The sequence below is a fragment of the Adiantum capillus-veneris genome, chromosome 26 (genome assembly GCF_014529385.1).
Source record: "Adiantum capillus-veneris isolate H3 chromosome 26, ASM1452938v2, whole genome shotgun sequence".
Taxonomy (NCBI): Eukaryota; Viridiplantae; Streptophyta; class Polypodiopsida; order Polypodiales; family Pteridaceae; genus Adiantum; species Adiantum capillus-veneris.
In genome coordinates this window covers 3,126,702-3,270,880 of record NC_140956.1, presented here as the reverse complement: position 1 = coordinate 3,270,880, position 144,179 = coordinate 3,126,702, and the positions used below count along the sequence as shown (strand labels likewise).

At 42.3% G+C, this 144,179-nt stretch overlaps 1 protein-coding gene and 1 pseudogene across 1 annotated transcript; one reads left to right on the top strand and one right to left on the bottom strand.

Moving 5' to 3' along the window:
• Window positions 1-8,163: 8,163 nt before the first annotated feature.
• On the bottom strand, window positions 8,164-8,862 carry LOC147422896 (L-gulonolactone oxidase 3-like; annotated as a pseudogene).
• Window positions 8,863-77,664: 68,802 nt separating this feature from the next.
• On the top strand, window positions 77,665-134,507 carry LOC147422895 (uncharacterized). The gene is made up of 5 exons (XM_086502024.1): window positions 77,665-79,651; window positions 132,206-132,422; window positions 132,493-133,074; window positions 133,158-133,797; window positions 134,005-134,507. Exons 1-5 carry the CDS (start codon window positions 77,828-77,830, stop codon window positions 134,372-134,374), a joined length of 3,633 nt encoding a protein of 1,210 aa, XP_086358150.1. The 5' UTR covers window positions 77,665-77,827; the 3' UTR covers window positions 134,375-134,507.
• Window positions 134,508-144,179: the final 9,672 nt, after the last annotated feature.

Here is a 144,179-nt window from a genome sequence, read left to right as displayed (position 1 = left end):
GCATAAAGAGTTTTACGCTTGGCTTCTGGACCCCAGAATCAGACCATCGAACCTTATGTAGTAAACCTTATGTATTGAAATGGTTGAGCAAAAGTTATGGATGAAAAAGCTTCAATATGACACACCATTGGAAAGTAAATGGGAAGCTTTCAAGAAAGTTATTTGTTCTTGTGACGAAGAATGCTTTGCCATAAAGCATATCCATGGTATCAACAAAGATAGATCACGCAAAAGGTGGTTTGGTAAAGAATGCCAAGATGCTCAAAAGTCCTTGATAAAGCTTGATGCAACTATGGACAAAGAAAAAACTATCAAAGTCATTTGCATACATACAAAGGCATTCAAAAGAAGAGAAGAAGATGGGAAGTAAAGCAATAATTGTTTCAAGTCCGAGAAAAGGCACATGCATGTAGAAGATTTTGGAGAAATCTGAAGGTTGAGAGTTTTGGTAGCTTGAGTCTTATGGATATATACACACATTGTAAGCAACTATATGAGTAACCAAATGCTGAAAAAATGTCATTTTATGGTTCACTTCCATGTATACCCTCTTTTTTTTTTAACTATTGAGGATGCATGTGGTGGGCTCGAAAAGTTGGCCACTTGCAAAGCGGGAGACCTTTAAGGTATCAAGCTAGAAATGATTAAATGGACGGGATATTTTACACATGAGTGGATGTGTGATATGTTCAACCTTGCACTTCAACATGGTATGCCTTATAATTGGAGTACTAATTGGGTCAAACCTTTGTATAAAGGAGGGGATTGTAAAGAATGTAAATAACCAGACTATAATGATTGGGTCTCTCATGGCAAAGTTGTTTGGGTGCATAATGGAGATAAAATTGAGTGATTGGCTTGAAGAGAATGGAAAGCGTGCAAAAGGACAAGCAGGTTTTTGTCGACACTATAGCATCGTTGATCATCTTGTTGCTCTTTGTGTTCTCATGGAGGAAAGTTGATTGAAGGGCAAGCGATTGTATCGTTGCTTTGTGGACTTTAAGAAAGCCTTTGATATGATTCCATATAACAATTTGTGGAGAAGAATGGAAGAACTCCAAGTGCCAAGTGAGTTTATGCTTGCGGTTCCTCGAATTTATGAAATGGTGATGTGTTGATTGCACATGGGAAGATGAATTTAGAACTTTTTGCAAGCACTATTGGGGTTAAACAAGGATGTCCGTTGTCACCAACTCTCTTTGGTCTATGCATCGGTCAATTGGAACAAATGGTACTTGACTTTATGCAAGAAGAAGGCATTGAAGAGGTCACTATTTGCGATGTGGTAATCATGATTTTGTTGTATGCGGATGATATAGTGCTTCTAGCACACACTTTAGAGGATGCACAAAATCTTATGGTTGTCCTTGAGAACTTTTGTTTGCATAGTGGGTTGATTGTGAATGAATCCAAGAAAAAGGTTATGCTTGTGAAAACCAACCATAAGGAGAAGCCATGCATTGTGTACAACAATGAGACACTTGAAGTTGTTTTTAGTACCGAGGCCTTGAGGTTTCAACCAATCACAAGTGGCATGAATGTGCTACGCATCATTTGGAAGTGGGAAAGAGAGAGTATTATGCATTTGAGAACATGTGTAATGCGGAAAACATCAAGTGTTGGGTTCTCAAGAAGTACCTTTTTGACACATTGGTGACACCAGTTCTTCTTTATAGATTTGAAGTGTGGGGTGGGAGCATCTCAAAGTCTACTTAGAAAGAGTTTGAGAATTTGCAAAAGTGTTTTCTTACAAACTTTTTCCAAGTTAAGACACAAATACCATATATGCTCCTACTTCTTGAGTCGAGATCTCTTCCAATTGAGGTTATGGGCATGGAAAGGGGTTGTGGAGTACATGATAAAGATGCGTCAAAACCCCTCACATAAACTTCCTACAATTGCATGGGAAGCAAGCACAAAAGTTCAAAAGACACATAAAAGCAAGATCTTGAGCACGAGATGGATGCAAGACACAAAGAAGTGATATGGGAGATGGGATGCATTACACTTGCTACATGATGCTTCAATTGACTCCCAAGTGAATGAAGCCTTTCTACAAGGCCAATGTAATTACGGCTTGGGAGAATCCGGTGGGTCACGCTTCATACATTACACCACCCATATTGCCCCCAACTACAAAACCATGTTCTTTGTTGAAAGAGGAAACTGTACTCACCCTTACATGCTTGAGCCTATCCCCTTGTCAATGATACACACTATCATAGCCATTTGGCTTAGCTCCCACTCCCTTCAATGCAAGATAGGGTGTTGGGGCAATGGAGAAGAGTCAAATCGACTGTGCACATTATGCTCACTGCAAGTTCGAGAGTCTGAGTACCACACACTACTAGAGTGCTCAACATTTGGTCACATTCGAACTTGCTTCCCTCAAATTTTTAGCCATGACTTAGACCTACACACTTTCCTCTCTTAGACATAGTGTGGGCTCTCCATTGAGACTCTCATCACCATAATTTTTTAGCATCGAGAGTCACTCATCAGCCATACGCATACTACATCATATGTAACTTTGATCCCATAGGTCAATTTGACCTCCGAGGACGATAATAAAATCTATCTATCTATCTCTCTGCCCCCCTTTCCCCCCATCAATAAGCTCATATTTGTGACTCTCTCTCTCTCTCTCTCTCTCTCTCTCTCTCTCTCTCTCTCTCTCTCTCTCTCTCTCTCTCTCTCTCTCTCTCTCTCTAAGTTCACGTTCGTGACTCTGTCTCTCCACTTAAGGGTGGGTGGATACTAATGAGCAACATAGAGAAATAGAATGAATGTGTCTATGAATAATCATAGCATGCGGCAAGAGCTTCTCCTTGTAAAATAGCTTCATGTGGCTTGCAATTGCAGTGGGTGCCCCCAAGCCCAAGCAAGCTCACCTACCAAGCAAGCATATGGTGCATGGCTCACTCCATGAGAAAGAGCGATGTACATCTCTACACACTAAATGGCCTCCCTTAATAAGAGCAGATTTGCACGAAGAAGGGGGCAAGGTAAGAGCGTGTCCGCACAGCTGGGGTTGTGAATCCCAGCCTGCATACATCAGTAAACCCTGCTCTCAATCCTCAACTCTACCAAAATTGGTAGATTTGGGAAATTACTTCTTCTACCCGCGCCAGGTGAGAATGTGCATCCATTCACGTGCAACCACTTTGCCAACATTAAATAAGGGAGTCCAATTTTGCTAACAATTGGCTAGGGTAGAACTCTGTCCTTCCGTGCGAATCTGCCCTAACACGTAGCTAAGTTGTTTTGTTTGCACTGACCTAACGAAGCTCTTGAAAATCCAACTCTGCCATTTTTGGCAAAGTTAGTCCAAGAAATTCTTTGTTTTGCAGCTGTGCAACATGAGCCAACAATGCTGCATGACTTTGCTGGCAAAAAAATTCAAAAGAGATGATGCAAGCTTTACCCCCATTCACTAGGTGTGCAAATGCGCCCTAAAGAGGTGCTCTAGATCTTCACTTTATGGCTTACATTTGATTCTTTTTGTTTATCGTGTTTAGAGCATGTACTTGATTGATTAAGACGTGTTTGCAGCCTTATGACATGTCTACAACTAGAATAAGCCAGTGAACTGATGATGCTTCAAGCATGCATTTGTCCCAAAAGGTGTATTCAAGCAATGATGCTAGTAGTAGCATACTTAAACACCAATAGGGTGTGTCTTCCAACTCACTTCATATTTTTAATATAAGGGAACTTGACGAAAACCTGATTCGTTTCCTAGATCTTTGACGTGTGCCGTGAACACCACAAAATGGCCATGCATAGCTCCCACAAATTCAACCTCTCTAAGTATGTGGCAACAAATTTTCCCACATTTCTTTATGTGGAATCTAAGGAGGTGCCCCTAGAAAGCTAAAGGAAAATGAAAAGAAAAGGGGAGGGGGGGGGAGGGGACACGAACTGTGGTAAACGGTGGGGATGACCAATAACAGGCAACTCTCCAAGCAACTACGTGGTGACATAGGCAGGGTGAAGGGCACCCATGATGGCCGACAAGGCAGCATAGCTTTTTTCTTTTTAATCATCATGTGTTACTTTACAGAGCAAGAAATTGCTTGCGGTCTTGTGGCTAGCTTGGTTGGTCTCGCCCTATGACGGGAGGCCCAGGCTCAATTTGCAGCTACAGGTTGGCTCGTAGTTTTAAAAGACGGAGTAAAACTAAAGATAAATAAGGATTTTCATCTTAAAAGATATCCAATGACCAAATATAGGCCATTTTCTCCAACTATAGACCATGTTCTACAATGACATTGTTTACCCACCCACTGTGGTGCCAACAAGGTGAAAATTTACAATGGCCAAGAAAGAAAACAAGTCGTGTGTGTGTGTGTGTGCGTGCACGCATGCAGTGTGCACGCGCGCGCACGCACGCGAGAGAGAGAGAGAGAGAGAGAGAGAGAGAGAGAGAGAGAGAGAGAGAGAGAGAGAGAGAGAGAGAGAATGGCCTATATTTGGTCATTGAATATCTTTTAAGATGAAGGTCCTTATTATCTTCACTTTTCCTCCGTCTTTTAAAACTATGAGCCAGCCTGTAACTGCAAATTGAGCCTAGGCCTCCCGTCATAGGGCGAGACCAACCAAGCTGGCCACAAAACCGAAAGCAATTTCTTGTTGTGTAAAGTAACATACGATAATAATAATTAAAAAAAGCTATGCTGCCTTGTCGTCCATCGTGGGTGCCCTTCACCCTGCCTCTACCGCCACTCAGTTGCTTGGAGTGATGCCTGCTACTACTACTCGTCCCCACCGTTTACCACATTTCGTGTCCAAACCAACCCCCCCCCCCCCCCCCCCCCCCCCCCCCCCCCCTTTTTTTCTTTTCATTTTCCTTTAGCTTTCTAGGGGCACCTCCTTAGATTCCACTTAAAGAAATGCGGGAAAATTTGTTGCCACATACTTAGAGAGGTTGAACTTGTGGGAGCTATGCATGGCCATTTTGTGGTGTTCATGGCACACGTCAAAGATCTAGAAAACGCAGCAGGTTTTCGTCAGGTTCCCTTATAACAAAAATATGAGTGAGTTGGAAGACACACCCTATTGGTGTTTAAGTATGCTACTGCTAGCAACATTGCTTGAATACACCTTTTGGGACAAATGCATGCTTGAAGCATCATCAATTCACTAGCCAATACACCCATTACATCGTCTTACATTTGATGTAGTGAAGAGGGGCCCGATTTTACTTAGCACCTTTACCATAGAGCCCATGTTTATTTTCGGCCTACCTTGGGATCATGTGGCATGACCCATTTGAGAAATTGGAGTTTTTTTAGTCTAATAACTCTTTTCTAAGAAAAGAAACCACAACCATGATCTCTTTTCTCTCTCTCTCTCTCTCTCTCTCTCTCTCTCTCCCCAAATAAGACTTTGTAGTAGTGTTCCCTTTAGGTGGCCACGAAAGCAAGTTTGGACTATTAGCAATTAGACAAAGGGAGCACATGGAGGATTGATTGAATGGAAAGCTCTTCCAAGAGTAAGCTTGGGACAACCACGTTTTCTTGCACCTACATAAGGAGTCCTCATTAGTAAAGAGTTGGATTTTTGGTGCAAGTGTCGACCATTGGATAAAGCTTGTGAATTAGTGAAACATGGTAGAAAGCTTTCTTTTTTATTATTTCTTCTAGGTTTTTGTGACAGGTGTTGACATTTGTGTACCTTTCTCTTTAAAGAGGACCGTTGAATATTGGGTCACACAAATCTTTCTCGTCCTCTTCCACTTTTTGGCTTTCTAAAAGAAACCCTTAGTGTTGTGCTGGGTTAGGGAGACTTTCATATTTTTGGTGCATGATGGAAACTTACCTTTCATTTCACATCCTGATCTGTCTTTACTTTTCTTGCATTCTATTAATTTAGAATGCTAAAGCGAAGCTTCACCTTGCATAATTTTAGTAAATTTTACACACACACATATATAAGTTTTCTTTTGCATTTTATTGTTTTAGAATGCTAAAGTAAAGCTTCACCTTGCATAATTTTAATAAATTCTATACACACACATATATTAATTAGTTCTTTTGATTTCACCTTTAGTTTCACAACTTCACATGGCTTTACATTTCTTGCATTCTATAGCTTGATTCTAGTCAATGTTAACGTGCCAAAAAGTCTCTTTTATTAAGCGGTTTCTGATCGAGTTTCCTCCTCACAAAGAAGAAAACCGAAAATGTTAGCAAAAATTTTGAGATTTTGTAAAATTTTTGGACGACTTTCTCACATATTTCATTGATTGTTCTTCCATTTACAACTAGCTAGTCTTGATTTTCAATCGGCTCAAGACTAAGAAGAAGCAATCCTTTCCCAAACACTGATACCAGTTTAATTCAACCTAACAATCTATCACTTTCTTATTGTTTTTGAAAGCCGTCGTGACCCTTTCACTTGTTTGGCTTATATAGACCGTAGGGTTGTAATGGGAAAATGTCGCAATTTTTCAATCGTTGATGCAGAGGTTGCCAATGATGGACTTGTGTCCTTTTTCGTTGAAAAGTACTAGTATGTGAACCGCACGTTGTTGCGGCTGAGAAAAGTGTGGCCATTGGGTCACCCCCCCCCCCCCCCCCCCCCCCTTCATAGATATGTGATCGTGCGCATGTATGCACACAAGTGGACAAGGTGGATTATAGTCCTTGAGAACTTTTGCTTGCATAGTGGGCTGATTGTAAATGAATCCAAAACAAAGGTTATGCTTGTGAAAACCAACCATAAGGAGAAGCCATGCATTGTGTACAACAACGAGACACTTGAAGTTGTTGAGAGCTTTAAGTACCTTGGCCTTGAGGTTCCATCCAATCACAAGTGGCATGAATGTGCTATGCGTCGTTTGGAAGCGGAAAAGAGAGCATATTATGCATTTGAGAACATGTGTAATGCGGGAAACATCAAGTGTTGGGTTCTCAAGAAGTATCTTTTTGATGCATTGGTGACACCGGTTCTTCTTTATGGAGTTGAAGTGTGGGGCGGGAGCATCTCAAAGTCTACTTGGAAAGAGTTTGAGAATGTCCAAAAGCGTTTTCTTACAAACTTTCTCCAAGTTAAGACACAAACACCATATATGCTCCTACTTCTTGAGTCGGGATCTCTTCCAATTGAGGTTATGGGCATGGAAAGGGTTGTGGAGTACATGATAAAGATGCATCAAAACCCCTCACATCGACTTCCTACAATTGCATGGGAAGCAAGCAAAAAAGTTCAAAAGACGCATAAAAGCAAGATCTTGAGCACGGGATGGATGCAAGACATAAAGAAGTGGTTTGGGAGATGGGATGCATTACACTTGCTACATGATGCTTCAAGTGACTCTCAAGTGAATGAAGCTTTTCTACAACGCCAATGTATTACGGCTTGGGAGAAATCTGGTGGGTCACGCTTCATACATTACACCACCTATATTGCCCCCAACTACAAAACCATGTTCTTCGTTGAGAGAGGAAACCGTACTCACACTTACATGCTTGAGCCTATTCCCTTGTCCGCGATACGCACTATCGCAACAATTCGGCTTAGCTCCCATTTCCTTCGATGCGAGATAGGGCGTTGGGGCAATGGAGAAGAGTCAAATCGATTGTGCACATTATGCTCACTACAAGTTCGAGAGTCTGAGTACCACACACTACTAGAGTGCTCAGCTTTTGATCACATCCGAACTTGCTTCTCTCACATTTTCAGCCATAACTTAGACCTACACACTTTCCTCTCCCAGCCAAAGTGTGGGCTCTCCAAGCGACTCTCATCACTAAGATTTTGGAGCATCGAGAGTCACTCATCAGCCATACACATACTACATCACATGTAACTTTGGTCCCATAGGTCATATTTGACCTCCGAGGACGATAATAAAATCTATCTATCTATCTCTCTCTCTCTCTCTCTAGATCTTGAGATCAACATTTGTCAATGTTCAGACGACTCATCAAGATAGGTGATGGAACATTGGATCCAATAGCAATGTGACCTAGTAAGCACAATGAAACCAGCTCAGAAAGGACATAAAGAAACCAAGAATTGAAATTGTACTACACACAACATTTAAAAACTTTACGATTTTCCTACATGGACAAAAGGGCTAAATGTTATGATTTTATTGTGCAAGATCTACATGTAGTATAAAGCACTTCAAAAGATAAAAGCTATTAATATGGAATGTTACCCAAAAGACATAACAAAATAATGATTTGTGCTCTGAATAGTAAGTCCCAATGGCACTTCAACAACATTAATCTCTTCATCTACCTCTATAAGATCAAGAATCTTGGCATAGCCCTTTGATTCTATCACATGCACAACCAGTCTCAAGTCAATGCCTTAATTATGAACCACTCCACCTCTTCCTTTTTAGGAGCTTCCATGAGTCCCCGTGAAAATTAAGCCAGCAATGCTCCCACCCTCCCATAATGGTGCGTTACAAAGGGCAAGCCCATAAGAGGAAACACCATGAAAGGACTATCGAGTGCCCCACTCTCAAGGGAGACATTCATTCGCTTCTTGTCTTTCAATAAGCTGATGGATGTAGTCCCTAGTACTGATAAGAAGCCCTTGGCTACCACGGAGGCATGTGTGTTTAGGAGAACTGGCAGTATGCTTCAAGATGACCTTGATCTTTTGGTTCATTCTTGCCATCTCCTTGACAATCTCTATTTTGGAGGTACGATAAACAATTTGACATGCTATGCAAGGGAAGCTATTGGGCCACTTTTCGTAGGCATTGTAGGCTTTGTAAGAGAGGGAGTCGCAAAGTATAGAGTCAAAAGGAGGGCAATCTAGGGCAACATTGCACTGCAAAATGAGTAAAATGTTTGTGAAGACAATAACATAAACTATGTTGAGAAGTAGACAATGCTTCATGTCTAAAGCTCTGCCCTGCTCCTTTGCCACATTACCTAAAGTGAACTCTCTCTCTCTCTCTCTCTCTCTCTCTCTCACACACACACACACACACACACACACACTTATCTAGCTGACAAATCATTGACTAACCCTTGGCTGACAACTTCCCTTTTTGGTGCTTTAGGCCGATGTAAGTCTTGGACATGGGTTCATGCCTACATCTCTTGGGTACCGATATCTTATTAACACCAACCCATATGCCACCTTGAAAAAAAGATCCCTATCTGAAGAAAATTACAAGAATAGCAGGGAACACTTATTCTTGGGCATGGTCCGGTTCCAAAAATAGATGTAGCTTTGATACTTCCCACTCACACAATCGCACTACCACATGGCCTTACATAAACAACTCTTGCCAGTTGGAAGTGGAGGTATATACACATGGCACACTTGGAATTTTTTTTGGTGTTTATGAGAAATAAAGAAATAATATGGTATGATCAACTTTAGTCTTATACACATTGTCTGGCTTTGTCTCCCTCTTGTATTCTCAATATACATGCATGCATGTTGGTGGGTATTGGTGCTTCCCTCTTCACCCCCAAAGAAATGCTATTGCTTGCCGTATCCCATGCGTGTTCAGGCCTAATACCTCTTTATGGATACCCACATAGGGTAGGTGCACTAATTCAAAGCACCCATTCAGAGTGGTTACAGAACCCTTAAATGGCCATATCATCTCTCTCTCTCTCTCTCTCTCTCTCTCTCTCATAGAGCGTTAGCACTAACTAAATATAGTGGCTAAGATTTAAGTCCTAGCACATGGCGTCCAAAAAATATGCTTGCTAATTTGAGAATACTCTATCGATCCCGTCCTGCAACCCGCACTGGATCTCTCTGTTTAACATGCACACTCAACCCTCTAGGTCCTGAGAACTTGGCTTCTGGACCGCTTCTGTGCTGGCTTCTGGGCCGCATACCATATCTCTCAAATCAGCTTCTTGCGGCAGTTCGGGTATATGTTCTCTCTCTCTCTCTCTCTCTCTCTCTCTCTCTCACACACACACACACACACACACACACACACACACACACACACACACACACATGCATACATAAGTGCTTAAAAGTTGGCAAGCTATGTTCGGCTTTCTTCCTCGCTGATGTTATCTGCAGAGCATACGTTCTCTGTCAAACATAAAGGGTAACTCTCTTGTGACTTGGCATATCCAAGGTGATTGAAACCACAGACACAAGCCGAACTTCGGAAAGTCTCTCTTTCTCTCTCTCTCTCTCTCTCTCTCTCTCTCTCTCTCTCTCTCTCTCTCTCTCTCTCTCTCTCTCTCTCTCTCTCTCTCTCTCTCTCTCTCTCCTCTCTCTCTCTCTCTCTCTCTCTCGCCCTCGCACGCAGACACACACAAACACACAAAGATGACTGAAGGATGAAAATTTATGTTTAGCTTTCCTCCTGATTGAAGCTATCTACAGAGTTATTTGGTTCAACAAACCTCTTCATGAATTTTGTTTTCACTCTCTTTTCCCTTGCTAGCAAGATGCAGCAGACCACTTGGGGGTTACATTCATCGACCACAGTATTGACCTCAGCGGCTCGCTGAAATTGGATGGTGTGTAGATCCTGCATCAAAACGCCGTAATTGAAAGAAGGTATCTCTCACCACAGAGTTACCATATCTGGCGGGACACAACAGGATCCTTGGATTCATCCTACCTTCAGTCGACATGTTTGATACGTCAAGGAAAACATATCACAGGTAGGTGCAACTGCACCTACTCAGCACTTCATTGCTACGAACTTTGCTTCGGTTTTGATTTGGTTCAGTTTTTTGGCATACTATAGCATTGTACATAGACAGATGCACAATGACTTTTACAAACTTTGTAGGCTTATGGTTGGAATTTTTTGCCTGTTGTTCTTTGTAAGGAAAAATTTCAATAGGTACTTTGATGGGTGCTGAACTGGTAGTGGTAACAAATGCGAGTGTATTTACTTTGAAAGAATAAAAGTGCAAGGACAATATTGACATACTGCAGATTGATTGAAGCTACTTGTTCTTTTGTATTTGACGCCGTACACCTCCTGTAAGGATCTTGTTAGAGATGGCAAATTATGGGATTTTTTTTCAAAAAAGTGTCAAGATACAAACATGATGCTAGCAACTTTTTTGAACATTCTGGCTTTGAGGTCACACACATTAATAATTTTAAGGGATGATAACACTCATATATGGGTATGGTTATTGACTTGGGGATTTTATGAAGATCGGCTTGGGGATGGCAAGCTGATTGAGAAATTGACCAGCATCATACAAGCAACTTGTGCATACAGAGATCGGGACCTTGAACCCTAAAGATAACTCTGAAAATTATCTTATTGAACATGGTTTTAATGCATGTGGGAACTTTCGCATTTGTAGGTAGATACTTATCAATTGATATCCCATCCTTGGGGATGACACCATCACTAGTAACAGAAACATAAAAATGCTAGTTCATAATGTTGTATTTTAACCTTATACCTGTTGCCTGGAGTTTTGAAAATTCCCCCAAAAAACGCAAACATGAAGCTACCAAATTCTTTTTTGGGAGTTCTAAGCATTTGAGCAATTAGAGCTGGAATTTTTTGGTTGAAAGTTGTTGGTCTATTGAACTAAGGTGACTTTGAGTGATGGGAATATTGATATGGAGCAGCTTGGATGCTAACTTATGTCGAGAATTGAAACTTATGACATGATATTCATTCTTTCTGTATGATAAAGCATATCAATTTCTCAATTGATATTTGTTTTGCAGGTTTTTCTTGGCAAGAAAAAGTACAATATGTACTTAGATGACATAATAGATTTTGAACTTGTCTTCCTTTTTTGTGATGGCCGTTAACCTCGTGTGAGGATCTCAGTAGAGATGGCTTTGACTGGAAATTTGAAAATCTATCCGCTGTACAAAGGAGATGTTGTCCAAATGATTTGTCACTCTTTCTTTCAGTAACCTAATGTGAGGGTATCGTACATGATGGCTGGGATTGGTCTTTTTTTAAAATATTGAGCAGATACAAAGGAAATGCTGTCGAAATTTCTACACAAATCGAAAAGACATACACTATCTAATTTAAAAAGAACATAGTATAGGGAATGATGACAATGAACATAGTATGGGGAACTATGAAATTGGGTGTGATTCCCTACGAGACATAATATACATTAGACTTTCTGATGGGATACATTTGTACAGGCCTATTGCATATTACATTTCTTCATTTATATTTCAAAAGATTGAGCTTAGATCGTTAATCTGGCTATGGTCCGAGAAACCTACTCAGTAAATTATGGTTTTTTAATGGTGAATACTGATGTGTTGTCTCTCCGGCTAATCAGGCTTGTCACAAATGTATGTCGTAAACCTTTGAGCTTGATAGGTTAAAAACATTCTCTCCTTGATTGAATAGATGTATAACTTTTGAATTTAGTGTTAGTACTTTGAACATACTCCAATGTCTTTAAATAGTGCCTTAATCCTCACGTGAGGGTCTTGGATGAGATGGCAATGGAATGGACTTTTGAAAATTAGTTCAAGATACAAAGGAGATGCTGTCCGATTTTTTGTGGAATTAAAAGATGAAAACATTATCATAAATTAAGGACTCCCTCTGTTCAATTATGAGGGGATTTTTCAAACTTAAACACACACACACATTTTTCCTACTAGTCTTTGATCAGACTAGTGCCATACGTAGCAATTGGAATTAGATAATATATCAGATAGTAATATAGCTACTCAAATTTATCCTGACTTCATCAAACGGTTTTTGTCAGGATATGGGTATTTACACCCTAAGAATTGGATTGCCTACTCTTTAATACAAGTTAAACTATTATTAGCTTGATCCACCCAATCCAAAGGGATGGGTCGGGGCTCTCAGCTCCTGAATTGGTCAAGCATCTACATGTTTACATATAATCCATATACTGTAATCATTGACCACCCTCGAGCAGCTGTGGATTTTCAAGTTATCTTGCAGGATCGGAGTATTGTATATTAACCAACATCACGACATAATCCACAAATTTGGAGTACATCATTCGAATCATGAGATATCATGTATGTAAATTTCATAATACCTTACTCTCCTCCCTGGATGACCCCTTTATCATACAACAATTGGGTGTACTTACATCTAAGTTCTGTTCAAACACATTACAAATGAGTAATCTCGCATCTAAACCTTTTGAACACCGTACAAGTGATTGAGCTATAAAACATGGAAATTTTTAGGAAGCAATTACTACAATTGGGGAATTGGTCCACTTGGTGGACCATCCTCCACCAAGTGGATCTCTCCTCTGGGATGGGGGAGGGCCACCCACCCACCCACACACACACACACTTATCTAGCTGACAAGTCGTTGGCTAACCCTTGGCTGACAGCTTCCCTTTTTGGTGCTTTAGGCGGATGTCAGTCTTGGACATGGGTTCATGCCTACATCTCTTGGGTACCGATCTCTTATTAACACCAACCCATATACCACCTTGAAAAAAAGATCCCTATCTAAAGAAAATTACAAGAATAGCAGGGAACACTTATTCTTGGGCATGGTCCGGTTCCAAAAATAGATGTAGCTTTGATACTTCCCACTCACACAATCGCACTACCACATGGCCTTACATAAACAACTCCTGCCAGTTGGAAGTGGAGGTATATACACATGGCACACTTGGATATTTTTTTGTGTTTATGAGAAATAAAGAAATAATCTAGTATGATCAACTTTAGTCTTATACACATTGTCTGGCTTTGTCTCCCTCTTGTATTCTCAATATACATGCATGCATGTTGGTGGGTATTGGTGCTTCCCTCTTCACCCCCAAAGAAATGCTACCGCGTGCCGTATCCCATGCGTGTTCAGGCCTAATACCTCTTTATGGATACCCACATAGGGTAGGTGCACTAATTCAAAGCACCCATTCAGAGTGGTTACAAAACCCTTAAATGGCCATATCATCCCTCTCTCTCTCTCTCTCTCTCTCTCTCTCTCTCTCTCTCTCTCTCTCTCTCTCTTTCTCTCTCTCTCTTAGAGCTTTAGCAATAACTAAATATAGTGGCTAAGCTTTAAGTACCAACACATGGCGTCTAAAAAATATGCCTGCTAATTTGAGAATACTCTGTCGATCCCCTCCTGCAACCCCCACTGGATCTCTCTGTTTAACACGCGCGTACACGCACATTAAACCCTTCGGGTCCTGAGAACTTGCCTTCTGGGCTGCTTCTGTGCTGGCTTCTAGGCCACAGACCATATCTCTCAAATCTGCTTCTTGCGGCAATTCGGGTATATGTTCTCTCTCTCTCTCTCTCTCTCTCTTTCTCTCTCTCTCTCTCTCTCTCTCTCTCTCTCTCTCTCTCTCTCTCTCTCTCTCTCTCTCTCTCTCTCTCTCTCTCTCTCTCTCTCACACACACACACACACACACACACACACACTAAAATACTCGTTTTTGCTTGCTATTTTCTCCCCCCACTTGGGTCTTTCCCCCTATTGGGATTATAGAGCTTTCTTAGCTATGCCATTATAAAAACGTGGGGCAAAGCCCTTGCATAATCGAAGCATGAACTTACTGGTATCATTACATGGGGAAGGCGGCCCTGTCTACTCTCTTCTACTCTCTGACCATGGACCTCCCAGGCGATGGCAATCGCGGGCCGAGTGTGGGATTGTCAAAGTAAGGGGCGGCCAGGTGCATTCATCTCCACCTCTCTGGAAGCGTGCACACCTACATATGAGGTGAGGGCACACCTTGGCCCTCACTTAGCCTTGGATTAGGTTTTTTTCTTGCTTGTTACATTATAAAAATGATCCTCTTTAAACAAACTGTTGTGCATGACTGGCTGGGGTCTTGAGACCTCGTGTTGGTAGCTGTTTCTGTTGAAACACTAGCGCGGACTGAGATTCTTCTTGCAAGTAGGTATTGGCTCTGTGCTAGCAGCTAAGGGTTGTTGTTTTCACTAATGGTTATCATAACCACTTAGCAGATTGCCGCTGCAGGTGTGTCAAGTAAAGTGTTGCTCTGAACTAGCCGATAAGGGCTACTTTTTTACATTATAAATAATCTGTGTTGAGCCATCGTATAGTTGGTTTGGGTCTTGACCTTGTTTTGCATTTGGTAAAAGACCTCTGTCGAAAACTGGCAAGGACTGAGTGTTTCTTGCAGGCTCTGTGCTAGCAGCTAAGGGTTATTATTTTCAATAACCGATTACCATACCTACCTAGTAAATTGTCGATATAGATGTGTTAGCTTATGGGCCACCCTGGTAGTAACCACTGCAGATATCTCTTGATATTCAATGTGCTTTTTTTGAAATAAATGGGATGGGGGGGAGCATGATTGGCAGGATTCGGAAACTGCTGGTTTTTTTTTTCTTTTGATAAATTGGTTGCCACACTTGGGCTTATCACCATTGGGATTTCATATCAGAAAAGGGATGGGTGTTTTTTAAGTACCCATGACTGTTGAAACTTTAAGGCATCATACTCAAATCAGGCCAGACACTATAGTCCGTGATAGCTTGGCATTCTGAAGGTAAGTATACAGCTGTTACTTTTCGGCTTTGGAAAAAAGCTATGGTTGGTAATCCATGAGTCTACTTAGTATGGATGGAGTTTTTGATACTCTATTGATTGGTCATACGGTCATTTGTTGTTGTAAAAAGGGAGATTATACATTTACCTCTTTTTGATACCATTGGGCATCTTACACAGTTTAAGTCGTTATGTAAAGGAATACCAATGACACCTTGAGAGTGTTACTCCTGAAGGTAAGTATATGGTTACTACTGCAAAGCATAGCTATCAAGCTATGGTGTAAAAAGTAGATCTCACGAAATTGATATATGGATTCTTGGTGGGCTTCACAACTCAATATAAAAGGTAGAAGGTAACACTCATTCTTTTGATGTAGTAAGTAAAAGACTGCTATCATACAAGTTCTAATAAGTAACTTAGCTTGTCTAAAGTAAATAAAATCTGTAATATGGACATGGATAACAACTGATAGGGTCCATTGATACCTGTAAAACACATCCAAGGCTAACTGAAGTGTTGTCTTGTTTGGATGGATGCAGGTAAGGACTCTATCCTATCTTGGAGGGTTTTATTTTCTTTGGCAAGCAACCTTACTTAAATGAAGTACTCACTGAAGAACGGGGAAGTTCTTCCACTACTAGTCTAACTGAAAGATGATGTCTTTCCTACAATCATTGTACCTAAATAATTCTGATACTGAGTTATTTTGGTACATATCAGTTCATTGTTCCTTGGCCAGCTGTCTTTTGAATGTAAAAATTCAATTATGTCTTATTAGTTAAGATTTAAACAGCTACTTACACACACAAACACACACACACACACACACACACACACACACTTGCATACATAAGTTCTTGAAAGTTTGCAAGCTATGTTTGGCTTTCTTCCTCGCTGATGCTATCTACAGAGCATACGTTCTCTGTCAAACATATAGGGTAACTCTCTTGTGACTTGGCATATCCAAGGTGATTGAAACCGCAGACACAAGTCGAACTTCGGAAAGTCTCTCTCTCTCTCTCTCTCTCTCTCTCTCTCTCTCTCTCTTGCATGCACACACACACACACACACACACACACACACACACACACACACACACACACACAAAGATGATTGAAGGATGACAATTTATGTTTAGCTTTCCTCCTGATTGAAGCTATCTACAGAGTTATTCGGTTCAACAAACCTCTTCATGAATTTTGTTTTCACTCTCTTTTCCCATGCTAGCAAGATGCAGCAGACCACTTGGGGGTCACATTCATCGACCACAGTATCGACCTCAGCAGCTTGGTGAAATTGGATGATGTGTAGATCATGCATAAAAATGTCGTACTTGAAATAAGGTATCTCTCACTACAGAGTTACCACATTTGGCGAGACACAACAGGAACCTTAGATTCATCCTACCTTCAGTCGACATGTTTGATACGTCAAGGAAAACATATCACAGGTAGGTGCAACTGCACCTACTCAGCACTTCATTGCTACGAACTTTGCTTCAGTTTTGATTTGGTTCAGTTTCTTGGCACACTATAGCATTGTACATAGACAGATGCACAATGGCTGTTACTCACTTTGTAGGCTTATGGTTGGAATTTTTTGCATGTTGTTCTTTGCAAGGAAAATTTTCAATAGGTACTTTGATGGGTGCTAAACAGGTCGTGGTAACAAATGCGAGTTTATTTACTTTGAAAGAATAAAAGTGCAAGGACAATATTGACAGACTGCAGATTGATTGAAGCTACTTGTTCTTTTGTTTTTGATGCCGTACACCTCCTTTGAGGATCTCGTTAGAGATGGCAGATTATGGGATTTTTTCAAAAAAGTATCAAAATACAAACATGATGCTGGCAATTTTTTTGAACATTCTGGCTTTGAGGTCACACACATTAATAATTTTAAGGGATGATAACACTCATATATGGGTATGGTTATTGACTTGGGGATTTTATGAAGATCGGCTTGGGGATTGCAAGCTGATTGAGAAATTGACCAACATCATAAAAGCAACTTGTGCATACAGAGATCGAGACCTTGAACTGTAAAGATAACTCTGAAAATTATCTTACTGAACATGGTTTTAATGCATGCTTTCTTTGTACTAGGCATGCCTTGTGTGAGTCTGATGGTACATATAAGAGCACACAACATGAGCAGTAGCATGCATCAAACTTGCACCCCTTGACCATTGCGCACACACATTCATCAGAGCACGTATACGTTTGGGGTATGGCCCCAACCAAGGAGAGAAGAGGATACTGATCGTGAGAACTCCCTGACATTGCACCTCCCACAACAAAGCAAGAAGATGACGACCTCGCAGGTAGATCTACGCTTTGATCTACTGAGCATAGCACTTTGATAAACACACACATATTGTAACATTTAATGGCCTAGAAACTTGTGTGTAGCGGAAATTAGCATGAACATAGTGGGCATTTCATTAGAATAGATTCCTAATGAGAATTACAAGAGTGCTTGGGTGGAGAGAGCAACAAAAAGCATAACACCTAGTTAGATATCATGAACAATACTTTCAAAAGAGAGAGAAATTAAGCTATTGACAACAGTTGAGGACCGGATTTTCATGGAGTCGGTCCCCCCTCCAAAAGGCTTTGTATTATGGTTTCTCCCATCAAGAGAGACATTGTACAATACAATTCTTTGTGTTCCTTCAAGACTAGCTAGTGCAATGAAGATGGAAGCTTCATGCACTAAGCAAAACACTTAGCAAACACAACATCAATTATCCCCGTTCTCAGACCCAAGACCTCACACACCTTCGAAGATGGTGAGAGCTAGCAGGGTATGAGAGTAGATTGAGAGGAAGAAGGAGTATCTTATGAGAAAGATGTACATCTCCTCACATAATCACTCATATTAGCATAGCTTAGCTTAGTAATTAGCATGGTAGAGGATATGAGCATGCATTGAAGCTTGGCTCTTGGTTGGATTTGCATCCACATGCCAAGAGTGTGTCGATGTAGGCTTCTATCTCACAAGCTTGGAGTAGGTGATGAGCTCTCCATTAAAGCTTGGGAAGAGATAGTCTTTTTCTTGCTTCTCACATAGACTGTGTGAGAGTGTGTGTGTGTGATAATGCCTTGCAAAAATCAGCCCCCTCTCTCTCTTGGGCAAGCCCTCTTGCTAATTGCTCTTGCTATCCTCCCATTGGACCTCCCCAGGGCTAGCCAATGACTATTAAGCAGCATAAGTGATAGCCTTCTGACATGTGTCCCCCTTTCCCCTTTTGTGAGAGCTTTAGGTAATAATAATTCAACTAAACTCTCATTGGACCCCTTTGCCTCCTGGCCAATAGGAATCAGGCAAGCCATTGGGCTGCTGAATGCTCATTTGGACCCCTTGGGAGACTGTCCAATAGTCTTCTAGAGGACTTAATTCTCATTGGTTTTTTTATTAAGTGTTTTTTAAATTAATTAAACTAGATTTACTCTAGCCTAATTCTCATTGGTCCACCTCCAAGGCCATCCAATAGGAATTGGGTACACCTTGTGGGCATTTGGCCTAGGGAGCTGACATGTGTCCCTCATTCCCTTTGTGTAAAGGGAGCTTGTGTGTGTGTGTGTGTGTGTGTGGCTTTCTCTCTCATCCCCTGCAAGGCTCGCCCCCTCCCAAGTAGGGATTGCAAAGAATTTTTGTACACACACAAAGCATCCAATTCCCTTAAGGTTGACCTTTGGACACAACCTTTGAATTTTGGAACCTTAGCATTTTGGAAGTCTTAATGGGCTGAACCTTAGGGTCTTTTTAGCCCATTGTTGCACATGGATCTTTTGTAGATGGCCCCCCCTTTGGATCCCTATTTTTCCTCGTTTGGATCCCTAATGTGGCCGGTTTGCTAGCTTAACCAATATTCTAGCTTTTTCTCCCCTGACACTTCCCCATATTAAATGATCAGTTTAACATGAGAAAATCATTTAGGAGAATTAGATATTGATGATTATGACACATATGAGTACGAAGCACTGTCTTGATATGGTTTGATGAGTGTAATACAAACTTGGTGTTCAGATATTGGGGCAGTATGTGATGATTGATTACGCATAAAAGAGTCCGCATAGTTTAAACTACACGATTAAGCACACGTGTTTGAATACCCATTCATTTTATCATACTCATCTGCATAGCATGAGGACTCATGAAACCGTTTTCAAATCTGTAAATAAAACAGAGTAAAGATAGAATTTTGGGTTGCAGACATAAATGATCCGACAAACTTGGGATTGTTGACCTGATAGATATGTGGTTTATTTGAGTATGAACACATTTACTTGGGGAAGTAGCAGTAAAAGATTAAGGACGTAATGTCCAAATCATAAGTTATATATGGAGATGTACGGTCTCATCTGATGGACAAACTGTAGATTCAAAATGTCTTTTAGCATGAATTTTTTTGCCTCTTATCCTAAAACCCCAATAATGTATAAAGAAGGTGGTAAGGGTGGTCATGATTAAAAAATAGATACTGGTATGTATTGGCTCAGCTGATGGCTAATGCCTAAATGAACATAGAGTTTTTTTTCTCATAATCTGTACTGGTCTTTACTTGCTCATTTGATGAAGAATGCCTAAAGAACTTTGAGTGTGTTTTTGAAAATGATGGGAAAAGGGCCATACAATAGGGCTGGCTTATTGGAGAGGATTAGCTGGTCCAAAAAAACAATATAAAATCTATATTTAAAATGGGTTTTTGAAACCAGTTGCAGGATTGTTGATGAGAATACACATGCTTGATCAATGGTCATGATTAAATAAACACAATGATACATAGGTTGCTCGGCTGCTTTTTAGATTTGCACTATGTACATAAGCACACAAATGGGAATGCATGCAGATAGACAATGGTGGTGTATATTGCTGGACTCCGATCGTTTCTAATGGTAGGCATTGCATGAAGCCGTATGAAAGTCCAAAAGTCTTTTTTGACATAAGGAAAACACTATGGTAGGAAGAACTTGTTTGTTGCAGTCTTGAAGACATAATCTGATTAGTAATCCTTTTTGTTGTTAGAAGTGGGTCATGCTTACCCGATCATATGCAGGTCTTGATAAGGTAGTTCTGTAAAGATATAAATGGTAAAGGTTTTGGAACACAGCTGGTTGCTGTCGAGAAGTAATAGTATAATGACTGGTTTTTTTGAGCAATTATGAATTACATAATATTCAGTACAGGGAAATGAAACATATTCGGGAAGGTAATTGGAATGGTTGGAACCTTGGTAGAGTTATGGTTTTTTTTTTTTAATTGCTTGGAAAAACAAACAAAACTCTGTCAAATTTTTCAATTTTTTTTCATAGTACAATGATTGTCAATGCTCATGAAATGAATGCTTGTCTGGCACAGGAACCAAGCAAAATAAGGCTGACTACATGAATTAGGGTGAATAATAGCCCAGAGAACATGAAGGCAATTAATAATAAGATACAAATGGCCATATTGGATCTTAAATAATCTATAGTGGATCCCTATAGGACTAGGGGAATTCTTGCCTAGAAAAGCTAAAGCGGTGTTTGAACCTACCATTGTAAAAAATCATAATTCAGGATAGTAGTAGGGGGTTGTTCTAGGGGGTGTGACATCAATAACAAGTGGCAGAGGTCACTTGGTACATGTCTACCCATTCATTGTAACCTATTCTAATAAGCTTTGATGTTTGGATGGTGGCATGTACCGATCTCTCCTTCACCTACCAGGGGACGTACCTACTCCTCCTGAGTGGTCAATTGTACTTCATACTTAGTAAATTAATTCAGTAATTTATGATCATGTTCTCCTATTGTATAAGTATGATTGTGTCATGCTTTGAAGTCTACTATTTATGTTCATTGGTGCAATTCACTATATAGTTCTGTACAGTTGGAAAAATAAAGTAAACACACACACACACACACACACACACACACACACACACACACACACACATATATATATTTGTTAATGAGCAAACCATGGTAAAGAGAAGAAAAACCGCTGCAATGATGTCAACACTTAGTTCAAAAATCCTACAAATCTCATAAATTTTGCCAGTGTTTTTGGTTTTCTTCTTTGCAAGGAGGACACTTGATCTCTTTATGAAAGAGACATTCCTGAACAATGCTTCACCTTATATAATTCTAGTTAAGTTCAATCTAATGATTTTATCATTTTCTTATTGTTTTAGAAAGCCATCATGACCCTTTCACTTATTTTTTTAAAAGTTCAAAACTCTAAAAGCTTCAAAGCTCAAAGCTGCCAATGCATGACACGTGGAGCCCCTCTCCTTCCTCAAAATTTTAAACTGCATTATATATAGTATAGAAGGTTTTATAAAGATTATATCTATCTTTTATAATGTAAATGGGTCTTTCCATTATTGTAATTTAGTCCCTTCTTTTAATGCTCACTGACTTTCTTGTTTTATTCTTTAAAAAAAGTTTTATAAATATTATATATTCATTTTATAATTTAAATATTCATTTAATGATCACTTGAATTTGTTTCTTTTGTCTTTGTTTAGTTTGTAATTGGGTCCCTTCATTTAAGAATCTAATGATCTTTTTTCAACTTTTTGATTTAAAACATACTTTTTTAGTTGTAAGTTTTTCTTTCATTTTTAAATAATTCATAATTAAAAAACTATAAATTATTCTTAAATGAAAGAATTTCTTCTCAACTAAGATTTTATTTAAACTTTTGGTTTTATATTCAAATATTACCTTGTTACTCTAGTGTTATATGTATTATTATTAGGGATTAGGCTTAGACTTCCAATATTAATAAAATACATCTCAAAGGAAAAATTCATATATACATGTCACAAGTAACACGTAATCAAGAGAATGTTGCAAGAAGAAAAATGACATTAATTAGTGTCATCTTCATGAGATATTATTATTAATAGTTAATTTTTTCATGCAAAATTACTTAGGCCCGTCATTTTTTAGAGATGTTTCTATAATCTAATGATCTATGTCATATGATCATACTTCAATGTCATTTAATCTTGATATTTACTCTAAAATCCCACCTATATTGAAATAGTCACATTGATTTCTTTATGTAGTTCACTACAATATTTATCTCAGAAAGGCAACAAACTAAACTTCCAAATTTGGTCAACAAGTAACTTCTCTCCATGTTTACCACTGGAATAAATTGACCTATTAGTCACCTTTTTCCATATATCTATTACTCTCTTTATAATACACCCTCTGTACAACCTTTCAAAATATATGTTGTGATCTTGCAGTTTCTCTCCAATGCAGCTTTAAGATTACACCAGCAGCTTTAGACAACCAAGGGTACTAGTGTGCGATGGAGTTCTGGAAGTATCTAGTTAATTTGCCCCATTCCAGTACCGCTATTGCTTTATTGCACTTTTGCACCATCTCTCCCGTGATGCCACCCAGTCTTAGGCTAGGACACCTCGGGGCTAATAATTTGTCGTGCACCTTGAGCCCTTTCCACTGACCACCTTCCAAGGAGCATATTTTTGCCTTGACTATCATATCCTTGGTCGTGATAGCCCAAGAGTGGTCTTGTTTTGTGATTAAGACCACAAACTTGGCGCATAGGGCCTCCACATGAACTACAAGGTCGAGAATTCTCAGGCCACGTTGGACCAACAGTCAAGCGATACATTCCCACTTTGCGCATTGCCCCCATGCAACCTCTTAACGGTTATTGTGCAACTCAACGTCAGCACAAAGAGCTTTGCATGAGGGAGACTATAGTATGTGAGACATACTATGAGTGTTGGGACTATGATCGGTTTGCGTCCTATGCTGCAAGTTTGCTCTGATCTCGTGTTGTACCTATATCGACAGGTTGGATGGGCGTTTGGATATGCATGTAGGGCAAGCGATAGGTTGTGCATCAGGATGGTGTGCAAGTCCTCCACTTGGTGCATCTACCGAGCGTCTATGCCTTCCTGGATTGTAGCATGAGACACAGGCGAGGACAGAGGGGCACATTGGGGAGGGGGGGCGGGGGTTTGCGCTTCGCAAAGGGCGAAGGGAGAATCTGTGAAGATTTGGCTTAAGAAAGTGGAATAGAGCCAGAAGGATAGAAAGAAATAGATGTTGCACACACATCTTTCATACAACCACATCATCTCTTTATACAAAGTCATACTCTGCAAAAACGAAGCATATAAAGAGAGAAATTACACAAAATTTATATTCTCAACCAAAGAAGGCAAGGAATTTCTTGCATGACTAGGTAGTAATCTTCGTGTTGAGGGAAGCTAGATAAGCGGGTCTTGGCAACAAGCTGCAGGTTGTCTAAGGTGTGGGCTTTGAAGTGTTAAGCAACAAGATTCCCATCCTTTCGCTTGTGTTTAAGGCAACTGGCTATGGTCCTCCTATGCGTAGTCGCTCCCTACCTCCCAAGCTCTCGACCGTCGCCCCTCAACACTAAAGGGCACGAGTAGAGAGAGATGGGATCCGCGGTGGAGTTCAAAAGGGGAAACCTCGAGGCGGATGGAGGGTGGTACGGGGACTCAAACCCTCGCCACCGCCATGGGAGCCCAATGCTCTAACCGCTACGTGCACGATAGGCAAGTTGACATGTGGGCAAACCATAAAATGATAAATAAACTTGGATAGGCTCCCTGCTTGTCCAAGTTTACTTTGTTGTGTCCTAGTTTACTCTGGCCATCTTATGGCTGAGCGCGTCCCGATCCCCGTGTCCTAGCTTTGCTGCCGTAGATCCCACCGCTTGGGCTTCATTAAATTACCCGTGCCCTTTAGTGCTGAGGCCCGTCGCCCCCAACAACGATCATCACTTTTAGATCTCAAGATTATTGCTTCTATATTATAGCTATCTTATGCGTGGGTTTTTTAATTGAGCATCCTATCGATCATTCTTAGCCCCACGAGAGTCCCTAGTGGTGACAAAGCTTGTACGAGGCTAGTGTTACGCTTAAGTTGTCGTATGCCAAGGTGGTAGCCGAGAGTCGAGGGTCGATCAGAAGCCTACAACTTGAGACCCAGCAGCCCGGGCCTAATGGAGTTGAACTAGAAAGTGGAAAGGCTCTACAAGAGGGTCACCTCAAGAGACCTGCAGATGGTGCAAGGAGTGGTGAATCTCACAAGGTCCCTAGAGTTGGGGAGACAGCCTTCCAATCCTTGAAGAAAAGTCTACCGCAGGTGATTGAAGTGGATAATGCGTGCATGATGTTGGTCCCGTCAACACTAATTAAAAAGTAGCTAGCGTTGGTGGCCAGTTTGTCTCTGGTATTTGTCTTTATGGGTAGAATACTCTCACAGATAGAGCTCATCAGATGGATTTCTAGTCGAGTGGTTGTCAACCAGAGCAGAATGATTGATTACATCCAGTTTTTGACCAAAGGGTTCTTCATTGTTAGGTTCAATGATCTTGTGGTGATTGACAAGGTCCTAGCCAAAAGTCTATTATACCTCAACCACTCCCCAATGTGCGTCTTACCATGGAACCCGGCTTTTGAATCCCTAGATGCCTTCAAGGATTTGTGCCTAGTGTGGGTGGATTTTGTCAACTTGCTAGTTTTGTTGTGGGACAACCTCGGAGACTTGCTAGCATCTTGGGTATCCCTCTATTCATACCAAAGCATAGGAAGTTGGGGACAATGTCAAATAAAGCGTGCATTTATTGGGATACGCGTAAACCTCCTCTAGAAATCATGGTGATCAATGTAGGAGTAGGTCTGAAAGTGGTTCTGCTTAGGTTTGATACGTTTTTTGGAGCATGTTTTAAGTGCAATGGCCTTGGTCACTTTGCTATAGACTGCCATCTGAATGTTTCTAGGAAAGGCAAAGAGGAAAAAGCTGTACAGGCACAAGCGGTTGCAATCAAAGAATCTACAGTATCCAGCATGGATGTTGAAGCTATGAAGCAAGGAGAAGATGAGAGCAACAAGGGTAATGAAGTGCTTGAGTCCGACAAGATGGACTCCCCATAAGAATCGACTGTTGAACCACGTATCAAAAACCAAGCCTCATCAAGTTTTCACTTCGCTGCATTCCATAGTATCAAAACCTCCCATGAAGCCACATCAAAAAATTGTCTTGCACACGTCCCCCCGGTTGATGGACGAGGGATGGCAGCAAGCCTCCGTGATTAAGTGCAAGCGAGTGAAAACATTGGCATGGAGCAAATTCCACCGTAAGGAGAATCCTCCAAATCATCAAGATTCCCCCATCAATCTAGTCAATGTCTTTGAGGTGCTTCATGATAGGAATCTAAAGGGATTTCTTACCTCGGAGCTATCCACTTCTCAAGTAAATAGGGAAGAGGAGGACAATGCAGGAGAGGCGACGAAGTATAGTTCTTCAGATATGGAGGAGTTTGTCCCACTCTCCCCCTAATGACGACTTACATATTCAGTCCTAGAATGTGAAAGGCATAAAGTCTACAAAGAAAAGTACTCTCTTTTGGGAGGAGGTCTGAAAACAAGCTACAAATTGTTGGCTAATTCGAGAACACCACCTTGACGCTTCTTACTTTAGGAAGTAGGTGCTAGCGAGTAAGTTGGTGTTCTATGGAGATGACACTCTCGGGTTTAGAGGGGTACTCTCCATTTTTGATAGGGAGTTGGAGCCACAGGTTGTGTTTGACCATGTCTCCGGTAGAGTCCTTGGGGTAAGGATCAAGTGGGTAGGCCATCCTTCACCATTATCAATGTCTATGCTCCCTGTGATGCTAAGCGGAGAGCCAAAATTTGGGTGGATCTCAAGGAACAACCTATTGAAGATGACTGGGCATCATGGGAGACTTCAACATGTTTGAAGCTCGCAAGGATAAGACGGGATCGGCTAGTCTCCTGGCTGGCTCTGAAAAAGACAAATGGCAGGCACTCTATAAGAAATGGATGTTGCTTGATTTGTGGAATGCAGGTCCGTGGAGTAGCTCTCCTGATAATACATACATGAGCCTCCAATATGCCAACACGGTGTCTCATCTAGACAGATGTTACATCTCCCATTAGTCAGACTCGCTTCCCTCATATACGATGCTATGTGTCCATACCTCCAAAAGCATGTTGAATTTGGGTGGATCTCAAGGAACAACCAATCGAAGGTGACTGGTGCATCATGGGAGACTTCAACATGATTGAAGCTCGCAAGGATAAGACGGGATCGGCGGGTAGTCTCTTGGCTAGCTCTGAAAAAGACAAATGGCAGGCACTCTACGAGAAATGGGTGTTGCTCATATTGTGGAATGCAGGTCCATGGAGTAGCTGTCCTAATATGACATACACAAGCCTCCAATATGCCAACACAATGTCTCATCTGGATAGATGTTACATCTCCCATCATGTAGACTCGCTTCCCTCATCTGTGATGCTATGTGTTGATACCTCCAAAAGCATGTTGGATCACTTTCCCCTTAAGCTTCACATAGCCAAGGCTAGTAAATACACATGATCCCTGGAGGGGAAGAAGAAAAAGTTAGTCCTTAGCTAAGACGGTCATGTGTAAGCTAAGGCAAGATGTGGGAGCCGTTGACCCTCGATCCTAGCCCTCTATGGTACATAGAATCCAATCCGCGATATGAAAGCTGCATACAAGATCATTGCTAAAGTGATTGCTCTAAGACTGGCTCCAACCTTGAATAGAATCATCACCCCCCACCAACATGGATTCATGAAAGGTGGGTCAATTTATAACAACATCTTGGCCACCATGGTTGGTATTGAATACACTTATTTTACCAAGAAAGAATGTGTCCTCCTCCAGCTTGATCTAGATAAGGCCTACTATAGAATCTCATGGTCATACATTGAGACAATTGTGGGACGCATGTCTAACCTCACCATCCTATCTTATATTGCAGTATTAGCGAGAACCACGATTAAATTGTCAATCCATGGGATGAAGCTGACTCGACTAGTGCATAGAAGCTACAAGAGGTTGTCAATATCTCAAAAAACAACTAACAACTCGCATCTAACTCAAGCTACACTCAAATGACTAAAATCACCAAAAGCCAATCGCTCATGGGCAACCAAATCACATCCGTTACGGCATCAAATGACATCCAAACGTAACAAAACTTCTAAGACATGTTTATAAGACCTAAGCACACATGCTTATGGTCTCAAACCCCACTTTAGGTGGGCTTTAGGTCAAGTTCCAAAATCGCAATTATTAACAGTGCGGTGGATTTTTGACCTAGTCGTTTTCGACCCAGAATGCATATAAATGCTTAGCATTGATGCCCCAATACCCCGCCTATGCTTAGTTTTTGATTTGAAAGTGTAAAAAAACCTAGTTATGATGAAATTAGGCCGCAGGTCGACGACGCCAAAACCTACGAATTATTGTGATGTGTTTACATCAATGCGTAGAGCTCTTACATGTGGTTGCAATGCAACAAACGTGACTGCAATGTGACAACCGAGGAGGGAGTAGAAAGTGCGAGAAGGAGAGGAGTGAGCGCCGTTAGCTCACACTGCGTTTCTATTATCCAAAAACTTAACAATAACTTACAAAAATTGGCTTTTATAGCTTAGCCAAGGTTTTTGGTGGTCAAAACTAATAATTTGGGAGTTCTACCAAAGATGGGTAATGACAGGTTGATTCGATCTGGAAGCTTGTAGCCCAGGCTCATTAATTACAAAGTTTATCCAAGAAAATAGGAGTTACAATATTTTTGATTTATAAAAATAATAAGTGTTTTACAATGAGAACCTCAAAAAAATGGTATCCGTGTTAGCTTACTGCTAACATTCCCCCCCTCCTCGCCTGTGTCGTCCCTTAACACAGCTTTATGGGATGAAGTAGTCTTTGGGTTGGCGACTGGCGAGGCGGTCTTTAAGCGCACGTAGTGCCTTTTGGTATTTGATCTTCCTTTCTTTATCTGGTACTTGCAAAAATTGCATAGTTACTCTGTTTTTGAGCTCCACCACTGAGTAGCCTACAAACCTTGACGTGAGGTTGCTAATCAATGGCGCAAATATTTTCATTCGCCAGGTGAAGAATCCCGTGTGAAATGCTTCCTCAAAGGCCAACATATTGTGTGAAGGTAGAAACATACATCTGGCATAGAAGCCATAGAGGACTTCTTCGGAAGGTTGGCCACTGAGATCATAGCACAAACCTTTATTTCCCTCGAGGAATGACATCCAAGGGGCACCTGCTTGCTCTGGCTCATTGAACACTTCGATGTAGGTGAGCAGCATTAGGCAGATTTTATATACCATAGCACATGACAAATTTAGTAGACTTTTAAAGAATGACATGGCGCCCTTTAGGGTTTTCACCATGTATTCTTCAGTTGCTGTTCCCTTTTCTGGAGCAGGCAATCTAGGGTAATTCAGCCAAGTTGGCTGCTTCTTTCGTAGTGCCTCATGTGCTATCCAGGTCCTTATTCTTGGTACATGACAGAAGGTTGGATCTTTTTGCAGTGCCGTAGATGCTCTCGTGAACATAATCAAGTACCTAGGATTCTTGTTCAGCCAGCTCCACCTCCACTTTGGGTGTTCTTTATCTGCACCCTTGACTTGCATGTCTGTGTAAAGTCTTTCTTTTACTTATAGCAACTCAACTTTAATCAGAGGGTAGGGTAGGGACTGTTGGTGCCATTTGCGTATTTATTTGATTGGGAGTGAGTTGTGTGACATTGACTGAATGAAGTACTCTGAGCTCCCAATCCATTGCTGCCTTCCATTGCTCATGTACCTCTTGTATAACTTTTTCTTTTAGTGCATCTTCTTCAACCTTTGAGAGCTGGACCATGGGCGCTGTGTGTGCTTCTGTAATGGGTACCTGAAAATCTTCCTCGCCACTCATCTCTATTGTGGACTGTGTCTCCATTTCAACAAATGATACTGAGGGTATTTCTATCTGAGGCTGCTCCGAAGTGCCTGCCTCTTCTTGCGTTTCCGGCCTTCCCTCTCTCAATAGCTGGTTGACACTTTTGAGTTCAGCTATCTCTTTTAGCAGTTCGTCTTCTCTTTGGATCCGCATCAAGGCCAGGTCTTTGCGCTAAGATTGCTCTAATTTCAGCTCCAGCTCGAGGTCTTTATTTTTCTTTTCTAGTGCCTTGTAGACCTTGTCTGTTCCCTTGATCGAGGGCACGACTGGATTCTCTCGTATTTGCCGCAAGAATATGTCTGATCATGTATCCTTTGTTCTGAGTACTATAGGGAAGCGTTGGCTACATCTAATTGTACTTGGATTTTTTGAGCTGAAAGGGTGGTAGTTAGGAGCTCATTTGTAACTACGGATCCTTGGCTTTGCATGCATCTGACAGTTTGGTAAGCATCTCACCTAGTTCCTCCATTTCTTTTTGTTGCTTATTTCTAGCGAGCTGATGTTGTTTAGCTTCTGCTCTCACCTCCTGCACCTGTCTCTCGAGATCGGTGATAATATTAAGTTTGTCGTCTAACTCCCATTGGAGTGCGTCGATCACCATCTCTAATTCTTTGGCCCTTGTGCTACGGCCAAGTGCTGCTGAGTGAAGTCTTTCAGTCATCTCCTGCATTTGCTTATCATATTCATTCACTTGCAGGATGACTTCATCATTCGATTTTTGCCAGTCTTCGCTTTGTGTTAACTGCCTTGATGTTTCTGCAGATTCTTTTACCTCTAGTTGCATCATGACAGCTAATTGCTGTTGTTCTTGTAGCCTGGCTGTTCTTTTTTCGTGGAGGTAGAGGGTGTTTCTTGGGCCTCTTGTTCTCTTGTGTGCTCAAATTTTGTGGAGTCCTCTTCTGGTGTAGGACTAGCTGCCTTTTCTGTCTCTGGCTCTCTCTCTATTTGCTTCTCTTGAGTAGAGACATCTACTTGTTATGATGTTTCCGCTGCTTCTTGATGTTCAGATGCTTGTGTAGCTTCTGCTGCTTTCTCTTATTTAGATTCTGATTCTTTTGTTGGCTCATTTGTTGTGTCTTTAACTGTCGGTGATGGTGGTGGGCTCGACATTGGTTGATCAAAGCGTGTAGAGACATGAGAAGGGATGCGGGGAGACAAATCACCTTGGGCTTTTTGTGCTTCTCCTTGTGTAGTGGCTTCCTCTGCTCTCTTTTGCAGTTTTGCTGCCTCTTGTGCTTCTTTCAGCTTTAGAACTTTGGCTTCTTAGTACATCTGTTCTAGCACATCTGCGGGTTCTTCAGCCTACTTGTTGGTGTGCTGCTTTGTTCTTGGGCCTTTAGGTTCAACACACACCCATTTTTTTGGATCCTTTCCTTGTGCTTGTCGACTGCGTTGGTATGTGTGTTTCTCTCTTTCAAACCGGACTTGCTTTTGGACGGGCTCTTCTTGGTGTGCTGCCACGGCTTTTCGCTTCATTTCCTCAATGCACGCTCTCCTTTCTTCGTTATCCGAGCTCTCACTACTGTGCCATTTTGGCGAGCTCTCAACGGATTCTTCACTTGATTTGTATGATCTTTTAGCCGATCTTGTAGCTTGAGGAGATGGTTGAGCTGACACTATCTAGGTGTTTTGATCTGGGGCAGGTGGTAGGTTGTTGATCATGCCGATGGCATGGTATGCAATTCTTGTCAATATCTTTGGTGCACCCAGGTAAGTAATCATTCCTTCTTCTTTTTTTTTTCGACACACCATAGGGCCCATAGGGGGAGGTGCTTATCCCTTCCAAATATTAGCCATGTTACATGGTCGGGCAAGGGCTGCGTACCATCGGGCAAGAGCCACGCGTAGGCATCACCATGGCCACCTAATTGATGCACCACATGCTGGGAACGACGGAGAGAACTCGTAGCAACCAGCTAGGAACCTCCTCCTCAGGTGACCCACCCCAGGAGGAGGATGCACTCGAGTGTCCAAGGGCAAGAGCCCTAGCAACGTGAACACCAGGTGAGCACAAGGTGTCCCTCTAGAGTGTGACCCAACAGGGGCTTTGAACCCACAACCCGTAGGTTGAGAGGCCAAAGCATTACCGTTAGACCAACTCTTTGGGGACGTACTCATTCCTTCTTTCTTTGTAAGCAAGAAGTAAAGAAGAACAAGGTTGCACACAACCAAGAAGCAATAGTAATTCCAAAGATCTAGACATTGCCAGTTGAATTAGCTGTTGTAAGTCAGATTGGAACACAAAGTCTCAAGTCACCCTCCATAGAGACACAATTAGTTCAAGATGAGACCATGACAAAATTTTGACATAGATCTTCAAAAGAACCAACAACAAGAATAACTATAGTCCTCAGTAGTATAAAAGGAGCGAGTGGCAGATGCAATACCCTACTAAATAAAGAAGCAAAGTGCAATATGGTTGCAAACAACATCCAGAGCATTCTAGAGATTCCTCAGGGCAAACCAGATAATAGAGATATCATGGGTAAGACTACAAATAAAAAAGAAATGGTTGCTACCCTTAGCATCCAAAATCATGAAGAGTAGGTAAAGTTTCAAGTGAAGCCTTCAAAGGAAATGCTTGCAGATGTCATCCTTGGACATCAGTGGTTAGACCAACACAAAGCCTACAAAGAAGATATAATGCTAATACTCTCTTTTCCAAGAGGTAGCCAACAACATTTACAGGTACCATTAATGCTAAATTCAGAGTTGCAAAAGTCATAAGAATCAAAGACAAATCTTGCAGACAAAGGTAAAGCTAAAGTGGAACTTCCACCGATTAGCACAGAAGGTGTGACAACATATGCCTCTACATCAAAGAACCCTCGTGGATCAGACACTTCTAGCAAGTAAGGATTTCAAAACGTAAAGTCAATTGCTGACCCAATTGAAACAAAAAAAGCAAAGATATTTCACCCAAAGTACTCAAGAAAGCAAAGGAAGGTCAAGCAAGTGTTTGTTCCGAGCAGTTTAGTCAAAGTCAATGATCCAGTTTGGATTAAAGACAGGAATTCAACACAGAAAGACAAACACATGGGATGGATAGCATCACAATGGAGCTTAAAGGAACATGAGTACTATGGAGGTAACAGACAGATATGGGTACCAAAACCGCAGGTTAGGGCATATGAAGTAACTTCAAGTCCCTCCCAAGAAAGAAGGCCCACAAGGTATCAACCTCAACAATATCCTAGGATACCTAAGAAGCAAGTATACAATAGAACAACATTGAAAGATGCTAAAGTCTACCACAACTTTCAAGATAATATAGAACAAAGACGGATCTCAAAGAATCTTCCTCTGGACAAGGGTTCTACACAGGGTATACAAAGGTTTGGCTACCAGTCAACCATAAGCCAGTTACAGCTACACCAGACCTCCATGAAGATCTAAAGAGCTCAACAAAGTCAACAAAGGAGATACAAAGGTCATCAAGAGATTTGGATTCCTAAGTCTTCCAATACAACCACGAGAATGCAGATTCAAAGATGATAAAATAGGTATGGCAAAAGAAACCTTCAATGCCAACTTGGTCCTTTACTAATCCTCTTTTTGAGGATTCAAGCTTACTTTTACCTGAAGAAATGTTTGTAGTAAGCACAAGAATGTAAAAATTCAAGTAGCCATGGTACAAAAAACACTCTTTGGCATAGTCAAAGTCGGGCTGCTGAGCCATAAAATGAGCAAAGCATTAGTCCCTAAACTTCAAATCATATTAAACTCTGTGGTAAGAGTCGTAGTTAATAGGCTTATGCTCAAGCTGGAAGAGTTGAGCATATCTAAGTCGTGTCGCTCATGCTGGATGAGATGAGCATAAGAGTCAAAGTCTATTAACTTACAATTGGTGGAGTGTCGTAGAGTCCAACACTCACGCACAGTGCACAGTAAGATGAGAGCACATATCCTTGTCAAAGAAAACCATTCTTAAAGGGGTGCCAGCTTGCAAAGCCATGTCATATGCTTTTATAGCTACTCCATCTTTCTGAAGAACCCCTCAAAATCTTTCTTACATAGCATATTGTTTTCCTTGCATTTCTATATATGCATATATACGATGTCCCACCATTGGACATATGCATTAGACACTCTTTTTTGCTTCCACCTATGCACCTTGAGTGGACTACAACATGCAAACCAATGTTCCTCATGCTATCCTCTCATATTTGCTGCTTTTCAATTTAATATCTATCAGCAAATAATCCCTTGAGTATTTTATTAATATTTATCGTGCTAATAAGTATTCCATTAATGCATGTATCCCAAAGGCAGTTTTTCCCACTAGATTTTTACCCTTTGGTCATCCAGGTATTAGACCCTAATTTAGAACCTCATAATTCTACTTCTCTTGTGCATACTTTTCATAAATAAATAGTAGCCTCATCATTATGCTATTACAACGGATAAATGCAACATCATCTCTCACATCAAACATATTCGGACCAATGAAGATGTTACAGAAAATTGAACCTCATCAACAAATCCAACAACAAATGAAAACGATCAGCCCATCACCAATCAATCAAAACCTTCCACCGCCTCCACGGACACTTTTCAACAATGCCCGAGGATGGGCACTAAAATCGGAAGGGGGGAATGTTAATTGAGTCAACGTTAGTTAATAGAAGCTGCTACAGACCAAAGACATATGGATGCACATCGAAGATCAACATGAAGAAGCAGTAAAGATTGGAGTTACACATTTTTCGCATTTTCCCAAAATGGTCATGTATTATAAATTCCCGATTTATTTCAAACCATTGAAATATTTTTAATGTGTTACGGGCTCAATGGGAGTTCCAACCTGTAAGGAACACGTCAGTTAGTGTGCCTAGGTAGCAAATCCAGTAAGTGGTGGAGCCCTAAAGGCCTTGGGCACCCGGACATTGCATTTTTTACCCTAGGTTTATAAGGCAGTGTGTAAAAGAAAGGGTTCTTAAGCTCATTTGTTGAGAGCACTCTTTGGTGAGAGCTCTTGAGATGTGTGGCTATGGAGACCTTGAGATTCTCCTTGCTCATATGACTTGATTAACACTAATCAATTACACTAATCAATGCTTAATTCTCTTTCACTATGCCTCTCTCATGCTTCTTATGATCGCTAATGATGCTTTGATTAGCTAGATTGTAACTAATTAGTGGTTAATCCATCTCTAATCTTGTGTGGTTTTCCTCTCTTGCTTGTGTGTGCATGTAGGTTCAATTGGAGTGTGGTGCATATTTCTCCCTTGTTCATTCCTCTTTTCTTTTAGTTCTCTCAAAAAAATCATGTTAATTGAACCACAACTTCACTAGGTTACCAAAAGGAAAGTGATTGAACTTTTTGGCAAAAAGCACTAAAAGCTATAAAAGAAGATTTTTACAAAACCAAACTTTACCATTATTGTTCGTAGCAATAATAGGATCTACCTCTGCTTTTTGCTAAAAAGCATTGAAAATCATAAAAAGCAAGAAAAAGAAAAAAATTCAAAACTTAACTAAGTGTTTGGTCATTTGACTTAGTAGAGCTTGAAAATGGTCTTGCTTTCACTTTAAAACATTACAACGTTGCACAGCAAACATTATCTTATTTAGGTAAATTTAAGTAAATGTGGCAAACCATTTATCTTATTTTTAAAAGAGACTACAAAATGGGGGATCATACAAATCGAGCGCTTTTTCTCAATATATTGGGAGGGCTTTCCAACGTGGATTCCACCACCTTCCCTTTTGGTACTTCTATATCCAAAGTTTGTGGTTCAGCTTTGTTGACTTCATCCCGTGTTTGTTGAGGTGGGGTGAACAATGGAACCGTACAGTTTTGGGGGGGGATCAAAAATTAGATTAAGCAACCTAGATGTGAAATTTAAGTTGAATGTGGAGCCCAAAACACATTATGTTGATCAATTTTTTGGGAACACCTTGGCCTTTTTGTGTCCAAATGGGTTGTACAAGTGCATAAGACCATAATGGTATACTTTGCTTGAGTAATTTTCATTTAATTTAGCCAAAAAAAGCTCAAATCGTTTTGAAGCCCCTTGATGGGTTTTTCCAAATTTGAGGTCCACATGACTTGCTTTGGATTTTGGTATTTTTTTCATCTTCTTAAAACTTGATTTGAGCTTGTATAGCTCCACGTATACTTCAGTTTGCCTTGATTTGGTTGAAGCCACCTTTTCTACAGAGATTTGGTCTAGTTCTTTTCATACGGGCCATGTGCCTAGCTACCTTAATTTTTTTGCCTTCAACTACTTCCTCTTCCTTGTTTTTTGACATTTCTTAACCCACTTTTAGAAGTTTGTGGATCTGACTCTTCTCGCATTTGCTCTTGCTCATCCATGAACTAGAGGAGCTGATAATAAGTGCAAATGTTGGATTAAGGTTTTATTCATGTCTGTCTATCTTGGCTCATTGGCGGCTTGATTGCCACCTATTTTGTTCAGATTAGAGGTGTTCAAACCCCCATTTATCCCCAACACTTGGGAGATGAAATCCTGATATCAGCTACTCTCGTGTTGTGTTGGGTAGAGCCCTTTTCCATGTTCACACTTTTGAATGAGACATGTAAAACTGAAGGATCTACTTTCTTTTTATTGGGCAACTAATGCTGATCATATGGCCTTGATAGTTGGTTTGCTTAATTTCATTTTGTGTCATGACATTGAACCCATTGTTAAATTTTTTCCCTGGAGATGTATTTAGGTAGCATTGCCCCTTCATCCAATTAAAGACATAATGATCTTATTGACTAGGAGTGTTCCAGATTTGGGATTCCATGCCATTAAAAGTTTAGTCAAACACCCATTCTCCCAATGGTAAACTCCTAAGGTCCCATCATCGGTTCTCTCTCTTAGAAATTCTCAAATGTGAAAGGATATATCCAGTTAAGTCAAATAGAAGTGGCTTTTTTGTGACTTCCTCTTTTGATGTGGTTCTATTGGCACTATTTGTACTATCGTCTGTCCCCAAACATTAACAATTTTTTATATTAAGGTATCCTTAGGGTCCTTGTAATAGTCACCTTGTTTCCCTATCAGTAGCTATGCCTCAAACTCTATGTCATGGTCATCAGTCCTAACCACACTCATCCGAAGGGTCTATGTAAGTGAGCTCTATGTGCATTCTTCATATAATACATCCGGCCACTAAAGTACCAAATGATAATTTTAGTCCCGAAATTACTGGATATGGAAGCCATTTTTTAATTAGTGTCCAAGTAGAATTCAAATTCCTCTTCAAAGATTTTAGGCAATCTTTTGCCCTGATTGACACTCTCTTTTGTCGAAGCTTGGATCTCCAAATCTCATACTAATCCTTGGTTCCCTAGCGCTTTACAAACCTAAGGTCATTATGTTTGCAAATCACCAATTAGTTTTTGGATGCTAACTTCGCTTTCTTGATTTCCAAGTTTTCATCAATCCCCAGCAAGTTTCAACTACAATTTGCTATAAAGAAACATTGTCTCTACCAATGTTTCAAGTATGTAAAGAAAACTAAAAAACTAGCAATATTAAAGTTCTGTGTCTACACTACATATGTGAAATACTTTTGGGCAAGAAACCCTCTGTTGAAGGTTTATGATCTATAAAAAAAACCTAGTTGCACTTAAACCTTGTTTTTCGTGTATTTTGGTCATTGTGATATATTTTTAACCCAAACTTGACTATTTGGGATGTATCAAGTATATCTACAAAACTATCAACCCAGATACCCTCATATTGAACAAAAGTTCAATATCGCCTTGGAGCTATGGACATACTATGAGATATTTGAGTTGATACACTTGTCCTTAATGTGAAGCTAAGTATCGTGCCCAAGTTTGGTTTGGATCACTGAAGCTTGACCAAAAGTCCAATTTTTAGTTTGGCAGACTATTTGATTTCAATTTTTGGTTTCTAGAGGTAATCAAAATATCCAAATTTCTTGAAACTTCACCTACGAGCTAGTCTATACAATGTATATCTAGATCTTGGCAAAAAATCCCAATTCTGACCCAAAAGACTAGTATTGTGATACTCCAATTTTTTCCCAAATTTATCAAAGTAATCCCTATCCCTTATGGGAGATTTGGATATTGCTTCAGGCAAATCTCACCCATTTTCGGCATTGCATTTTTTGACTCAAATTTTTGACCCAAAAGTCCAATATCACGATAATACATAGCAACGTAAATTTTAGATTGTTTACTTCTGATTGTTTATGTGTCTAGAGTGGTTTAGCAACCCTATGTAGCATCAAGTTTTCAAGAAAAATTTCATAAAACACTTCAAAGCCACACCCTAGAATACTTCTATGAAATGTCTATGTCTATTTTTAATGATACGGATTGGAATTAGAGGTGGTTCACACCTCTAGTAGAATGATCACTTGCCCTGCTCCTATAGAAAATGCTGTAAAATGACAAGAGATGTCAAAACTAGCAAACTAACACAATTTCTCACAAAGTGAATATCTCCTTTCCTCACCCAAGATCTCAAGAGCGTGTCCCATGCGTCCAAATCCTAATCTAAAGGTCTCTAGAGGAATGATATCCCAATATCACCAAATCTCAAAACACAATAACCAACTCAATGGCTACCTATGTGCTAAAAATAAAGGTCTCTAGAGTGAACTAGAGGAATTTTTAAGAGATGGTGAGTATGACTGTTTTGACTAGCTTAGGCAATTATGTCCTAGCAAAGGTACCAAATGTTATACATGTTTTCATTCGACTCCCCACTAATTTTATTGCAAATATATCGAGTACCTTACACTAATGTCAATGCAAGGGACGAAGTACATTCAGCTACAACATAGAGGCAAACGAACTTGTCATGTTCTTGGAAAATAATATCACTATGAGATACCATTAAAAAAATACCCTCTCAAATGATAATCAAATCATTGAAAGCTACACTGACCACAAGTCAATCTCAACCATTTCATGTACTAAATGATACCCGACTGCAACCAAACTTACAAGGATGATGTCCAAGACTAAGACGGTCAATCCTATGGTCTGAGAATTACTATGCAACAATCGCACAAGTGATGCTCAACTTTATCCTTAATTTTAGCAAACCAAATTTGGTGTTTAAGGTATCATACTGCTTAGGAATGTCAAGTTCTGCTTGGCACAACTGACAACTCATCAAATGGATGCTTAAAGCTCCAGTTATGAAACCAAATAGAATGTAGGGAGTCATAAACCAGTTTGAGAAATAGCACGAGAAAGATATCAATGTGAAGAGCTTTCACCTTGAAATATATAACAATACTCAAAATCAAAATGCAATGTGGTATGAGGGAGAAATGAGTAGATAAAGTCCATAGATACAAAACTCGATAGTCATATGCTTAGCAAAAACTTATCTCATTTAAAGCTTCAACGTGTAATCAAAGTCTAGAAGTTACTTATGTCATTTAAAGCTTAAAACGGCTCAACAACTTGGCAGTATGAGGGTTGGCAACTTAAATAGTTACAACATAGAAGCTTTGTTGCCCCAACTAAGCAATAATGACTCATGGATACATCCAAAAGAATCAAAAATTACAAGTCAAAATGACAAACTTAAGTGATTGATATCATATAAAATTGGAATAAACAAACAAACAAATAAATAAATAAATAAATATATATATATACACACACACATATGTATATATTATTTCAAAAAAATAACAAGGCTCAGCTACATTTCCATGTCATCTATAGCATGGGGACCATGGAGCATGTATGGCATGCATGGATAGGTGCATAGAGCACACTATCAGTAGAGTTTAGAGGTGGAGTCAACACAAGGTTTGAAGAGCCAAAAGTCCACAAGGGTATGAAGCCTGGCATGAGCCATACGTAGCTAGTGTCTATTCAAGTGTGAACGGCTAGGTACATATAAATGGACTCCTACGGTTAGGTGGGCAGTTCAATGTGAGTGCTCCGAGCTCTTGTTAAAGAGATCTTCTAGTATAACAGTCAGAGACATACCACACCTATGTATCGCTAGTATTAGAGCAAGAAATATTATGTATGTTGGAAACTCATGCACATATGCTGATAGGTGGTATCTTCCCTATGCTTCTCTATGTTAGAACAAGCTTTGCAAATAGAGCAAGAAATATTATGTATGGTGGAAACCCATGCACATATAGACATAGGTGGTATCTTCCATATGATTCTCTATGTTAGAACAAGCTTTGCAAACAAGTAAGCTTCCTATGTTATGAAAATTTTGATTATTCTCTCTTAGTTCTTTGTGAGTATTGTTGAAAAGAAGTAAGAATCCTTCATGGGCATGTGTTCATTGGATGTATCCATAAAGAAGGTTTAAAGATATCTAAAGTGAATTGGCCTAAGATTGATAGTATCTGCACTCTTGAAAATATAAAGTTTGAATGGAATGGAAAGCCGACAGCAAATGTAGTTCTATATTTAATGCTTGATGTGTTTGATAAGGATAAATGGCCGCTTTACGAGGATTGGAGCGGAGCAATCTTTTTCCCTCTTTCTGCTTACATTTCATAGATCGCTCCAAAAGCTTCTGGAGCAAGATTTATTTTTTCATTTTCTCCCTCTCCCCCCCCCCTTCTCTCTCTCTCTCTCTCTCTCTCTCTCTCTCTCTCTCTCTCTCTCTCTCTCTCTCTCTCTCTCTCTCTCTCTCTCTCTCTCTCTCTCTCTCTCTCTCTCTCTCTCTCTCTCTCTGGTCAAGTGGGAGCTTAGCTCTTTCCCACACACAACTCATGGGTGTTATGTGCCCACTTGAGCTGTGTGTGTGTGTGTGTGTGAGAGAGAGAGAGGGGAGGGAGACACACACACACACACACACACAAACGGATCCAATTTTTTGTCTCCCTCTCCCCCCCTCTCTCTCTCTCTCTCTCTCTCTCTCTCTCTCTCTCTCTCTCTCTCTCTCTCTGGTCAAGTGGGAGCTTAGCTCTTTCCCACACACAACTCATGGGTGTTATGTGCCCACTTGAGCTGTGTGTGTGTGTGTGTGAGAGAGAGAGAGGGGAGGGAGACACACACACACACACACACACACACACACACACACACACACACACACACACACACAAACGGATCCAATTTTTTGTCTCCCTCTCCCCCCCTCTCTCTCTCTCTCTCTCTCTCTCTCTCTCTCTCTCTCTCTCTCTCTCTCTCTCTCTCTCTTCTTCCTTCTTGTTCCTCTCCCTTTTCTCTAGTCACAACCACTTCACTGGCTCATAAAGTAAACTTGAACAAGAGAGACAGGGAGAAAAGTAAACACGAACAAAAAAATTAAACACAGAGAATATAAATGACACCTAAATTTTTCAAACAATGTGCCTCACTTCAACGCGGTCGATCCCACTGCTTATACTTCATTCAAGACCCCATGGAATATAGCACTTTGGGGGGGGGGGCGGGGGGTTCAAGTAATCTCTAGTGTATCATGGCGCAAGGGCAATTTTTCAACCCCGTCGAGGGATCCACCCCTTCTCAATGCCCCTCATCCTCACTCCCCCCCCACAGTCCAAATTCGCCAAAAAAAAATGTTAGCCACCTCTTACATTGGTTTTGGAAATTATGGTCGGGAGCATTTCAAGATCTTGATATTTACACATACCACCTGATAGTATGATAATTAACACTCCATAATTTTAATGCACAAAATTAAACCACTTAAGATGTACAATTGCAACAAGTAGACAATAAGATCCATTGATTTTATATTAAGAAAGTACATCTCTCAAAAGAGATCGATTACAAGGGAAAAAACTTATCGCTTGTAAAGGCGACTAACATTCTACAAACTCATGGCCAGTCTTATATCATTAGACTTCACATGGCCCTCTTGTCGTGGCCCATACAACAAACTCTATCTAGGATTCGATGGACCAAGATAGCCTCACCTACATCCTACAAGGCCATTTTCTTTGAATTCTTGTCACTAAGTTGCTATAATTGTCCATAGGCTATTTGCAAAAAGAGAGCTTTTGAAATAACCATATATATGTTCTTCTGGTATTTATGTATCTTCCACAAAGTCATAGTTTCCACCTCCATCTCTAGTTTACTCTGAGTGGTTAGTGGTAGTGGTTGTCATACCCATCGAGGAGCATCATTATTATTTTTTTTTCTCCCTTATTTTTGTGCCTACTCTTTTTGGGAGTGATATTGGCCTTCTTTTTCTCCTTAGCACACTTCTTTGTAGGTCGTGGGATCCTTTGGAAGTGGAGCTCCCAACTATAACTTGATGGACAACTTGAGCACGATTGTTCACCACCACATTACACTATGTCTTAGCCCTAGCCTGCAAATTGGTATGATGGTTTCTCTCCACCTCAGCCCTCACTTACTCCTTCTACCTTCTCCTATCCTCCTCCTCTCAGTTTCTCAGCATCTCTGTGGGACGGGTGTCTAACCTCACTCCTATCTTATTGCAGACATAGCGAGAACCACGAATATAATTTTCAATCCATGGGATGAAGCTGACTCGACTAGTACATAGAGGCTACAAGAGGTTTTCAATCTCTTGAAAAACAACAGACAACTCGCATCTAGCTCAAGCTACACTCAAATGACCGAAATCACCAAAAGCTAGTCGCTCATCGACAAAAAAATCACAAATGTTACAGCATCAAATGACATCAAAACATTACAAAACTTCTAGGACATGTTTATAAGACCTAAGAACACATGCTTATGGTCCCAAATCTCACTTTAGGTCAAGTGCAAAAATCACGATTATTAACAACAGTTAGTTTTTGACCTAGTCGTTTTCAACCCGGAATGCATTCAAATGCTTAGCAATGATACCCCAATACCCCGCCTATACTTATTTTATGATTTTGAAGCTTAGATTCCTACTTATGATAAAATTAGGCCACGGGTTGGCAACACCAAAAGCTATGGATTACCATGAAATGCTTACGTCAATGAGTAGAGCTCTTACTTGCAGTTGCAATGCAACAGACTGCACTGCAATGTGACAACCAGCTGGGGAGTAGGAAGTGCAAGAAGGAGAGAAGTAAGAGCCGTTAGCTCATGCTGTGTTTCAATTATCCAAAAATTATCAAAAACTTAAAAAAATTGGCTTTTATACCTTAGCCAAGGTTTTTGTGGTCAAAACTAATAATCTGGGAGCTCTAGCTAAAGACAAATTGATACAATCTGGAAGCTTGTAGCCCTGGCTCATCAATTACATTGTTTATCTGGAAAGTAGGAGTTACAATATTCTTGATTCATCCAAATAATAAGTGTTTTTACAATGAAAGCTCCGAAAAATGTTATCCGAGTTAGCTTGCTGCTAACATCTCCCCCTCCTCGCTTGTGTCGTCCCTTTGCACAACTTTATGGGTTGAAGTAGTCTTCGGGTTGACGGCTGGCGAGGTGCTCTTTAAGCGCATGTAACGCTTTCTCATATCTGATTCTTCTCTCTTTGTCAGGAACCTGCAAGAACTGCATGGTGACTTTGTTTTTAAGCTCAATGGTTGAGTAGCCAACAAATCTGGATGTGAGGTTACTAATCACTGGCCCAAATATCTTAGTTTGCCAAGTGAAGAAACCTATATAGAATGCTTCCTCAAACACCAACATATTGCTAGAGGGAAAAAACATGCATCGGGCGTAGAAGCCGTAAAGGACTTCTTCGGAAGGCTGGCCACTTAAGTCATAACAGAGGACCTTATTGCCTTCGAGGAAAGACATCCATGGCACTCCTGCTTGCTCTGGCTCGTGAAAAGCTTCAATACATGTGAGCAGAATTCTAGAAATCTTAGCTTTTGAAGAAAGTCATGGCACCCGTTAGGGTTTTTACTATGTATTCCTTTGTTGGTGTTCCCTGCTCTGGAGCTGTTAATCGTGGATAGTTTAGCCATGTAGGCCTCTTCTTTCTTAGTGCCTCGTATGCCTATCATGTCCTTACCCTTGGTACAGCATAGAATGGGCTGCAAGTGCTCTTGTGAACAAAATTAGATATCTCGAATTCTTGTTCAACCAGCTCCTTCTCCACTTGGGGTGGACATCCTCTGTGCCCATATCTTTGTATAATCTTTCCTTTACTCGTAATAGCTCTACTTTTCTCAAAGGGTATGGCAATGATTGTTGATGCCACTGTGCATTGATTTGTTTGGGAGTGAGTTGAGTTACATTGACTGAGTGGAGAACTCTCAACTCCCAATCCATCGTTGCTTTCCATTCAGCATCTGTTTCCTGGGAACTTGCTCTTTGAGTGCATCTTCCTCAGCTTTAGAAAGTTGGACAATGGGCACTTGCTCAGCATCAGTCAGTGGTACCTGAAAATCTTCTTCTCCTCCTAGCTCTTCTGTCGGCTGTGTTTCCATCTCAGCAAAAGAGACTAATGGAATGTAAACGGCTGGTTGCTCAGAGGTACCGGCTTCTTCTTGATATTCTGGATGTCCCTCCCTCAACAGCTGATTGACTCGCTTTAGTTAAGCTATCTCTTTCAGTAGTTGCTCCTCTCTTTGGACCTGCATCAGTGAAAGGTCTCTTCTTTGTGATTACTCTAGCTTCAACTCTAATTCAAAATCCTTGTTTCTCTTTTCCAAAGTCTTATAGACTTCATTGTACCTTTGATGGAGGCGACAACATGATTTTTCCTTATCTGTCTCAAGAATGTTGCTTGATCTTTAATCCTTTGCTCGGAGTACTACAGAGAAGCGTTCGCTACATCAAGCTGCACTTGGATCTTTTGTACTGCTAGAGTCGTGGTTAGCAGTTCATTTGTTACCTCTGTCGGGTGTTTATCTTTAGTCTTGCAGGCATCGGATTACTTGGTTAAAATTTCTCCCAGATCCTCCATCTCTTTCTGCTACTTTTCTTTTGCAAGCTGGTGTTGTTCTGCTTCATCTTTCAGCTCTTTGACTTGTCTTTGTAGATCCGAGATTATGATCATCCTGTCATCCAGCTCTCCTTGTAGAGCATCGATGACTAGCTCGAGCTCTCTAGCCTTAGTAAATGCGGCTAAGTGCTGTTGTTCGCATTTTTTTTTTCATCACCTGCATCTGCTTGGCATATTCATTTACTTGCATGATGACTTCGTCAGTCGTTTCGCAATCTTCAGGATGTGTAGGCTGTCTAGAAGTTTTAGCCATCACAGTGTGTGGATCTTTGGGTGGTGCTGTGGTGGCTGCTTGTGGTTGCAGGAGGGGTTCTACTTCTCCTTGAGACATTGAGATTGCCTTGGCTGCTTCTGTTGCTTGAGGCTTTGTGGATGCATTGGCTGTTTCTTGTTGGGTGGTTGTAGAAGGATCTGCCTCAGTTTGTTCTTGTGCTTTTGGTTGGTCAAAACTTGTTGCTTCCTACGGTTCATGCTCTTTTTCTTTGGCTTCCTTGCCGTCATTGGGTTTAGCTATTGGTGAAGGGCGCGGGCTTCAAATTGGGTGGTCTTCTTGTTCCGTAGCGGGTGAAGTGGGCTTCCGAAACATCTCCTCTCGGTCGTGATGTGTCTCACTTTGTTCCGTAGCCTCCGCTTGTCTTTGTTGTTCGGCCGCTTCTTCCCATGCTTTCCTCTCAGCTTCTTGAGCTTCTTTCAACTTTAGGGCTTCTACTTCCACATACATGCGTTTAAGAAAGTTTGTGGGGTCCTCTGCTTCTTTCCTTGTAGGGTTTTTGGTTCTCGGTTCCCTTATCTCTCTTGGAACCCACCTTTCCTGGTCCTCACCTGTAGCTTGGTGGCTCCTTTCATAAGTCTATTTTTCCCTTTCAAACCTCGCCTTCTTTTGCTGAGGTTCTTCTTGGTGTGCAACTACAACTTTCTTCTTCATCTCTTCAATTCTGGCCCTTCTCTCTTCATTGTCCGAGCTCTCACTGCTATGAGCTTCGTGGGAGCTTTCGACAGATTCTTCATCTAAATTATAAACTCTCTTTGATGAACGCATAGTACTTGGAGAATGCTGAGCAGTTACAATCCATCTGTTCTGATATGGGGCTGGCGACAAATTGTCGGCCATGCCAATAGCATGATATGCTATTCTCATCAGCACTTCAGGCGCGCCCAGATATGTGATTTTACCTTCTTTCTTTGTGCCCTTTAGCGTTGTCAGCACATACTGCGCATGATCAATTGGCTGCCTCGTTGTCGACTTCAAGACCTGAGTGAAGGTGGTCACAACCGCATGGTTTGAGATGGTGTACCATGGCGGTCTCTTTGACGAGAAATGGAAGTGCTAATGGTATAGAAGAGCTGATTCCTCCACTTGCCTTTGGATGAGATCTGAGAAAGTGGCAGCAGCAATCTCCTTGGTGAATGTGCCTGCTGTCTTTCTGTCTCTGGCCAGCATTGTCATACCTTCAGTCGGCAGCTTCAATGCTTCGGCCACAATCTCTTTGGTGATTAATACTTTGACTTGCTGCCCTTGTTGGTCGGTGATTTGGGCTGACCCATCCTCTTTGATTGTGGACAGTAGCTGATATGCTTTCTGGAAATCTATGCCACATGGTTCCTGGTCGTAGAAGTCTTTGAGGCCCAGCCTTCTGTTGGCTTCTTTGGTGTTTGGCTTGGCAGCTACATCATATATTTCTTTTGGTAGCACTTGCAGCTCTACTTTGTGTCCTTCTTCGCTCTTGAACCTGCCTGTGAAAACCGCGGTGTTGTATTCTTCAATCTGTTCTCTTGACAAGTATGTTGCCTTGGCCGTTTTTACTGAACTTGGGTCTAGTTGATAGAGTGGCAACTCTTGCAACTTCTCTTTCTGGGATACACTCTTCTTGGCCTTCTCGGCAGCTTGCATTGCTCCTGTTAGGGGAACATAGTGCCAAAGTTAGAAAATTCTGCAAATTCCGCTCTGAAATGCCCTGAGTCTGAATTCCTGACAAATTGAGTCCAATTTGCTTCAAATCCATTTTGGAGCATACATGTATGCATAAAAACATGTAAAGCTCAAAATCATACGGTTCAGGCAAACATTGCAACAAAAGTAAATAATCGTGATTATTTACAACTGGGGATTTTTTCCAACTTTTTGCATTTTTGACATGATAGGCTAGAAATATATAGCATTTAGGTGCTTTGAGTGAAGTGTTGGCTCATTTGAGTGCACTAGGTGGAAATGGTGTCAGATTTAGGCTTTCATACTGTGAAACAGTAGATATACTAAGATTTTCAGTTTTTGAGATCCAAACTTGCTCAAACTTGGTCAGTGGACTTCAGACATCATACACTTTGGTCCCATAAGGTCAAAGTTGCAATTTTCCCCCGTTTTGGCAAGAAAGCAAATAATTGTGATTATTAACTTTTTCATCAAAATGTACATTTTTTTATGCAACTTGGTTCTAAGCATGATGTAGACTTTGTGTATGAGATATGGGGTGATTTGGATCAAAAAATGTGACAGATAACTCAAAAATTGGACTAGAAAGACTTCTTTGCGTTTTTTGACAATTTCCAAGTTTTTCTTGAGCATTTTGGCTCATCTTGAAATGTGACATGTAATAGATGTGTACAAGTGATAATTGAAGTGAAAGTACCATTTTCAAGCCAAAAAAATACAAAAGTAAATAATCAATTACAAAAGTAAACAAAAAAAAGCAAAATTAAATAATCAATTTTGTTGCTAAACTTGACAATTTTTTGATCTAGACATATTCAATACATCTAAAACAAGTCCTAAATTGAATTTGGTAAAGTTTTGTCGTGTCAGCATCACTTCGTGCTTTGTTGACTCTGAAATCATCGATATTTGTGACTAGATGGCAGGTGGAGTTGGTTAGTTACTTTTGAAGCTATGGGCTTGTCCGCTACATAGTCTTGATGCTACCCATCCAGTTTTGGCCCATTTGGGATCAGTTTGACTTCATATGTCAAATTTGACACTTTGTAGCCTTCGAGGTGTTTTTTGCTTTTTGAGAGCGTGCCTTGACCGTTTTCATGAAACCATCCATGTATATTGTGTATAGACCCAATCTATAAGCTGTCTGTGGAGTCGGAATCCAATTCTGGCATCTGGAAAAAACCTAGATTTTCTACTTGGGATCCCCCTCGATCCCGGCCAAATGGTGATCTGGTGATATAGAAGTGTTCTATTATATAGGGGCATGCTACAGTTCAAATCTTGTCCAATTTGGTTGAGCTGACGAGTCGCTATGGTCAATTTTGGGTCGTAGGTTTTCGTGCATTGCTGGGTTTCTAGGGTTTTTTCCTAAGCCTAGACTTGCTACCCAACCATATAGAATGGATCATTGATAAGCATAGAACTTACCCCTCATGTCTCGTGTGAAACGGCGTTGTAAAAGGGCGACTGTGGACTCTGGAAATCGCGCATGAAGAAGGTAGAGAGCTCTCTTCTCCAAGGGTGACTACTGGAAATGAGGTGATTTTGGGCTACCTTGGGTATCTATACTCGGACTTCCCAAACTATTTTTCGCCAAATTCCCCTGTTACTCTTACTAGGCCGTGATATCTATGTTGGACTCAAAAATTTCTTCAGTCAAATTCTGGTAGCTCATTCTGCAAGAATTTGCGAAAGTAGGCCTTGGCAGCCTAATTTAGGCTTCCTGCTTCCATCAGTCAATTTGATTGAAATTTGTTGTGCCTGTCCGCTTGTCCTTCTGATCATCAGTGTATCTTCGTTTTCTCCATATGAGCTCATTTGCTATTTATTATTAATTTTTGACCTACTTATTGAAAAAATCAAAGAAAATATTGAATTTGCCAAAAAAGCAAAGTAAAAATTCAAATAATTAAAAAAATCCATTGAAAAACACAGCTTTATTATTTTTTGGTGGATATCATGAAAAATGATAAAAATAACCAAAAAAGACCATTTTTAATGATTTTTTGATAGTATATACACTATTTACACTCATCGGGGAGATGTTATGACTTATTAAGGGCATTAATAGGCGATTTTCCAAAAAATCACACGTTAACATCAAACTTTTTCCTCCCTCTTCTTGCTTAAGGGAATAGACTAAAACTAAGTCCCCTTTTTTGAAGATTTTTGTGATTAGATGGGAATCAAAAAACTGTTTTTGTTTCCGCGTTTGTGCATAGATGTGAGCTATAGCTGTTAGCCTTTCTCATCAAGCTTTTCTAGATCTTCAAGCCTCTCTGACAGTTCATGTCCAGTTCACTCAAGATCCTTAGCTACCCTTAGTGTCGGCAATAGAAATTCTATTGGCAATATGGCATGAAGACCATAAACAAGGTTAAAGGGTGTAGCATTTAAAGTTGTTTTGAATGAGACTCTATAAGCCCATAGAGCAGCATGAGACTTATTTCCCAATCTGTCCGTCCTGAATTAACTACAGTAATACCGAGCTAAGAATTTTATTCGTATGCTCAACTTGTCCATTTGCTTGTGGGTGATAGGGAGCCGATTTGTTATGAATGACCATAAATTCATTAAGAAGATACTCAATTACCTCATTGAGGAAATGAGTTTCCCTATCACTGAAAATTTCTATTGGCAGTCCATATCTTGTGAACGCATTCTCATACAAGAATGCATTTGTGGTTCTGGCATTATTCTTTTGGGTTACTTTAGCCTCGGGCCACTTGGTTAAATAGTCCGTGGCTACAATGATATATTGAGCTTCGGTTCTATAAGCAGGTGGTTGTATTGGCCCAAAAAAGTCTATACCCCATTTTGCAAAAGCTCTTGCCCCCATCATTGGTCTTAAAGGCATGCTATCTACACAGGTTGGCATTTTAGCTTGTTGACATGCATCACACCTTCGAACGTATTCCTTGGCATCTGCAAAAAGTGTTGGCCACCATATGCCTGCCATTACGATTGCTCTTGTGGTGGTTTCACTCAAAAAGTGACCTCCAACTAATCCAACATGTGTGCTTGTTCTATAATGGGAATATATTCATCTTCATTTGCACAAAGATGTAGATGTTGATCTTTTCCTCTCTGATACAATTGGTTTTCAATAAGAGCATAGTTGTTGGAATTAGGGTTGCAGAGAAACGCACACAGTTTGAAGAAGACGAAGGAAGCTCAAGGCACACAATAGAGAGTGTGTTACTTAGTGTGCACTGGAAAAATGGATAGCCCTAGAGTGATGGGCATAATACAATTCTTGGGGGAAAAAAACCTCCTGGAGAGGGAAAAAATACCCCGGCGGTCCTAGTGTGTTCACACACATCACTACCACATGTATATGGTAACAAATTCCCCATGGAGTGATGCGGTGAACGAGAGATGGCACATGAGTAAAGGGAAGTGCCATGCCCTGAGGACATGATCATACCACAAAGGGGAGTAAGCCCAAAGCTTTGTGGAAAGCTTCAAGCTTCTCACGAGACAATGCCTTTGTGAAAAGATCTGCAAGGTTGTCCTATGTTGGCACATAAGCCAAGCTGATCTCTCCTACTGAGAGCCTCTCCCTGACGTAGTGGTAATGCAGGTCAATGTGCTTTGTGCAAGCATGAAAAACTGGGTTCCTCGCACTGCCAATGCGCTCTGACTGTTAGTGTAGATAGTGTTGGTAGTGTATTGTCCAACACCCAAATCAGCCATAAGGCGTCTGAGCCAAACACACTCAACCTTAGCTGTGAAGATTGCATTGTACTCAGCCTCACAACTCGAACTGGACACAGTAGGTTGCTTCTTGCTCAACCATGATATACATGAACTGCCAAGCATGAAACAAAAACCACTTGTGGACACTCATGTGTCAAAACAACCAGCCCAATCTGAGTCCGAAAAAGCATGTAAGTCTGGCGGCAATGATCCCCCCTTGGGATAAAACAAGCCAAGATGTAAAGTGCCACTAAGATAGCGAAAACTCCTCTTGACAGCCTGCCAATGCTTAGACCCTGGACTATGCATAATTATGCTGACCTGTGAGACTGCAAACTGAATATCCGGCCTCGTGTTGCATACATAAATGAGGCAGCCAATAGCAGTTTGATAAAGAGTGACATCAGCAGGATCGCCAGCATCATGTAGACTCAACTTCAAACCTGTTTCCATGAAAGTGGCAATAGGTTTGCAATCCTCAAGTCCAAACTTACATAGCAATGTCTCTATGTAACTTTTTTGACACAAGGCAATACCACCATCGCACTGCTTAAACTGTATACCCAAGTAATGATGCAACAGCCCCAAATCTTTCATCTTGAAAGTAGCATTCAAATCAGCCTTAAATTCAGCAATATGTCTCTCATTTGGTCCAGTGATCAGCAAATCATCAACATGAAGAACCACAATGAGAAGTACATCACCCTCACGCTTTACATACAATGTGCTTTTTGTTGGACTGTTACAAAAGCCTTGTTTGACCAAATGAGTGTCAGTTTTCTCATACCAAGCATGCGGAGATTGCTTCAACCCATACAAAGCCTTGTTACATTTGCACACTTTGTCCACTTATCCTTTCTTGACAAAACCGCGAGGCTGCGTTACAAAAACTTCCTCAAATATGTCACCATTCAAGAAAGCAGTAACAATGTCTGATTGATGTACATCGCAACCATAATGAGCTGCCAGTGCACATAGAAAACGCACAGTAGTCATATGACAAGTGGGAGCACAAGTCCCTTCATAATCTATGCCTTTCTGTGCATAACCCTTTGCAACAAGTTGAGCCTTATGGCGATCGATCTCACCATCCGGCTTGCGTTTCAACTTGTAAACCCACTTCGTACCAATGGCTTTTTTGCCAGGAGGCAAATCACATAAAGTCCATGTGTCATTTTCTATAAGTGCATCATATTCTGATTGCATGGTAGCCATCCAATTTTTTGAATTCTATGCTTCATCATAAGACAGAGGCTCCTCAACATCATGTAAGCAAAACACAGCCAAAGCATAACAATCTGATGCATAAGATGCATGGCAAGAGCCTGAACGAGTACGACTAGACAAAGGTGCATCCAATTTACTATCACGCAAAATGTGCACCAACCATTTTGGCATACCTCTAGCCTGCTCATTTTCAGCCCTTTCCTCATCAAATACATCATGTACATCTGCATCAGTAATAGGCTGATTTGTAACATTTTCAGAAACCCCCATAGGTTGTATATTTGCCTCATTGGAACTTACATTCGTATTTCCACCACTCAAAAGAGGAAACAAAGTGTCATAAATGTCATGTGAGCTTACATTACTGTCTCTAGTAGATGACAGCAAGGGATGAACAGAATCTTCCACAAACACTACATCTTATGAAACCAGAATACGTTTTGTTTGCGGATGATACAACCTGTAACCTTTCCTTTCAGCACTATAACCAACAAAAATACATTTGACAGTTTTATCATTCAATTTTTTGCACTGTGTTTGTGGCACCAAAGCATATACCAAACAACCAAAAATACGCATGTGCTCAATAGGAGGCTTGCTATCATGCATTGCTTCATATGGAGTAATAGACTACAAAGCTTTCGTAGGACACCTGTTTCGTACATAAGTGGCACACATGATGGCCTCAAGCCAAAAAGAATGCGGCAAAGCTTGACTTTTGACCATACATCGTGCCATTTCCGTAAGTTACCAGTTTTTCCTCTCATCAACACCGTTTTGCTGAGGTGTATAAGGCACTGTACATTGGTGTTTTATCCCATGACTAGCCAAAAATACATTGAATTCATGAGACATATACTCCCCCCCTCGATCGGAACGGAGGGTGCCCATAGTACATTTCGAGACATTTTCAGCCATAGCCAGAAATTGTTTGACGCACATAAATACTTCGAACTTTGCTTTAAGCGGAAATACCCATGCATGCATGGAGTCACGAAGTAAAGGTAATTGCCCATGGACGGAGTTTGCATGGGCGTACAAACATCACTATGCACAAGATGTAACCTGCATGTGGCCCGAACTGAACCATCCTTTGGAAACTTAGAACGTTGCATCTTACCCAAAATACAACCTTCACAAACATGTTTCACAAGTGCTTCAAGAGGTGTCAAAGAAGCAACCATATCAGATATCTACAAACGCAACAAACTGGCAAAATTCAGATGACCAAAACGTGCATGCCAAAGTTTTGCATCTGAAATAGCCCTTGAATCTGGAACAACATTTGTAAAATTTTGTCCACACTTGACATACAAAGTGAGCTTATATAGCCCACGGCACAAAAGGCCAGATGCAACAATTTCATCACCAAAATTGAGATCATGAACTGTACATCTGTCATCCACAAATTTGACTACAAGTCCAAGTCTAGCAAGTGCGGATACAGACAAGAGATTCTTCTTGATCCAAGGTACATAAAGTGCATCAACACGTGTGAAGGAACTGCCATTTGCAGTAGTAAGCACAATCTTTCCAACTCCCTAAACCGGATAAGAGGCATTGTTGGCACAAGTGACTGAATTCCTATGAGGGACAGACTCGAGAGAGGTGAACAATTCACGATGTGAGGTAATGTGCTTTGTAGCACCACTATCAAAATACCACACATGTGAATCTGCAGCAAGTGACAAGCATGCGTACAGTTGAACATGCTTTTATTGCTTCTCAGAGAAAGGGTGGTAACAACAATATAACCACTTCTTATGGTTCTGCTGCGAGTGGAAGAAAATATGTTCCTAATGCTTCTGTTGGCAGCAATTCGTCTGAAAATTCTGATGATAAGGGCAAAAAGAAAATGCATTGCCATTATTGTAAAGCTAATGATCACTTGATCAAGTCGTGTCCTAAGTTGAAGGCCAAAGAGGCTAAGAAGAAAGAGGGTGGTTCCACTGCAAATGTTGGTTCCACTGCAAATGAAGCCATTGTTGAGTCTTCTGTGAAAGGAGATTGTGTTGCTGATGTTGATGCAGAATGGGCTTTTAGAGCACTTACAATCCTGCTGTCCATGATGCTGCCTAGTCCTGTTTTTTCTAGAAAGTGACTCTTGCAATAGCAATGTGCATAATACATCAAACTTTACAACTTCAGGATTTCCTTGGGTCATAAGTCTCCAAGTACTAGCAAAAGTTTGGTAAGAACCTCGTAAGACATCAAGAACAGTCTGCACAAGGGAACTTTCTGAAATGACTTCACCTGCAAAAATAAGTTGCTCATTGATATCCTTGACACTAGCAAGTAAAGTGTCCATATCATGTTCTTCATGCATAATCTTTGACTCCAGCTCTTAACGCAGCAAAGCAATTTTAGCCTCATTGCGACTTGCATAAAGACCAGCCAAAATATCCCAAGCCTGTTTTGCAGATTTTGCTAAATGAATGTGAGGAACAATAGTGCACTTCACAGACAATGCAATCAATGCATGAGCCTGCACACCCTTTACATCCCAACGAGATTGTTCTAACGTAGGCAAAACAACTCTAATAGCAGCAACCCTTGCAGCAAGACCTGCAACATCCTCAACATCGCATGCATCCTCAGAACGAGGACATACATCAATGCCCTGCACAATATTCTAGACACCCTTTGACACAAGAACATGTTGCATCATGTAAGCGCACATAGGGTAATTGTCCCCATCCGACATGTTCTTAGCAGGAAACATCTTGAAGACATCTGTGTTGTTGTCAGTCATGGTAAATGATGCACCTTATGTGAAAACTACCCAAAAATAGGAGAAATAGAGCGGGAACAACACGTGCTATATAGCACAAACCATAGAAGACTGTAAGGCACATGTTATGTAGAAATCTACACTGACAAAAATTCTGCACAAAATGACGAAATTGCCTGTGCAGACCTATTTGTAGTGGAAATGGAGGCCGAAATGAGCCTGAATCAGAAATCTGAGCAGACTGGGCTCTATGAGCTTATCCAAAATATTTTTCGACCTGCGAATGCTCGCCAAACCTCACTGTAAATGGAGAAAGTGAGCAAGCGTGTACTGGAGCGGCTGGCGACTAAGCCCCGGAGGACGTAACCTGCTCTGATACCAATTGTTGGAATTAGGGTTGCATAGAAATGCACATAGCTTGGAGAAGACGAAGGAAGATCAAGGCACACAATAGAGAGTGTGTTACTTAGTGTGCAATGGAAAAATGGATAGCCCTAGAGTGATGGGTGTATATACAATGCTCGAGGGGAAAAACCTCCTAGAGAGGAAGAAAATGCCCCAGCAGTCCTAGTGTGTTCACACACATCACTACCACATGTATATGGTAACAATAGTCTCTTGCTTCACTTTCAATTGCTCTTTGGTGGCATTTACTCATATCCTCAGGAAATGTTCGGCTCGATAAGTAAGTAACCAGATAGTTACTCCACTTAGGAACAAGTGATATTCAGAACAATGGCACATGAGGTCTGGGTGCTTATATCTGGCATTGAGGACATTTTATACAAATGAGTGAACATCACTCCTCATAGTTGTCCAAAATACTCCAAGTCTCAAGATCCGTTGTATAGTCTGGTCTTCCTCAAAGTGAATTCCTGCTACGATAATATGTGCTTGACTTAGGTATTGGGTTTTCTCCTCAGGATTAATGCATAAAAGCAGTATTCCATCTCTATTTCTTTTGTATAGCCTTTCAGCTAGTAATTGATACATAGCCGATTGCTCAATTAATCTAGTTGTAATTGAGGAAGTGGTATTTGCGAATCCACTTGAGCTATGGTCATCAATGATACCATATTTTTCGACCATCGAGGTATCATTTCCACGGAGAACAGATATGCATCCGGTAGATCATCGTCTACTCCCTTTGGTGGTTCTCCTAATATAATCCTTGACAAATGATCTGCTCTTTGATGAGTGGTGCCCTTTTTCACAACTATAGTAAAATCAAATTCCAACAGAATGATGAACCATCTCACTATTCTTCCTGTGTTGCACGGCTTGTTGACCAAGTACAATAAGGCTTGGTGGTCCACAAAGAACACAAATTTGTTAGCTAAAAGGTAATGTCTATACTTTTGACAGCATAGATTATTCCTAATCCTTCCCTTTCAGTGGTTGTATAGTTTTCTCTGCCTTATTCAACTGTCTACTAGCATAAGAAATAGGAAAATCATTTTTTTCGTCTCCTGGTTGAGCTAGTATACACCCAATGGCAAAATTGGAAGCATCTACATGTATGTGGAATATCTTATTCCAATCTGGTGCTTTCAATATTGGAGCTAAGTGAGAGCTTGCTTAAGCTTCATGAAGGGTTCTTCACACTCATCCGTCCATTCAAGGAGTGTAATCAAGTTGTACATGGGTTTTGCAATTATAGCGTACATGTAAATGAATCGTCTGTAATATCCACAATGTCCCATGAAAGCTTGAACCCCCTTGACTATTGTCGGTCTTCTAGGAAAATCAATAATATGAATTTATTCATATCAGTAGCTATGCCATTTTTAGACACTATATGTCCAAGAATTTTTCTTTGTCTACCCATAAATGTACACTTTTCAGGATTTAAGCAAATCCTATAAAGTCTACATTTTTCTAATACCTTTTTGAGGTGTTCAAAATGATAAGCCCGGATTGATGAATGTACACATAGATCATCCATATACACTTCCAAGATATTTCAAAGATATTCTTTAAAAGCATGGCTCATCAATCTTTGAAAGGTGGTAGGAGCATTAGTTAACTCAAAAGGCATAACCCGACAGGCAAAAATACCCCATTCTGTTGCAAAGGCAGTTTTATGCTGATCTTTGGGGTCAACCAAAAGTTGATTATATTATGAAAAGCCATCTAAAAATCTGTAGCTTCTTTTTTTGCAACTCGTTCTAAATCATGCTCAGGGATTAGAAGAGGAAAGTTGTCTCTAATGGTAGCTGCATTCACTTTCTTGAGATAGACACACACTCTTAATTTTCCATTTTTCTTGGGGACTACCACAATGGGAGACACCCAATCTGTGTGTTCCATTTCATAAATTAATTTGGTTTCCTGTAGCTTCTCGATCTCTTCTTTGATCTTTCTGGCAAATGTTTCATTATAAGTGTATGGCCTTTGTCTGCTTGGTTTTGCATCATCTCTCATGGGTATGGTATGTTGACAGATTTTTGGATCCACACCCTTGAGATCCTTATAAGACCAAGCAAAGATATCTCGGTATTCCTTCAGTAAGCTTAACAAAATCTCTTATTCTTCTTCTTCTTCAGTCAAGTCGTTTGCAATGGAAGCAGGTCTAGGATCTTCTCCTGGTTCGGCCAGATCTATCTTGTTTGCGTTTTTAGGTCCTTCGTAGGACTCGCCCTGTTTTCGTAGTTCCCTGACAGATTGTTCGACTATGATTTTTTGGTCTTGGAGAGTATATTTCTTGTAATGGGATGGAACACTCATTACATCTTTACCTTCCTCCTCAGTGGTTTCCATTTCAGTAGTATGTATCTCCTTTAGAGCTTTCTTCAACTCTTGATACTTCTTTCTCCGTTCAACTCGTGTCATGGTTGAATCCTTGTCCTGGTATTTAGGTTTTGCTTGAGTTTCCTTTCTCGTTTTTCTCAATGTTTTTTATATTTCCTACTTTTTGTTTAAAGGATATCTACCAGCGATTTTGTCTTTGACACAATCATGTGCATCTATGTGCATCAGAAACTGGGTTCTATTGGAGACTGATGGCATAGCTCTACCTTTCAAGTTTCTTGTGTCTCTTTTTCTTCTATACCATTTTTTTCTTCTCGGTTTTTGGTTGGAAAGTCAAAAAACTTTTTCTCCCCTCCTTTTATGAGTAGTTTAGCTCTCACATGTTCTTTTTGTGACCCCGAATCATCTGAGGTAGCTGAATGTTCTTCTAACTCATTCGTTGCATCATAGTAGAGGTATGAAAAGACTTGTTGAGCTTTCATCAAGTCCTTGGATTCTTGAATTTTGTCTTCAATGTGAGGGTTGAGATCATTTGTATGGGAATTATGTCATAGCCGTCCTCATTGCAAAATTGAGTAGGCATAGACATATTTACACATACATCCATTGTTGCTAAAATTTGAGTCCACTCAAATGGCTCAAACAAATGCTCTAGAAAGGGTTCTGGTACATAGGCTTTGTCTGTGCAATCCCTTTCTAAGATACATTCTTCTCGTTTTAAACTCCCTTTTTTTGAGGCTCCACACATCCAAATAGGTGTGTCTTTGTTCAACCAAGATGGAAGCTTAGTTTCAGTCGAAGAGACTGAGTCAAATTATTGTACGGGTGTTTTCATGACATCTCTATAAGTGTGATCTTTTAGATTAACCCTTGTTATTGATCCCACTTGCTTCAAGTACATGTAATCATTTCCCCAATCCTGGATGAGTTGTACTTGTCACATGAAAGGTCTTCCCAAGATGATTCCGTAATTGAGTTTCTTTCCAAAGTCCACTATTGCAAAAGTGTGTTGATGATTAATCCCACAAGAATTAACTATCACTTTTTCAAGCAGTCCTAAGGATCTTTTGATGTGTCCATCAGCCAATTGCAAATTCATTCGAGTTTGTCTAATGGTTGGTTGTCCCCATGATTCCCATACTGCTTTCGTGGCTATGGCTATGCCTGCCCCACTATCCAGTATTGTCATGGTTTCTATATCATTATATCTCACTGGAAGGGTTGTGTTCCCTTCTTCTCCTTTGTAGTATTCTTCGCCTTTGTTCATTGGAATGGGCCTAATCTCTTTGTTATCCATTTCGTGTTTCAATTTTTCCAAATTTTTTGCAATTAGCCCTGTTATCCCCATCTTCTCTAGAGTTTTTGGTAGATCATTCCATAAGTATGGTCTGATTTTTAACAGTTCTCTTAAAGTAAGAGTGCATTGAATGGGTGTAGACATGACTGAATGGATGTTGTCTACCTCTAAGGTCCATTCCACTCTTTTTATCTAAGTTGTTTTACACACTATGGATTCATCTTCGTTATCTCCCAAGTAAGAGGGTAGTGTTTCCAAAGTCAATGGTTTAGAAACTCCTGAAGCTTCAAAGCCGTAATCCCCATACAAAGATTGTCCATCCATGTCCATATGAGGAGGTAGATTGTCTAACCAAACTTCCTCTATAGGAGCTGACTTCAAAGTTAGGCTCCCGTCATTAATCTCTCTAACCTTTTCTCATAAGTGTCCTAGCTAGTCGTGTTGGGATTAAAGCCCAAGTGGCTTCTTATACGGATATGGCCGCCCGCCCGCCTAACTCACTTACCTCTAACTCTTTGTATATACTCACTTATACTTTTGTGGATACTAAGGTTTTGGGAGATAACCTTAAAACAATTCTCTGCGTACTGTGTAAGCTCTCTGTGTACCTCTGTGTGTGTGTGAGAGAGTCGATCCACGTTCCGCTCCGCAACTTCAATTGGTATCAGAGCGAGGTGCAGTGCGTTTTGCGTAATTGCGCGCGTGCACTTTTCAGGCAGATTCTGGATCCGGAGCTCGAAAATTCACACTCGGCGCTCCTAGAGCGTTTCCAACAGGTGACCTGTAGTTTTACCCTGCTTTCGAAGCCCTTTATGCCCTCAGAATTTCGTTCTGAGCACTAAAACAAAAGATAGATTTCAGCCGCAAAGAAATCCATCTTGTGTAGATTGGTAAGCAGGAGGTGGTCGGCATCGATATCGGCATCGACATACATCACTCATTCGTCTTGAAAGCATCATCTATAGACCAGGTACACATATATATCATGAGATATATATATATATTGCAGTCTGCATTGCTACTTCTTGTGCTTGCCAGGTTCCAGTGGAGGTGTGGCCATACGACGGCTTGACACCACTGGCATGTATTGCAAATTGATGTACTGTGATTGTGGGTCTGCTAGTTGTGAGTCACGCTAGCAGATAGACCGCCACAGCGGTCATAGGATAGTGATTGGTCTATTGTAGGATGTATGCTAGTTCTGGGCAGTTTGCTGAGCCATCTGTGAGGGTCATGTGTGAGGTTTTTTGAAGCCAAGCACTGGGGGCTGGGTTTCCCAGTGTGAGGTGGATTAGGTTGCTGGAGTTCCCCTCTACACGCATCCTCTTCGGTGACTTTTATCCCATAGGATGTATGACTTTGTGTAGACACTGGATTGCATCTTATGCGTCAGGGCGTTGAGGCATTGTTCAGGGTTCAGTCTTGAGACAGATACAGGTTCTGTCATCGCCCAGACAGGAGACAGTGCATGCTTACAGGATAGCATATTACAAAGATTTTCAGACTTGTCACTGGTCAGCTATTTATGATTGTTTTTTGAGCTATCTTTTGGTTTCCAGAGCTCAGTTTATAGGGGAGACTCTGTCAATTTTTTTTTCAAAATACTAACAGTTCCTGAGGAAAGGTGTTCAGCTTGTTGTTTACAGCTTGTTTACTGTGTAGAGAGGCCAGTTTACAGGGGAAACTCTGCCGGATTTTTCCCAGAAGTAAACAGTTTGGCAGATATGGCATCTTCTCAGAGTGAGACTCTTTACAACATAAAGAATCTGGATGGCACAAACTTTCCATTCTGGAAGAAGCAGATTTGGTAGGTTTTGGTGCATAAAAAACAAGTGAAGCCACTGAAGCTCAAAGGGGAGAGACCAGAAGGTATGGCTGAAGATGAGTGGGAAGAGCTTGACGAGTTGGCTTGTTCCACAATCATGCTGACACTGGCAGAAAATGTTTACTTCAACGTAGCAAAAGAGACTACAGCGTATGGCGTATGGCAAAAGCTATGTGGTATGTACGAGAAACAAAGTGCTGCTTCTCAGATTTACTGACTCAAGAAATTGGTGGATTTGAAGATGAAGGAAGGGACAGCCATGTCAAATCATCTCAATGAATTTCACACAATTTTCAGCCAGTTAACAACACAGGAGATAGTCTTTCTAGATTCAGTGAAGGCTATGTTTCTCTTAATCACTTTGCCAGACAGTTGGGATACTTTTTGTACAACGTTAAGTAATTCTGTCACGCCAGAAGGTCTTACAAGTGCCAATGTAGAAGGCAGCTTGCTCACAGAGGAAGTGAACAGGAAGAACATTGACAAAGGCAAAGGCAATAGTGCTTTGGTCGTTCGAGGGAGAGAACAGTCTAAAGAGAAGAAGGGTAAGAAGGCACAAAACTGAAGTAAGTCTCGTGACTCAAAGTCAAAGGATGACATAGAATGCTACCATTGTGGCAAGAAGGGTCACATGAAGAGAGATTGTATGAAGTGGAAACAAGAAAAAGGCAAAACGAAGAGTTCTGAGCAAGATGAAAAGAAGATTTCAGTGAAGATTGAAGAGGTGAATGTCACAGGATCTGGTTCAGACAGTGATTCTGGTATAGCAGCTGGTGACATCTTCCTCACAAGCAATCTTGATTCTGTTTTCTTGACTGCAGAGGATGGACATGCTATGAGTGATTGGATTATCGACTCAGGGGCATCGTTACATGTTTCTCCGCACAAAGAGTGGTTTACATCATATGTGGCTACTAAAGATTATGTCAGACTTGGCAATGAGCAGGTTTGTGACATACTTGGAGTGGGAGATGTGCAGTTGAAGTTTCAGAATGGATCTTCTTTATGGCTCAAGAATGTCAGACATGTTCCAGCAATCCGAAAGAGCTTGATCAGTACAGGGAAGTTGGATGATGCGGGTTATGTGACGGTTTTTGGGAACAACGCTTGGAAGATCTCCAAAGGTTCGATGACTGTAGCACATGGCAGCAAGTCAGAAACTCTGTACACTTTACATGTTTCAGAGGTTAAAAACCATGTAATTAATGTGATTGAGCAGCCAAGTGTGTCATTGTGGCATCGTAGGCTGGGACATATGTCAAAAAGAGTAATGGAAATACTTTCTCATTATGGTTATTTGCCCGGATTTTCATTTCAAGATTTCAAGTTTTGTGAGCATTGTGTTTATGGTAAGCAAACACAGGAACCGCACAGATCAAAGAGGAATCGTAGGGACGAACGGTTAGCTCTTGTGCACAGTGATCTATGCGGACCAATGCCTAGTTTGTCACTAGGGGGAGCAGCGTACTTTTGTACATTCATAGATGACTATTCTTGCAAAGTATGGGTTTACTTCTTGAAGCACAAGGATGAGGTGCTCAAGGTCTTTAAGACATTCTTGTAGATTGTGGAGAATCAAAGTGGTCAGAAGCTGAAGTTCTTGAGAGCTGACAATGGTGGAGAGTACGTTTTCCAAAGCTTTTCAAGACTTTTGTGAAGCAAAAGGGATTAAGCGGGAACTTACTGCATCATATAATCCTTCACAAAATGGGGTTGCAGAACGTATGAATAGAACCATACAGGAGAAGGTCAGAAGCATGTTGTCAAATGCTGAGTTTCCTGATGGATTTTGGGCGGAAGCAGTGGCTACAGAAGTCCATTTGATCAACAGATCTCCTAGTAGAGTTATGGAGAGGGAAGCACTGGCCGAGATGCTATGGACAGGACAGGCACCTTCGTATAAGCATCTCAGAGTCTTTGGTTGTGAAGCTTATAGCCATATTCCTAAGGAGTTTAGAAATAAGTTAGAACCAAAGAGCAAGAAGTGTACATTTCTTGGCTACGGAGAATCGGGCGAGATGGGTTACCGGTTTTGGGATCCTGAGTCCAGAAAACTTATTCGTAGCAATGATGTGCATTTCAATGAAGCCAAGTTTCACGCTAAGCCAGAGAAGACATAGGAGATCAGAAGAGTTGTCTTCAGGGAAGATGGACCTAGTGCTAGCACATCAAGACAGCATGGTCAGGCTCAGGAACAACCTATAGTGGCTGGAGAGGCCGAATGAGTTGTGGTGAGACGTTCTAAGCGTGTCTCCAAACCACCTGATCATTATGTGCCATCTCTAAATTATGTCATGCTCACAGATTGCGGAGAACCATTTTGTTACAAGGAAGCATTACAAGTGGTTGACTCGAAAAAATGGCAGTTGGCCATGCAATCAGAGATGACGGCTCTGCATAAAAACCAGACATGGAAGCTAGTTAAATTACCACAGGGAAAAAAGGATCTACCTTGTAGATGGGTTTACAGGTATAAGATCACCGCTCATGATAGTCAGCCAAAGTACAAAGCAAGGCTTGTTCCCAAGGGCTTTAAGAAAGAACAAGGCATTGACTTTGATGAAGTCTTCTCTCCAGTCGTTAAGATGACTACATTGAGATGCTTTCTTGCATTGGTTGCTATATTGTATATGGTGTTGCGCCAAATGGATGTCAAGACAGCGTTCTTGCATGGTGATTTAGATGTGGAAATTTACATGCAGTAGCCAGAAGGGTTTGTTGAGAAAGGCAAGGAAGATTTGGTATGCCAATTGTTAAAAAGTCTTTATGGCTTAAAACAATCACCGAGTGCATGGTACCATAAGTTCCACCAGTTTATGCTTTCTCAAGGCTACAAACGTAGTGAGTTCGATCACTGTCTATATACAAAGAAGGCTAAGGATGGCAGTTGGCTGATCCTTATTTTGTATGTGGATGACATGTTGATTGCTGGAAAACACTTGGAATAAATTTCAGCTTTGAAGTCAAAGATGGCAAAATCGTTTGACATGAAAGACATGGGTGAGGCAAGTCATATACTTGGTATGCGCATTGAGAGAGACAGATCAAAGAAGTTGATTTGGTTATCTCAAACAGAGTATATTGACAAGGTTTTGCAACGTTTCAATATGGAGAAGGGAAAGGCATTGAGTGTTCCATTGCCACCATATGTGAAACTTAGCAAACAAGATTGTCCTGTGTCTGAGGAAGAAAAGGCTGAAATGGATAAGATTCCATATGCGTCTGCAGTGGGTAGTTTGATGTATGCAATGATTGCTACACGTCCGGATATTGCATTTGCAGTGGGAGTAGTTAGCAGATATATGTCAAATCCCGGCAAGAAACATTGGGAGGCAGTGAAAGGTATCATGAGATACTTAAAACATACAAAGAGTATGCACATATGCTATGGTAGTCAGGATTTGAGTGTCAGAGGATACACTGACTCAGACTATGCAGGAGACTTGGATAAGAGGAGATCTACATCAGGCTATGTCTTTACATTGGCTGGAGGTGCCATATCATGGCGATCTCGATTACAAGATTGTGTTACACAGTCTACTACAGAAGCTGAGTATGTTGCAGCAAATGAGGCATGCAAAGAAGCTATTTGGCTTGGTAGATTGGTAGCAGACTTGGGAATCAAAGTAGATATGCCAGAGTTATATTGTGATAGTCAAAGTGCTATACAATTGGCAAAGAATCCAGTGTTCCATTTGAAGACTAAGCATATTGATGTGAAATATCACTTCATTAGGGAAGTACTTGAAGACAAGCAGATACAATTGCTGAAGATCCACACCAAGGACAATCCTGCTGATCTACTCACAAAGGGACTTCCAGGAGAGGGCTTTGTGCATTGTCGTGAGTTATTGGGCATTGGATAGATGGCAGCCATGTAAATCTTTGTACATTTATGTTCATAGATTTACAGTTACTTAAAGTGCCACATTGGACTTTAAGTAGGAGGTTGTTGCGATTAAAGCCCAAGTGGCTTCTTATACGGATTTGGCCGCCCGCCCGCCTAACTCACTTACCTCTAAATCTTTGTATACTCACTTATACTTTTGTGGATACTAAAGTTTTGGGAGATAACCCTTAAAACGATTCTTTGCGTACTGTGTAAGCTCTCTGTGTATCTCTGTGTGTGTGTGTGTGTGTGTGTGTGTGTGTGTGTGTGTGTGTGTGTGTGTGTGTGTGTGTGTGTGTGTGTGTGAGAGAGAGAGAGAGAGAGAGAGAGAGAGAGAGAGAGAGAGAGAGAGAGAGAGAGAGAGAGAGAGAGAGAGAGAGAGACGATCCACGCTCCACTCCGCGACTTCAAGTCGCCTTCTACAAACAGAATTCTATCTAAGGTATCTTCATTGTCACTGGTCAGCCACTATGAGTTCTGGCTCTTTTGTTTCAAGGTGGGGTTCGACCATCACGTTGGATTTCTCTTTACTGATTCCTACCACAAGCTCCTCAGGTTTTGCCATACTCTCGAGCTTGGGTTTTTTTCTTTTAAGCATCTCTTTTGTCTTTTAAGATCGGGTGGAGTATATGTCGCAGGTTCTTCCATTGGTGGTGGATGTGAATTATACCAATATTCGTCCATCATTAACTGTAGATAGACTTGGCTCAACATAGGGTGTAACATGCACTAGTGCTTGTTCATCTATGACTCCCTTTGAATGCATGTACTTTACCGGCACTGCATTATGTCCAAGATATAGAGGTTGTTAACCCAACACAAGTTGAGGTCTTTCCATACCCATCGGTGGTCTTTGAGCTGAGGCCATATTAGGTTGATATCTGTACATGGGTTGTCCTTGTGGCCTCAAAGGAAAGTATTAAACATTTTTTGGTCGATAATAGCACTCATTGGTCTCATGGTTGGTCCATTTACCCTCATTTGCACACCATTTTTGCGGCCTAATTGGTTGTCCCTGTTGAGGTATCCCTTGCCATGGTCCCATCATAGGTGCTTTTTGCATGTTATTCATCATTTCATTCATCCTTTTGAGCATGTCTTGTATGGTTGTAAGCAGTGTTGTAGCAACCGTTCCGACTTCTGTTGGTTTGGTGGATGCTATTTTCTCACTTTGGTTATCCTTAGGGACATCTTCTTCATTAAAAATATCACAATTGTCTCCTAAGTCAATAGCATCTGACACACTCTTCTAGGGTCATATGTTTCTTGCTATACAATATAGCATGAAGTTCTTTGTTTAGCAGTCCCTCTAGAAACAATGATACTAATCTTTCTTCTGTAGGTATCTCTAGTTCTGGGCATCTTGCAATGTATTGTTTCATTTTAGTTGCACAATACCTAACAGACTCACCTTGTTTCTATTTGAAGCTATATATTTGAGCTACAATATTGTGTTTGATCCCCATTTTGGAATAGACAGCTACAAATCCTTGAGCTAATATATTTAAGTCCATGATTGACCTCGGTGGAATGTTTTGGAACCATGTTAGTGCTTTTCCTTCTAATGTCATTCCAAAGCCCTCAAATTGAGTATAGAGATCAAATATGCATTCTGCTCTTAGCACTTGTTTAAAGCTTGCTAAGTGGTCATATGGATCCACAGATCCACAGATCCACTGTATTTTCTGATCCATTTTTGAAAATCGGCTGGTTTGACACGTCTATTTGGTTCAACTCCCGGTCTCCTAGCAGTTGGTCCTGTTCCAAGTTCTTCAAACCAGTCTGTTGGAAATAGTGACTAATGTAGCCCTGGACTGGCTTTAGTGTCACCCGGTTTTCTTCATGATGAGGTAGTTTCTGGTTTTTTAACATTACTCTCAAAAGATCTCTCGCGGAGTTCATCTCTTGGAATAGTTTCTGGTCCTCGGCCCAATATCCAATCCCTTATGGAGTACCCTTGATATTTGGTTTGTTCCACCTCCTCTCAGGAGTCATCATAACAAAATTATTGTTATAATAATCCCTAAACAAGTAGGTTGGTAGATCTGTCCTTGTCTTTGATTTTGAAGATATAGATGATCTTCATGGGTGTTAACTGTCTTGATTTGACATGAGAAGTCCATAGAAAATCTTTGACGTTTCTATCCTCCCAACAATAGACTCCGATCCTAGGATTATCTGTACTAAGCCGTTTCAAAGGCTTCAAATCAACTTGATCGTATCCCTCAAATTCTAAAGTCGATGGTCCTTCTTTTGCTGCCATATCTGGAATTATGGTATTTACTTCTAATCCCCATTTTTCTATCCATCAGGGTTTTTAACTTGTAAATACCGAGTTCCGTTTTTATCCATGTATATGTTTCCTTGTTTGTTTGCCCTGATTTCCTCTTCAAACTCTATGTCATGGTCATCAATGCGAATAGCATACTCTTCATTAGGATCAGGTAAACCTGAGCTCCATGGCGATTAGTCTTATAAAAAGGGAGTATGTGCTTATATCACACTGTCATTTCGTTTTTTGAATGAATTGAATAGGAAGACATTTCAGATGTTGATTTTGAGCAAGTGTCTGAGACTTTTTCAAGATAGTGTTCAAGTGACCTCCTTGGTTCACACTCTCTTTGGTGGATACTCTACTAGCGGTCTCTCCAAATATGCCTTGGTTGCTAGTATACGACCAGATCTAAGGTTTATATAGACTTGTGAAGCCCTAGATAGATTACTTATCATCGGATTGACTTGTTATCACTTTCTTTCACTTGACTTTATGGCAACTCATGTCAAGCTTTCAATCCCTTATCTGCAACCTGATTCCTGTATCAGTTTTAATCAAGTTAGCTATTCTTTCACAAAGACTATTCAATTTTTGCTAACTATTGTAACTGGTCTATGTGTATCACTTCAAATCGAGCTAAGTGAGTCAGCAATTTAAATTTTCAGATTCTACTTTTGCAAAAAACCAAAGGACTAATCTGCAACCTCGAAACTGAGTGAACATGTACTAATTTGGATCCGATTGAACCCAAAATTGCCCGGTGGCCTTGTATTATGTTGTTCTAACACTGTACAAGCTCAAAAGTAAAAAAGTCTCTCTGTGTATCAAAGTTTGTTCAAGTTTATCAACTGTTTCGTGTCTGTAGTCTCAATTTTTCATAATCTGGCTTAAGTCTCATTTTTGTGATCCAAATTTTATCAAATTTGATTTGTGTGGTCTACTTGATATGCTTGACCTTGTGGTATACTCAAATGTGCAAAAATGTCTAGTTTTGTAGCACATGTAAATAATCGCGATTATTTACTCGTGCTATTTTTATGCAAGTTTTTACCACAATCTTGACACAGATTTGTTAAGCAGCTCAACTTAAGCTCCCTAGCCAAGTTTTATCAAGTTTGGATAATTTCTGTTCAAATGGTCAACAGTTTTGTGTCTTCAGACTGACTTTGCAAATTTGGCCACAATTTTACTTCAATGATCCAAATCTTGTCAAATTTGATATGTGGGCTTAATATAACATGCTAAAAATAGTGGTATGCTGGGTTGGTCAAAAAAGTTGGAAAATGGGATAGAAGTAAATAATCGTAATTATTTACTTCTAGTAAATTTTTGCATCTTTTTGGTCAACTGAGCATGTACACTTGTTTAACACATCAATATAGGCCTATGAGTCAAGTTTCACTGAGTTTGGACAAAATTTTCCCAATTTACACTCAAGGTCTCCACAATTAGTACAGAATTCAATTTCTACCAAATTTTTGGTGAGTTTGATGATCCAAATTCTATGGGCTTTTACAAAATATGTTTACACATGCATAGAGTCTCTACTATCAACCTTGGTTACTTTTGAGCTGAAAGTAAATAATCATCATTATTTACTTTTGGCCCAAAATGAGCACTTTTTCGGTGGACAATCTTTTTATGAGCTATTTTAAGCCTCTGAGTCAAATCAAAACTTAATTTGGCCTAAAATATCAAGAAAGTTAAATAATCTGAGTTCTTGCAAACTTTTGAGCTTACCCACTGGTTCATACAACTTTTAAAGCATAATCTCCAGCCGGATTCAGTGGTTGACAGTGTTTTGGTGTTATTTCTAGCCGTAGACCTGAAATTCTACAACTTCACATAAACAACTCATAATTGATTCTTTTGGATAGAGTAATGTTCTGAGAATCCACCTCGGGTTCTACTTACCCTACTCTTAGATTCTACTCCAATGGGGTTGTGGAAAGTGTCTACAAACACTCGTTTTCTTGTTTTTTATGGTTTTTTGAGCCTTGATCTTAAGACTTGTCTCGTCCATCAATCATTCTCAAAATCCTAGTCTAATCCTACAATCCTAGAAGGTACTTAGCAAGTATAACCTACTTCCCAGCTACCTCTACACAGCAGAAGACGACAATCTTAAGCTATGTGGTTTTAAAAAAGAAAGTTAAAGGAAAACTTCACAAGACGCTTGTGTTTTTCCCTAGTTTATGTCTCTTCGATCCCCGATAGCGGTGCCAAATGTGGGACGGATGTCTAACCTTACTCCTATCTTATTACAGACATAGAGAGAACCATAAATATAATTGTCAATCCATGGGACGAAGCTGACTCAACTAGTACATAGAGGCTACAAGAGGTTTCTAATCTCTTAAAAAACAACAAACAATCCGCATTTAACTCAAGCTACACTCAAATGACAAAAACCACCAAAAGCTAGTCGCTCATCGGCAAACAAATCAGATTGTTACAGCATCAAACGACATCCAAACATTACGAAACTTCTAGGACATGTTTATAAGACTAAAGCACACATCCTTATGGTCCCAAATCTCACTTTAGGTCAAGTGCTAAAATCATGATTATTAACAGCATAGTAAGTTTTTGACCTAGTCGTTTTCAACCCGGAATGCATTTAAATGCTTAGCAATGATGCCCCAATACCTCGCCTATACTTATTTTATGATTTTGAAGCTTAGATTCTTACTTATGATGAAATTAAGCCGTGGGTCGGCGACGCCAAAAGCTAAGATTACCATGAAATGCTTACGTCAATGCGTAGAGCTCTTACCTGCGGTTGCAACGTAGCAGACTGCACTGCAATGTGACAACCGGGAAGGGAGTAGGAAGCGCAAGAAGGAGAGAACTGAGCACCGTTAGCTCAGGCTGTGTTTCTATTATCCAAAACTTATCAAAAACTTACCAAAAATTGGCTTTTATACCTTAGCCAAGGTTTTTGTGGTCAAAACTATTAATCTGGGAGCTCTAACTAAAGACAGGTTGATACAATCTGGAAGCTTGTAGCCCTGGCTCATCAATTACACTGTTTATTTGGAAAGTAGGAGTTACAATATTCCCGATTCATCAAAATAATAAGTGTTTTTACAAATGAAAGCTCCAAAAAATGTTATCCGAATTAGCTTGCTGCTAACAATCTCTAGCTTGGCTTTCTCCTTCCTTCTTTTTGCTTCTACTTTCTTTTATCTTTTTGCCTGATCCCTTTTATCTGATTCAAAGTTTGAATTGACCTTTCTCACCCTTTGGTTTATGAATGGGGTAAACTTTCTTGGTGTCGTTTGCTTTATTGCTTGCATTGCCGCTTGGGATGCTTGTGTTAAGTGCTTTGCATTTTGAGGGGACTATTGTGCTCCTCTTGTTCCTTTCTCATTTTCTCCTCTACCCCTCTTCCCCCCCCCCTCTCTCTCTCTCTCTATCAAGTGTTCCTACTCTTTTGTTATAAGTACATCAAGAAGGGAGGGGGGAGAAGAGAATCCGGCAAGGGTGATAGTGTTGCAGGTGTCAAGGGTCGCAGTTGGCCAAAAATTTGCTTCATGGTGGAGGAATCATCAATATTTAGTGGAAGTTATAGATTGTCAGTAGCAGATGCAACATGCAGTAGAGGTTGTGGGTTTTTTGGGGTAGATTCTACAAGGAGTGAAGGCTGTAGGGTTCTACTGTGTGTTCTACATGGAGGCTTTTGTGGTAGACTCCGCATTGGTGAAGGTTGATAGAGACATTGTAGGTTTGAGGCGGTGGATTTCACCTGAGGTGGAGATTGTAGGTTTTTTGTATGAATTCCATATGAGGTGGGGGTTGCAGGTTTTCAGTGGCATGGTGGGTGACGGAGCGATTAGCGGTTGTATTGTTTGGTGCTCAATGTCAACCATCGCATGCGATTCCATCACAAGATATTCAATGGTGATTAACTTCGAGAATGTGACTTGTATTGAACCACTCAAGTATATGTTATGCTCGTGATGCATGAAGCTTTCCATCTTCATTGCATCACCTAGGTCACAAGGAACACAAAGATTGAATTGTACCAGGTCTCTCTTGATGGGAGAATCTATAATACAAATTCCTTTTGGAGGGGGGACCGACTCCAAGTAAATTCGGTCGTCAACTATTGTCATGTTCTCTAATACTCTCTCTTGCAAAAGTATTTTTCATGCCAAGTTAATTAAGTACTGTGTTTATGTTGCTACCATCAATTAAGTTCACCCTCTATTTTCTCAAAGTAATCTCAGAAAAATGCTCACTCTAATTCTCTTAATTCCGCTATTCTCAAAGTTCATAGGCTATTTCCATTACACACCTATTCTGGCCTTCTTTGGAATCTTCACATCAGCAAAGTGTTGTATTCAAACTCTTAAAGAATAGCACAAGGATTAAGTTGGCATGTTTTTTTTCTTTCGTGCTTCTAAGTATAATCCATAAAATTCAATCGTGGTAAATTTATCTGGTAAGTGTGTGAACTTTGAATTTGGTACTCTCTCATCATTGTAAGCAACAATCCTTTCAAGCAAGCTCTTGAGAAAAGTCCATTTAGGGCTTTCATGTGTTGTGAAGAAATAACTTGTGGCGTCCTCTTCAAACTTTAATCTTCTTCATATGTTGGTTGCTCAATACAAATACTTTGAAAAAGCATTTTCTACAAACTAGTATGTCACAAACTGTGTACTTTGTTACTAGTAGAATTGTCAAAGAACCTCTCAAGGATAGAAGCTCAAGAAGTCACCCCAAAAAATATCAAGAATCAAATAGCAAATGCAAATGGGTAGTTTATGTATTTCTTCTTTTCCTTTATAAGCTTTGTTATTGTTTGCAACTTATTAACACACTAGAATTAATTTCAATGATGTGCTATTTACATTGGCTTTCCACAATGATATTCTTGATTCCACAATAGTTTAATTTGTTTGTTCATTTTAAATATTTACTTAAAATTGCTTTTTTTAAAATCTTTGTATTCTAAAATACATGGATCAAGACATAAGGTGCTTATGTGTAAACTTTGTATTCTAGAATACCAAAATCAACACATAAGATGCTTAGTATGTAAAGTTTGTATTTCAGAATACAAAGATCAACACATAAAGTTCTTAGTGTGTATATCTTGCCTTCCACAATACAAGTATTAAAACAAGAGACACTTAGTGTTTAATGCTTGTATTTTAGAATACAAGGATCAACACATGAAGTGCTTTGTGTATAAAGCTTGTATTCTAGAATATAAGGGTAAAAGTTAGGGATATGTAGCGTGTACACATTGCAAAAACTATTAACACTAGAATGGTAACATGACACTTTTGTGTCCTGGTAAGTGACCATTTTTCTTGAATTATTTGAAGAGTATGAAAATAAATTTCTAGGTGCTATATATCCACAAACTTGCCTTATGAGCTGAAAAAAACTTAGCATTTTTTTTTGAGTATTGATCTCACCATTAACCATACTCGTGCACAACATTTTTGAACCTAAACTGTGTGAAAAAACGGGTCCTGTTTTTTGTTTTTTTTTCAATTTTTGGCAACTATACCACTCTAAATTTCATGTTTGTGAGGTTTAGATGGCTAGAGGTTAGGCCTTCATAGTTCTCAACATGTTTTGATGCTTGTAGGGAGAGCTAAGTTTTAAAATTGAAAGTTATGACCAATTTACAAGAATTGCATAATCCTGTTTTTTGGCCAAAATTAGCACTTTAATGATTTTTTTGGTGGCTTTCTTGATATCCAAATTCAATTTTGATTGTGTAAGTGTAATGAAAAACATAAAGCTAATCTTCCTTGAGTTTTGGGGGACCTAATATGCTATATAGCATAGTATATGATGATGGTTGAGTTTTTTGATTGCTGAAGAATACGATACATTTTAGAGTAGCAAGTATAACTTTCTCAATGTTGCTAGTTTCTTAGGCCAATTGTGTGTATTTTGTAGGTAGTAACCATATCTAATCATAGACTACAAACTTGGCTAGATATTGAGTCGTTTCTATGGGTTTCTAGAGGTCATAATGCTAAACCCAGTTTTTTCATGTTTGCTATATTTAGCACTTTATCATTGCCCCCAAGGTTCCAACTGTAAGAGATCCATTATCCTTTTGACATGCTCCATGGCTCCTTTTGAATCCAGAGGCCCAAAGGGAACTAAGAAAACATGTATATAGTATCTGTATTGAGCGTGACTATACAAACTTTGATGATAGGTCCGTAGAATGGCAAAAATGCAACTTTTTTGTATCTATTTTTTTTGCCCAAAAAAAAAATAGTAAGGTAAAAGCAACCATATGTTTTGGTCAGCAACCCATTGAAGTTAACGGGGCATTTTATCTCATGTCCCACAAAAATCTCCACTCTTATTTATATGCAATTAATCGTAAGAAATTGCTGTTTTGGGCAAAATGCACTGGTCCATCAACTTTGGAGGCTTGTAGTGACCAAGGGATGAGAAAAATTACAAGTTCCTCATTTTTTCCATATGTAGTAGTTATTGAACTATAAGCTCATGAAAGGATTTTTCAAAATGAGTGGATCTACTATGGTTTTGGAAATTTTTCCCAAAACCCTGAAAGGACACTTTTATGTCCTGTTAGGTTACCATTCTAGTGTTAAAAAGTTATTTGTGTTTTTTTTTTTCCAGAATACTTAAAAGTTTCTCTCTCTAATCTCTTTGTAGTTTATCACATACTATAGTTTATTTTTGAACCCTTTCTATATGTTGCTAAGTAATACCAGTTCAAGGATGCTCTAACATTGTTGGACGTTTATATTATAAAATACACATCCTAATCAACGTCGCAATACTTGAATTTTTTATTTCTTTGATATATTTTTAGTGAATCTTTTGCCGAGGTTTTGGATAGCATGTTCAACCTTGACAAAAGGTCAAGTTCAAATTCCAATCATCTTGCTAGTGAACAAGAGTTAGATGATGATAGTGGTGAAAGTGTCTCTCCATCAATCATACAGGGGGAAACTTAAGTAGGCTCCAAGACATCAAATCAATTAATTGAGCTTATTGAGAAAGAGTTATACTCTCCTAGTCCAAGAGCTCTTGATGTAGGTGCTTTTGACACTACTGGCTTGAATAGAATGCTTGCAAGGGCAAAAAAATTTCACATGGTTAATAAGAGACCTCTTCTTTTACGTGTTGAGAATATTAATCAGCCTCTATCGATCACTCAAATAATAAAAACCCACTTGAGATGCACAGAATCATCTTTATTCATGCTAATAACAGTTATTAATAGAAATCATATCACAAACATCCTTCCCTTCCTTGTCCGCATAGATAGAAATGTTTGATTCATAAAGGATAGCTTTCAAATATCTAAGATAAATGATTATAACTATTATGTTTTGGGTCGTACACATTCTCTCGTGGCCAAGAAAGAGTTATTTGATAGGTATCCACACGTTGAAAGCTTCAAGACAATCCTTGCTTAGGTTTTATGCCGGTCTAAGTGAGGATGATGCAAAACTTCTGACCCTGGATCACAACATCGATTCTAAAATGTTATTTTTAATGTCTTTTATTCAGAAGATACAGTTCTTCATAATGAGTGGGTAAATCTTAGTCAACAAGGATAGAAAGTTGACAAAGCTTTCAAAGTAAAGCTTTATGAGAAAATTGATCTTATCACTAAGAAGACAAGCAAAGGGGAGAGAACCATCAAGGCAAATATTCAAGGTCATGACAATTTCTTCCAGTTGGTATTTCATGATGGAGAGATTTGGGAGTTATAAAAAGAGACTTTTAAACTATGGGAGGAAGGTAAAAACAAAGGGCAAATGTGTCAAGCTTCTGTCACCAAGTCAACGAGATCAGATTGGTAGCAGAGAAGATGCATTGAAGCCTATCCCATAAGAGATGAGATTACTAGTTGGTGCTCCATGCAAGGGATCATGAGAAGCGTATCATTATCCCTATCTTGGCTCATGTCAAAGCCAGAAGCCTTTTGCTTGATGAGATCTAGCCCAAGAATTTGAAAGTAAGTATGGCCTTGAGCCTTAGTGTTACATGGTTTCCAATATATTTAAGGTTTAATTATCTTGCATGTAGGCAAAAGACATTTCTTCAATTGCAAAGGATAATGATTGAGAAACTTAATTGGTTGAAAGTACAATGTTTTTACCTAGAGACAAGTAGCGCTACCTCACTTGAGAGATTTATTTATCTATTCAAGTCTCAAGAAAGTCCTTCAGTTTTTTTTTCTTAACTTTCATGTTTTCAAGATGTTCATGTCTAGCACTCTTGTATTCTAGAATATTAATATCTCACTACAACTCTCTAATTTCTCCCCGGGGCGGTCACTTATCAAAAGCTTCCTATATCACGTGCGTTCAAGAGGTTATTAATAATACCTCAATATACATACTATATTTACACTACGTGCCTATTTAAAAAACCCCCACCCCCCTCTGTATGTATACATTTTGATCTTTTAATAATCCTCTCCGGTTAACTCACGTGATAGAATACACATTCTAAAAAGTGACCGCCCCGGGAATTTCTCTTACTATATTGCATTTAGAATCAAAGTCCACTTGCTCCATTGAAAACTATCCCTCAAGAATTTGAGCAGCACTTGGGACATGCCAGTACACTAAGAAAAAACACTTTTAAAAGGCCCACAATTTAGAAAAACAATGTCAGACATGCAAAAGTATATCTTTGAAGATATTTCTCTTGCTCCGGCTTGTTATTTGATTCATGAGGGAAAGGTTGAATTCATGGAGACTTTTGTTGAGTCACAACCTTACACTCTTGCTATTGTTGATGCACCTTATGGATTCAAAGCCCCTCATTCTATCTTGATGATGTCATATATGGCGTAAGTGCTTACAAGGTGGTCATCAATGTGTTTAAGAAGGTCACTATTGTAGAGAGTTGGGCACTTGTTTTCTTTCATGCACATGACTAGATATGAGTTGTAGAGAACGCATTTGTAGACAACCAAATGATCCATCAATTATGTTTTTGTTCATGCACGTGATCAGATATCAGCTGTAGTGAAGGCATTTGTAGACAACCAAACGGTCCATCAATTTTGCATTTGGAATGTTTCAATGTAGATAAAAACCTATAGTTTTCTTTTTGAAAAGTTTGATTGTTATGAGTCTCTTATTTTGTGTATACATGCAAGACTAAGCCAAATATCGAAGGCTATAAGCTTGATAGGTTGTCATTTGCTATTGAGTTTGCAACTATTGGATTTCATACATCTACGGCCAGTGGGGGGTGGGTTCACTATATGTAAAACCTAGATATTGAGTGCGTTCAAGGACTATTTATCAAACCCCTTAGCTATGAATTTTTCACCGATAAAAGGGACCCTTTTCCTATTCAATCTGTCTTTTCTTTCAAGATCATTTTTTCGACACCCTTCTTCTGTATGTGAAAATGTAGAAAATATAGAATAAAATAATCCCTACAATTGAACCCACGTGATAGGCATTTTTATTGTAGTGGCCCCTCCCCCTGGAGACATCTGCTGACCTTGGTGGTAAAGGAAACTTTAACTTTCCTCCAAAACCAAATTGTACAAACATCTTTGATAGACTCGTATTTTGCAACAAGCTTAGGGATCTATCTAGTGAAACCACGATTAAGATTATGAATCCATATCAAAAAGCCAGTACTAATGATGGACTTTATTGCGCTTTTGTCTTTGAAAGGAGAGTGGATCATGAATTTGTTTGCATGCAAAGGTAAAATCCTTGCAGATATATGTTTGTTGAAGCTTGTGTTAAATTTTGTTCATATTTCTAAGTACTACGACCATAGTGCTATCAAAAGAGGAAGAAATGTTATTGCTATTGAGCTTGATCCTATGTAAGTAAGATTTATCTAGCAAAGAGTTCCTGCAATTAAACACCTTCCTAATGAGTTCCAAGAGGTGGGAATGAAGAACATGGGTACAAACCCTAGGGTGGTTGATGCATCTCGAGAGCCTCAACCTCCATTTGGCCTTGATATGGGCATGGAGTTTGCTAAGCTTGAGGCTTATATGGATCCAAGGACTATCAACATGAAAGATGGAGGGGGTAGCACCCACTCTCCACCACGTGCAGAGGAAGAACGTGTTCTAGAATCAGACAATGAGAGGAAGAGTTTCTAGTCCCTCCTTAGTTTTTTTTTCTTGCTTTGCTAGAGTCAATTGCTTAGCATCAGACTTTTGGAGTTTTATTTTGAAAGGGCTTCTATTGTTGTGGCAAAGTACTTTGTTACATCTTTTCTTAGTAATGGAGGGTTGTTTATTTGAACATAGTCGTCAAATCTAATTGCTTGTCATGTTCTCCAAAGTTGTAATTATTATGCTACATTTCTTGAGAATCTTAAGATACAAGTGCATATTTTTTTGAGTTGTTAAGCCTTTTTTGGGCTCGAGACAAAACTACACCTCTCGCTTTGTTGTAATTGCAAAATGAACAAGTGTTTCTCTTTATGTTCTCTGTAGCATATGTCCAGTGAGAGCAGGGTAGCTCCGTACTATCTTTTTCAAATGCAAAATGAGGGCTCTCTTTGCAAGCAATCACCTATGTTTGCATTTTGAAGGCACGTGGCAACTATACAAGAGAGTGATGCACAAAATCAAATTGATACTCATAAATGAATGCAAAGCAAGAGTTTATCTCCAGCAAACAGAAGAAGCATTGCACTGTTCTTAGCAAACATGGACCTGCAGTTTGACTCAAGATGTAATCATGTGCTATTTAGGTTTGAAAGAACAAAAGGTTTTTTATAAGATTCCTATTTGGGATGCCAACTCTTGGAATATTGTGATCATAGGATATATTCAACGACACAAGGGTGAAGAAGATGTGGAATGTTTCCATCCGAAGTTAAGTGAGTGATTTTATCAAGAAGCAATTGCATGTGTTTGCATCTTGAAGGCATGTGGAATTATGCATGACACTAATATTGGTGAATAGATTCATTCTAAGGTTGCTAGTTTGGGGTTGCCAAAAAATATTTCGCTATACAGAGCTGTATGCTAATATGTGCCCAATAAGGAAGAGCCGCCACGAAACAAATGGAGAGCAAGAGTGAGACTTTGTTCCTTACAAAGGCAAGAATATTGGGTTGTTTTTAGCAAATGTGGAGCAAGGGTTTGGCTCTAGATGTAGTTATACATTGGTAGAGGTAGGAAAGCACAAAGAAATTTTAATGACCTTGTTGTTGTGGATGGAATATCGTGGAAGACATTGATTGGAGGCTATGCTCAACAAGAGAAGAGTAAGGAAGATCTGGACCGTTTCCTTTGGAAGTGAAGCAAGGGCTTCCCTCCAAAGGAAACCACTTATGCTTGCATCCCAAACGCATGTGGCATTATGCAAGGATTAGCAAATGTGGCATTATGCAACGAAGCAATGGGCTATTTTAGCAAATGTGGAGGGAGATATTGAGTGTGCCTAACATGATTTTGATGCAAAAGGAGTGGTTCATGCTTCGGGGTTTGGGGGGGGAGTGGTCACTATGTGGCTATCACATGAGTGCAATAGAAGGGGTTATAAAATTTCAATTTCTTTTCAAATTTTCACAGACAGAAGGGTATCGTAAATTGGAATCGAAAAAAAAATAATCTACAATTTGAATAAAAAAAAGATATATTCTATCCGTCCAAAATTCATAGATATTTTTTTTTAAAAATAATCCTTGAATGCACATGATATACACAATTTATATATAATGAATCTCTCAAGTCACGTCTTTTTTAAGTCCCTGTTCTTTGGCTTGATTATCGTTGATCCTCCATAAGACCTCCTATCATAACATCATGGTGACAACAATTGGCCACGTGTTCTAGAAAGGGAATTTAATTCCACCTTCTACTTCCAGCCTCCGCGTGGTTCTATCCTCCCTCCATGATTGGGGCCACTCTCCAAAATTGAGCGTTTGCCCAGGCCCCATCCCAAACTGCTATGTGTTCATTCTTTTCATGAATCATGGGGCGCTTTCAACACTTATTACTAATACTCCCGCCTCCCCTCACATGCAACCTCTATTCGCTCATAATTCTATCTCTGCCGCCGTCACCTTTTGTAGATCACGCTCTCCACATTGAATCCCCCCCGCCCCCCATCCTTTCTTCTCTGCTTCGTTCGCATGGAGCTCAGTTTTACGCATTTCAGAGAGAGAGAGAGAGAGAGAGAGAGAGATTACACGTCTTTCAGAGGAGGTAAACCATGTCGGAGCCTCCTGGTGAGCTACCTCTCATGACGTCGATCACAATGCCCATCTCTTCAAAGTCTCCCCTCCTGCCGTTGTCCTCTTCACCGAACATTATAACAGGGTCAAAGAATGCCATGCCCCGTCCTTCCTGCATACTCCGGAAACTGCAGAGCTGTAAAGAACTGGAGGGATACCGCATGGACTTGTATTCTACACCTATGCAAATACCATCATCAATGCTGCCGAAAGAGCACGCAAGCACCAAGCTCTATTGGGATGATCTTGGGGTTATTCCCCTGTTCGAAGTACAGTCTCAATACAGGAATGGGCAACTGCCTTCACAAGAGAACATGAGAGCTTGGGAGTCTGCTACTTGTGAAGTTTCCTCGCAGACTTCAGATTCCTCTGCAAGCGATGGAGGAGGAGGAACAAGAAAAGCTTACCAATCTCCATTAAATTGTCGATCGAGAAGAGAAAGATCAGCAGGAGATAAGCAGAACATGGCTTCCCACCCACGAGCTATTTTTAAACAAGAGAGTTCTTTCAAAAACAGAATTTCTGTGTTCTCCCCGTCAGTAGTCACGCTTGATGATAATCATCAAGAAGAGGAAGACGACAATGTGATGCACACGTACCTCTTCCCCACCCGAAAGGCAAACGACTTCTCAGGGAGGAGAACTCTTCGCACTATGAGCAACCGAGCTGTGAAGGCAAGTCCCAGGCATGCTTCCAATTTGCCCAAAGAGGCCTTAATTGTGAGCTCTGAGTTGAGTTCCACTACTGAAAGCATGTCAGAGAAGTCTTCCCTCGCTTCAAGTCAGCAGTCAAGATTGTACTCAAATTGGATGCAGGAGAAATCTGTCCAACGACAATCAAGATACCATAGAGAGGCAAATTCAGTGGCCCAGAGGGCCTTATGTGAAAAGCACTCTCATTTATCTGGCTATCAAAACAAAGGTGAAATTAATGGGACAGTGGCAGCCGTGCAACCTCGCAACTTCTTTCAGAGTGAGTGTAATGGCCAAAGAAACCATAGGCATTGCAACGAGCCACCATTAACTGCAGATGCTACATGTTTTCAACTTGCAGTACCAAAGAGTGAGGAGCTTGCTGTGCGCAAAGCGAAACCTCGAAGCCTAAGCCAGAAGTACAGGCCCAGGGGCTTTGAAGAGATTGTTGGTCAGCAAATTGTGTCTCAATCCCTTTCCAATGCCATAGCAAAAGATAGGATTGCTCCTGTTTATTTGTTTCAAGGTCCTCAAGGAACAGGTAAAACGTCGGTTGCAAGGATTTTTGCTGCGGCACTGTTGTGCATTGCACCTCTAGAGAAAAGGCCTTGTGGAGTGTGCAAAGAGTGTTTGCTAGCATGGTTAGGAAAAAGTGGTCATGTAAAGGAGGTAGATGCTGCTAGTCATAATGGGGTTGCCAAAGTAAAGGCTCTTCTTGAAGAGATAAGCCTTGCATCGTCATCGCCACTTTACAAAGTATTTATAATAGATGAGTGTCATGTGCTTACCACAGAAACATGGAATGCTCTGTTGAAGATTCTGGAGGAGCCTCCTTTGAATGTGGTTTTGATACTAATAACGACGGATTCTGACCAGATGCCCCGCACTGCAGCATCAAGATGCCAAAAATTTTCCTTTCCCAAAATCAAAGATTCAGATATCCTTAAAACGCTCATAAAACTTGCTGATCATGAGAGTGTAGAGCTGGATTTGGAGGTTCTACATGTAATTGCATCAAGGGCAGATGGTTCTTTGCGAGACGCTGAAATGATTCTCGATCAGTTAGGTTTGCTTGGAAAAGACATCAATGCCTCCACTGTCCAGAAACTGGTACGTACCCTTCCCATCTCTCAAAAGATTAAGTCATCCGCTCCAGCCCATGGGAACTTTCTACCATGTCCCCTGAGCCCTCATTCGTGCTTTTATTGAGGCAGAGTAAGAAAATGATTATTACTCTTGTCTATTTTAAGTAGCACCTTGTACCTATCTCTGATGCCTAGTTTACTCCAGAATAATAATCTGCAAGTTCAGAGTACATTTTTTAAAATTCTGAATTGTGCTGCTTAAAAATCAGAGGTGGAATGATTGGCTATTTGACTATGTCACCTCTGCAAGGTACGGCAGCTTTCCTTTAAATTTTCAATAGCTTGAAGCTAGCCAAAATCTGTAGTTGTTATAAATATGTGAGACAGGATCAAGAGGATTAGCATGATCCAATTTCAAGTGCTGAGCAATTGTAGAACAGAAAGAGCTCATCAGGGTGCTTTTCTTGACCCTTGTTTTTGATGATGCCATGTAAATGGGAACCTTGATGCAGCTGCAATCTTGAAGCTCTTTGAGTATGCACCTCTACAAAATGAGTGAATTGAGGTTTTCGTTTGTATGTGAAGTGCTTTGGTAGGCTAGTGGTGAGCTCAGCCTGTCACTTAACTTTTGCAATCAATTTCTCATGGATTTGGAAGTGTGTAGCTATGCTTTACAAACTTGAGGGGTGTAATGTTAAGGGTTGGAGATTGAAGGAGGGCCAATTTCTGACGCTTTATCACTGAGAGCTTTTTGATTTCTATCGACATACACCTAGTGTTTATGTGAGGTTGAGGTCTATTTGTTTAATCCTAAACAAATACAAAGAGATATGGACCATCAGGCCCTAGCTTCTAAATGAAACCTCCATTTTTCTAGGCTATTTACCCCCCCACCTCTCCCCCCCCCCCCAACAAGTCACTAACATATGGAGGCTTCTCGAGTACATCTTGTTGTAGAGCTTCTACCTTGGAGGTAGCCCATTCCGATCTTTGTGGGTATGATGTAGTTCCCCTAAGTGGTTCCTTTACTCTTACTTGAGTCTTGGGATTATGCTCAGTATTGGGTGCTGATTGTCAGAGTTGTTTGGGTGCATTTTCTGAAGCACACGTGGAAAGGACAAAGTTTTGATGAAGCTCCTAAGGAAGCAAGTTTGGATTGTGTTTATAGTTTTAATCTTGACAAACTCGGATGGTAGGTCATATGGTTTGATGCCAGGGAGTTTTCTTTAGAAGCGAGGTCCAAGGGAGTTTTCGTCTTTGGCAAACATGATCCCCAGCTGAAGACCTACATAGTCTTCACTTTTTTAGCTGGTTGAGTTTACCTATGGTATGTTCCTACGTGGGTCTTGAGTTCTAGAGACTCAGCAGGTTGTGTTAGTCTGTTACAAAGGAAGCACTTCTACTCTAGGTTGTCTTAGATTTTTTTCTTTGTGGTACTTATCTCTATTCCCATTGGCCCGAGCAAACTGTGTGTCTCGCCTTGACCACAGAAAGTTCTCGATCAATCTCTCTGCCACAAAGTGATGACGTGGCTGCCCAAAACCCTAATTCTGCTGAAATCCTAACCCTAAAATCAGAAACCCTAACCCTAAAATCAAAAACTCTAATTCTGCCCAAAACCCTATTTCTACTGAAACCCTAACCCTAAAATTAAAAACCTTAATTTTGCCCTAACCCTAACCCTGATTTGCTGAAGTGGCGGGTTGACACGTGGTCTGCTATACGGACACCAGCGTGATTTATGGAAAGCTGGACAGATTTTGGGTTTTGCTTTTACTCAACGCAAGAGATGAGAGAAAGAAGCTTTTGCTTTTATTTTATAAAAGCATAGAAGAATGAGAGAGAAAAAGCTTTTGCTTTATGTTAAAAAGCTTTTGATTGGACAGCTTTTTGAAACTTGCTTTATTTTATAAGCAAGAAAGAGAAAGAGCCTTTGCTTTATTTATGGGCTTTTGATTTTCAGCTTTTGGGGCTCTACTTTTGGCATCCCTTGTAACTTCAAATATGTGAGCAGGCCTCTCACAACTTAGAGCATCTGGACGCAGAGTCTGAGTGTGAGCGCCTGCCCGCACTCTTGTACTTTGAACTCAGATTAATACAAAAAGAAATACCGAAAGGGGCGCCAGTCTTTGGGTTCAATATCTCTTTGGAGTCAATATCTCTAGGCACGGAACTCCGCCGGGCCAGTGTTGAATCAATTTTGAATTTTGAACTGTATTGAAGTGGTTATTTGGTGCTGTTGCGGTAGATTCTTGACTTGGAGTGTCCAAGTCTGTTACACTCTCTAACTGGCTGATGCAAGAACTCAAGAAAATCCAGCAAGACGTAATGTACCACATAGTAGTCAGAAGCACCATGTTGGCCAGAACAACTTTGCGAGCAAGAGAAAGCTGAGTTGAACTCCAACAAAGCAATTTCCTCTTGATGAAAAGCAAGAGAGAAGCAGTTTGTTGCTCTGGTGACAGATCCAAACCAACCTGACAGCCCAAGTATCGAATTGGTGTCCCTGGAGGGATCCACCTAAAGCCCTCTCCAGGCAACCAATTAGGTGTGGGAGTACTAACCTAGAAAGCAACCGTCGTCTGCCAGTTAATCAATGCTCCCGATGCACAATAGAACACCTCAAGAGACTACTCACATTTGTGCAAGTTGGCCTCCCGGCCCTCTAGAAACAAGCATGAGTCATCAGCAACTCAGCGTCCAAAAGCAAATTTAGTGTCCAAAAGCTCATCTCCCCAAAAAGGTGCAGTCTACACAAACTAACCTCTTGGTAGGTCAAAAATCTGCTCATCGCCTCATCAAAGAAAAGGAACAGGAAGAGGGCATCCATGCTGACACTCCCCTAATCCATGCATCTGAAAAGCGCGTCCGGCGCATAGTGCCCTCAAGGAAACCCCATTCAACTCTGTCACACACCTTCTCAAAGTCGAGAAGGAACACCATGAGATCCTCTCCTTGCAGACGAGCAAGAGTAGTCGCCTTCCAAAAGGTGAAGATGTTATCAAGGATTCTATGCTCCTTGACAAAGCTTGTCTATGTCTCATGTATGATGCTCTCCAATAGCGGATGAATTCTGAAACTTAGAGCCTTTGCTAGAAGTTGGTAGGCTGAGTGGAGAATGATGATGGGTCGCCACTGCCGAATCTCATCCAAAGAGCCCTCCTCCCACAAGTAGGTATATAAGCCCCCATTGTACAATGCTCTAATTCATTGCCAAAGTTGGTTGGTTAGAACAAACTCCCCCTACTCGCTACACCTTCACGCGGAAGATGGATTCTATATACATAGACGGGATCTACAAACACCTATGCACTAAGGAGCCAGGGCGACCTTTGGAGGAGCTTACTACTATTCTGACATAGACATTACATGATGTAGCAGCAGAGGCATACCCACACACCCGGTGTCACAAAACGGGAGCGTACACGAGCACTTAGAAAATCTGAAAATTATAATTTTTTGAAAACATGAAAGAAGGGAGAAGATCGACACAGTATTGGGGACCAGAAGATGGGCTGGTCCCCCCCCCCGTTAAGAGTATTCTTTTATTCAGGGAGAATTCTTATACAAGCACGAGAACTCGAGGAAACCCCTCCGTTCTGTAATCTTAGACCCGAAGGTCGTGCTTCCCCGTAAAGCTTGGGCACAAGGCCGTTCCTTCCCCTAAGGGACTTAGGCGCGAAGCCGTACTTTCCCGTAAGGGACTTAGGCGTGAAGCCGTACTTTCCCGTAAGGGACTTAGGTGTGAAGCCGTACTTCCCGTGAAGGGCCTTCCCGTGAGACGGGAGTTTCCTGCAAAACAAACCACACAGAGCAACAATTCTCAATGCGTATCAACACCTTATACCTGTCGCTCCTTGCTAGGAGAATCGACCTCCGTACTCAGTCGTCACGCGAACACTTGCAAAATTCTGTCGCCAGTCTCTGCTCCAGAATCCTAGCGCTAGTGCTTTTCTGCTGCTTCCGGCCCTTCCAAACTGAAACGCTGGCTACCCTTTTATAGGGTCTGACACCCGGCAGGAATAGGGGTCCAAAAGCAGAGCTTGGCGCTCCTAGAGAGAGGAGAGAGAAAATCGCGTTTTCTAGAGAGAGGAGAGAGAGAGATCGCAATTCAGCCCCCTGCCTTAGTTTTAGCGCTGGCTTTTTTTTAAAGAGCCTTGCTTGCTTTATTTTATTAATAAAGGGGCCGGTCACTTAAAAGTGACCGGTCACTTTATAAAATAAAGTGTGAATCTGTTCAAACTTTAAAACTCACTCAGTTAGTGAAAACAATGCTACACGGACACATTCTAGGCGTCCCCGGGTGCAAGACACGGCATAGATGCAATGCAGACACAGACTCCTCGCGGGAAAGCATCTGCCTTCCCGCGACTGTTCCTGCTTTTCGTAAAAAGCTTCATTGAACCCATCTTTATTCTTGTGCTTGCGTTCTTACGCGTATTTTCTTACTCAGTTCGGATTTCCTCCTTAGCCTATGGGATGCCCCCTTACTGATGCACTCGTCACCCATCATGTGACGCATCAGGGGCACTCGTAACCGGGCCCTTTCCACCGAACTTACGGAAACTCCTTCGCGATGTTTACCGTCACCCATCAAATGACACATCAGAGTTGTCCGTTCCTGATGGCAGTTCCTGTAGCTACAATCTTTTAACAGTTCTTAGTGCACATAATAAAATATCCTTAAAAAAAGAGATTAATCATTAAAAATAAGAAAATAGTCCAATTAGCAACATCCCTCTGGCTTCTAAACAGTTGACCTCAACTGTAGTGCTTGGACATATACCTCCAGTATCTCGGGATAAGCTGCTAATTCCTCCTGCGTCATCCACTGAGCATCTAAATTCGAATAGTTCTTAAACTTAACCAAATACTTCCGTGTTATCTTTCCGGATTTGAGAGACCGCTCCTGATGACTTACTATCTGCTCCGGTTGGAGTATTTCTTCTGTTTCCTCAACCTCAGGAGGTTCCTCAGCACTAGGCTGGCTTGGAGGCGGTCCCACATATGGCCGGAGTAAACTGACATGGAAAGCATTATGGATCTTCCAATTAGGCGGTAGCTCTAATCGGAAAGCGACATCATTCACTCGCTCAGTAATCTTAAACGGCCCATAATAACGGGTAGAAAGTTTTACCACTTTCCCCTTATGAGACGCTTGTTTCTTAAGTCTTGCCTTCTCAAACTTGAGTAAGACTAACTGTCCGACTGTTAAGTCTAGATTCCTTCTGTGCTTATCTGCAGCTTTCTTATGCTTTTCCTAAGAGCGTAGAATAGCTCTCGTAACTTGCCCGTAGGCTGTGTCCAAATCCCAGACAAATTCATCTGCTGCAAAGATCTTATCCTTAGTTAAAAGGATGGGTGGAAGCAAAGGCTTACCATAGAGAATCTCAAAAGGTGCTTTCCCTGTCGATGAGTGTATGGTATTGTTATACGCATACTCGACAAGAGGCAAATATTTCTCCCAGTCAGATTGCTGGTCTGACACATAAGCTTTTAACATATCTAATACTGTGGAATTGGCTATCTCACTTTGCCCGTCCGTTTGAGGATGGTAGGTAGATGAAAAATTCAGCTTCGTACCAAGATTATCCATCAAGGCACGCCAAAAATTTCCTGGCATGCGAGGATCTCGATCGCTCACAATAGACTTAGGCATTCCATGATGCTTAAAGATCTGTGCTAGAAAGACCCTAGCCATATGATCTGCTTTGATCGTTTTCTTGACTGGTATAAAGTGTGCTTGCTTGCTAGACCTGTCCACAATGGTCCAGATCGCGTCATTTCCAGTCTGAGTTCTAGGGAGGTCCAGGATGAAGTCCATGGAAATACTTTCCCAAGGTTCATTAGGCACAGGCAAAGGTTGTAGCAACCCAGGCGTCTTATGCCGATCATACTTCACTTTTTGGCAAACCAAGCATTCCCTGACATACTTATCAATGTCTGCTTTAAGGCTAGGCCAAAAGAAATATCTTTCCATTGCTAAGGTCGTAGGGAGAATACCCCGATGACCCGCATAAGGCGAAGCGTGTGCTTCATCCATGATCTTCTTTCTTAATGGTTCCGCCACACATATGGCCTGATGGTGGTAGAGATAACCGTCCCGGATGGAATAGGGAAACTCATTCTCTCCACGATGTAGCTTTCCCCAAATGGTGGAGAAGACTGGATCATTCGGATACAAATCCGGTAGTGCTTCTAATTCTTGGTGATACACCGAAGTGATAGCATTCACCCTTGGCTGCCTAGACAATGCGTCTACGACTACATTCTTACTCCCAGCCGTGTGAAGGATCTGGAAGTGAAACATAGACAAAAAGTTTGCCCAGCTCATCTGCTTTTCAGATAGTTTCCTTTGCGTAAGAAAATACCGCAAACTCGGGTGATCAGTCTTGATCACAAAATCCGCTCCTAGAAGATAGTGAGTCCAATTGGATAAGGCGTGAATCATAGTCGAGAGTTCCTTTTCGCAGATTGATGCATGCAACTCTGCATCTTTAAGCCGTCAGCTTTCGTAGGCCACTGCATGGCCTTCTTGGTTTAACACTGCTCCGATGCAATCGCCTGAAGCATCGCAGTGAACCTCAAATGGTTTCCTTAAGTCAGGCACTATCAAAATAGGTCCATGGCTTAGTAAGTACTTGAGCCGATCAAAAGCTCCTTGTTGTCTCGATCCCCATCTGAAAGGAATCTTCTTCTTTGTCAAATCATGAAGTGGTCCTGCTACATGAGCAAATCCTCGGACAAACCTTTGATAGTATGAACATAATCCCAGGAAGCTACGTACATCATGTACCGTAGTGGGAATAGGCCAATCTTCTACCACTCGGATCTTGGCAGGATCCATACTCACTTGATTGTGAGAGACTATATGGCCGAGATAGTGTAGCTCAGAGAGAAAGAACTCGCTCTTCTTTGCATTCACATGCAACTCATGCTTTCGCAATTCTTGAAACACTAAGTCCAAGTGCTTCCGATGTTCCTCTTCTGACTTAGAGAAGATGAGTATGTCGTCAAAGAATACTCCCGTAAAAGCTCGATACGGGATGAAAATGCGGTCCATCATGCGATTGAACGTCGCAGGAGCATTGGTCAAGCCGAAAGGCATTACCAAAAATTCATATAGTCCAAAGGTTGTGCAGAAAGCAGTCTTATGGACATCCTCAGGGGCGATCCGTATCTGATGATACCCACTCTTTAAGTCTATGCGACTAAAGATACTTGCACTCTGCAACTTATCAAGTATATCATCAATCCGAGGGATCGGAAAGCGATTCGTGATTGTGATCTTGTTTAAAGACCGATAGTCTATGCACATTCGAAACGTGCCATCTTTCTTCTGCACCAGTAGAACTGGAGAGCAGTAGGGTGAAGCACTGGGCCGTACTAGCCCTTTCTCTAGAAGCTCGTTGACTTGCTTCAAAATTTCCTCTTGCTGAGCAAGACTTACCCGATAAGGGGGTTGATTGGGAGGCGAGCTACCCGGTATGAGATCTATGCGGTGATCTTCTGGGCGTACCGGAGGGAGTTCGTCAGGAAATGTTTCCGTGAAACAATCCTTGTACTTTTCAATAAATTGAAGACGCTTAATTTCCAGACTAGAGAGAGAGTCCCTACTAGTTTTATCCTTTGCAAAAATCAAGTAAGCAGAAACACACTTGTTCATTTCTTTCTTAATGGAGATATGGCTTACAATTGGGAACTGCCAATCTCCTGCATCAGCTTGAATCTTTATTTTCTTACCCCATGATCAAAAGTGAGGGTCTTTTCCACATAATCGGGAATAGGTGTCATGTGAAAGTGCCATGGCATACCCAAGATGATATCACATCCCTCGATGGGTGCCATCAAAAATGATTCGCGGTCCTTGTACTCGCCAATCCGAAGATTGAGCTGTCCTTGCACGGGAGTTGCATTGGTTGTCAACCCCTCGAATGCCGATCCGGATGTAACCGGTGTGCCAAGCTGAGCCGGTGTGAGGCACAATCGTTCCGCAGTATCCAGGGAGATGAAGTTATCCGTGGATCCTGGATCATAAAGAATCAATACTCGTTGGTTGTTCAAAGACCCCTAGCCCTTCAGAATTTGACGCTTCCCTTTCTCAGATTCTGTGTTTCCTTGAACATCTGGAATTGAGTTCGAACTTGGTGGTGCGGGCTCCTTCCTTGCTTTCTCTTGCCTCGTAGAGGCTTGCTCTTGCCGTTGCTGCTTTAGAGGGCAGTCCGGTTTCATATGTCCTTTCTCGCCACAGTAGAAGCATCTTCCTTCCTCTCTAAAAGTTTGAAGTTGAGTAGGAGAAAGATACTTAGTTCGCTTGCCAGTGCCCTCTGGCTTCTTAGAATGATCATCGTCTCTAGATGGAGGACGTTTTCTTCCTTGGCTCCCATGGTCATCGTAGACCCCTCTTTGTCTTGCACGGTAAGTGCTATGCTCCATCTTTCTGGGCGTCCCAGTAGAGTGCAAATCCTCAGCGATGATTGCTGACTCCATCATCCTTTGAAGAGTATCATGCGGATACACCTTCATACTCTTTCGAAGCTGCGGTTGGAGACCCGCTTCGAACTTTCTTTTCTTTTCCTCGTCGGCAATCTTCATGAAGGGAGTGACCTTCCGAAGAACCGACCAATACTTGTCCACATAAGTCGTTACTCTTTCATGTTCCTTCTGGGCAAGCCAGTCCCATTCCTTCCGTATGTCCTGCTCGAAGTCAGGTGGAAGAAATTGTTCATAAAATTCAGATTTGAAGCTCTCCCAAGTTTTGGCCTGAGAACCTTCCAGAATCTTGGCTAACCACCAATTACTTGCCGTTCCCTTGAGGTGCATCCCCACATGGCGTAATTTGGATCTTTCTGTGAAGTGCCCATTGGTAAAAGCAACTTCAAACTGTCTGATGAAGGACAGTGCTTTGGAGATGTCTCTCCGTCCGTTGTAGGTTTCGAACTTGATGTCCTTGTCACCCGATTTGAAGACTCTCACGCGATGTTGAGACTTGCGACCATGCTTCTTGAATCGAGGCTTATCTTTAGGTTGATGTAGGGTAGTGGCAGTAGTAGCTGCTTCCTTCTTCTGACGAGATGATCGAGAAGTAGAAGTATAATCAGGAGAGTAGGATGGAGATGAGATAGAGATGTCCTTGCTCTCGTCTAGCAAAGAGAGCGCTTTTTCCTGGCCTTTCCTTGAAGTAGGCCGTTCATTCCGATCCGAAGATCCTTTGTGCACATCGGCACGTTCTTCTTCTCTTGCCTCCTGTGGTCTCACACCAACAATGTTGTCTGGATGCTTGGCTGCATCAGTTCCATTCGTTTTCTTCATTCCGCCCAAAAGCTTTTGGACGTCTGGCAACAATAAGATTTGTTGCAACTCCGCAAGCTGAGCTTGCACTTGTTGAAGCTCCTCTTCAACGCTTCTCCCTTGGCCCGACATGGTTCTTCCCGTTCTTCCTGGAATCGTCCTTCTTTGCAGAGAAAGAGAGGAGTCCGAGCTCTGATACCACTGTCACAAAACGCGAGCGTACACGAACACTGATACCACTGTCACAAAACGGGAGCGTACACGAGCACTTAGAAAATCTGAAAATTATAATTTTTTGAAAACATGAGAGAAGGGAGAAGATCGACACAGTATTGGGGACCAGAAGATGGGCTGGTCCCCCCCCCCGTTAAGAGTATTCTTTTATTCAAGGAGAATTCTTATACAAGCACGACAACCCGAGGAAACCCCTCCGTTCTGTAATCTTAGACCCGAAGGTCGTGCTTCCCCGTAAAGGGCTTGGGCACAAGGCCGTTCCTTCCCGTAAGGGACTTAGGCGCGAAGCCGTACTTTCCCGTAAGGGACTTAGGCGTGAAGCCGTACTTCCCGTGAGACGGGAGTTTCCTGCAAAACAAACCACACAGAGCAACAATTCTCAATGCGTATCAACACCTTATACCTGTCGCTCCTTGCTAGGAGAATCGACCTCCGTACTCAGTCGTCACGCGAACACTTGCCAAAATCTGTTGCCAGTCTCTGCTCCAGAATCCTTGCGCTAGTGCTTTTTTGCTGCTTCCGGCCCTTCCAAACTGAAACGCTGGCTACCCTTTTATAGGGTCTGACACCCGGTAGGAGTAGGGGTCCAAAAGCAGAGCTTGGCGCTCTTAGAGAGAGGAGAGAGAAAATCGCGTTTTCTAGAGAGAGGAAAGAGAAAATCGTGTTTTCTAGAGAGAGGAGAGAGAGAGATCGCAATTCAGCCCCCTGCCTTAGTTTTAGCGCTGGCTTTTTTTTAAAGAGCCTTGCTTGCTTTATTTTATTAATAAAGGGGCCGGTCACTTAAAAGTGACCGGTCACTTTATAAAATAAAGTGTGAATCTGTTCAAACTTTAAAACTCACTAAGTTACTGAAAACAATGCTACACGGACACATTCCAAGCGTCCCCGGGTGCAGGACACGGCACAGATGCAATGCAGACAGACTCCTCGCGGGAAAGCATCTGCCTTCCTGCGACTGTTCTTGCTTTTCGTAAAAAGCTTCATTGAACCCATCTTTATTCTTGTGCTTGCGTTCTTACGCGTATTTTCTTACTCAGTTCGGATTTCCTCCTTAGCCTATGGGATGCCCCCTTACTGATGCACCCGTCACCCATCATGTGACGCATCAGGGGCACTCGTAACCCGGCCCTTTCCACCAAACTTACGGAAACTCCTTCGCGATGTTTACCGTCACCCATCAAATGACACATCAGAGTTGTCCGTTCTTGATGGCAGTTCCTGTAGCTACAATCTTTTAAGAGTTCTTAGTGCACATAATAAAATATCCTTAAAAAAAGAGATTAATCATTAAAAATAAGAAAATAGTCCAATTAGCAACACCCGGCTTGAGCATAGACGCCATTCTGGGAGCATGCCTCAGAATAGCTGGTATGATGAGGAATGCCGCTAGACTAGAGCTAGACTTCAGAGGGAAGTGCTTTTGGGGGGACATCACTCACAGACAATCACAGATTGACTTCTGACGCCTGGTGCGGCAGAAGAAGAGGGCATTTTTGGCTCGACTAGAGCAGGATCTCTACCATCTATTCTTGAGTCAAGACTTGCGTGAGGCATGGCGGCTCTTTCATGAGCTGTCTCCCCCCCCCCCTTGCCATTACCTCTACAGAGACTTGGGGTCAATACGCATCATCTTTGTACACAGTTTCTGGACAGCCGCCCCTTCCTGACCCCCCCAATCCATGCCCACACACATGTGCTTTTTTCACCGCTGAGATGGTGAAGAAGGCCATTGACAAGATGAGGACTGGGAGAGCATATGATCATGATGGCCTGGTGGATGAGCATTTCATGCATGCCAGAGATCTACTAGCAGAGCTTCTAGTAGTCATGTTTAACCCTGCCATGTGCGAGGGCTTGCCTGATACTTGGAGCCTATCTACGATTGTACCTATCTTCAAATCAAGAGACCCTATGGAGCTTGGGAATTATCGCACTATCATGATTGGACACACATTGGCACGGTTGTATGCATCCATTCTTGAGCAGCAACTGAGTAGATGGGCAGAGAGAGAGGGAGTGCGTGCAGCTGAGCAGACAGGGTTCAGGAGAGGTTTTTCTACTCTTGACCATATCTTGACACTCAGGGCCATCATCGAGGAGGGCAGATCCCATGGGAGACGGATCTATTGTAGCTTTGTGGACTTCCGCAAAGCATTTGACATAGTACCCAGAGCTAGATTGATGCGCAGATTACAGGAGATGGGAGTACCCTCAAAGCTCATTTGGGGGTCATGGCATTGTACATATCAGTAGTAGGGCACGTACGCACCTCAAAGGGTCTATCTACACCGGTTCACTCCACTATTGGGTGAAGCAGGGCTGCCCGCTCTCTCCTACTCTATTTGGTATGTATGTGGATGAGGTTTCTGACTACATTGAGAGAGATTGGGATAGAGGTGCACCGCTGGTAGGGACATGGATTCTGCTATTGTTATATGCTGATGATGATGTGTTGATTTCGGACTCTCCAGAGGGGATGCAAAGTCACTTGGATGCTTTGCATAGGTTTGCCCATGAAAGTGGTTTGTCTGTCAACCTTGGTAAAACCAAGGTCATGGTATTTAATACCACCCCACAGTGGATCAGCAGGTCAGCACCCGCATTCACATACAACCAGGAGACGGTGGAGTATACAAATGCTTACACTTACCTTGGAGTGGTTTTTAGTGGACCAGCATTTTCATTGAGGAGAGCAGCAAAGACTAGATTGACCAGAGCCCATTCGGCATTGGGTAGATGGGAGAGGATGTGTTCACAAGTTCAGTTTCAGGAGTCTCGGATGAAGCTCTGGCTCTTTGACACTTTGGTGGCTTCTACATTGCTCTATGGAGCTGAGATCTGGGGGCCTTCATTGGATCATCACGAGAGGACAAGTCGCACTGATGGGTGGGGGCCCGGGGGGCATCGAGAAGCCCCTGGTCTCTATGATCTTGCGGCTCATTAGAGCCAAGGCTTCAGTACCACGTGCCATTATCCGAGCAGAGCTAGCTGCCCCCCCACTAGTGGTTGAGGCGCTCACCAAATTTGTCTCCTTCATACACCGCATGTGGGAACTTCCCAGAGACAGGTACGCCCGCCTTGCACTTGAGTCCTCTCGACAGTTAGCCATGCAGGGAGATACAGCATGTTGGTATGGGGAGATGACATCATGGTTCCAGGCGCATGGGTTTAGTATAGACAGATTGCCCCCCTTCCATACTCACTCCCTGACCCTTGCACAGTCCGAGATCACCAGGCTCATCTGTAACAAACTTGGACACTCTAAGTCAATATTCTACCGCGACACATTAGAGATTCACTTCAATACAGTTCACAGTTCACAATTGATTTGACAGGGCCCGGTGGACCTAGAGATATTGGCCCCAAAGACTGGCACCCCTTTTAGTATTTCTTTTTGTATAAATCTGTGTTCAAAGTACAAGAGAGTGGGAGGGTCTCACTCTCAGACTCTGCGTCCAGATGCTCTGAGATGTGAGGGCCCTGCCCACTAATTTATAGCCTGCACACTAATTTATAGGTTTACAAGGGATGCCTAAAAAGAAGAGCCCCAAAAGCTTCTCACTCAAAAGCTTTTAAAATAAAGCAATTGACTCAAAAACTGCCAAAATCAGGCTGCGTAGCTTTTCAGCAGTGCAAAAACCGGTTTTCGTACACTTTGCCACGTCAGCAGGTCAGCCGCTTTTTGCACCAGAAATCACGGAAGTCCATACGGTATGCCACGTCAGCATGTCAACGGTTTTTTCAGGATTGTCTAGGTGAGTCCATGCCCCACTCGGTGAGTGTGTATAGGACCATGCCACGTCACCCATTTGTGATATACCCCCCTCTTGAAAGCATTGTAATCGCCCTCGATTACACCTACAAAACAGACAGAGGCCATAAACTGTCTTATCAGACTCTGATTGTTAGTACCGACGCACTAGGAACAACACATCCAGCACATGTACCAATCGACAGTCACATCAGAAGACATCATAGGACATCACATGACAAATCACATTCAAAAATCACTCCAATCTCAGACCATGATTAATCGGCAACGTATTTAGCAATCGCATCTAGATCCAGTCGGGACCTCACAGATGTCCGATTAACTAATCCTTATTGCAATCATGTCTATAGAGATTTTATCAGACCGAAATGCTGTAGTCATTCCGTCTATCAGTTCCTGCACTTAAACAAGTCAAGTATAAATCAATGTCATATTATCGGGAATTCCAAATCTTAAAGTTATTACAACAAAATCCCGTCAGCAATAGGGACATCAGTGACTCTATTATCGAAAATCAGGGCAATCTATTGACAAAGTCATTACAAATCTTAAAGTCATTATAGCAGAATACTATCAGCAATAGGGACATCAATGACTCTATTATCAAAAATTGGGGCAATGTGTTGACAAAGCAGCGGAGTGACTCCCCTCTTGTGCATACCCGCTGCACCAAATTCCGCCCATGCTGAAATCGGGGTTCTATTGCAATAGACTATGCTAAACATGATGCTTCAAGGTAAAGGTTCATAATCTGAGCAGTATCTGCCAGGTCCTCCTCCTCCATCCACTTCGCATCCAATGCGGGATAGTTCTTGAATTTAACCAAGAACCGCCTTATCGCTTTACCTTTTATCTTTCTATCTTTATGTGCCAATATCTGTTCTGGAACGAGTATCTCCTTGCTTTCCTCCACTTCGGGTTGCTCATATGGCTCCCCATCATCAGGCACATCACCTTTAAAAGGCTTCAAGAGACTCACATGAAAAGCATTGTGAATCCTCCAAGTATTGGGCAGCTTCAATCTAAAGGAGACATCATTTATCTTTTCGGTTATCTGGAAAGGTCCATAGTATCTCATGCTAAGCTTTGGAAAAAGCCACTCCTTTCCCTTTTTCTTTCTCAGGCGTGCCTTCTCAAAATGTAAGAGCACCCAATCGTTCTCCTTTAATTTCAAATCGTGATGATGTCGATTTGCTGCCTTTTTGTGTCTTTCCTGAGATTTTTGTAAAGCCTCCCGGACCTTGGCAAAAGTTGTGTCCAAGTCCCTCGTGTAACGGATGTGTAATGCACAACATCGTTTTCTTCAAGTAGCCATCCCGAATGGAATATCCCGCTACTACTTCCCCATTCTGTATTCGACCGAATACATCTGCAAAATCTCGATCTGTGGCATACTGATCGACCATATCCTCGAAACTTCTACGATGTATCGCGGAAATAGCCAAGACCAACGGCTTTCGGGACAAAGCATCTGCCACCAAGTTCTTCTGTCCCTGCACATGGACAATTTGGAAGTGAAACTGTGACAAGATGTTCGCCCACCGCATCTGCTTTTCCAATAGCTGCTTCTGTGACAAGAAGTAGCGTTAACTCTGGTGATCTGTGAAGACTGTAAAATTGGCTTCGAGTAGGTAATGTCACCACTGAGTAAGAGCATGGATAACCGCCAAAAGCTCTTTCTTATATATCTGTGCTGTCAATTCCGGCCTTGAAAACAATCGGCTCTTATAGGAAATGACATGGCCTTCTTGCATTAAGACCGCACCCAGACTACGACCACAAGCATCACAATATACTTCGAATGACTTCTGCAGATCTGGCAAAGTCAAAGCTGGTCTTGTAGTCAATTTCTCTTTCAATGTCTGAAAGGCAGTCACCTCTGTGGGTCCCCACGAGAAAAGGACTCCTTTCTGTGTCAAGATAAGCAAAGGGGAAGCAACCTCTGCAAACTTTCTAATGAACCGCCGGTAGCAAGAACATAAGCCCAAGAAGCTTCTAACTTCATGGACATTCTTCAAATTGGGCCAATCACGTATAGTCTCAATCTTGGCCGGGTCCATTTGTACTCTTGTTGCTGAAACGATGTGTCCGAAAAAGTGTATCTCTGGTAGGAAAAATTCACTCGTCTTTGCATTAATCACCAACTTGTGATCCCGCAATCCCTGAAAGACCTGTAGGAGATGTTCTCCATGTTCTGTCTCATCCTTGGAGAAGACAATAATGTCATCAAAGAAATTGCCCACAAAAGATCTGTACTCTCTGAAAATACTGTCCATCATTCGGTTATAGGTCGCCGGAGCATTGGTAAGGCCAAAAGGCATCACCAAAAATTCAAATAAACCGAAGGTCGTCCGAAAAGCTGTCTTGTAGACATCTCCCGGTGCGATTCGGATTTGATGATATCCGCTCTTCAAATCGATCCTGCTGAAACAAGAGGATCCCTGTAGTCGGTCAAGAATATCATCGATCCTAGGAATCGGAAATTTGTTATTGATGGTGATTTTTTGGAGAGCTCTATAATCAATGCACATTCTCCAAGGTCTGTCTTTCTTCAAAACCAACAAGGTGCAAATTAACAAGGTGAAGTACTCGACTGGATAAGACCCTTTTCCAAGAGGTCTTTCACTTGGTTCATAATTTCTTCATTCTGGGCTCGGCTCACATGGTAAGGTTGTTGGAATTAGGGTTGCAGAGAAACACACACAGCTTGGAGAAGACGAAGGAAGCTCAAGGCACACAATAGAGAGAGTGTTACTTAGTGTGCAATGGAAAGATAGATAGCCCTAGAGTGATGGGCGTATATACAATGCACGGGGGAAAAAACGTCCTAAAGAGGGAAAAAATGCCCCGGCGGTCCTAGTGTGTTCACACACATCACTACCACATGTATATGGTAACAAATCCCCCCTGGAGTGATGCGGTGAACGAGAGCTGGCACATGAATAAAGGAAAGTGCCATGCCCTGAGGACAGGATCAATCCACAAAGGGGAGTAAGCCCAAAGCTTTGCGGAAAGCTTCAAGCTTCTCACGAGACAATGCCTTTGTGAAAAGATCTGCAAGGTTGTCCTTTGTTGGCACATAAGCCAAGCTGATCTCTCTTGCTGAGAGCCTCTCCCTGACATAGTGGTAATGCACCTCAATGTGCTTTGTGCGAGCATGAAAAATTGGGTTCCTCGCAACTGTCAATGCGCTCTGACTGTCAGTGTAGATAGTGTTGGCAGTGTCCTGTCCAACATCCACATCAGCCATAAGGCGTTTGAGCCATACACACTCAACCGTAGCTGTGAAGACTGCCCTGTACTCAGTCTCACAACTCGAAGTGGCCACAATAAGTTGCTTCTTACTCAACCATGATATACATGAACTGCCAAGCATGAAACAAAAACCACTTGTGGACACTCTCGTGTCAAAACACCCAGCCCAATCTGAGTTTGAAAAAGCATGTAAGTCTGGCGGCAATGATCCCCCCTTGGGATAAAACAAGACAAGATGTAAAGTGCCACTAAGGTAGCGGAAAATTCTCTTGACAGCCTGCCAATGCTTAGACCCTGGGCTATGCATAAATCTGCTGACCTGTGAGACTGCAAACTGAATATCCGGCCTCGTGTTGCTTACATAAATGAGGCAGCCAACAGCAGTTTGGTAAAGAGTGACATCAGCAGGATCGCCAGCATCATGTAGACTCAACTTCAAACCTGTTTCCATGGGAGTGGCAATAGGTTTGCAATCCTCAAGTCCAAACTTACATAGCAATGTCTCTATGTAACTTTTCTGACACAAGGCAATACCACCATCACACTGCTTAAACTGTATACCCAAATAATGATGCAACAGCCCCAAATCTTTCATCTTGAAAGTAGCATTCAAATCAGCCTTAAATTCAGCAATATGTCTCTCATTTGGTCCAGTGATCAAAATCATCAACATAAAGAACCACAATTAGAAGTACATCACCCTCACGCTTTACATACAATGTGCTTTCTGTTGGACTGTTACGAAAGCCTCGTTTAACCAAATGAGTGTCAGCTTTCTCATACCAAGCACGAGGAGATTGCTTCAACCCATACAAAGCCTTGTTACATTTGCACACTTTGTCCTCTTGTCCTTTTATGACAAAACCGCGAGGCTGCGTTACATAAACTTCCTCAAATATGTCACCATTCAAGAAAGCAGTAACAATGTCTGATTGATGTACATCCCAACCAAAATGAGCTGCCAATGCACATAGAAAACGCACAGTAGTCATACGACAAGTGGGAGCAAAAGTCTCTTCATAATCTATGCCTTTTTGTTGTGCATAACCCTTTGCAACAAGTCGAGCCTTATGGCGATCGATCAAGAGGCAACAAAGTGTCATAAATGTCCTGTGAGCTTACATTACTGTCTTTAGTACATGACAGCAAGGGCTGAACAGAATCTTCCACAAACACTACATCTCGAGAAATCAGGATACGTTTTGTTTACAGATGATACAACCTGTAACCTTTGCTTTCAGCACTATAACCAACAAAAATACATTTGACACCCTTATCATCCAGTTTTCTGCGTTGCACTTGTGGCACCAAAGCATATGCCAAACAACCAAAAACACGCATGTGCTCAGTAGAAGGCTTTCTATCATGCCATGCTTCATATGGAGTAATAGACTGCAAAGCTTTCAAAGGATACCTGTTAAGTACATAAGTGGCACACATGATGGCCTCAAACCAAAAAGAATGCGGCAAAGCTTGACTTTTGACCATACATTGTGCCATTTCCGTCAGTGACCTGTTTTTCCTCTCAGCAACACCATTTTGCTGAGGTGTATAAGGCACTGTACATTGGTGTTTTATCCCACGACTAGCCAGAAATGCATTAAATTCATGAGACATATACTCCCCTCCTCGATCGTAACGGAGGGTGCCCATAGTACATTTCGAGACATTCTCAGTCATAGCCAGAAATTTTTTAAAGCACATAAAAACTTCGGACTTCGCTTTAAGCGGAAATATCCATGCATGCTTGGAGTAATCATCAATGAAAGTCACGAAGTACAGGTAATTGCCCAAGGACGGAGTTTGCATGGGCCCACAAACATCACTATACACAAGCTGCAATCTGCATGTGGCCCTAACTGAACCATCCTTTGGAAATTTAGAACGCTGCATCTTACCCAAAATACAGCCTTCACAAACATGTTTGACAGGTGTTTCAAGAGGTGGCAAAGAAGCAACCATATCAGATTTCTGCAAACACAGCAAACTGGCAAAATTCAGATGACCAAAACGTGCATGCCAAAGTTTTGCATCTGAAATAGCCCTTGAATCTGCAACAGCATTTGTAAAATTTTGTCCACACTTGACATACAAAGTGAGCTTATATAGCCCACGGCACAAAAGCCCAGATGCAACAATTTCATCACCAAAACTGAGATCATGAACTGTACATCTGTCATCCACAAATTTGACTACAAGTCCAAGTATAGCAAGTGCGGATACAGACAAGAGATTCTTCTTGATCCCAGGTACATAAAGTGCATCAACAAGTGTGAAGGAACTGCCATTAGCAGCAGTGAGCACAATCTTTCCAACTCCCTGAACTGGATAAGAGGCGTTGTTGGCACAAGTGACTGAATTCCCATGAGGGACAGACTCGAGAGAGGTAAACAATTCACGATGTGAGGTAATGTGCTTTGTAGCACCACTGTCGAAATACCACACATGTGAATCTGCAGTAACTGACAAGCATGCATCATGGACAACAGGATTGTAAGTGCACTCTGCGCTAAAAGCCCATTCTGCATCAACATCAGCAACACAGTCTCCTTTCACAGAAGACTCAACAATGGCTGCATTTGTAGTGGAACCAGCATTTGCAGTGGAACCACCCTCTTTCTTCTTAGCCTCTTTGGCCTTCAACTTAGGACAGGACTTGATCAAGTGATCATTAGCTTTACAATAATGACAACGCATCTTCTTTTTGCCCTTATCACCAGAATTGCCAGACGAAGTGCTGCCAGCAGAAGCATTATGAACATAATTTTTGCCACTCGCAGCAGAACCATAAGAAGTGGCTGCATTACTGTTACCACCCTTTCTTTGAGAAGCAATAAAAGCCTGTTCAATTGCACGCTACCTAGTCCTGTTTTTTCTAGAAAGTGACTCTTGCAACAGCAATGTGCATAATGCATCAAACTTGACAACTTCAGGATTTCCTTGGGTCATCAGTCTCCAAGTACTAGCAAAAGTCTGGTAGGAATCTGGTAAGGCATCAAGAACAGTCTGCACAAGGGAACTGTCTGAAATGACTTCACCTGCAGAAATAAGCTACTCATTGATATCCTTGACACTAGCAAGGAAAGTGTCCATATCATCTTCCTCATGCATAATCTTCGACTTCAGCTCTTTACGCAGCGAAGTAATTTTAGCCTCGTTGCGGCTTGCATAAAGACCTGCTAGAATATCCCAAGCCTGTTTTGCAGATTTTGCTGAACGGATGTGAGGAACAATGGTGCACTTCACAGACAACGTAATCAATGCATGAGCCTGCGCATCCTTAACATCCCAACGAGCTTGTTCTGCCGTAGGCAAAACAACTCTAACATCTGTAATCCTTGCAGCAAGACCTGCAACATCCTCAACATCGCCTACATCCTCAGAACCAGGACGTACATCAATATCCTGCACAATGTTCCAGACACCCTTTGACACAAGAACATGTAGCATCATATAAGCCCACATAGGGTAGTTGTCCCCATCCAACCTGTCCTCAACAGCAAACATCTGGAACACATCTGTGTTGTTGTTGTCAGCCATGGTAAATGCTGCACCTGATGTGAAAATTGCCCAAAAATAGGAGAAACGGAGTGGGAACAACCTGTGCTATATAGCACAAACCGTAGAAGACTATAAGGCACCTGTTATGCAGAAAACGGCACTGACAAAAATTCTGCACAAAATGACCTATGCAGTACTGCCTGTAGTGGAAACGGAGGCCAAAATGAGCCCAAATCAAAATTCTGAGCAGACCGAGCTCTTCGAGATTCCCCAAAATATTTGGCGACCTGCGAACGCTTGCCAAAGCTCACTGAAATCGGAGAAAGTGAGCAGGCGTGTGCTGGAGCAGCTGGCGACTAAGCCCGGGAGGACGTGACCTGCTCTGATACCAATTGTTGGAATTAGGGTTGTAGAGAATCACACACAGCTTGGAGAAGACGAAGGAAGCTCAAGGCACACAATAGAGAGAGTGTTACTTAGTGTGCAATGGAAAGATAGATAGCCCTGGAGTGATGGGCGTATATACAATGCACGGGGGAAAAAACCTCCTAAAGAGGGAAAAAATGCCCCGGCGGTCCTAGTGTGTTCACACACATCACTACCACATGTATATGGTAACAAAGGTGGCTGTTCGGTGGTGTGCTTCCAGGTATCAGATTGATGGTATGATCCTTAGGAGGAGCTGGTGGCAACTCGCCTGACAGGCCCTCAGAAAAGCAATCGGCATGAGTGTGGAGAAAACCTTGGCGTTCTTTATCAAGTTCAGACATATTTGTTCTTCAACTCTTTCAAAAAGATCGAGTAAACAAACAAACTGGATTCATTTATTTTGAAATGGTCGAAGCCGATACAATAGGGACACACTCACCCTTAAGTTTCACATCAAGTACAATGGTTCGGTCCTTTTCAGTAGTCAATGCCGCTTTCTTCGCCGGATAATTGACCACGGCGTTGTTCTTATGGTACCAAGGGACCCCCAGGACAACATCACGACCTTCCAAGGGCATTATGTAGAAGTCCTCGTGCCCCAAATAGCCCTGACAATGCAACCAAAGTTTTCCAATGACAGGAGTAATGGCCACATCCCTGTCGGCGGGTGCTGCTAGAACTGCCTCTGCTTGTGGTCCCATCCGATCGGGTGTAATCTCGAGCCGCGCCGCCAATTCAGGTGAAATGAAGTTGGCCTTGGCTCCTCCGTCAAAGAAAATCAGGGCTTCTTGATCTTTCACTTTGCCCCAAGCTCGACAAAGTTTTGTACTTTCATCAATCGTGCTTGGATCAATACCCATGCAATCCGGAACCACTCCTGCTTTCATCTTGCCTTTTCGTCCACGTTCCTCAGGTGCTTTCGAACTCTCTGGCCTTTCTTCATCTTGTTCTTTATGTGCCTTTTTAGGGCACTTCGCGGAGATGTGCCCATGTTCCCCGCATCCAAAACACTTCCCCTCTTTGATGTAGCTGGCTCTCTCCCGAATAGTGAGCCGGGGTCGTGCATCCTTATCTTCTACTTTCATTATTAGAAGTCTGTTCGGTTCTCTGAGTCATGATCTTATCTGTGGGGTAAGTCAGACTGCCTGAATGTATGGCAAAACCCCGTTTCGCATGACTCATCAATTCTTGAACAGAATCTGCTGACTTTTGTCCTATGCAGTGATCTCGAATCTCTGTAGGAAGTCCGCAGCAAAACCGCTCAATCTGTTCTTTAAACGAGATCTTCTTAAATGAAGAGGCTAGTAGAAAAGAGCTGCAAAATCTTTCGCAATATGCGTCCAAAGAATCTCGCTTGGTCATCTGGAGATGGTTCCAAGCAGTTCGTATATCTCGTTCGTACTCCGAGTCAGCCAAGAAGAAATAAAAAGCCTTTTAAATTTCAGCCATTTAACTGGCGCTTTCTTGTTCAATAGAAGGGTTGACCACCATGTTCGAGCATTTCCCTTAAAGAAAGAGGTAGCCCTTCGAATCTTGGAGTGCTTTGAGTAATGCTCTCCAGAGAAAGCTATATCAAACTGCTGTATGAAGGCCAAAGCCCTCGAAGCATCTCGGAATCCAGAAAAAGTGTCAAACTTAATTGACTGTCCACCTTCTTTAAATTCTTGAACTTTCTTGCTTTTATCTTCAAGAAAGTCATACTAGTTGGCTTTATAGAAATGCTTCTTCTTTGCGTAAAATGTGTGATCGTCGGAGTCCGAACTATCTGAAGACGAGTCCTCTGTAGAACTGTCAGAAATTGGGCGAAATTTAGGCTTCTTTGCCTTTTTCTTGCCCTTTTCGAAGCTTTGCTTTTTGCTTCGCTTTTTCCCTTTCCTATCTTCTTCGCTCGAGTCAGAAGTGCTAGAAGAACTGTCAGAAGAAGAAGAAGAACTGGATACTCCTTTAAATCTGATATGCTTCTTCTACTTTCTTCCCGAGGCAAAAGTAGATTGACGACCCAAATAACCCGGGAAGTCAGTTCCTTTCTTCTGCTTTTTGTCATGCTTTTTGGCTTTGTTGTTCACGTCAAGAAGCTGAGTAATCCGTGTATCAAGCACCTCTTCCAATTCTTGCTTTGTAAACATCCTCGGAGTAGGAGGTTTCTTGAGTGCCGGTTTGAGGGGTGGCTCTGTGGCCTTTTGCCACTGGGTGTGCACCTTGTCGAAGGACGTCCAAGTCAAAATTTTTACAAATTTCGGATCCTTTGCAAGGTTGATCATCATCTCTGTCGTGTCGTCAACCAATTGTTGACGTTCCATCTCTTCAATCTCCGCTTGAGTAGGCCGAGGTGGGCCGTACTCTTTGTGCGAATCTTTTTCATGATCTCTTTCCGTATCCCTAGATGCAGAGGAAGTCGACTGTTTGTTGTTGGAATCCATAAGTGTCGCGAGAAAAGGATCGAATTTCCCGATAGAAGAGAAATCGACTGCGCTCTGATACCACTGTAACAAACTTGGATGCTCCAAGTGAAGATTCTACCGCAACACAACAGAGATTCACAATTGATTCGACACCTTCCGTGCCTAGAGATATTGGCCCCAAAGACTGATGCCCATTTCGGTATTTCTTTTTGTATTAATCTGTGTTCAAAGTACAAGAGAGTGGGAGGGTTCTCACTCTCAGACTCTGCGCCCAGATGCTCTGAGATGTGAGGGCCTTGCCCACTAATTTATAGCTTTACAAGGGATGCCCAAAAAGCAGAGCCCCAAACGCTTCTCACTCAAAAGATTTTAAAATAAAGCAATTGACTCAAAAACTGCCAAAATCAGCCTGCATAGCTTTTCAGCAGCGCAAAAACAGGTTTCCGTACACTTTGCCACGTCAGCAGGTCAGCCGCTTTTTGCGCCGCAAATCACGAAAGTCCATACGGTATGCTATGTCAGCATGTCAGCGGGTTTTTCGGGACTGTCTGGGTGAGTCCATGTTCCACTCGGTGAGTGTGTCTAGGGCCATGCCACGTCACCCATTTGTGACATCATCCGCCAAGACTTGACTCAGCTAGACACCAGGAGGACATGGATACAGCCAGCACGGGAGTTGGGCATGAAGATGGCTTTTTACAGAGAGCATCTTCTCCAGCTTTCAGCGGATGGTTTTGTGACGAGGCCCATATACATGGACACCCACTTGTCTCATGGGATACGGTGTGCTATTGGCCAGATACACACATCTTCACACCAGCTGCAGATCGAGACTCGAAGAGACAGCGGAGTACTAGGCAAAGGCCAAGACATGCCCCTTGTGTGACATGGAGCCTGAGACAGAGTTACACTACACATGCCATTGCCCCGTCTACTACGAGATACGAGGCCGCTTTTACTGCTTGTTCAGAGAGGGCTTTGAACCACTCTCCACAGTCATGAGGTACGAGGATCAGAGATGTCTGGGTTTGTTTCTACTTGAGCTGCGCAGACACAGAGAGAGCTTGATGAGAGGAGAGGCCAGCGCTCTCAGAGACACATCACAGACTTCTTTAGAGAAGACACTGGACACCCAGAGGAGCTACTACCACAACAAATCTTGTCGCCTCACACCAGAGGCACACTGATCGACCGAGCAACTGAGTTAAAGAGAACCAGACGCCCACGACTATGGAGGACTACACATCATCGACGGAGGCTACATCAGAGGATTCGGATCACTTTGGCCCGACATGCACGACGCCCGGTCAGACTGCTGACCATGGAGGAGATTGACGAGATCCGCCAGCAACCAATGCTTGATCTCTTGTGACTTGTGATTTAGCTATCCCGGCTAGCTGCTTAGTTCACACCTACCAGCTTAGGATTTCATAGTATTTCATTTTGTCACTCTGACTTTGTATCAGATTCACCACATTGTAACGCTCTGGTCTCATAGGTGATTTACGCCTTTTGAAGACGTTAACATAACATTTCATTTCATTTTCATCTCTTTCGTTAATATAACCTAGAGAAAGCTGACGAAGGCGTGCCCATTTCCTTCAATTGGGCCGACTTCCAAGACAAGCTCGAGGCGCTGTTTATGCCACCATAGTACCCAGCACGGTTGAAAGACGATTGGCGCAGCCTCAAGCAAAATGGTATGTCTTTCTCTAATCGTGTTTTGCAGCTCGGCACCCGATTACGCAAATCGGATGGTGAGTGCAAGGAGGCATTCCTTTATAGATTGGACACATCATGTTAGAAGAACAAAGCATTTATTCTAAGGAAGGTCGATGTTATCATTGTCACATCAAGGGTCACATAAAAAGAACATGTCATAAGATTGAATCTAGCGAATCTAAAGAACCCACAAAACCCACATCCTCTGTGAATGCCATCAATGAGAACACAAGTGTGACCCAAGTTTCTCATGATCCTCCCATTGATGAGTCTCTCATTAAGTGTTATGGTCATGTGAAGGGTCAGCGTTTTGTCATATTGTTTGATCTAGGCAGTATGCATGATGTGATAAGTGACTCTCTTGTCGAAAGAGCCCGCTTGGAGGTTAGCAAGACATCTCCTTTCGAGATGTCAGGCTTCGCTCCCGGTGTGGACTCTCTCATTACACGAGAGTGCCTTGATGTGTTGTTCACTGTTCAACAAGTGTCCTTCCGCAGAAAATTTGTAGTATCTCCTCTTTCAGGATGTGGTATGCTTTTAGGCATTCGATGGTTTTGTGAGCATAACCCTCTCATTGATTGGACAGTCAATACTTTCACTTTCAATGCCAAAAGTGACTCTCCCATTGTCATGGGGAGGAAGTTGTTCATTCTTCATCTCTCATTTCTAATGTGCAAGCGAAGTTTAAAAAGGTAAAGGAGAAGGAGACTCTCTCAGTCTTTTCTTCTCCAAAGCACGACACACATGATTTGCATGATATAGATGTGATTATTCATAAGCATGATGATTTGCAAGATAAAGATGTGATTGTTCACAAGGATGATGGTTTGATTGATGCTTTTTCTAGTGAAGCTAACCTCATTGCAGATTCGATCAATCACGCAAAACCGATCTTGGCTCTCACGTCAAGGTCCAAAGAACCCTCTCAGGAAGTATTATGTGTTCGTATGATTAGTCAGCACGCATTATTCGAGTGTTTCATTCATGACGGTTTCTTGTCTTTTCATCATCACTGTCTTTACGTATTCCCTTTCCACAGGCATGCCGTATTGTACGATGCACATGATTCACTCATGAATGAGCACGGATGTATACGGATTACTCATGAAAAGATGAAATGTTTGCATTCAAGGAATTTACATTTCATGTCTCTTCCTTCGCATGACACAGTATCTGAAAGAGCACAAGAAGGATTGAGCATCAAGATTTCCATTGTGATTTGCCACAGTTGATAGATTTTGATCAGAAAGTCAAGATTCGATCTCACGGTTTGCGTGTATTTGATGAATGGTTTGGCACTCCGTCACTTTGTTCATCTGCATTGCATTCATAGTTTTTTCGAAAGAATAGTCTTTTTAAGTCACTCTACATGGAATAAGTATATACCGCTCATGTTTTTGTGTTGGAAGTGGTTTCAAGAATTTTCCTCCTCGGAGATGCTTGATGAAGGTAGACCTACGTCCATAGACGCAATTGGACCATTGAAGCAGCCTCAGATAACTTTGTGTCGCTTTCGACGCGGCCCAAAGAAGCAAGCGTTGCAGACCTTTATGAAGTTCAAGTATCGCACGACCCACGTATCAGAGTGGGCTGGCGAAGAGTCCTTCATAGGATTCCAGACACTGTTGGCGATCTCCCTCGACGCCATACAGTTCGGTACCAACACCTCACCTTTAAAAGGAGGGGATGTCAAGTGCACATCTAACTCTATTTGCATGTGGACAAGCTACTTCATGACTAGGGTTCAGTTCAGCTTAGGAAGGGTTCTGGCATCTTTGTGAGTCTCCGTGCATGTCTAGGCACTTAGAGTAGTTGCATTTTCTCTGGTTGCACACAGCATGATCATCTGATTACAGTCAGTACCCATCAGGAGTATTTTACAGTGCATAGAACCCATTTTTCCTATTTTAGCCATTTTTCACTTATTATTATTAAGTGACTTTGTTGGAAAACTGGGTAGGGCAACTTTGACAAGTTAATATATAAGAAAGCTAGCGCTAGCACTTACTGGCAGAAGAGGTAGCAGAAGTCTACAACTCACAGGCACCTTTTCAGCAAGACCGACAGGAGGCCTAGCGTTTCCAGCCAATAGCAGAGCAAGACCAACGATTTGGCATCAAATTGAGCATAGCGTTTTCAGTAGATGCAGATCAGCCCTGGCGTTTTGCACACAACAAATTAGCCATGGCGTTTTTGCAACAACAGACCATGCCTAGCGTTTTTGCAGATTCTCGGCGACGGATCAGCATAGAGCATCAGTGTTTTGCATTTTCAGCACTTAGACTCCGTACCGCAGCCCCCAAACCTCGCAGATCTCACCTTCCCGTAGCAAATCCTCGCCGCACGGTCAGGTTAGCCAGCGTTTGCAGATTCAGCCCGCTATTCGCAGATTTCAGCATTTGCGTTTTTCAGCGCATCGTCGTCACGTCGTCGTCACCGACATAGAGTCAGAATTCAACAGATACAAGATTTGCAGATTTCAGCCCCTAGCATTTTCAGATTTCAGCCCATCTCGTCGTCGTCGTCATCATCGGCAAGTCCATTGCATTTAGACCATTGTATGAGGATTGTGCAATCAATAGCATAGACCTCTCTGGCCATAGAGAGTGCGGCCCTTGGAGGAGGGTTTGACAACATTCTGGTGTCATATTCTCTTCTCTCTCTATCTCTCAGTCTCAGCACCTTCATTCACAGTGTCATTCACTTTGTTTGTGATCATTTGCACTCTCTCATTAAAGGAACGGAAGGCTCTCCCTTCCGTAAGTAAAAGGACCCCTTGAGCACAATTCGGAACACTCATCTTGAGCAAAGTTCAACATTCACTTTCGCTGCACCTTACAATTTTGGAGCCACCATTGGGTAGAACATGAATCCTAACACCTCCTCTGAGCTCCTGGAGGGAGAACCAATACAAGGAAACTAGCATGAAGGGATAATGTTGTCTGTGGTAGAGGTTTGGTGAAGATATGAGTAAGGTTACTTGACATCGAATAATACTCACGACCTATAGTACCATTTAAGGTTTTCTCTCCAACAAATCGATATTATATCTCTATATGGGCATGAAACACTAGGTTTCTCACATTAGTATACAATTCTGGTTTTTGGGATAAATAGTGGTTATCTGCTGCATAAAACCAATCTCCAAAAGCAATCTTCATAACCAAAGAGACTCATATGTAGCATTCAGAGGCAAGATGATACTTTGCTTTTGTGTACTACAGGGCAATTGTAACAAGATGGGCACCATGTGCCAATAGAAAAGGAGAGACTGAAAAGATTTTTAGCACTTCAATAACAACTGAACTCAGAGAGAGAGAGACGACATGCAACACAGAGTGGCGGAATTCCACACCAGAGAGTATTGGCCCCAAACCTTGGTGTCCCTTTCGGTATTTCTTTATATTGCATCAACACAGAAGCCGGTACTCCAGACTCTACACCTTCTCCAGGAAGCATGCCAGAGAATGAGCCCATGGCCTCATATTTAAAGGCCCTAGGCCCCAAAAGCAGTTACATGAAAAGCCTTCAAACTCAAAAGCTTCTGGTCCAAAAGCAATGCCAAAAAGTTGTCAACGTAAATCACGGAATTTCGTACAATTGCCACGTCAGCAGTCAGCGCAAAACATGGAAATCTGTGCAGTCTGCCACATCATCATGTCAGCGCAATTTCTGGTTTTTTCTGTACAACTGCCACGTCATCACTTGCTACGCAAGTCTTTCAGTGTGTGTGTGGGTCTTGCTTTATTTTAATCCTTTATGTCACTTGGGCCCCATCGGACGGGGTCCCATAAGTTGGTAGGACTTCTTCTTCTTCTGTTGCTTGTTCTTCTTAGCGTTTAGGTCCCTTGGCCGTGATCTGAAGGTTGGCTCTGCTCTTTACTGACTTGACACGTCAGCAGTTTGTAACAGCAATGTTTGAGTGCTTCTTACTACTCCAGGTTATCGCTTCTGAAGCAAATGAAAAGGTGTAACCTATAGTCAACCGTAGTCCACAACATGGTCAGCATCAAATTTAGCCACTGTTTTGCATCGGATCAGCCCTAGCGTTTTCAATAGCACCAGCATCAGATTCAGCCAGTGTTTTGCATCAGATCAGTCCTTAGAATCAAATTAGCCCTAGCGTTTTGCATCAGATCAGTACCAACATTCAGCATTTAGATTTTAGCCCTTGTATTAGCATTTGTGCAAGAAATCTAAAGCAAGTACTTGCTGTGGCAACAGAGCAAGGGGGCCCTTGAGGGTGGTTGGGACTTGACATGTGGTGTCATCTCTCCTCTCTCTCTCATGTGTTCAGTTCCGTTTCTCTCAAGTGAAGTAATGTAACCTTGTATTTGTGCAAAGTACTAGATTTGAGCCAAAATCCTTAAACCCTTCCGTTGCATGTGACATTGGTATGGAATGTCACGTGCACATTGCACTTGAGCCACGTGGACAAGCTACTGATACAAGTCAGAATCAGTCTTAGCTAGTATAGATTAGGATCTAGCTTGGCTGTCACGAGGACGTGGCAGCTGTTAACTATGTCACGAGGACGTGGCAACTGCTAACTTTAGTTGTTGGTTTCTTTCCAATGGGTTTTGTTTTATTTTTGAGAAAACGGTCGGACATTGTATAGCCAATGTGAACGGTAGTTTCACCCGCAGACGGGAAGTGGTCAGCACTGGAATTCATATAGTGAGAGGATGTCTAGGCTCAGAGCTAGATCATGTAGGTCCCCCCCTCGCACTTAGCAAGTTGGTGGATACTAGGAAGTGAACTCAATAAAGGCCTAAAGTCAAGGTGTGACTACCAACAGAAAGTATCTGACAGTTGGGCCACATTGCACTTTTGGATGCGGTCCCAATGAGGATAGATGGTCAGATGACAAGTGGGAGCCCAATGGAATCATTTTCTAAAATTTAGGGAACTGCTATTTTGGGCCGTGAAATGTGTCCGTGTCATTACCTCCAGTATGACTAGGGGAACATTTTACAACTCTGCCGCAAAGTCAACTGAGCACCCAGTTGGGAGATTTTTAGGCGGGAAACCAGAAACGGGAAAATGCTTGTAAATGCGCCAAGTGGCACATTTCTGTGCACTTGCCTCATGCATCAAGAATCGGCGTTGAATTTATAGCTGGGAGGCTCGTTTTTGAGTTTCTTGCGATAGGTTAAGAGCTATGGAGTGCTTCTTTTCCCTCTATGTACAGTGTGGTGCCAGGAGTGATGCCGTGCACGCTACACACTGCGCTCTCTCTCTCTCTCTCTCTCTCTCTCTCTCTCTCTCTCTCTCTCTCTCCCTTACGTGCAGTTATGTGATGCCCCACAAGAGGGATTTTCATTTGACTGATGTACAGTTGTGTGGGTTCATGCGCGATTGCCGAGGCAAGAACCTCTTGCACAGGTACTGGGTTAGCTAGTGGCTAATCCCCTGCAGGTACAGGTGAATTTGGAGAGGTTTCACATGAGAAATCTTGTCCAATTCAAAGGGCAAGTAGCCCTACAGGTGCGGGAGCTCGAGGACTTGCTACAGATGTGACCGACACGCGAAACGGAGCCCAAAACAGGGAATTACAGCTCGTTGTGTATTTTTGCAGGTTTAGGGTTTTGGCCCTAATCGGTCCCTAATACCCCCAAGAGGTTTGGGGACCGCTGTAGAGGTGATCTGACGCATTTTTGGGGCAGAAAACAGATAATTCAGCGTGCTGCAGATTCTCGCCAGGTTTTGCAAAGTGTCCGTACGCGTCGGGAAAGTCATCTATTGCGTGGGGATACTGACTGTGAAGCGTCCTAGTATAGTTATGTTACCGAAATCGAGCCAGAACAGATGTTTCTCAGCCTGGATTATGCGGGGCAGCTTGTAGGAGATCACAGGTCTTATTCCCTCTGTTAAAGAATAAAGAAATACCGAAAGGGGCGCCAATTTTGAGGCCTACAGATTGTCGGCGTCTGCTCGGGGCATTCTAGCTTCCGAGCCGTGTGTGTATTCAAGTGTTAATTCTTGTCGCAGGTTCTTTTGCAAAGTGTTCTGTGTGTGTCTAAAGTAAAGAATTTCGGGTGAAAGCCAACGCCTACCGCCCTACAGGCCGGTTTCATGGTTCCATCGCCGGGATATCAATCACTTTTTCCTCAAAGAGTGAGCCTCGGTTGTTTTGGGTAAAGACAGAGTGCAGGAACGCGGGATTACACTATGGCTGACAAAGGGAAGGGCCTTATGGAAGAGGGTTCCTCTTCGAAGGACAGGCAGGAGATCCCTATGGTTTTTGAGATTGGCGAGAGCTCACGGCCGCGTCAGTCTGTACCTCTTGTCAATGTGAATGTCCCTTCCAGTAGTTAAGGGCTTTATGACTGGGCAACTTCAGGATGATGCGTTCAGGACTCAGTTAGTTGCCGCGGTGAATGTCTTTTCGCAGCTGGTGCAGAACCCAAGGTTTATGGAGTTCTTGCAAGCGCCACCAGTGCAACGACAAAATAGGCAACCTAAGTCGCGTACGGAGCTTGTCGAGGCTCAAGCCCAAGTACTTAATGCAACTCGCGAGGAAAGGGAACACTCGCATGTTGCGGAGTCAGGTGCTCCAAAACAGGTTCCTCCTGTGCTTGAAGAGGTGGCTAGAGCGCCCATTCCACAGGTTATGCCAGTTCAGCCCGCCACCTCTCAGAGCCAGCATGCTGTCTTGAATGGACAGGGAACTCGATACCAGGCTATGCACCCAGTTTTTCCACCACCCACGGTACATCCTCGGTATTTTGGGGGTGGATCAGTGTTCCAAAGTATGGCTGGTTATGTGCGTGGAAGTCAGCCGTACATGCCAAGAACAGTGTTTGGGGGTATGCAAGGCATCATGCCAAACCCCATGTATGGTAGTATCGGCATGCAGCAAGGTTTTCAGAGCAACCACGGCCAGTTTGGGGTACCACAGGGTCATTTTGGCATGGTTGGTTTTTCTGGACAGCAGCCAGATATCGCACCTCTGATGCAAAATGTGAATGGCCAAGATGTGCTGATCATGCCTACTACAGTGCCCATGTTGCAGACCATTCCGTATGACAACTTGGGGACACTGGAGAAGCCAAAAGCTTACAAAGAAAGTGGTGCAGCTGTAAAGTTTAGTACTTTCAGTGGCTTTGAAGATAAAGCAAAGCCTCTTACCTTCCTCCAGCAGTTTGATACAGCATATGCAGGAGGGAATTTTACAGAGGCCTTGAAGGTCAGGAAAGTTGCCACTTTCTTAAAGGACAATGCGCTTACTTGGTGGACGACATTGTTAATGCAAGGACAGGCACCTGCCACTTGGGTTTACTTCAAGCAAATGTTTGCATCTGCTTGGTTGTCAAATGAATTTGAAGTCGACGTCATGACAGATTGGCACCAGCTTACTTCAGCTTCGTGCAAGAGCTTGCTGGAGTACAATAGGAGGTTTTGTAAAGTGCTACTCTCAGTGACCTCCTACAGATTTGTGCCATTGACAGAGCAGATAGAGAAGTACTGTTGTGGGCTGCCTGAAGGGCTTCGCGATTACTGTACAAAGAACAGAGTGGCTACCCTTACTCAACTTATGGAAGTTGAGAACATTGGTCTTGCCTTGTTGAAAGGAGAGGACAGTGGATTTCCGAGCAGTGACAAAGGAGGGCAGCAAAAGAAAAATTCAGCGAAGAAGCCCTTTGTGAAAACGGCTCCTGATGCGTCACAGGGGTCAGAAAAGGCCACCAAAGACAAGGATTCAGCCGGGACTTCTGGAGCGTAGGCAAAGAAACAGAAAAGGAAGCCTTTTGTGCGCAAGTCGCTCGAGGAAAAGAAGGTCCTAATGGCTGAAAACAAATGCTTTATATGCGAGCAGCATGGTCACTTTGCTACCAATTGTCCACAAAGGAAAAGACCAGCTGACTCAGAGGATAAAGAAGACCAGAAAGGCAAGAAGCCTAAACCCACGACAGGTTTGGTGCTAGACATGGTGGGTGACAGCCCAGTACAGATGCAAGTGAGTTATTCAGAGCATGGAGTAAAGTTAGGGATCAGACGGCACTCATCTTCTTTGATCCAGGTGCCAATGAAACCGGCCCGTAAGGCAGTAGGCGTTGGCTTTCACTCGAAATTCTTTACTTTAGACACACACACAGAGCACTTGCAAAGGAGACCTGCGACTGGAATTAACACTTGAATACACACACGGCTCGGAGCTAGAATGCCCCGAGCAGACACCGATAACCTGTAGGCCCCAAAATTGGCGCCCCTTTTGGTATTTCTTTATTCTTTAGGAGGGTAAATTACAAGGTAAGGTCTTGGGAATCCTTCACGTGTATCCACCTAGATACCATTTGATTTGGCCAAATTTTCGGCAGCATAACAGCCCCAAAACTTGCGCGAAACCAATTCCCCTGCTGGAACTCGCTTGCACTGTCGTATACCCTCTGATTCCTGTCCAAAAACAGTAAATTCAGCACGCTGTATTTACTGGTTTTTGCCCTGTTTTCAGTCCCAAACAGTCCCCTAACTGTCCTCTGCCAATGGGGCACGATTTCCAATGGTCCTGGCGTCCGTATGGCTGAAAAACAGTGAGTTTACAGCGCATACACAGCGCTGATTTTGCACCTGTACGGTGAGGTTATGACCCTCACCAGTGCCTGCTTTGGAGTAGCAGCTAGCTACCCCTGTTCCTGCTCAAGGAGGCTCTTGCCTCAGCACAAAAACATGAATCCACACAACTGTACATCAGTCAAATGAGGAGCCCTCTTGTGGGGCATCACATAACTGCACGTAGGGGAGAGAGAGAGCAGTGTGTAGTGTGCAGGGCATCACTCCTAGCACCACACTGTACATGAGAGGGAAAGGAAGCACTCCATAGCTCTTAACCTGTGACAGGTTCTCAATGAAGCATCCTCCCATCATAAATCGAGTGCCCCCTTTGCTACCCTTGACCTATAATGCATCTATGAACAAATAGATGCAAAAAGGGGAAGATTTCCATGGCTACCAAAACCTGCGTATCACTGAAAACGCAGCAAAACAGCCTTGTAAACACGCATTTGATGCCTTCCAATGTTGAAAATGAGCTCCTTGGACCTAGGCAAAGTCATGGGAAGCTCAAAAATGGAGAGAAATGGCTGAAAATCAACGTTAACAGCTTCCAAAACTGCTCCAGAAAGTCAGTTACGAGTTCTCTTCTCCCAAACTTGGTAAATTGACCAAAAAGTGCCACTTGGCACTCATGCATGCAATTTCCCCGCATTGGGTTTCCTGCTTAAAAATCTCTCAACTGGTGCATCAGTTGACTTTGCAGCAGAGTACTAAAATGTTCCCTTGGTCATACCAAAGGTAATGACGCGAACACATTTCACGGCCCAAAATAGCAGTTCCCTAATTTTTAGGAGATGCTTCCGTCGGGCTCCCGCTGGTCTTCTGACCATCTATCCTCATTGGGACCGCATCCAAAAGTGCAATGTGGCCCTACTGTCGGATACTTTCTGCTAGTGACTTTATGCCTTTATTGAGTTCACTTCCTAGTATCCACCAACTTGCTAAGTGCGACGGGGGTACATACATGATCTTGAACTGAGCCTAGACATCCTTTAACTTTACGAGTTTCAGTGCCGACCAACTTTCCGTCTGCGGGTGAAACTACTGTTCACATTTGCCATACAATGTCCGACTATTTGCAACTTCAAAAAGAGGGTCTCAAAAATTAAACAAAAATCATTGGAAAGAAACCAACAACTAAGATTAGCGATTGCCACGTCCTCGTGACATACCCCCCTCTTGAAATCGCAAACGTCCTCGATTGCATACCATAAATACATGCCACTGATGATCTTGTGTTTGTTTGCACTCTTTTATCATCGCATGTATCCGCAAGAAAGACTGTCAAAACATGTGTACAAATGACTTAATGAGTCCTTCATACTTTTGTCAAACTGTACACTGCTGTTGCACTGAATCCATGAGTACATTTGATGTGCTAGCTCTATCATTACCCCTCCTTTGCAGACATTGGGTTGGGCATACATAGGCTGCTCTTCCATCCACTTTGCATCCATAGATGGATAGTTCTTGAACTTCACCACATAGCATCTTGCAACCTGTCCCTTAACTTTTACGTGTTGCAAAAGGCTCTTGTTTCTGCAAACGAGCATAATTCCACAACACTGACGTACCACCCACGATCAAGCAAGCTCAAATTTCAAGATGATTTACCAATGTGTCATAGAATCCAAGCAATCGCCTCAGAGAATCGGCAAGCAACGTGTCACCTGGCAGACCCACATCACTCCCGAAGGAGATCTAGTGGCCAATCTACCACCGTGAGACCTCTCCCTATCTCATCTTGGTTCATACTCGCAAACCCTAAAAACGCAGCAGAAAATCACCCCTAATTTGACCACTTTTTAGCAGGGCGTAGATGCGGAATTTCCTGTCTGTCCTGTAAAGAGGAACCCTCTTCCATAATGCGCTTCTCTTTGTCGGCCATAGTGTAATCCCGTATTCTTGCACTGTGTGTCTTTATCCCAAAACAATCCAGGCTCACTCTTTAAGGAAAAAGTGATTGATGTCCCGGCAACGGAATCATGAAACCGGCCCGTAGGGCGGTAGGCGTTGGCTTTCACCCGAAATTCTTTACTTTAGACACACACATAGAGCACTTGCAAAGGAGACTTGCGACGGGAATTAACACTTGAATACACACACGGCTCGGAGCTAGAATGCCCCGAGCAGACACCGACAACCTGTAGGCCCCAAAATTGGCGCCCCTTTCGGTATTTCTTTATTCTTTAGGAGGGTAAATTACAAGGTAAGGTCCTGGGAATCCTTCACGTGTATCCACCTAGATACCATTTGATTTGGCCAAATTTTCGGCAGCATAATAGTCCCAAAACTTGCGCGAAACCAATTCCCCTGCTGTAACTCGCTTGCACTGTCGTATACCCTTCCAAAAACAGTAAATTCAGCACGCTGTATTTACTGGTTTTTGCCCTGTTTTCAGCCCCAAACAGTCCCCTAACTGTCCTCTGCCAATGGGGCACGATTCCCAATGGTCCTGGCGTCCGTACGGCTGAAAAACAGTGAATTTACAGCGCATACACAGCGCTGATTTTGCACCTGTACGGTGAGGTTATGACCCTCACCAGTGCTTGCTTTGGAGTAGCAGTTAGCTACCCCTGTTCCTGCTCAAGGAGGCTCTTGCCTCAGCACAAAAACATGAATCCACACAACTGTACATCAGTCAAATGAGGAGCCCTCTTGTGGGGCATCACATAAGTGCACGTAGGGGAGAGAGAGAGCAGTGTGTAGTGTGCAGGGCATCACTCCTAGCACCACATTGTACATGAGAGGGAAAGGAAGCACTCCATAGCTCTTAACCTGTGACAGATTCTCAATGAAGCATCCTCCCAGCATAAATCGAGCGTCCCCTTTGCTACCCTTGACCTGTAATGCATCTATGAACAAATAGATGCAAAAAGGGGAAGATTTCCATGGCTACCAAAACCTGCGTATCGCTGAAAACGTAGCAAAACAGCCCTGTAAACACGCATCTGATGCCTTCCAATGCTGAAAATGAGCTCCTTGGACCTAGGCAAAGTCATGGGAAGCTCAAAAATGGAGAGAAATGGTTGAAAATCAGCATTAACAGCCTCCAAAACTGCTCCAGAAAGTCAGTTACGAGTTCTCTTCTCCCAAACTTGGTAAATTGACCAAAAAGTGCTACTTGGCACTCATGCATGCAATTTCCCCGCATTGGGTTTCCTGCTTAAAAATCTCTCAACTGGTGCATCAGTTGACTTTGCAGCAGAGTACTAAAATGTTCCCTTGGTCATACCAAAGGTAATGACACGAACACATTTCACGGCCCAAAATAGCAGTTCCCTTGGTCATACCAAAGGTAATGACGCGAACACATTTCACGGCCCAAAATAGCAGTTCCCTAATTTTTAGGAGATGCTTCCGTCGGGCTCCCGCTGGTCTTCTGACCATCTATCCTCATTGGGACCACATCCAAAAGTGCAATGTGGCCCAACTGTCGGATACTTTCTGCTGGTGACTTTATGCCTTTATTGAGTTCACTTCCTAGTATCCACCAACTTGCTAAGTGCGACGGGGGTACATACATGATCTTGAACTGAGCCTAGACATCCTTTCACTTTACGAGTTTCAATGCCGACCAACTTTCCGTCTGCGGGTGAAATTACCGTTCACATTGGCCATACAATGTCCGACCATTTGCAACTTCAAAAAGAGGGTCTCAAAAATTAAACAAAAATCATTGGAAAGAAACCAACAACTAAGATTAGCAATTGCCACGTCCTCGTGACAGCCAAAGCCAACTTTATCTCACCAGAGTTAGCTATGAAGGTGGGCATCAGAGCTGAAGAGATGGGGTACACAGCAGAGGCAGGGTTGGCATGTCCTGGCCACTCAGAGTGTGTTACTCCCATTATTGGAAAGCTGCGTCTGCATATCCAGTCGTATGTGGACACAAAAGAGTTCTACATCATGCCGTTGGAAGGATGTGATGCCTTGTTGGGGATCCTGTGGATGTTCCGAGTGCATGGAGTCTTGGATGCCTACAACAAAAAGATCACTGTACAACATTGGGGCAAAACTCACATCTGGATGTAAAGCTAAAAGGAGAGTCAGTCCCTATTGTATCTGCTTCTGCTATCACTTCTGTAATAAAGAATCATCTTTCTGTGTACTTGATTTTTGCACATGATGTCTCAGATAGTGATCAGTCAAATTTATCTGTGTTAGATAAAGAAAGGTCAGCATTTTTGCAAAAGTTTAGTGACTGTTTTTCTGATTCATTACCATTGCAATTGCCGCCAAAGAGATTTGAGGACCATCGGATAGATTTGGTGCCAGGGTGTAGCCCACCAAATAGATCTCCCTACAGGGTTAGCGCGGCGCAACAAAAAGAGATTATGGGCCATGTGTATTGATTACCGTGCGTTGAATAAGAATACCATCAATATTAGGTTTCCTATTCCTAGAATTAATGATATTCTCTATCGTTTAGAGGGTGTTGTAATTTTGAGCAGGATAGACCTTAAGAGTGGGTACCATCAGATTCGTATAAGGCCAGAGGATGTGCACAAGACTGCGTTTAGAACGACATTTGGTCTTTATGAGCTTCTAGTGATGCCGTTCGGGCTAACAAATGCTCTTGCCACATTCAACAGAATGATGGACCGGATTTTCCGCTCGCATGAACAGTTTGTTGGGACATTCTTTGATGACATGATAGTGTATTCGAAGAATGAAGAGGAGCATAGGCGTCACTCGACCATTGTGTTCTAAGAGCTGCACAGTCACAGGTTACTTGTTAATCCTAAGAAAAGTGAATTCTTCCTCGAAGAGATCCACTTTCTTGGCCACATAGTCTCAAAGGATGGTGTTAGAATGGATCCCGCAAAGGTCGAAGCTATCAAGACATGGCGAGACTTGAAGACTGTGCACGATGTCAAAGCTTCTTGGGATTCCGTTCCTACTATAGAAGGTTTATCAGAAATTTTGCAGAGATAGCATCGCCTCTTCACGCATTGCAAAAGAAAGAGGTCACTTTCAGATGGACCCAAAAAGAGATTTCAGCTTTTAGTCTCTTAAAGGAAAAGTTGACTTTAGATCCAGTAATTGTTGTGCCAGATCTCAGGAAGTCATTTGTGGTCCAGTGTGACGCGTGTGGCAGTAGCATCGGAGCAGTGCTAATGCAAGATGGACTGGTAGTAGCCTTTGAAAGCGGAATTTTGCAAGGGCCAGAGAGGACTATGCAAGTCTATGAGAAAGAGCTCTGGGCCGTGATTCATGCGCTTTTTGGCTGGAAGCACTACCTCTTAGGTGCCGATTTTGTTGTCCAAACAGACCATCAGACCTTGCGATACTTCTTGACACAGTCAAAGTTATCCGAAAAGCATATGCGACGGGCAAACATTCTTTCCATGTTCCACTTCCAGATTATGCATGTGGAAGGCAAGAAGAATGCTGTGGCTGATGTGTTATCAAGAAAGCCACAAATTTTAGTTGTGTCAATTCCTTATCATCATGAGCTAGATGACATGAAGGAACAGTATACTGCTGATGAAGATTTTGCAAGGATCTTTGAACAGTTACAAGAGGGGCAACATCACGAGCACTACCTCCTCAGAGATTGTTTTATGATGATGCATGGCAGACTTTGTGTCACAAGGCCACTGCGACATAAGGTCATGGAAGAGAGTCATGTCCCACCATATGTAGGGCATCGTGGCATTGATGCGACAGTGAAAGCGGTAGAGACATTCTTCTATTGGCCTACCTTGAGGAGAGATCTGGATGGCTTTGTGCGAGCATGCATAATTTGCTAGAAGGTCAAGTTTGACAGGCAAAAGGCACCAGGGTTGTTACAACCACTGCCGATTCCGGATAAGCCATGGGAAAGCATTGCTATGGACTTTATCTTTGATCTTCCAAGAACGCCAACAAGGAATGATGGTATATGGACCATTATCTACAGGTTCAGCAAGCAGGCCCATTTTATCCCTGTTAGGAAGAAGATAAAACCTGATCAGATAGCACGCTTGTTCATGTACAATGTGTTTAAGTACCATGGTATGCCACAATCAATTATCAGTGATCGTGATCCTCGCATGACCAATTTGTTCTGGAGAGGGTTGTTTGAGAACATGGGCACTATGCTCAAGTTCTCGTCTTCGTTTCATCCACAAACTGATGGACAGTCAGAAGAGGCTAATTCTACTTTCTTTGATCTGCTGAAATGCTATGTGTCAGATAATAAGGGCAAGTGGGAACAATATTTGCCTATGCTTGAGTATGCGTACGATAATATGGTGCATTCGTCTACTGGCAAAGCACCTTTTGAGATTGTTGAAGGCGGAAAAAATGTTCCTCCCATTTTGCATACAAAAGACAAGATCTTTGAGGCAGATCGATATGTTGATAACATGGATGAAATGTACAAGAAAATCAAAGTTGCCTTGGAGAAGACTCAGGCAAAACAGAAAAAGGCTGCTGATCGTCACTGTCGTGAATTGCTGTTATCACCTGGTGATTGGGTTTTGTTAAGGTTCGAAAAGGCAAGGTTAAAGAAGATGAAGGGCAAGGAAAGGCTGTTTCCGAAGCTCAGCATGAGTTACTATGGGCCTTTTCAAGTGCTTGACAAGATCAGCGATGTGGCTTACAGGCTGAAATTGCCTGATGCATGGAAGATTCATAATGCGTTTCACGTGAGTCTTCTAAGACCCTTCTTGGGTGATGTGCCAGAAGATATGCCAGATGAGGATCAGTCAGAAGTTGAGGAACTTGATGAGATCCTGGTACCTGAGCAAGTTTTGGCACATAAGGACAGAAAAGTTAAAGGACAAGTTGCAAGACGCTATTTGGTGAAGTTCAAGAACTATCCGCCTATGGATGCAAAGTGGATGGAAGAGCATGAACTGTCAGAGTCACCAAATGTATTGCAGCTTTACCTTGAAGCCTTTGGGTTACAACCTACCTATGCCCCAACCCAACGTGTGCAAAGGAGGGGTAATGATAGAGCTAGTACATCAAATGTACATATGAATTCAGTGTAATAGATCGAAATGACAAAAGGATGAAGGTCTCATTAAGTCATTTGTATCTATGTGTTATGACCTTTCTTGCGGATACATGCGATGATAAAAGAGTGTTCATAGCACAACATCATCGGTGGCATGTATTTATGGTATGCAATCGAGAACGTTTGCGATTTCAAGAGGGGGGTATGTCACGAGGACGTGGCAGCTGTTAACTATGTCACGAGGACGTGGAAACTGCTAACTTTAGTTGTTGGTTTCTTTCCAATGGGTTTTGTTTCATTTTTGAGATTCTCTTTTTGAAGTAGCAAACGGTCGGACATTGTATAGCCAATGTGAACGGTAGTTTCATCCGCAGACGGGAAGTGGTCGGCACTGGAATTCGTATAGTGAGAGGATGTCTAGGCTCAGAGCAAGATCATGTAGGTCCCCCCGTCGCACTTAGCAAGTTGGTGGATACTAGGAAGTGAACTCAATAAAGGCCTAAAGTCAAGGTGTGACTACCAACGGAAAGTATCCGACACTTGTGCCACATTGCACTTTTGGATGCGGTCCCAATGAGGATAGATGGTCAGATGACCAACGGGAGCCCAACATAATCATTTCCTAAAATTTAGGGAACTGCTATTTTGGGCCGTGAAATGTGTTCGCGTCATTACCTCCCGTATGACTAGGGGAACATTTTACAACTCTGCCGCGAAGTCAATTGAGCACCCAGTCGGGAGATTTTTAGGCGGCAAACCCGAAACGGGAAAATACTTGTGAATGCGCCAAGTGGCACATTCCTGTGCACTTGCCTCATGCATCAAGAAGTGGTGCTGAATTTGTAGCTGGGAGGCTCATTTTTGAGTTTCCTGCCACAGGTTAAGAGCTATGGAGTGCTTCCTTTCCCTCTATGTCCAGTGTGGTGCCAGGAGTGATGCCCTGCACGCTACACACTGCTCTCTCTCTCTCGCTTACGTGTAGTTATGTGATGCCCCACAAGAGGGATTTTCATTTGACTGATGTACAGTTGTGTGGGTTCATGCGCGATTGCCGAGGCAAGAGCCTCTTGCACAGGTACTGGGTTAGCTAGTGGCTAATCCCCCGCAGGTATAGGTGAATTCGGAGAGGTTTCACGTGAGAAATCTCGTTTGATTCAAAGGGCAAGTAGCCCTACAGGTGCGGGAGCTTGACGACTTGCTACAGATGCAACCTGCACGCGAAACGGAGCCCAAAACAGGGAATTACAGCCTGCTGTGTATTTTTGCAAGTTTAGGGTTTCGGCCCTAATACCCCCAGGAGGTTCGGGGACCGCTGTAGAGGTGATCTGGCGCATTTTCGGGGCAGAAAACAGAGAATTCAGCGTGCTGCAGATTCTCGCCAGGTTTTGCAAAGTGTCTGTATGTGGGGGGTGCGTGGGGATACTAACTGTGAAGCGTCCTAGTACAGTTATGCTCCCGAAATCGGGCCAGAACAGGAGTTTCTCAGTTTGGATTATGAGGGGCAGCTCGTAGGAGATCACAGGTTTTATTCCCTCTGTTAAAGAATAAAGAAATACCGAAAGGGGCGCCAATTTTGGGGCCTACAGGTTGTCGGCGTCTGCTCGGAGCATTCTAGCTTCCGAGCCGTGTGTGTATTCAAGTGTTAATTCCCGTTGCAGGTTCTTTTTGCAAAGTGCTCTGTGTGTGTGTCTAAAGTATAGAATCTTGGGTTAAAGCCAACGCCTACCGCCCTACGGGCCGGTTTTACTGGCACCTTCTGAGCCTCTAGAAGGACATGCATGATGAGACAGGTCATATTTACATACCCTCACTTGCACATTATAGTCACTTAAGCATATAGGCTTATGAACAATCAATACTATGCATGATGGAGTTGATGGTTATATTGTCTTGTGGGTGACTACATGGGTCTATACCTTGCACTTTCCTTCAAGGGTGAATCTGGGATTACCTTGGATTCATCTAGGTATAGATATGAACAATCACTTAAGTCATTTATTATTAAGTAAACAAGCCCAACATTATGAAGTCGTGGGGTTTTGGGCATGTTGCCCGACCCAACTTTTTGGCAACATAAAGGAGTCACCACTTGGATCATTAGAATCAAGTACCAACAGGGGCATCCAATGCCCATAGCACCTCAACACCCTAGCGTTTGCAGATTTGCATCAATTCAGTCCAGCATTTTTGCATTAGTCAACCCAGCGTTTTGCCACCAGATCAGCCTTAGCGTTTTTGCATCAGATCAACATCAATATGAAGCATTCAATATTTAGCATTTAACCATTGTATCAGTATTTGTGCAAGTAATCTGAAGCAAGTACTTGCTCTGGCATCAAAGCAAGGGGGTCCTTGAGGGTGGTTCGGACCCAACATTTGGTGTCATCTCTCCTCTCTCTCTCTCTCTCTCTCTCTCTCTCATTGTTTTCAGTTCTCTCCAGAGGGCATGCAGAGACATCTAGATGCATTGAATGCTTATGCACATGATAGCAGGCTCTCTATCAACCTTGGCAAAACCAAGGTGATGGTATTCAATACTACAACGTAGTGGGTCAGGAGATCAGCACCTATTTTTACGTATGGAGAAGAGATAGTAGAGTATGTAAACTCTTATACATATCTTGGTGTTGTATGTAGTGAACCTACTTTTTCTATGAGAGGGGTTGCAGAGGCGAGATTGAGGAGGGGATATGTAGCATTAAGAGGACTAGAGAGGATATGTTCACGGGTGCAGTTTCAGGAGCTACGCACTAAGCTGTGGCTATTTGGCGCATTGGTCACTTTCGCCATGCTTTATGGCATGCAGATATGGGGAACTAGCCTGGACCATCATAGTAGATCAGGGCGCACATATGATGGATGGAGATCCATGGAGAGACCACTTGTATCCATGATCTCCAAGCTGATCCGGGTAAAAGCCTCTGTGCCACATGAGATTATCAGAGCTGAGATCAGGCTGATCCGAGTGAAAACCTCAGTGCCACATGAGATTATCAGAGCTGAGATGAACACACCACCGATTGTAGTGGAGGGACAAAGATGGATTTTTATCGAGACCATCTTCTCCGGACGACAGATGATGGGTTTATCTCACGCCCCAAGTATATGGACACCCACCTATCTCATGGCATTAGATGTACTATTGGTCAACTACACACCTCATCTCACTAGTTGGTGATAGAGACTGGTCAATACAAAGGTATACCTCAAGAGGAGAGAATATGCAAGGTTTGTTAGAGAGACACAGAGACAAAGCAGCATTATATTTGTCAATGCACAACATACTATGAGATCCGCAGGCATTTTCATTGCTTATTTAGAGAGGGCTTTGGCCCCTTATCCCGCATCATGGATTACTATAATCAGAGGTGCCTAGGTCTCTTTGTTGGAGATCCGTAGACTCAAAGAGGCTACCCTTAGAAGTAGAGGACCTAACATAGAGGATCCATACATAGCCAGATTACTACTTTTTACAGAGAGACTACTCGGGATGGCTCACCACAGGTTACCTAGTCACACCCTCATCGGGGCATTCTTCTTGATCGATCCATCCAGCTTGGCCGCTCATGACACCCGAGGATGCAAGGATCTTCACACGTAGACGAGGTCTACCTCAGAGGCTATGGAGCATCATTGAGTGACATTGAGCACACCCCCTTGAAGAGGTGGCCATGGGGGACATTGAGGCCGTATTGCAGAGACTCATGAGAGAGCTCATGGGATGATCACCATTGTCTCTTTCCCCCGCTGTGCACCTCATTAGCCCTCATGTGATTGTACCCCTCCCCATATATTTTGAGCTGATGTATTATGTGATGAGGATGTTGATGATGATGAGGATGTAGATTGCTCTAGGTACCCTCGATTATTTTTATCTTTATGTTCCCTTGACACTGTACTAGAGTCACACATGGATGTAACCTTTTGGTCTCATAGGTCATTTTGGCCCTTTGAAGACTTTACTATAATTTTATTTCATTTCTCAAGTGAAGTAATGGAACCTTGTGTTTGTGCGAAGTACTAGATTGAGCTAAATCCATAAATCCTTCCGTTTCTCTTGGTCCAACACCATGGGCAATTGGGCCAAAAGATGAATGGCCATGTCCTTTGAACTAATCCTCTTGCCTGTATGAAGTATCTCCTGCTTGAGTTCTTAAGCCTTGGTGATGTGGTCTCTCTTGGTTGTCTGCTTGGCATCTAGGGTGTTAGGTGCAATGGAAGGGTTTAAGGATTTCAGGTCAAATCTAGTACTTTACACAAACACAAGGTTACTTTACTTCTCTTGAAAGAGAAATTGAACTGAACACACACACACACACACACACACACACACACACACACAGAGAGAGAGAGAGAGAGAGAGAGAGAGAGATGAGAGAGAGAGAGAAATGAAATGATATATTAACTTCTACAAAAGGCCAAAATGACCTATGAGACCAACAAGTTACAAACTGGTGAATCTAATACAAAGTCTGTCTGCTCAAAGGAAAACTAACATCCTAAACAAAATGTTGTAGTGAGAGTGAAAGTGGGGGAAAGACTAGAGACTCTCTAGTAAATACAAGGTACAAAATAATGAGGGGTGAAAGAAACTTAAGCTACTAAGAAGGGGATAATCCTCCAGCTCATAGTAAATCCAACATCGGTTGGTGTCGGATCTCCTCGATGTCCTCCATGGTCAAGAACTTGACTGGGCGTCGTGCGTGGCGCGCCAAAATTATCCGAATCCTCCTCTGTATCGTGGACGCCTCGATCTCCGTAGGTCCATCGCATGGTCAATCAGTGTGCCTCTAGTGCAGGTGGGATCCGAACTTTGCTGTACAACCTGTTTGTCTAGCTGTCTAGTGGTAATGGCTGGTCTGAAATAGCTCGTAACCGGTTGTTGAGTCTATCTCTTTGGTCGCCTCAACAAGCACTCTCTATGTCTCCTCAACTCAAGCAAGAACAGACCCAAGCATCTCTGATCCTGGTATCCCATAACTTTGGAAAGTGGTCCAAAACCCTCCCTGAATAAGCAATGGAACTGCTTGCGAATCTCATAGTATGTGGAGCAATGGCATATGTAATGCAGCTCTGACTTTGGCTCCCTATGGCATACAAGACATACCCTGGTCTCAATCGGAACTCCTCTATATGTGCCAATCTCAATCTCAAGCTGGTGTGAGGATGTGCGTATCTGGCCAATAGCACACCGCACCCCATTTGTTGTTGTAGATATCCTCATTTGCGAAACCCTCACAAGACAATTGCATATTTCTCACGGGGCTGTCTTCCTTTCCAAGAGCAGAGAGGGAGTGTTAAGAGTTTGGCATCTCTCTGAATTTGTCCAGACAGTCCCAATATCTCCTAGGAACATGTGAGAGGAGTGAGGGCTGTTTGTGGTTGTGCCCGCCGGAGTGAGGCAGCTTTATTCTCAAGTCGGCCATGCCTAGACCGGGTTTTGGCTCTATCATGGCTATGTAGTCTCCTACACTCTTGAGAGCATTTTTTCGTACAGCCCTAGGGGCCTCTAGTGGCCCATTTCCAAGCTGGCCTATTTATTGACATATTTTGTCCATGTTGTGGGGCTTAGGGAGGGGTCGGGCAACCTTGATAAGGTCTATATATGCAATTTTTTACTTTTTTTTTGGGGTGGGGGGGTCAGCTCTTATGCATGTAGTTCAGGGGCTCCTTCATTGGGTAGCCCTAGGGCTAGGACAGGCAACTCTATAGGGGAGATTGATGAGCGTTTTTAAAGCAGCCTTCCCTCGTGTTTTTGGGGCAGCTTTCCTTGCGTGTTTGGGGCATCCGCGGGCAGCTTGGAGACTCTTTCTCAAGAGTAGACCCTCATGATGGGCGATGGTCATTTCCGTAGCGTTTTCTCCACAGGTATCTATCTGGAGCTAATCCATGCAAAGGTAGAGCATCCCATGGGTGGTGCAGGTGTAGGAGAGCAAAAATCCTCAGTCCTCTGGAGGGGACAATCTTGAGGCATGTGCCTGAGGATGGACCAGTCAACTAACCTCGGGGATGAAATTATTTATGAAACCCCGCCTAAATCGAAAGCGACATTTAGGCGGAGGTTTCGAGAGAGCACACTATCACTAGGTTCTGTGAGAGCAGAGAAACTTTCTAGAGTCAAAGATGACTTAATGTATGAGAAGGTACAGGTGATGATTAAGGCGGAGCTGAGCCTTTTGAGGGGTGACATTGAAAAAGAGATGTATGCGAATGTGGAGACTTACAAAAAATTATGAGGAAAGAGGTGGACAAAGAGATGCTTGGTAAGTGTGACGAGATGTACACATCATTAAGGTTGAAATGAAGACTATAGTGAGGGTGGAATTGAATGTAATGGAATGTGTGATGTGAAAAGATTAGAGGATGCACTCGCTGCTTTTGAATCCTTGAAATTAAAAATGGAAGAACGAATGAATGAAAAGGATGCATTGATCGAAGCACTCAAGGAAGAACTCGGAGCTTGTAAAAATACCCTTGCAAAGGAGGCAGAAAATCAACCCTTAATGATAAAGGACCTTGAAAGCATTAAAGAGCAGGTGAAAACTCCACATGAAGAGGAAGAGCAGGAGGCACGAACAACCTCTTCATGGGCGGAGCACCTATTCAAAACACAAGAGAAGGTTGATAAAGTTGAAAAGTGAATTGAGGACGCAAAGAAAGGAAAAGATAAGATGCATGAAGCCACATCGACATCCACTATCATCATTATGTTTGACAATTGAGGAGGAGCAAAAGAGGAAGACCAGAGCCCTTCATGTGCGTGTTACAGGTCTCAAAGACACTTGAAAAGTAGACGAAGAAGTGAAAGAACTCTTGAAGCGCTTGGGAATTTTTGAACCCACACACACAGGTGCTTGGAGAATGGGAAAGAAGGGAAGTGACAAGAAAGGAAGTTCCAAGGAAAGAGCACTCATTATATGTTTCCCTACGTTGGAAGCTAGGAAGGAATTCTTGAAGAAGAGACCAACACTCAAGCAATCTGGGATATTTTTGGGTGATGACCTCACTCTAGCACAAGTAGCACACATGCAAGGGCTGATGCCAAAGATCAAGGCAGCAAGGGGAAAAGGGAAATTTACTTTCTACATAGGAGGGAGAGTAGTGATTTTAGAAAGATGCACTGCATGATGGTGAGAGACCTATGAGACCAACCTTAAAAATGGCAGCATGGAATTGTAATAGATCAATGAAACTAGATGTAGGCGCATTTGAGGATAGCTTCAAGGGAAGAGACATTATTTTTTACTTGGAGACGCATTAGACTCCTAGTGGCACATTACCTAGAGTGATGGGATTCCATTGGGAGACTACTTGTAGACAGGATGTGAGATCAATGTATAGAGGACATGGGTCCGAAGGTGTGGCAGTCCTATTCAGGGAGGAGCTTCAGCCCCTCATTCATAATGTTCGGAGAGATGAGCAGGTCAGATATATGTGGGTCATAGTGAGAGCGGAGACAGGGAGTCCACTTTACATTGTAATATGCTATTTTTCCCCAGCACATCTCATTATGCATCACCCAAGGGGCAATCACCCTACATGATATTGGATGAGGACATGTGGGTGTTCGCTAGGGATGGAGATGTCATTCTTCTGGGAGATTTTAATGCCAGGACGACCAGTCTTAGGCAGCTTTCTACGATACCTCAGAGGAAATGTTGAGAGAGTTGGATGTCAATGATATGGGATTGGCCAGGTGTTCGCAGGATGAGGAGCACACTGGGTATGGAGGATATTTGACAGACATGGGGATTTTACATGGACTTGCCATCTTGAATGGCCTCCAGATATTTCGAGCATCGAGTGGGTTTACCTGTTTTCCTCAAGGATTGGGCTAGCAAAGTGGATTATGTTTTGGCTCAGCCCAAATTTATACCCTCTATTTAGGACTTTAAAGTCGGGACCAAGCCTTCAGGGTAGCAATAGATGATGCCCTCCTCACGTTTACCGTCTCATTCCAATTCAGCACAACTCGATCGGCACAGACATCTACGCATACCTGATACACTTTTATTTCAGAAATTGATTCTATCTACATAGATTGTATATACAGACACTTATGCAAAGAGGATCCGGGGAGACCTCTAGAGGAGCTCACTTATATATTGACAGACACTGCACGATGCAGTAGTAGAGGCATACCCACACATTGAGCTTGGGTAGCGACTCTCTGGGAGCAAATCCAAGAATAGCTGGTATGATGAGGAGTGTAGAGAGACGAGAGGAAGTCACGGATTGCTTCTTGGCACTTGGTGCGATGGAAGAAGAGGGCGTTTCTAGCTCGATTAGAGTAGGATTTATACAAGCTGTTTTTGAGCTAGGACATACGTCCCTGGGCAGCAGTTGAGTCGATGAGCAAGGGGAGAGCGTGTACGGGCAGCAGGACAGGTGGGGTTTAGGAGAGGTTTCTCTACTCTTGATTATATTCTGACACTCAGAGCCATTATTGAGGAGGGGAGATTACATGGGAGACGGCTCTATTATTGCTTTGTGGATGTCCGCAAAGCCTTCGATACAGTGCCCAGAGCTAGATTGATGCGCAAACTGCGGGAGATGGGGTTACCCACAGAGTTGATTTGGGGGATCATGGCTCTATATAGGTCAGTAGTGGGGCATGTACGCACTCCAGAGGGGATTTCTGATTTGGTTCACTCCACTATCGGGGTGAAATAGGGTTGCCCGCTATCTCCTACACTATTTGGCATGTATGTGGATGAGGTTTTTGACTACATTGAGAGGGATGGTGATAGAGGATCATAGTTGGCAGGGACATGGATCCCACTATTGTTATATGCTGATGATATTGTGTTGATTTCTGACTCCCCAAAGGGGATGCAACATCACTTATATGCTTTGTACATGATAGTGGATTGTCGGTTAACTTGGGGAAAACCAAGGTTATGGTGTTTAACACCACACCACAATGGGTCAGGAGGTCAATACCCACATTTACATATGGCCAGGAGATGGTGGAGTATACTGATGCATACACCTATCTTGGGGTAGTCTTCAGTGGACCGGTGTTTTCATTGAGGAGAGCAGCAGAGACTAGACTGACGAGAGCTTATGCAGCCTTGGGAGGTCTGGAGAGGATGTGTTCGCAGGTTCAGTTTCAGGAACCTCGAACAAAGCTCTGGCCTTTTGACACTCTAGTGGCCTCAGCTATGCTTTATGGAGTTCAGATATGGGGACCCTCAGTGGACCACCATGGCAGATCTGGTAGCACTGATGATGGAGATGTATGGAGAGGTCTTTAGTCTCTATGATCCCAAGGATGATTCACGCTAAGGCCGCAGTGCCACATTAGATTATTCGAGCCGAGCTAGCTGCCCCCCTCTCGTGGTCAAGGCACTTACTAGATCAGTATCCTTCATGCATAGTTTATGGGACCAATCCAAAGACAGATATGCTCGGCTAGCTCGAGTCATTTTGAAAGCTAGTGCTACAGGGGGATACAAAATGCTGGTATGGACAGATGACATCATGGTTTCAATCACATGGTTTCAGCATGGATAGACTGCTACTGCTCCAATACTCCTGAGTCCTTGGATGCACCCTCCCTATCTCTCACATGGACAAAGATCACTAGACTCATACATGAGGATCTAATTCAGCTTGATACCAAGAGCACATAAATACAACCGACACAAGAGTTGGGCACGAAGGTGGATTTCTATAGAGAGCATCTTCTCCAACTAACAGAGGATGGATATGTGATCAGAGCTCCCTATATGGACACTCATTTATCGCATGGGATACGATGTGCTATTGGTCAGATGCTCACATCATCGCATTCGTTAGAGATTGAGACTGACAGATTTAGGAGAGTACCAGCAAAGGCCAGGATTTGCCAATTGTGTCATATAGAGCCAGAGACAGAGTTACATCACATAAGTCATTGTCCGGTATACTATGAGATACGAGGCCGCTTTCATTGTCTATTTAGAGAGGGCTTTGGACCGCTGGCTAGTGTCATGAGATATTAGGATCAGAGATGCCTCGGGTTGTTTTTGCTAGATTAGGCAGTGGGAGACATTTACAGAGGGAGATCAGAGGGAGATCACTGACTTCTTTAGAGCAGAGACTCGGCAATCAAATGAGCAAGCTTCACAGCAGACTTCAGAGCCCACCTATACCAGAGGTATACTAGTTGACAGAGCCATTGACCTCGAAAGAGCTAGATGCCCACGTCTACGAGGGCGACCATGACATCGGCGGAGGGTCCATCAGAGGCTCATGACTATTCTAGCACGACAAGGGAGACGTCTAGTACGACTATTTACAGAGGTGGACTTTGAAGATGCTCTTTAGCGACGGATGCAATACTTTCTCGGACAATGCCTGATGCCGGGCATTCTTAGACATTGATGATGATGATGATGGTTTTAGTTTTTCACTTTACTTCATTTTCATTTTCATTTTTATTTTGTACCCAGACATTGTATCAAATCCACCAAGATTGCATCAGTTTGGTCTCATAGGTCATTTTGGTCTTTTGAAGACGTTTAATATAACATTTCATTTCATTTTCTCTCTCCTTAAACCTCTTAGGCTCTTGATACCTACCTTTTACTTTTATAGCTCTAGTAGTGTTTCCGTTTAGTTAGTTTCTTTCTTTTTATCCAGACCTCGTATCAGATTCACCATGATCTTTGGTCTCATAGGTCATTATGGCCTTCGGAAGATGTTAATATAACATTTCATTTCATTACATTTCTCTCCCTAAATTTATCTTGGTGCTAGAAAGAGATGCAACAATGTTTTGCTCTCAAAAGATCTGACATTCTAGAGCTTTAATTGTAGACAAAATACCTTTGGACCTCACGTAATGAGAAGTATGCATTTCATTCATAATCTTCTGTCTCCGTGGTGCTTCCACAAAGATGCTTGGTGATGGTAAAGGTAGGCTGGAGACACTTTCTCAGGAGCAGCCCTCATGATGGGCGATGGTCATTTCCGTAGCGTTTTTTCCGTAGGGCAGCTATCCAGAGCTGATCCATGCAGAGGTAGAGCATCCCACAGTTGGTGCAGGCCTAGGAGAGCACTCAGCAGTCATACATGGGCATATGTGGCTCTGTCTCTCCCTAAACCTGTCTGTTGCTTGGAGGAGATGCAACAATGTTTTTCTCTCAAAAGAAGTGACGTTCTCGAGCTTCAGTTGTAGACAAAATACCTTGGTGACCTGCATAAAGAGAAGCATGCGTTTTATCCATAATCTTTTGTCTTAGTGGTGCTTCCACAAAGATGCTTGGTGACTGTAAAGGTAGCCATCCCTTATATAATTTCTGTAAGGGTAAACATTCTCACCATTCTGTACCTTATTACAATTAGAAGAGATCTCGAGATCTATAGGATGCGTCTTAGGGAGAGATTGTAATTTCCCTGCACAGGTGCTGTCAAACAGGACCGCCGACATGTCGAAAAGGAGCTGATGTATCCCTCCAGCTCATAGCCACCTTCTCCAGTCTCCCGTCGGAGGGGTAAAGCCCTCCCCCTCGCCCAATCGAAATGCATGCTGATTTGAGGATGGGCTTATAACTTGCAACTCATGTGCTGCCTTGTGTGACAAGCAGCACAGAGGCCATTCACTCTCTCGGCCTCTCTGTACAGAGACGGCCTGGACACACCATGCCATCTTACAAATGATCAGTGGTCATGTGTGACAGTGGCCTTGGCTTAGCTTGGAAGGCTGCTTTATGTTATTAAAGCATAAGAGCTTGAGAGGGAGAGATTCCTTCTGCTTTATTTATGAAAACTTTTAAGTTTTCCGCTTTTAAAAGAAGCTTTTGGGGCTCTGCTTTTGGCATCCCTTGTACTCTTTAAATAAGTGGGTAGGCCACTCACAACTCAGAGCATCTGGATGCAGAGTCTTGAGTGTGAACGCCTGCCCGCACTCTTGTACTTTGAACTCAGATTAATACAAAAAGAAATACCGAAAGAGGCACCAGTCTTTGGGGCCAATATCTCTAGGCACGGAACTCCGCCGGGTCAGTGTCGAATAAATTGTGAACTGTGAACTGTTTTGAAGTGGTTATTTTGTGCTGTCGCGGTAGATTTTTGACTTGGAGTGTCCAAGTCTGTTACAGTGCTTGCCTGCAATTGTGGAATCGACACCCAGAGGTTGCGCTATTACTGACCCGGCTATCTGTTAGCCTGCACTGACTTAGCCCATTTTGCTGACCATTATCCATTGTGTCTATGTTCACCAGAGATCGCCAGACTTTCCTTTTTGGCCAAGATAGGTGTAAAGGTAAAGTGTTTGGCAGCAAACAAGCATCGTCCCTGTCTGGGGCAGCGTGTAACCAGCCACTGCAATTATAGAAGCTGATCATTTCTAGAAAAGACATGTTTTTTCCAGCAAGTGCTTGCTTTTGTAAGTGTTAGTTTAGTCTGATGCCATGGCCGTGACAGTTTTCTAAACATATCCTTCTCCTTTTCAATTACTCATGTTATGTGAATCTAGTGCAGGTTGGTTCTGCCTCTGAGGGCCAAATGCTGCGTTTGCTAGATTCAGCACTGCGGGGAGACACGTTTAACACAGTAAGCAAGGCAAGGGAACTGGTGGATGCAGGAGTGCAACCGCTCTCTTTAATGTGCCAGATGGCTACCTTGATCATTGATGTACTTGCAGGAAGCTATCGATTTACAGAAGAACAAAGAGAGGGCTTCTTTCGAAGGCGAACTCGTAAGTAATAAACTACCTTGTGAAGACAGTTGACACTTGTAGGACAGTAAATGAAATAATCTTGTTACAGTTTCAAAGAACAAGCTGGAGAGACTTCGCAAGGCAGTTATGATACTTTCAGAGGGAGAGAAGCAACTCCGGCAGTCGACAAATGACAGAATGACTTGGTTAACAGCCACACTTTTGCAGCTTGGTCCAGATCAATCATGCATGCTCTGTGCGCCAGGTGCTGACACGAGTGTTGCAGTTAGCCCCATGACGATAATTGACAGCAAGCTAGGAAGAATAGGCACCGAGTTCTTATCACCAACGCGAAGTTTTCAGGCAGGTGATTTTGAGATATATGGCTCATCAAGAAACTCTGATACCCCGATCCTGAAGGCACTGCTGGCAGACGAGCAAGACGATTTGGTCTCTGTTGCTGAGTTGAATGTTCACATTGTTGAGAAAGACCCAGCCAAGGACAGAAAACTCAAAACTCTGGGTGCAGTTTCCTGCAATCTCTCTTTAGGGAAACCCAGGAAAGAGCATGAGTTGAGTGCAAGCAAGCTGGCCGATATCTGGTCCACAGTGGTGCAGAATTGTCGGCCCTTTCGTCTACGTCAATCTTTACATGGGCATGGGAAACTTGTTTCCATTTCCATTCATGACGGTATGCACGTGAGTTCCTGTGTTCCTAGTGCTAATAAAATGTTGCTCGTCTCAGTATTCTGACTCAGTGTGTATGGTTTGAAGTGAGTGCTAGAGTCCATCTGGAGTTTGTCCATCCTGAACATAAAACACGGTGTGAGAGATTTTGGAGGAATATCTCAGACCTGTTTGAAACGGCGTTAGGGTGTCCTGTGGCTGTTGAATTCAGCTTCAATCCTCAACATGATTTTGAACAAGGGTTTCTCACATTTCCAGCGCAAAGCGATCCCAAGATGACTTTGTCAATTGAGGATTGTTGTGATAGGCCACAATCATACGATGGCCTGGAACATCTCTTCACCATACCACAACCTTCTGGTGCCTCCACTCTAAAGGAACTACAGGAGAATTGCGAGACAAACTCCACAAAATGTTTATCTACCAGGAAAAATTTGGTTGAAGCAAAGGTTTTGGAATCGGAGGAGCAGCTGGACAAAGCTTGGATATGTGATGATGTAGACATTTTTCTGCCCTCCTCTACCGCAGTCCAGATGTGCTGCAAGGAGGCAGTGCTTCAGAACCCTAAAGCAGCTCTGCCAGTCATACCCACAGCCAGGACCCATCGATTGCATGCGCATGATTGGACGTGGACGTGCGAAGAGGTCAAAGAGGTTGTGGAGCTCAACAGAATGTCACTCAATTCTTGCACACATGAATTATGTGACGAGGCCCATGAAGTGAGCCGGTAAGCTGAGAGACTCTTAATTGAACCATTGTCGTTGCCATGAAAGTCCCCTACCCATGTAACAGGTTCAGTTAATAATAGACGAAAGTGCCAGGGATAGCCACACCTCTATCACATGAATAGAGAACCAAGTTGAATTGAATGCTTGCTTACGCACTCACTTGTTGAACTGGCTTTGAGTAAACAGAATTGATTTGTTTCTGTCAGGAACATTATCCATGGCCCGGAGGGACGTCCGAGCGCATGTGGATGCAACCAGAAAGACAACATTTTAAGGATGGAGGTGCATCAATTGGCATTGTGTAGTCTAAACAGGTCACTTCCTGGAGATTATCACAACATCATGACCTGTGAAAAAGAAATTAGCCCCCGTTTGGATCTTCCCAGAGACTCTGGAAGCAGACACAATGTCTCTAGGTTTTCTGGCGACATTGGCGCTATCTCTGGCAAGCAAGGAGTTCAAGCACTGGCTGCTCTACAACTTGAAAACAAGCTCAAGGGGGCGGCAGGAACTATTGCTAGCTTCTTTCAAGGAAAAAAGTCGAGGATCCAGAAGATGCAATGGGCTGAGTATTGAACGAGCTTTGAAATCCGGTTGAATCGAAGAGGAAACAGAAAAAATCCGGCCTAGATTTTGAGGAAGATAGTGTAAAATTGGAAAAAAATTGTTAAATTTCAAAATCTCCTCTTGGAACCTCTATAGAAAGGGGTTCGAACATTGGTGAGCTGTGTGTGTGTGTGTGTGAGAGAGAGAGAGAGAGAGAGAGAGAGAGAGAGAAGAAGAAGAAGAAGACGAGAGAGTTTTGATGTCGTAGGAAACTATCCCAAGAGACCTTAAAGATCTAGCCGACGAGGAGAGTTGAACTCAAGGCCTGTTATTCAAGAGGGAAATGGCATAACCAATCTACCACACTTGGGTGATAGAAAGGTTATACCATTTTTCGCTAATTATTAGAGCGCGCACACACACCCCCGCGAGAGAGAGAGAGAGAGAGAGAGAGAGAGAGAGAGAGAGAGAGAGAGATTGCCCTAGGAGCTTGGGTGCATAGTCTTGGTCGTTCTTCTCGTGCACTTCTTTGGTGTATGAGGGGAACGACCAGGATTGCCTTACCTGACTCCTAAAACAAAACAAAGAGAGAGAGAGAGAGAGAGAGAGAGAGAGAGAGAGAGAGAGAGAGAGTCTCCAAACGTCCACAACATAATATCCTCTACAACAATGAACTAAAGTGTTTGATTAAGCATTAACTATCCCAAGCCTCAGTCCTAAGGCTTCAAACACCTTCGAAGGTGGAGAGAGCTAGCAGGGAATGAGGGTAGGGAAGAGAGAAGAATCATACATAGGAGAAAGAAATAGTTCCTCACTTATCATTACTCTTCTCGCTTAGCATAGCATAATAGCATAGTAATGAAGATGAAGAAGATGGCAAGCTTAAGCATTGAAGCGTGGCTCTTGGTTAGATTTGCATTCCATAGGCAAGAGTAGGCTCTCAACTTCGAGTCTTACTATATCCCGAGCAAGTTTTTTCGAGCGAACAAAATCCCAAGCAGAGACAATGTTTCGATTGTTCATGTAACATAAGTCCATTTGTGGTTACAAACAAATCAGAAATATCTAAAGTGCAAGCTGGAATTGATTTGCTACCACGTCTTTGGAGAGTCGCAATTGTAATCGAATTTGTTATCAAACCTTTTTTCTCCCAAAAACAGACCATGCTTATGGAGGATTGGAATGCAATTCTTTCTAATGGAGTTAATATGTTTTTTCTAAATCCATCCTAGTGGATATTATGAAAGTATTATCTCTTCCCCAAAACTATCCAGGCTACCATGGACTACATCTAAGAGGAACAAGAATCATAATGATGTTTTTAATGACCTAGTTCCACCTAGTTCTTGACTACTTGTCCTCTCGGGCCACTGAGTTGTGCTTGGACTCTACCTCTACCAAACAACAGATAGATACCGCCTCTTTCTCTTGGTGGATGAGGAAAATCTAGCGCACAATGTCATTCATTGCAATTGTAATACTTCTTAGGCAATGGCCTTGCCCTACCCCTTGCTCCTCTTGGTTGACATCTATCCATCCCGCTTAGTCACAATTTTAGCATTTTCTCATACAAACCTTGCACGGTTCGCGCCCAATTTTGTGGCACAATGGCTACACCTCGATTCCTATGGTTCTTGTCATGAACATCATCTCTTGGATCTTGGGGCTAGGTAGGGATTACCGCTTCATAGCCCGATACGCCCTACTCGATCTTGTTTTTTATTTTTCCGCTTTTTCACTTTGAAATGGCCACTGCACCATTGTAATTTTCTGGGCTCTCAAAATCCACTTTTTCCCTCACTTTAAGATGTAGGCACGCAATGAATTTATCCAGCTTGAAGTCATCGTTATTAGCCAATTGCATGCCGATCGCTAACTCTGCCCAACACACTTCAAAGCGATTAAAAAACACACTAAACTATTCAGTTACATCCTATTTGTGCGCCTTCAGTTTCATATCCATCTTGACTTGGGATGCCTCTTTACGATCTCTTGTAGGAAGCGTGTCCTAGAGCCGGCTAAGCATGTCTCGCCTCACCTTCCAAAGCTTCATACCATACCTTTGCTTTACTGTGCATCACCAAAGGAAATGTCTGCATCTTGCTGTCCTTGTTTCGCATACACAGTGACAACATCATATACAACTCAAAATCTATAATCCACTTGTCTGGACTCTCATCACCTATCAAAATTGGCCCATAGCTTCAAGATTCCATGTCAACCAAGCCAAAAATTTCTTCTTTACACTTAGTCGAGAGCAATCAGCATGGTCCTCAGTAGCTCTTATTATGACCACAGATAGCTCATAGATGCGTTAACATGCTAGAGAGGAGGAAAGGGGGAACACACCCGACACAGAAACAAATTGCCTCTCTATAGCCCAGGATATGCACAACAGCCCAATCCACTTGAAAAACACCTTCGAACAACTCAGTCACACCAGCAAACCGCCATTTGCACACAACATGACACACACACGCATTGACAGAACACCACACTGCACTAATATTCCACCGGTATCAATCTCTAACCTCTCACTACACACCCATTCTCTGATTCACTCTCTTTGCACAAAAGAGCCACTCATTTGAGTGGGCACACACTTCCACAAGCCAACACTGCGGGCACAAGACGAGAGTAGGAGAAAGAGAAGGGGGGAAGGGGAGAATCAACACCAACACGGGGTAATGTGGGCCCTATTTCCTCAAAAAGACTTCTCTACACGGGCACTAGCACCAAAACACGGTTGGGACAAACAGTACACCATCCAAGCTTTACTTTGCAAAAAGACATGTGGGCGAGCCCTCTTTCGCTCCCTGCTGCACCATAAGCTTTGCAATGCTTCCAGCTGTATATGATCACCCTTCGTGATAATGGTCTTCCAGGAAAAAACTCTTCTTTTGGCCTTCTCAAAAAAAGACCCCTCTTCGACATCTGAGAACCCCCCCCCCCCCCCCCCCCCCCAAAAAAAAAAGAAGAAAAAACTCCGCTTTTTTCTTCACAATCACTTTCTAAAAAAGGCTTCCCCCATGTGGTGGTGTTGATGCTTGCTTTGAACACCCCCCCCCCCCCCCCTTTCCCTTCTTTTGTCATCTCCAATTAAGTGAATGAATTCTATGATCAATTTTTGTTTCCGAAAGCCTCCAGCCTCCAGCCAACTTTTTTCCTTTGCAATTTATAACCAAGAAGTTTTCTAACCCATGTATCCCATGTTGTTGGTGCTCTATGTGCTCGGGTTTGGCAAACATCCATCTCCTCGATCTATACCCTTGTCAACTTCAAACCTTGAGAACTTTGCCGCATTCCGGCCACTTCACACCCTTGAATAGCAAGTCACAAAAGTGGAAAAAAACTCGGTTTGCTCCTACCGTAGTTATCCCACTGGTAGACCCCATTCCTTGATTTGACCTACACAGCCCCTTCCGCATTTGGACTTCATCGGGGCCATCAATTAGGGCTACTAAAAACTGAGAAAAAACATATGGGACTCCTCAACAGGCAACTACGACCAAACTTCCAACATAGATACCTCAATCACCATAGCTCCAATTGTTGAGCTGTTAATTCCTGTCACTTCACGTAACATGGGTTACCCTCTAAAATCTGGTCTAAGCTCACTTTTTTTGATGTTTTCAAGTGGGCACACACTCGATCCCCGACAAAGCTTCCACAGGACATAACTTTCCCCCTGGAGCTCTGATTGATGATTCGTGGAGACCGACATGCCCCACAACTTGAGCATTCAAATCCCATATGCTAACCCATCTCTAGCCACCCGTCCATACTTGCCCTGTCCGTCAGGGTTCTGCAAAACCTTCCAACTTTGGAGACCTCTACCTTTCACACGGTGGCTCCGTTTGATGAGCCATCTTAACCAACTTCTGGAGCATCTTGAACAGTACATTCCAGGGCACTCTCCCAACACTTCGGATACTTTGACTCTCCATCCCAACTGACACTTTTTAGGTACTTCTTGGCCTAAACAATTGCATCATGCATACGTCCCCACTGCCACTTGCCTGCCCAAGGCCTTTATACCTTCTTTTGCACCTTGCCATGCACCTACGTGTAGCCATATCACCCTCCAAAACCACTCTTGGCATCGACCAACTTTACATGTACCAATGCATGCTTTTTTTTGTGTGGTATGCTTGGCATTGTTGCCTAGGTATCTCCAAGCCTATCACAATGGTGTAGTCGAATCTCCAATGCGATGAGTGAGAATGAAGTAGCATCAGGATGAAGTTGACACTCTCTTTTTCTCTCTCACACACAGTCAACCGCTACTCAAAACTGTTATTATGATCAAGTTCTTTCTTACAAAATGACCTAGGTACCTTATATACTATGTCTACCATAGGTTAAACCAAAAATAGAGTTCAAAGGGTCAAATGGATTTGTATTTACATTCTCGAAGTGCCATCACACCCCAACTTCTGCAACTAGAACAACTACTCATTACAAATGATGTTTTTAACCATAATCTGTATCATTTCATACCTCTCAAAAAATAAGACTTTTGTACAAAATTTGAGTGATGCTGTAATGTTGACCTGTGGGTCAACACTCCCCCCCTCCGAAGTCATGTCGTCTTTGACATGACCTGATTGTTAATTCTGGTGCGGTTTTTGTCATCGTTTTTGCTTTTGTTTACTCCACTGCTTGCACATTGTCTTTTGGATGCCTCTATAAATTCCTTATTGGATTCTCTTTTGATGTCCAGTGATTGTCCTTAGGAATGACTTAAGGTTATAAGACTGGATACATGACTTAAATAAAGACTGTGAAACCCCAATTAACTCCCAAAGTTAGTGACTTTTTGCAAAAGGTCCTTATCCGTGATAGATGACCATCTATGAGCTATCATTGTCTGGTTGTTCCCAAAACTCATATACATGATGTACATGGTATGTAGATGGCTATCATGGCTTTAGATTTGAAAAATTGCATCTTTGTCTAAGGGCTAGACTTCTATCCTTTTTTCCAATTTTCCTTCACGTGTAGCTTGTATTCTCTATCCATAGCCTACTAAAAAAGTTTGGCTTGATTTGGACTTGTGTTTGGCTTTATAAGCTAACTTTTTGGATTTCAGTCTCGAAAATGACTGTTGGGCATCTTGGTACCTTTTGGCTACCAAACTCATGTAGAACCAATGATGATGACCAGAATTTGGCTTGACCCCTGGTTGCGCCTGCAGGCATGTATTTTGATAGATGAATAAATTGTTAGTCCCTTTTGTTTGTTAGTCTTTATTAAGGCACATATAAGATATAAGATTTACAGTATTAAAATCTACTTTATGTTTACGGCTTTGTAGTCGTTTGAAGTGTCTGATAGGCAACTTTACACTTGATGGGTGCTTTCATTTGGTCGATTACCAACTTTATTTGTCCTTGTAGGACATCCCAAAGGTTTATGACCATTCTCAATCATTTTTGTCCTCATATTGTTGTTGAAGAATGATCAGCATTCTTTTCTTACCTCTGACATTATAGCCTTGTGCATATGGCTTTTGAGACATACCTCATGAAGTTTCGCCATTTCCCTGTACCTTCTTCTGTTTGTACTGCTCAATCTTTTCTTCATCTGGAATATGGTTTTTTTTCCTTTTTTTTATTAAAGAAAATCTCAAAAAATAACTAAATAAAATAAAAAATGAGCTAAAAAAAAAAGAAAAACCATTCTAACAAAATTCTAGGGGCTCATGTATGGGTTTTGTCCGCGTACTCCTCTTGTAATGCTATTATGAGTACATATACTCTGATTTGTCAAAACAATGAAAATCAAACGCGAAAATTAAATGCAACTCACAAAACATTGCCCTCTAATATTAATAATATTAAGTCCTCATATAAAATTAACACCCCCCCCCCCCCCCCTCCTTCCTATTTGGAGTCCTTCTAGACAACAAGGTATCGCCAAGGGTATGTGTTGTGCTTGGGCAATTAAAAATTTTGCGAATGAGGGCCTTATAATGTATCCCTATTATGCATACACACTCAATGCATGGAAAAAATTTATGATGTGCAAGATGTGGGTATAAGCAATTTGCTTATTGGCATTTGCTGGCAAGGCTTCCTATTCTAAGCAATGTTATGGTCTTTGAAGCTCCTGTGTTGTTTGCTTGATTGAAGGTTGTAGAGAGATTTGGTCTTCCTCTTTGGTTGCCTCTAGTTATTTTTCTTCCAAGCTTTTCCTATGCATTCACTTCATCTCCTGATCCGTAAGCCTTGTGCAATACGTAGTGATGAAGTGAGCAACTTGCTTGCTTCTAATAGTATTGTAATCGAAGGAGGAATTGAAAAAATTCAAGCGGCGGTGCGGTGACAGTAGTTTTAACACACACACACACACGCATACGCACACGAGAGAGAGAGAGAGAGAGAGAGAGAGAGAGATCTTACTCACCTAAAACTTCCTAAAAAAATGAAAACAAGACACAATAAAAACTCTCATTCACAAAAAAATATTTTCTATCAAACTTATGGAACTTTCAACCTTTCAATCTTGTTGGAATATTCAAGTTTTCTTAAGCTCATAGTACCCTCCTCTTTGTGTGTATGTACCTCAGGGGGTCCATCTCTTAAACATGTAAGCTACCACGTGAGTTCAAATGAATGGGTTTCTTAATTGCCAAAATTCTAAAATTTTAATAGAAGGGTGGATGCATGAATAGGTGGTACACTAGCTACCCATTTTTGGGGGTGGTAGCAAGGGGGTGGGCTGGTTGGTAGCTAGGTGAGTAAACATTGAGAATCTTTAATAAGGTTTTATTTGAAAATTGTTCATCAAAAGGCTTGAGCAGCGAGCTGGATTTTAAAACTTTAAAAATTATCTTTTCAGTTTCAACTGTGTGTGTGAAAGTAGTGCGGGGGGGCCACCTTACTCCACAATCATGACGCCTCCTGCTCGTCGACGGTTGCAGAGGGGGGGCAACTCAGGTGGCCAAGCAGCTCCTGCAGTTGAAGCAAAATCCCACAATTACTGGGAGGCGGAAGAGGGCCCGTCATTCTTCTCCCTCGCTTGATCCACCCTTGGACTCTCCTGCTGGAAAGAGGAAGAAGAAGGTCTTGACTCCTTCACGAAAGCCTTGCACTCCTATAGCAAAGAAACATTCAAAAATGCAGATGTTGTAACCCCCAACACTGAGATACTACTGCATCTTAGTTTTACTGGCTGTCTCTGCACAATTTATTGTTGTAACTTGTTTCCAAGGTCCATGTAAGCTCTCTTAAGCTTGCTTTGAAGCAAACCTAAGTTAGAGGCTAGATGTTTATTGTTGTAACTTGTTTCCAAGGTCCATGTAAGCTCTCTTAAGCTTGCTCTTAACTTAGGTTTTCTTTGAAGCAAACCTAAGTTAGAGGCTAGATGTTTGTAGATGCATTCAAGCTCCATAAGCTAATGTGCATGCATTCAAGCTTGCATTGAAAACCCGTGTAGAGGCATGCATGCATGCATTCAAGCTTGCATTGAAAACCTGTGTAGAGGCATGCATGCATGCATGCATTCAAGAAAATATATTTGTGCACATTGCATTTTTTGACTGAACTTCAATTGGCTGACTGCACATGCATTCATGTTTTGTGCATAGTTGGGACCGTACTCGTATGAATTGCAAATCATAGTGCTATGAAGAAGCATTAATCAGTGATACTCTATCAGTGTGGTAGCTACCACCTGCAACAATTATTTAATCATCAAGATTGTAGCATTCAACATTCTGCAAAAAACATAACAAATTGGTAGCATTATGTTAGCCAACTACCAATCAAAAAGTTCATTTAGCAAAGAAATACCAAGGTGGTAGTTACATGGAGCTATCTGTCTGGGACACAGGTAGTTGTACCACCTATTCATGCACATGCCCAGCCTACTTCTGCTCCTGCTCAATGAAACAATTGATGTTTAATGTGAAAACTTCTGTAAAATTGTGATATTATAAATGCTCACCATGCATAAGTTATCTAAGTTTTCGATAAAGTTATGGCTGTGTATGTTTCAAGCTTAAGTGTTGAACCATACTCCAATCATACTTCCATACACATATGTGTTTGCCGTATGGAAACAACTATGGTTCTATGTTTTTCCCTGTATTTTACAGGGCAAAGTCCGTTGGTGCACTCCATATGTGCCATTTGAAAGGAAGATAGTTTTTTGCATGACAAAGCGTCAAGCACATGAAGTATACGACCTCCCCAACTCTGGAGTGGATACTCGATTGCTGACTGAGGCAGATTTCACCAACAAAGATTGGTTGAAATGCTTTAAGGAGGTGGCGAAGAGGGGCAACAAAGTAAAATGTAGAGATGTGAAGCCAGAGCTCTGGAACAGGTTTTATGTATTGTTCACATCCGTGTATCAAGAAACTCCTGGCAATTATGGTATGGAGGTGACTAAGGATTTGCTAGAGGCTTTCTATATGAGCAGTTGAAGGGACAGGTTGACTGGGCCTTGTTTTCAAAAAGTATTGTCATAAATATGGATCTAGGCAAATTACATGCAAAGAAGCAGTGATGGGCAACTTTCCATTCCTCCTCTACCCCTAACAGTTCACGAAGAATGACAAGGACTCCAGATCATTTGGAGGCACCCCAGGAAACTCCGATCGATACAGTTGATGATGTGCAGAAAAAGAATTTATTTGGTCCACCGTCTCTTACAGAGTTAGATATTGTTTACAACATGGTTGTAAGCAAGCATTCTTTTGCATTGTCAGAGTATAATGAAGCTTTCATGAAGCTGGAATTGCTTCAGGCTGATGTGCACCGAAATGAAGGTGCCAACCTCCTAGTGGAAAAGCTCAAAGGCCAGTTGAAAGATGCAGAGGCTGCATTACTAAAGGCAGAAGGTAGCGTCGATGCTGTGGATGCAATGAAGGTGGAGCAGCTTAAAAATAATGTCGGCAGGTTGTTCGCATACCATGCGGTCTTTGGTGATCCTCGGCAGTACGAATGCCAATTTCCAAGGAGTGAAATCAGACACCAAACCCTCATCAGTGCCCTTAAGCATGGACCATGGTATACACCCTGCTGCATTTTGTAGCATTGATCTTAAATTTATCTGTTTTTTTGTGTTTCTGTTATCAAGGGAACCCTGCTAATTGTACCTACTAATACAAGACTGGTAGCTACTAGTACAATACTAGTAGCTACCACTCTCGTAGTGGCAGATGTCATGCTAATCCTGGTACAGCTAGCTACCAGTATGGCTATGGCTACCATTCTTCCATGAGATACTATTCTCCCATGGGAGTTTTGCTGGTGGCAAGGTAGCTACCATTATTCCATTAGCTACTGTTTTACCATGGAACTCTTGCTGGTGACAAGGAAGTTCTCACTGTCAACCGTGGTAGCTACCAATATAATAGTGGTAGCTACCATTCTACCATGAGCTGCCATTCTGCCAAGGAAGTCCTACAATTGACAAGGTGGCTACCAGGATTTCATTGGTAGCTGCCATTCTGCCATGAGCTGCCATTCTGCTAAGGAAGTTCTGCAAGTGACAAGGTGGCTACCAGGATTGCATTGATAGTTGCCATTTTGCCATGAGCTACCATTCTGCCAAGGAAGTCCTACAAGTGACAAGGTAGCTACCAGGATAACATTGGTAGCTACCATGATAGCATCTGTAGCTACCATGATGGCAGGGGGCAAGGTAGCTACTAGGATAGCATTTGGTAGTACCGGTAGCTTATTAGTGCTTGCTTGGTAGCTTCTATTGTCATGTTGACCCTGCATGTAACTTGAAAACTTGTTCTTAATTTCTTATTGTGAAGAACACAATTCAAGGTGTTGGTACATGCTGAGAAGGAAGATGTTTTAGATAAAGGTTGTTG

Coding starts and splice junctions, on each gene's coding strand:
- LOC147422895 (XM_086502024.1), top strand. CDS start 77,828: ATGTCGGAGCCTCCTGGTGAGCTACCTCTCATGACGTCGATCACAATG. Junction 79,652..132,205: donor CCTCCACTGTCCAGAAACTG/GTACGTACCCTT, acceptor AATCTAGTGCAG/GTTGGTTCTGCCTCTGAGGG. Junction 133,075..133,157: donor TTCCATTTCCATTCATGACG/GTATGCACGTGA, acceptor TATGGTTTGAAG/TGAGTGCTAGAGTCCATCTG.